The sequence below is a fragment of the Mobula birostris genome, chromosome 18 (assembly GCF_030028105.1).
Source record: "Mobula birostris isolate sMobBir1 chromosome 18, sMobBir1.hap1, whole genome shotgun sequence".
In the NCBI taxonomy this organism is placed as follows: domain Eukaryota; kingdom Metazoa; phylum Chordata; class Chondrichthyes; order Myliobatiformes; family Myliobatidae; genus Mobula; species Mobula birostris.
In genome coordinates, this window is record NC_092387.1 from 56,869,252 (window position 1) to 57,013,430 (window position 144,179).

Here is a 144,179-nt window from a genome sequence, read left to right on the forward strand (position 1 = left end):
GAGGTGGTGAGGTGAAGGGTCTGTACCTGTGCCTTTTGACTCGACCTTGATGACTTCTATAACTCCTGTTATGTCCCAAAACACTTTATATCCAATGAAGTACTGCTGATAAGAAATCACCTTGGCAATATAGCAAACAAGGCAACCAGTTTTTGCCCAGTCAGCATCCAGACACAGAAAGCGATGATAACTATAATACGGAAATACGTAGATATTGTTTATAAAAGGATCAATGAATATTAGACACAGACGTGGAGTACAAGCCTAGATTGTTCTGAAGTACCAGTGGTTGGACTTGAACCCACAACTATCTAACTCAGATAAGACTTCTAACCACTGTACATTCTATTCACTATTTTTGAGGCATTGACATGAAAAGGTAGTAAAATATCTATGGCTTAATTGCAAGCAAGACAGAGGCTTAATCTCTAGTGACGTTGATAATGTTTATTAACATCATAAGGTCATAAGATATAGGAGCAGAATTAGGCCATTTCATCACGGATGAGAGACTAGTGTAGAAATTGCAGGGGCTCTGGCAGAAATATTTAAAATGTCCTTAGCCACGGGTGCGGTGCCGGAGGATTGGAGGGTAGCTCATGTTGTTCTGTTGTTTAAAAAAGGCTCCAAAAGTAAACCAAGTAATCACAGGCTGGTGAGCCGGACATCAGTAGTAGATAAATTATTGGAAGGTGTTCTGAGAGATCAGATATACAAGTATTTGGACAGCCAAGGGCTGATTAAGGATAGTCAGCATGTCCTTGTGCGTGGTAGATCGTGTTTAACGAAACTTGTAGAGTTTTTCGAGGAGGTTATCAAGAAAGTAGATGAAGGAAAGGTTGTGGATGTTGTCTACATGGACTTTAGTAAGGCCTTTGACAAGATCCCACATGGGAGGGTAGTTCAGAAGGTTCAGACACGAGGTATCCATGGGGAGGTTGTAAACTGGATTCGAAATTGCTTTGTGTGGGAGCAGACAGAGAGTGGTTGTGGATGATTGCTTCTCGGACTGGAGGCCTGTAACTAGTGGTGTGCTTCAGGGTTCTGTGCTGGGACCATTGTTGTTTGTTGTCTATATGAATGATCTAGATGATAATGTGGTAAATTGGATCAGCAAGTTTGCTGATGACACTAAGATTGGAGGTGTTGTGGACAGTGAGGAAGGCTTTCAAAGCTTGCAGAGGGATCTGGACCAACTGGAAAAATGGGCCAGAAAATGGCAGATGGAATTTAATGCAGACAAGTGTGAGGTGTTGCATTTTGGAAGGACAAATCAAAGTAGGACATACACAGTAAATGGTAGGGCACTGAGGAATGCAGAGGAACAAAAGTATCTGGGAGTTCAGATACATAATTCACTGAAAGTGGCGTCACAGGTAGACAGGGTTGTTAAGAAGGCTTTTGGCACCCTGGCATTCATAAATCAAAGTATTGAGTATAGGAGTTGGCATGTTATGGTGAGGTTGTATAAGACATTGGTGAGGCCAAATTTGGAGTATTGTGTGCAGTTCTGGTCACCTAACTATAGGAGGAATGTCAGTAAGATTGAAAGAGTGCAGAGAAGATTTACTTGGATGTTGCCGGGTCTTCAGGAGTTGAGTTACAGGGAAAGATTGAACGGGTTAGGACTTTATTCCTTGTAGCGTAGAAGAATGAGGGGAGATTTGATAGAGGTTTACAAAATTATGAGGGGTATAGACAGAGTAAATATGAGTAGGCTCTTTCCACTTAGATTTGGCGACAATAAAGTATAAAGTATAGGAGAGATAAATACAAGAGGACATGGCTTTAAGGTGAAAGGGGAAAGGTTTAGGTGGAACATTAGGGGGAACTTCTTCACTCAGAGATTGGTGGGAGTGTGGAACAAGCTGCCATCTGACGTAAATGCAGGCTCACTCTTAAGTTTTAAGAATAAATTGGATAGATACATGGATGGGAGAGGTCTGGAGAGTTATGGACTGGGTGCAGGTCAATGGGACTAGCAGAATAAAGTTTTGGCACAGACTAGAAGGGCTGAATGGCCTGTTTTCTCTGCTGTAGTGTTCTATGGTTCTATGATACATTTTTTTCTTCCCAGCCCCAATCTCCTGACTTCTCCCCGTATCCCTTTATGCCCTAACCAGTGAGTCTGACTTCAGTGGTGAGCAGGATCCTGAGAGGCAGGATTTATGAGTATTTGGAGAGATGTAATCTCATTAGGGATAGTCAGCATGGCTTTGTCAAGGGCAGATCATGTCTTAAGAGCCTGATTGAATTCTTTGAGGATGTAACAAACCACATTGACGAAGGTAGAGCAGTGAATGTAGTATAAATGGATTTCAGTAAGGCATTTGATAAGGTTCCCCATGGCAGGCTCTTTCAGAAAGTAAAGAGGCATAGGATCCAAGGAGAACGTGCTTTGTGGATCCAGAATTGGGTTGTTCACTGAAGGGAAAGTAGATAGTTCATATTCTGCATGGAGGTCAGTGACCAGTGGTGTTCTGCAGGGATCTGTTCTGGGACCCTCCTCTTTGTGATTTTTATAAATGACCTGGATGAAGAAATAGAAGGGTGGTACAGTAAATTTGCTGATGACACAAAGGTTGGGGGTGTTGGGGATAATCTGGAGGGTTGTCAGAGGTTACAGCAGGACATAGATATGTTGCAGAACTGGGCTGAGAAGTGGCAGATGAGTTCAACCCAGATAAGGGTGAAGAAGACAGAATATAATATAAATAGTAAGACTCTTGGCAGTGTGGAGGATCAGAGAGATCTTGGGGTCCATGTCGATAGGACACACAAAGCTGCTGTGCAGGTTGACAGTGTTGTTAAGAAAGTGTATGGTGTGCTGGCACTCATCATCTGTGGGATTGAGCTCAAGTGCCGTGAGGTAATATTACAGCTATATAAGACCTTAGTCAGACCCCACTTGGAGTACTGTGTTCATTTCTGGTCACCTCACGACAGGAAAGATGTGGATACTATAGAGAGAGGGCAGAGGAGATGTACAAGAATGTTGCCTGGATTGGAAGGCGTACCTTATGAGAATAGGTTGACTGAACTCGGTCTTTTCTCCTCGGAGAGACAGATGATGAGAGGTTAGCTGATAGAGGTGTATAAGATGATGAGAGGCATTGATTGTGTGGATAGCCAGAGGCGTTCTCCCAGGGCTGAAATGGCTTACATGAGTTTTAAGGTGTTTGGAATTAGGTACTGAGGGGATATCAGGGGTAAGAAAGTGGTGGGTGCGTGGAATGCACTGCCGGCAGCAGTGGTGGAAGTGAATACAATAGGGTCTTTTAAGAGCCTCTTAGATAGGTACATGGAGCTTAGAAAAATAGAGGGTTATGCGTTACAGAAATTCTAGGCAGTCTCTAGAGTAGTTTACATCATCAGCACAACATTGTGGACCAAAGGGCCTGTAATGTGCTGTAGATCTCTATGTTCCATGTTCAGCCAGGGATCTATCAACCTCTGCCATAAAGACATGGACTCCACAGCTGCCTGTGGCAAAGAATTCCACAGATTCACCACTTTCTTGTGAAAGAAATTCCTCCTCACCTCCGTTATAAAAGGGCACCCCTCTATTCTGAGACTGTGTCCTCTGGTCTAAGACTCTCCCACCATAGGAAACATCCTCTCAAGATCCATTCTATCAATGCCTTTCACCATTCAATTGCCACAATAGGTCAATGGCAGACGCAATCTCAATGGCTCTCCACATGGCTTTAGACCACCTGGACAACATAAACACCTAGGTCAGGATGCTGTTCATTGACTATAGCTCAGCATTTAATACCATCATTCCCACAATCCTGATTAAGAAGTTGCAGAACCTGGGCCTCTGTACCTCCATCTGCAATTGGATCCTCGACTTCCTAACCGGAAGACCACAATCTGTGTAGATTGATGATAACATATCCTCCTCGGTGACGATCAACACTGGTGCACCTCAGGGGTGTGTGCTTAGCCCACTGCTCTACTCTCTATATACACATGACTGTGTGGCTAGGCATAGCTAAAATACCATCCATAAATTTGCTGACGATACAACCATTGTTGTTAGAATCTCAGGTGGTGACGAGAGGGCGTATCGGAGTGAGATATGCCAACTGGTGGAGTGGTGCTGCAGCAACAACCTTGCACTCAACATCAGTAAGACCAAAGAGCTGATTGTGGACTTCCAGAAGGGCAAGACAAAGGAACACATACCAATCCTCATAGAGGGATCAGAAGTGGAGAGAGTGAGCAGTTTCAAGTTCCTGAGTGTCAAGATCTCTGAGGATTTAACCTGGTCCCAATATATCGATGTAGTTACAAAGAAGGCAAGACAGTGGCTATACTTTACTAGGAATTTGAAGAGATTTGGCATGTCAACAAATACACTCAAAAACTTCTATAGTTGTACCATAGAGAGCATTCTGACAGGCTGCATCACTGTCTGGTATGGAGGGGCTACTGTACAGGACCAAAAGAAGCTGCAGAAGGTTGTAAATCTAGTCATCTCCATCTTGGGCACTAGCCTACAAAATACCCAGGACATCTTCAGGGAGTTGTGTCTCAGGAAGGCAGCGTCTATTATCAAGGACCTCCAGTGCCCAGGGCATGCCCTTTTCTCACTGTTATCAACAGGTAGGAGGTATAGAAGCCTGAAGCCACACACTCAGCGATTCAGGAACAGCTTCTTCCCCTCCGCCATCTGATTCCTAAATGGACATTGAATCCTTGGACACTACCTCACTTTTTTTAAATGTACAGTATTTCTGTTTTTGCACGTTTTTATTCAATATACGTATACTGTAATTGATTTACTTGTTTATTTATTATTATTATTATTTTTTCTCTGCTAGATTATGTACTACATTGAACTACTGCTGCTAAGTTAACAAATTTCACGTCACATGCTGGTGATAATAAATCTGATTCTGATTCAATAGTTTTCAATGAGTTCACCCCTTATTCTTCTGAATTCTAGTGAATACAGGCCCTGAGCCATATGATGATCTTCATATGACAAGCCATTCAATACTGGAATAAATTTTTTTGAACTTCCTTTAAACCCTCTCCAGTTTCAGCACATCCTTTCTAAGATAAGGGTCAAAACCTGCTCATCACACTTCAAGTGAGGCTTCGTCAGCATTTTATAAAGTTTCAACATTACACCCTTGCTTTTCTATTCTAGTCCTCTTGTAATGAATGCTAATATTGCATTTGCTTTCCTCACCACATACTGAACTGCAAATTAATCTTTATGGAATCCTGCACAAAGACGCCCAAGTCCCTTTGCATCTTTTTTTTTTGTATTTTCTCTCCATTTAGAAAACAGTCAACCCTTCCATTTCTTCTACCAAAGTGCATGGCCATACTCTTCCCGAAATTGTATTCCATTTGGCTTTCCTTTGTCAATTCCATTAATCTGTCTAAGTCCTTCTGTAGCCTCTTTACTTCTTCAAAACTACTTGCCCCTCCAGCTATCTTCATGTCATTTGCAAACTTTGCAACAAAGCCATCAATTCCGTCATCCAAATCATTGCCATATAATGTAAAAAGAATCAGTCCAACACAGATCCTAGTCTACTAGGAACACTACTAGTCACTGGCAGACAGTCAGAAAAGCCTCCCTTTATTCCTACTCTTTGCCTCCTGCCAATCAGCCATTGCCTTATCCATGCTAGAATCTTTCCTCTAGCACCATGGACGCATAGCTTGTAAAGCAGTCTCATGTGTGGCACCTTGTCAAAGGCCTTCTGAAAATCTAAGTACACATCAACTGATTCTCCTTTGTCTATCATGCTTGTTACTTCTTCAAAGAATTCCAACAGATCTGTCAGACAAGATTTTCCCTTCAGGAACCCATGCTGTCTACAGCCTCCAAGTACCCTGAGACCTCATCCTTAATAATCGACTCCAACATCTTCCCAACCACTGAGGTCAGACTAAGTGGCCTATAGTTTCCTTCCTTCCGCCTCTCTCCCTTCTTGAAAAGTAGAGTGACATTTGTAATTTTCCAGTCTTCTGGAACTAATCCAGAATCTAGTGATTCTTGAAAGATCATTACTATTGCCTCCATTACTATTGTCTTCAGCCACCTCTTTCAGAACTCTGGGGTGTACACTATCTGGTCCAGGTGACTTATCTACCTTCAGACCTTTCAGTTTCCAAAGAACCTTCTCTCTAGTTATGGTAACTTCGCACACTTCATGCCCCCTGACAACTTCCACAATACTGCTGGTGTCTTCCACAGTGAAGACTAATGCAAAATACTCATTCAGTTTGTCCACTATTTCATTGTTCTCTGTTACTACCTCTCCAACATTGTTTTCCAGCAGTCCAGTATCCACTCGCACCTCTCTTTCACACTTTATGTATCTGAAGAAACCTTTGTGTACTCTTTAACATTATTGGCTAGCCTACTTTCGTATTCCATCTTTACCTTTTTTAGTTGCCTCTTGTTGGTTTTTAAAAGATTTCCAATCCTCTAACTTCCCATTAATCTTTGCTCTATTGCATGCCCTCTCTTTGGCTTTTATGTTGCCTTTGAGTCCTCTTGTTAGCCATGGTTGTGTTATCTTTCCTTTAGGATACTTCTTCCTTTTTGGGATGTATATGTCCTGCGCCTTCTGAATTGCTTCCAGAAATTCCAGCCATTGCTTCTCTGTCATCATCCCTGCCAGTGTTCTTTTCCAATTAATTCTGACCAACTCCTCTCTCAAGCCCCAGTGATACATCTGACTTTACTCCACTGATACATCTGACTTTAGCTTCTCTTTCTCAAATTTCAGGGTGAATTCAATCAAGTTATGATCACTAGCCCCTAAGGGTTCTTTTATCTGACGCTCTCTAATCAATTCCGGTTGATTCCTTAACCAATTAATAATCTGTTTGCTGTTTCTGTAATCTTGGTTTTACTGTGTTCCTTATTGCAATGGCTATGATTCAATAAGTAGTGAATTGGATATTAAGATGTAGGATCCTGGAGAGATGTAGCTCAGAAACAGATTGTTCAGCCCACTAAGTCTACATCAAACATCAACTCCCCAATTTTATACTAATCTTACCCAAAACCACATTCCAACCCACTTTTGCCTGATCCTACCTCTCATGTGTGCACATGGGGCAATTTACAGTATATAATTCACATACCAGCCTGCTCACTTTTGAGATGTTGAAGGAAACTCTGACTGATTAATTGTGGACTTTAGGGAATGGAGATCAAGGGAACACACATCAGTCCTTGTCAAGGGATCAGAAGTGAAAAGGGAGAACAATTTCAAGTTCCTGGGGGTCAGCATCTTTGAAGATCCCTCCTGGACTCAATATATTTATGCAATTACAAAGAAGGCACAACAGTGGCTATATTTCATTAGGACATTGAGGAAACTTGGAATGTTACCAGGGATACTCGCAAATTTCTACAGACGTGCCATAGAGGGTATTCTAACTGGTTGCATCACCATCTAGTATGAAGGAGCCGTCTGCACAGGATCGGAAAAAGCTGCAGGAAGTTGTAACCCTAGCCAGCTCCATCATGATCATTGATGACACTTTCAATAGGTGATGCCTCAAAAAGGTGGCATCCGTCACCAAGAACCCCCAACACAAAGGACATGCCCTCTTTTCATTGCTACCATCAACGAGGAGGTACAGGAGCCCAAAGATACGCACACTCTGTTTCGGGAACAGCTTCTTCCCTGGGCGTTCTTGATCTCAGAGGATGCATCCTGGGCCCAACATATTGATGCATTTGCAAAGAAGGGTTGACAGCGGCTATATTTCATTAGCAGTTTGAGGAGATCTGGTATGCTACCAAAGAGTTCAGCAAATCTGGACAGATGTACCATGGAAAGCATTCTGCCTGGTTGCATCAACGTTTGGTATGAAAGTGCCAGTTTGGTATGGAATGCATAAGATCGGAAAAAGCTGCTGAGGGTTGTAACTGGGCACTAGCCTCCTCTGTAGCCAGGACATGGCCTCATCTCATTGCTACTGTCAGGGAGGAGCCTGATTTAGGACAGCTGCTACTCCTGCCACCATCAGATTTTTGAGCAGACCATGAACCCATGAACACTATCTCACTTTTTGCCACCTTTTTACACTATTTTATATGTATTTCTTATTGTGACTTACAGTATTTTTTAATATAGTGCACTGTACTGCTGCAGTAAAACAACAGATTTCAATATATATGTCAATGATAATAAATCTGACTCTGATTCTGGCATTCATTGCAAAGTGTCATTGTGGCAAAATCTACAAAAACATCAAAGGCCTCAAGATAGACCAAAGAAGATCCAGCTGTGGAATGAAGGCAACTCAAGTGCAATGCACGGACTCAGTATCTGGTGAGACGATGGAGAACTCTAGCAAGGAAGCAGCCCACAGAGCTGAAGATCTCTCCGCATCTGAGCCACCCTCATTGCCAAAGAAGGGACGAAGTTAGTGCCACCTCTGAGACCCTAATCCATTCATCAAGGGAAGAGAGGATCAGATGGCCTAGATCATCAGACAATGTATCTTGGAAGCAGTTCAATGACAACCTGGATTGCATCTTGGAAACTACATTGGCAGGGCCTGCCATCGTGTTCAACTTTGCCAAAGAGTGGTTCGGCCCAATGGAGAAGAGAGGGGATCTTAATCCATCATGGTAACCAAACAGGAGGGAAAGGGAGATTCGCCATCTGAGAAGCGAGATAAAGACCCTGAGGAAACAATTCAAAAACGGTTCACCTGATGAAAAAGAGGGTGTCAAAGCTCTAACCGGCAAACTGTGGGTATGGCTGTGCAAGCTCGGGAGGATGGAGCAGTTGCGAAAGTGAAGAGGGGAGAAAGGTAGAAGGAGAGTGCAGTTTGTTAAAAACCCATTCAGGTTCACCGGTGCTCTTTTCAGCCAGCAAAAATCTGGCACCCTAACCAGCTCAAAGCAGGAGGTGGAAGAATTTCTGCTGGTATCACACAGCGATTCCCATAGGTGTGGAGCAAATTCTCTATCTCACAAAGCTGGAAAGTCGCTGAAGGATGTTTTGTTCCCAAAGTAATAGATTCCTCCACAATCACCCAGTTTAGCACAATCTCCCTCCTTAACATGGAGTGCAAGATATTCTTCTCAGTGCTCGTGAGAAGGCTGACCTCTTCCTTAATGGAGAACCACTATATCAACACATCCATCCAGAAAGGTGGCGTCCCGAGTTTTTCTGGATGCCTTGAACACACCTCAATAATCAACCAATTGACCCGCAAGGCCAGACGAAAAAACAGTCATCAGGTTAAACCTGGCCAATGCCTACGAATCAGTTCCACACATCCTCATCCAGGTTGACCTGGACCACTGCCATATCCTGCCAGTAATGCGAGACGTGGTCACCAGCTACCTAGGAGGATTCAAACTACTCTTCACTTCAGCCCACTTTACAACCAGGTGGCAAGACCTCCAAAAAATGAGTCCAACCGGCAGTACCATCACCCCCATCTTGTTTGTCATGGGTATGAACCTCCTCATATCAGCAGCAGCAGACGTAATCCAAGGCCCAATGTTGGAGCCGGGCATTTGACAGCCTGCAATACAGGGGTTCATGGATGACATCACAGTAACCACTCTAATGCATGTCCAAGCAAGATGGGTACTGGAAACCCTTGACAATATAGCTACCTGGGCTAGGATGACCTTCAAGGCCAGGATGTCCAGATGCATGGTGATCAAAAAGGGCAAGGTTACTAGCAAGTTCAAGTACAGGGAGAAGTCATTCCATCCATAGAGGACAACCCAATAAAGTGTCTTGGAAAGTGGTTTAATGCAGCAATGACAGACAGTGCCAGCATCACCAACATTATAAAGAAGATTCAAGATTGACTGAAGAAGATCGACAAATCTAGACTCCCTGGTAAATTTAAGACGTAGTTGCACCAACATGGTCTTCTACCAAGGCTATTCTGGCTTTTCACGGTGTACGAGTTTCCCATGACCACTGTAGAAGGTATCGAGAGGAAAGTTAACAAGCACCTCTGGAGGTTGCTGGGGACCCCCCCAAGCTTTTCTTCAGTGTGGCTCGAAATAAGATCAGGCCAGCTACAGCTCCTGTTGTTACCAGTAGTGGAGGTGTTCAAGGTGGCAAAATGATGAGTTGTGTTAACTCTGAGGGGCTCCGAAGAAAAGCTAATAAAGCAAGAGGGAATCACAACAAGATTGGGATGAATGTGTGCCGCCAACATGGCCATAGGTCACGCAGTGAGTTTCCTGCAAATGAGGGACATCATCTGCAACCCATGCCTGGAACAGCAAGGCATCGGCTCTGCTCACTTCCAATGATGGGGGAGTGCAAATGCAAGGGAAACGCTTGATATGGTCCAGGCAGAGCAGGCAGAGGTATGGAACCGTGAGGATGAAAGACGGGTATCAAAGACAGTGGAGCTGAGGTCACAGGGTGCCTGGATGAAATGGGATCTTCCTAAGCACAAGATCACTTCAATAGGTTTCAATAGGTACATTTAATGTCAGAGAATTATATACAATATACATCCTGAAATTCTTTTTCTTCACAAACATCCACGAAAACAGAGGAGTGCCCAAAGAATGAATGACAGTTAAATGTTAGAACCCCAAAGGCCCCCCAACTCCCCCCTCCCATGTATAAGCAGCAGCAAAGCAATGATCCCCCCCACCAGCAAAAAAGCATTAGCACCCCCCACTGAACACTCAGCGTGCAGCAAAGCATCAATCAAGACACAGACTTGCAGTACTCCAAAGACTACTGGTTCACCTGGTATTCGACATACCACAGGCTCGCTCTCTCCCTAATAAGGGAAAAAGGGATGTCCCTGTTTCGCAGCGAGAGGGGAGACATTACAAAGAACTCGCTGATTTAAGGTGTTAAAAGTCTGTTGCATTTCTTTTTCCGAGCTCTGTGCCCAAAGATCTTGGGTCTCTGGACACACAGCAAGCAGCCAGCTCACTGCTTCTGATCTTCCATGTACTCCCATGACACATTAGGCAGCAGCACCGGCCTTGAATCAGCCTGTCTCCAGAGCCACAAAAATCCGGCACCCTGAAGGCGTGCTAGTCTTTTGGGCCACGTCCTTGGCATTTTGAAAAGCAGCTGTTTATGAGGCCCTGAGAGCGGCTCCCACTTCCGTAAAGAACCAAAGTCAGCATGTAACTCCACGTCAGGGTCTTCAAAAGAACCTTGAAAGGGAAAAAATGAGATATCAAAGACAGAAATAGAGCTGTTTCTGAAGTTGCAAACAAACGTGTTGCTGTTAGGTACCATCATCCTCCTATGCTTGGGCAGAGCTTTGGAGACTGGAGCCCTTCCATATTTCTTTCTTCCTGCAGTCCATGTATAAGACACCATCACAGCTGCACACATGAGGGCTGAGAGAGGACCTAACTGCACTAATATTGTCAGGATGCAAAACTGCTTTAACACAAGGATGGTATAGGTGGCGCCACAACAAGGTCCTGCTGTCCCTTGCTGACACACTGGAACAGGAGAGGTGTGAAAAGTGACCAGCTGACAGAGAGGCAAACTGGGCAGTCATTTTCATTGCGGACAGGGCCATGCCGGTCATATCAAAGAGACCTAAATCCAATCTGCTACAAATTGCCAAATCATGGGAGACGAAGGTCAATGTGGGGAGTAAGCTGCAGTTCCTGGAGGTTGTGCAAACCACACTTCGACCAGACATCGTACTGTGATCTATTGAAGACATGAAAATCATCCTGGTGGAGCTCACAGTACCATGGGAGGAAGGCTGTGAGGAAGCTCACAAGAGGAAGACTCTGAGTCCAGTCCTTAGTCCAAGAGTGCAGGGACAAAGGATGGTTGACGTGGCTATTCCCCATGGAGATCGGCAGTAGAGGGTTCCCAGCAAGGTCGGCATGTATGTTGCTTTCTGCGCTGGGCCTTAATGAAAAGAGCAAGAAACGAGCAGCTCGCAGGATGGGGGAGGAAGCAGAAAGAGCCTCATGCTGGATATGGAGCAGGTGAGAGGAGTTGAGCTGGAAGTCAGGAGCACATGGGCAGTGACTAGGCCACCACTGCTGACCAACTTAAGAGTGTAGTGGTTAAGGGTCAAAACACTGTGAAAGTTGGGAACCACCTGACGACATCTGTTTCTGGCCAAGGCTATGGCTACCTCATCAGGTAACTGAGGAGAGCACCCTGTGTATGATGCAAGTGGCATGCAGTAGGTGGGGATAGAACCCAGGCTGCTGAAGCTGTGAGGTATTGCTGTATTCAATGTACCACTGTGCTGCTTGGGATGGCTAATTATACAATGTGTTGTATGCAGGCAAGTCTATCTTTTTGTAATGCTGAAATATTTACAGAAACTAGACATAAAGTACTTTGTTAACAAGTGACATCTGGATGAATGCCCAGGTTTATCCAGTTTTATGTCCAAGGCTACAAGTGATAGAACAAGAGATAATGACTGATAATCTCTTCAAAGGCAATGACTGGACGAAGTGAGTGAAACAGAAAGAAATACTTGTTTGCTTGCACAATTATTGTTGCATGAGGCATTCTTTGAAATAATTTACTGTTGTACCCAAATAAAATGGACGAGTTGACGGCACTAGCCAGGCGTCAGAGAACATTTCGGGAGTGCAGTGTTATGTGTTTTACTCGGGCTGCATGAGGACATACCCGATCAAAACTTTTCCATGGACGGCTTCCAGACCGTTCGGGCTGACCGGAAGTACACTGAGAGCAGTAAGCATAAAGGAGTTGGGGCTTACTGTTCTGGTTAACAATGGATGGTGCAATCCTGGTCATATTACGATCAAGGAACGCGTTTGTAGACTGGATATTGAACTTTTTGCTGTTGGACTCTGGCCATATCCCATCGAGATACAACACTGGGTGTCACGGGAGGTTGTTCCTGCCTGTGGCCATCAAATTTTGCAGCCCCTCCCGTGGAGGGTCAGACACCCTGAGCCAATAGAGTGGCCCTGGACTTATTTCCATCTAGCAGAGTTTGCATATTGTTGTTTGATTGTTTGTGGTTTTTGTATTGCTATATTTATGCTCTATTCTTGGTTGGTGCGGCTGTAACGAAACCCAATTTCCCTCGGGATCAATAAAGTATATCTATCTATCTATCCTCCTTTCCTAAATCAGTGCTATAACAATTGGGTTATTTCGATATTGATCTCTTCAGCGTTTTTTGCATGCCGTCCGTCTGGTGCCTATGCAACTTTTTAAATGCCCCTCCAGAACAATCTCATTATTTCATTTTTGCACTATTTATTTATTTTATTGTTTATGATCATGTTTGTCTTTGCACTGTACTGCTCTCACATAGCAACAAATTTTATGACAGATAAGGCAGTGTAAATAAGCCTGATTTTGATTCTAGTCGGTAATTGGTTTATTATCATCACATGGACCCAGGTACAATGAAAAAAAATTGTTTCGCACGCCATTCATACAAATTATTCCATTACATCAGTACATCAAGGAAAAGCAACAGCAAAATACAGAATATAATGTTACAGTTACAGAAAGTACAGTGTTTGTAGACAATAAGGTGAAAGGTCATAACAAGGTAGATTGTGAGGTCAAGAGTGATCTTATCATACTAAGGGACTGTTCAAAAGTCTTATAACAGTAGGGTAAAAGCTTATGTTCAGCTGGATGGATTGTGCTTTCAGGCCTTTGTATCTTCTGCCCAATGGAGAGATGGGGGGGGGGTGCGGTGTAGATGACGAAGAGAGAATGTCTGTGGTGTAAGAGATAGTTGATTATGTTGCCTGCTTTACTAAGGCAGTGAAAATTGTAGAATTACTTCAAAATAGGTAATTCTCAGTATATCATAAATTCAAATGATTCCATGGGCTTCCCCTATATGCCCTGCTCACTTCCCATACTTATTTCATAATGGTGTATGTCCAGAGGAGTTTCGTGAGCGTGATCCCAGGAATGAAAGTGTTAACATATGAGGAGCATTTGATGGCTCTGGGCCTGTACTAACTGGAGTTTAGAAGAATAAGGGGAGATTGAATATTGAAAGTCCTGTATAGAATGGATGTGGAGAAGATGTTTCCGTTAGTGGGGAATCTAGGACCAGAGAGCAAAGCCTCAGAATAGAAGGATGTCCAATTAGAACAAAGATGAGACGGATTTTCTTTAACCCGAGGGTGGTGAATCTGGAATTCATTGCCATTGATGGCTGTGGAGGCCAAGTTTTTGGGTATATTTAAACCAGAGGTTAATAGGTTCTTGATTAGTAAGGGTGTCAAATGTTGTAAGACCATAAGACATAGAAGCAGAATTAGGTCACCAAGTCCGCTCCATCATTCCAGTATGGCTGATTTATTACCCCTCTTAACCCCAATTCTCCTGCCTTCTCCCTATAATCCTTGATACCCTGACTAATCAAGAAACTATCAATCTCCACTTTAAATATACTCAATGACTTGGTCTCCACAGCCGTCTGTGGCAATGAATTCCACAGATTCACTACCCTCTGGCTAAAGACATTCCTCCTCATCTCTGTTATAAATGGACATCCCTCGTGAATGAGACTGTGCCCTCTCGTCCTAGAATCACCCACTAAAATATACTGTCCACACCCTCTCTATACGGACCTTGCAATACTCAATATATTTCTATGAGATATGAAATTCAACCCCCCCAACCCCCTCCCTCCACCCCTGGCAATCATTCTTCTAAACTGCAGTAAGTACAGGCCCAGAGCTATTAAACACTCCTCCTACACTAACCATTTCAATCCTGGAATCATTCTTGTGAACTTCCTCTTTACCCTTGCTCCTTTGATTTTTTAAAATTTTCTCCCGGTTTAGAATACCTTTATTCCTTCTACCAAGGTGCATGACCATACACTTCCCTACACTTTATTCCATCTGCCACTTCTTTACCCATTCTCCTAATCTACCTAAGTCATTCTGCAGTCTCCCTGCTTCCCCAACATGACTTGCCACTCCATCTAACTTCATATAATCCGTAAATTTGGACGCAAAGCCATCAATTTCATCATCCAAATCATTCACATGTAACGCAAATGAAACTGTCCCAACACCGACCCCTGTGGAATGCCACTAATTGCCAGCAGCCAGCCAGAAAAGGCCCCCTTTATTCCTACCCTTTGCCTCCTGCCAATCAGCCAATGTTCTAGCCATGCTAGTACCTTTCCTGTAATACCATGGGCTGTTATCTTGTTAAGCAGCCTCATGTGTGGCATCTTGTCAGAGACTTTCTGAAAATCCAAATAAACAGCATCCACTGACAAGAGAAAACTTGCAGATGCTGGAAATCCAAAGCGATACACACAAAATGCTGGAGGAACTCAGCAGGACAAGCACCATCTATAGAAAAGAGTAAACAGTTGACATTTCGAGTTGAGACCCTTTATCAGCATCCACTGACTCTCCTTTGTCTATTCTGCCTGTTATTGCTTCAAAGAATTCTAACAGATTTGTCAGGTAAGATTTTCCTTAAAGGAAACCATGCTGACTTTGGGTTAATTTATCATGTGCCTCCAAGTACCCCAAAAACTTCATCCTTAATAATGGCTCCAACAACTTCTCAACCACTGAAGTCAGGCTAATTGGCCTATAATTTGCTTTCTCTGCCTTTCTTCCTTCTTAAAAGAGTGAAGAGACATTTGCAATTTTCCAGTCCTCTGGAACCATTCCAGAATCTAATGATTCTTGAAAGATCATTACTAATGGCTCCAGAATCCTTTCAGTTACCTCTTTCAGAATCCTGGAGTGTAGTCCGTCTGACCCAAATGATTTATCTACCTTCAGATCTTTCATCTTCCCAAGCACCATCTCCTTAGTTACTGCAATAGCACTTACTTCTGCCCATGACACTCGAATTTCTGGCATACTGCTCATCTCTTCCAATGTGAAGACTGATGCAAAATATTTATTCAATTACTACCTCTACAGCATCATTTTCCAGCAGTCCTATATCACTCTAGTCTCTCTTTATACATTTGATAAAACTTTTGATATCCCTTTTTATCTTATTGGCTAGCTTACATTCATATTTTATCTTTTCTTGTCTTATGCCTTGTGTAGTTGCCTTCTGTGATTCCCTTGTCCAGTCATCTCTCCCCACTGATCTCCCTTCTGGAACTTACCCTTGCAAGCATCCGAAGTGCTACGTCTGCCCATATACCTCCTCCCTCACCTCCCTTCAGGGCCTCAACAGTTCTTCCAGGTGAGGAAGCACTTCACCTCCAAATCTATCTGGTGTTCCTGACGTGGCCCCCTCTACATTGGTGAGATACATCATAAATTGGGATATTGCTTGATTGAGCATCTCTGCTCCATCCGCCGAAAGCAGAACTTCCTGGTGGCCAAACATTTTAATTCCAATTCCCATTCCTGCTCTAACATAGCAGTCTATGTCCTCTAGCGCTGTGATGAGATCACCCTCAAAGCGGAGGAGCAACACCTTATATTCCATCTGGGTAGCCTCCAACCTTATGACATGAATATTGATTTTTTTCTTTCTCTGCTCCATTCTCAGCCCTATTGCTCTAGTTCCTAACCCCCAGCCAAATTATTTTAAACCCTCCCCAACAGTTCAAGAAAACCTGCCCTTGGGTTCAGGTACTGTATAACCCATCTGTTTTGTGCAAGAGGAGATCCCAATGATCAAAATAATCCAGATCCCAATGATCCAGAAAGCTGATACCCTGTCCCTGCATCAGTTCCTCAGCCACACATTCATCCGTCAAATCATCCTATTCTTACCTTCACTGGCGTGTGACAGAAGCAGCAAACTGGAGATTACGGCCCTGGAGGTTGTGCTTATCAGCTTTCCATCTAACTTCCCATATTCCCTCTTCAGAACTTCCTCCCATTTCCTACCTCAATGCTATGGGGAGAAGGCATGAGAATGGGGTTCGGAGGATAATAAATCATCCATGATGGAATGGCAGAGCAGACTGGATGGACTGATTGGCCTAATTCTGCTCCAATATCTTATTGTCTTATTATCTATTGGGCTGTGGCAGAGATTGACCTGTTATCAGATCTGAATTTGCCAATCACTATTTGAATCTTCTACCTCTTACCATTCAATTAAGGTTTAACTTGTAATACTTTCTTTATGTTCTCGGAAGTAGTTTGGTTTCCAGCCAGACAGAACCTTGTTTACATAACTTGGCTCCTGCCTGACTGGGATTGCAAAGGTCCGGCCCGGGGAGAGCCATTGCATACATGCATCTCATCAGATGATTGGAAATTTAAATGTTCAAAGAAATGCAAAATATTTAACTTGAGGTTAGGTAAGCATTAAAAAGTATCTTGTTGTGTTCCTTCGTTCTGCCCATAACAAGCAGGATTGCAGTCCTGAAGAAGGGTCTCAGCCCAAAATGTTGACTGTTTATTCATTTCTATAGATACTGCCCGACCTATGTTCATCCAGCATTTTGTGTATGTTGCTCAGGATTTCCTGGTGATCCACCATTTTAATTACAATCCCCATTCTCATTTCCCCATGTTGGTTCATGGGCTCCTCTACAGTCACAATGTGGCCACTCTCAGGTTGGAAGAGCAACACCTCGTATTCTGTCTGGGTAGCCTCCAACCTGTCAGTAGGAATATCAATTTCTCTAACTTCCAATAATTTCTCCCACCTCCCCCCTCTCTCTTTTTCCTTTCCCCATTCCGGCTCCCCTCTTATCCCTTCTCATCTCCTCACTTGCCTGTCACCTCCCACTGGTGCCCCTCCTCCTTCCTTTTTTCCATGGTCCACTCTCCTATCAGATTCCTTCTGCTTCAGCTCTTTACCCTTTCCACCTATCACCTCCAATTCGGGTTTCTTCCCCTTTCCTTTAAAAGTCCTGATAGAGGGTCTTGGCCCAAAATATCGATTGTTTGTTCCTTTCCATCGATTCTGCCTGACCTGCTGATTTCCTCCAGCAGTTTGTGTGTGTTCCTTTGGACCCAACTGAAGTGTAACTGCAAATCAGATATGAACTGCTGTCTAACATCTCTCCCTCTCTGTGGCTATCCATCCTATAGGATGATGATGGTTCCTTTCACGCACATGCTGTTCCTTTCTGAGGAGTGGGGTTTAATGTGTGAAGATACCCCACTTCTCAGAAAGGAATGGCATGTGTGTGAATGGATTTTAGGTGAGTAGGGGGTTGCACAGGTCCAGAACCACCCTCTCAACATCCCCTCCTGGATCCAGCGGCACGGTGGGGTCCAAGACGGCTGGGGAAAGTTCTGTTGCAGTGAATGGTCAGACCAAGCTTCGATGCAAGGGATGCTCTTTCTGTGCTTCACGGCACTTGTTTGCTAGATGGCCGTTGACCCTACGAGAGGGTTCATCCGCCCTTTGACAGGTCTTGTTTTTCATCCTGCAGGGTGTCTAGCCACCCTCCTCACCAGGCAAGCCTGGTGGGGGAGCCGGTTTAGTCGCCGACCGCCCAACCATGCGACAGGTAGTATTGGGTTACGTGGTACCAGTAGCACTCAGACGAGTGACCTGACATAACATAACATAGCTCTCTAACACAGTGTCAAGCTGAAGAGATGAGCAACCATGAGGGAGTCTTAATTCTGATCCTTTTTCTAGAACATACCGTGAGTGAAGAAACAGGTTGCAAGTAAATAAAAACAAAGTCACGCAAAGGTGAATTTAGAACTTCAGTTTTGTCACTGAGAAGATCGTTATTCTACATTTTGGTTTTTCTTTCTTGAGAATGGAAGGCTGAGGGTTGACCAAACTAGTGGAGTCTTTATATTGGGAACTCCTGACAGAGTGAGATGATGAGACTATTTCCATTTGTAAAGACGAATGTGAAGTTCAAAGTAAATTAATTATCAAAGTATATATATGTCGCCATATACAACCCCTAAGATTTATTTTCTTGCGGGCATAGCCATACTTTATTGATCCCGGGGGAAATTGGTTAATACACAGTAAATACAAGAAAACCAAATAAATCAATGAAAGACTGCACACAACAGGACGGACAAACAACCAGAGTGCAAAAGACAACAAACTGTGCAAATACAAAAAAGAAAAAAGCAATAAATACGTAACGAGAATGTAGCTAGAGACTATTTGTATAAAATAGACATCATGACAACCACAGGGAATTTATTTAAAAGTTCTTTATGCAGATAGTGGTGAGTGGTGAGAAGAGCTGTTAGGTCAGCAGAAAAGGTCAATGGCTGCGTTCTACTATCACTGCAGTACTTGTATATGTTCAGGACAAGACACTACCTACTCTGTAAATGGTCTTTTCTAAAACCTTCCATCTGGAAGGCACTATAGTACTATTAAACCGAAACTTCATGCCATCTTTAAAGTTTCTTCCCCCAGACAGTTAATCTGATCAACTATTATAGTTAGCCACCTTCCCCACCTCTATCTCTTAACCAAGTCATTACACTACACTTTAAACACTTCAAACCATTTTTATAATGCTGTTTACATTGTAAATACATATTGGTATTTATGTACATATTATTCCATATCTGCACTTTAGCCTCTAACTTCATGTTTTATTTAATTCTTTATTCTTTATAATTGTTGAATGTTGTTTCCTGTTACTTATTGTGCCAACACATCACTGCAAATTCCTAATACATGGAAATGTATATGGCGAGTAAGTTTGATCCTTGACTCTTGAAAATGGAACTTGCTTCCACATGAGTGGCTGAAATGAATACTATAATCAATGAATACTATTATTGTAAATTACTATAAATTGCACATTACTCATTTAGTTGGAGACATAACGTAAAGATTTTTACTCCTCGTGTACATGAAGGATGTAAGTAAAAAAGTCAGTTCAATTATAGATGCATTTGAGGGAGGCTGGGCATATGTACAAAAGAGAAGGGAATAGAAGCTTGTGCAAATAAAATTTGATTGAGAAAGACTGGAGGAGGTTCAGGTGGGATATAAACACACGTACTGTTTGGGCTACAAACCATGTTTTATGCCATACATCATAGATACTTATATGATTTAAAACAAGATTTGTAAGAACAAGGAAGATAAAGGACTCCTCCTCAATCCACTTATTACCTCCTAGCACCTGCCTCACTGCTACATCCTCTCCTCTTTATACAAGGCCTCGAAAGGTTATGAATGTCAAACTTATACAGAGTCTATAGGTATGAATGAACTTTTCAGAGACTGGTGGAATGGATTTTCTGGCTGCTGGGGGCAGCAGGCATCTTCTGCCCCTTGGCTTGTGGCCTCATTTCTAACTTATGAACCATCTAGGTTACAGAAAGTTCACAGGAGCGGAACCTCACCATAACCTAGGGAAGGATCAGTATCCTCCCTCACCACTCCCAGTCCTGATACCTGAAAAGTCAAAAATTCTATTTTCCCCTCTGATGCTGTTTGATCTGCTGAGTTCCCTCAGCCATTTGTTTTTATTTTGCTTAGGATTCCAGTGTTAGCTGTCGCTTTTGTCTTCATTAGAACAAATATTTGAGCACATATTTTATTGAATCCAGTCTTCCCTTTAATAAAGCAGGTCATGAAATAGCAATTTCAAGAAATGATCATCCTGAAAAATTTGAGATGGGTTCACTTGACATAAACTGAGCTGGTTGCATATTAAATGTCCTTGATGCTATTTTTGAAATTTAAAGGAAAGTTAATGATTGTTGATTATCTGATGAATTGTGTGCAGACTTGGTTACACTGGACTGGCTTCAATGGGGCAGCAACCTGCCTACCTAGTAGTTTTGCTAAATAAATAAAGCAATTCCAGAATGACCTTTGTATGCCACTGACCTCTTCCCCCACTCCCGTGTGGTGGTGATAAGCTGTGTTCCATTGCAGACAGATTAAATTTACTTTCAAGTATGTTGTGATATTCAAATCCAGTGATTGAAAAAAATCTTGTCAAACTGGAATTCAAAATCATCGTTGCATGGTTTTCATGTAAAGGAAAAGGGTGTTAACTGAAGCACACCCTATTCAGTTGCAAGACTTCCTTAGTGTTTGTTATTTTATAACACGCGCTTAAATTTGGTGGAAAATTGCAGCAGTGACTAAGTCCTTTGTGCCATCAATAATGCATTAACCATTCATGAATGACTAGACAGACTTTTTTCTAATATGTATGTAAAATTAGATTTGGTAAATACACTCTGTTGCAGTATCACACCAACATCTGTTTTTTTATTGCACCTTTTTAAAGGTGTTAATGTTCTCACAAGGCATCAGAGCTAAAAATATAGCTGTTCGTTAAATAAACATCCAAGATTTTACAGAGCAACATGCACAAAAAGCTGGAGGAGCTCAGCAGGTTGGGCAGCAACTATGGAGGAGAACAAATAATCAGGTCATTAGGCCTGATGAAGGGTCTCGACCAAACACTAACTGTTTATTTCCCTCCATAGATGCTGCATGACCTGCAGAGCGCCTCCCATATTTTGTGCAGGTTGCTCTGGATTTCCAGCATCTGCACTATCTCCTGAGCTTAACACGTTACAGAGTTCCATCAGTGGGAGCTTCTGGGGACAGAGCAGAAACCCAGAAACTGTCCGTTTCAGCAAAATAAAGGCTTCAGCCAGTGATGGGTGAAATATTAAGAACTGGTATCTAAACAGAAGATATTGAAGAGGTATTCAGAGGTTGCACATCACAGTGGTTTACACCACTTTAAGCATTCCCCTATATCCGTCGGAATAAAGTAGAGGGTTATAGAAATGCTGAGAACTGGGTAGAAGTACGATCTGGCCAATGTTACCGAAATATGCAATCATGTGAATATTTTGAATTAAATATATTGTGGTTAGTGTGTATTTATTGCCCCCCACAATAAAGAGTAAATTCTGTTAGCTTTGCTTATTACTTGCTGTACCTGTTTTGTAAATTTACCCTTTGTAAATCATGTGCAGGGACGACAGTTCCCTCTGTATCTCAGAACTCTGCAATCTCACTCCATTTATTATATATTTTTTTTCTTGCCAACATGTATATTTTCTCTTTTTTTCACATTTACACTCCATCTGTTAAATCTTTGTCAACCTGTCTGTATCACCTTTGTAGGCTCCATTGGTCCTCTTCACAGCTTAATTTCTATCTTTGTCGTCAGTAAATTTAACAGCCATACCTCATTTATGCCTACTCTTGGTTTCCAAACTTCCATTCAGAATTGTATATTCAAATACAAATTCAAATTCAAAATCAAATTCAGGTTTAATTATCATTCAACCATACATGAACACAGCCGAACGAAACAATATTCCTCTGCGGTCAAGGTGCAAAACATACACAGAACATTCAAAATAGCGAGCACACATGCAGTAACGCAAAAACAAAAATATTATTGCCGGTTACATTACAAGTTTTTATTTTATGCAATAATCTTTTATTGCTGCTCCTTATCAAATGCCTTCTGGAAATCAAATTATGGTACATTTATTGTTTCCCTTTAATCACAACACGTTATCTCAAAGGACTTCAATAAATACATCAATCGTAATTCCCTTTTCACAAAAAAATCATTTGCTTTGTCTGATTACCTTGATTTTCTTCTCTCTCGATGCCCTGCTATAGTCTTTAACAGCTTGTAATGTTTCCATACCTCAGAGGTTAAAATTATTTGTCTGCATCTTCCCATTGTGGCTCATTTTTGCTTTGAATGTGAGTACATTTGCTATTTCCAGTCTAGTGAACCTTTCCTAAATTGATAAAATTTTGGAAATAAAAACCAGTGAATAAACTATACTCCGTGGCAACTTCATTTGGCACACCTACTTATTAATGCAAATATTTAATCAGGCAAGCAAGTGACAACAACTCAGTGCATGGCATGCAGATGGTTCAGTTGTATTCAGACCAAACATCAGAATGGGAAAGAAACGTCATCTAAGTGACTTTGTCTGTGAAATGATTATTAGTGGTCAGACGGGATGGTCTGAGTACCTTGGAAACTCATAGTCATAGTCATACTTTATTGATCCCGGGGGAAATTGGTTTTCGTTACAGTTGCACCATAAATAATTAAATAGTAATAAAACCATAAATAGTTAAATGGTAATATGTAAATTATGCCAGGAAATAAGTTCAGGACCAGCCTATTGGCTCGGGGTGTCTGACCCTCCAAGGGAGGAGTTGTAAAGTTTGATGGCCACAGGCAGGAATGACTTCCTATGACGCTCTGTGTTGCGTCTCAGTAGAATGAGTCTCTGGCTGAATGTACTCCTGTACCCAACCAGTACATTATGTAGTGGATGGGAGACATTGTCCAAGATGGCATGCAACTTAGACAGCATCCTCTTTTTAGACACCACCGTCAGAGAGTCCAGTTCCATCCCCACAACATCACTGGCCTTACGAATGAGTTTGTTGATTCCGTTGGTGTCTGCTACCCTCAGCCTGCTGCCCCAGCACACAACAGCAAACATGATAGCACTGTCCACCACAGACTTGTAGAACATCCTCAGCATCGTCCGGCAGATGTTAAAGGACCTCAGTCTCCTCAGGAAATAGAGACGGCTCTGACCCTTCTTGTAGACAGCCTCAGTGTTCTTTGACCAGTCCAGTTTATTGTCAATTCGTATCCCCAGGTATTTGTAATCCTCCACCATGTCCACACTGACCCCCTGGATGGAAACTGCTGATCTCTTGGAATTTCCTCTCAGTACAGTCTCTAGCGTTTACAGAGAATAGTGCGAAAAGCAAAAAATATCCACTGACCAGCTGTTCTGTGCACGGACACACCTTGTTAATGAGAGAGGTCAGTGGAGAACGGCAGACTGGCTCAAACTAACAGGAGGGTGACTAACTCAAATAATCATGTGGTACAAGAGAGGTGTGCAGCACAGCATCTCTGAATGCACAACACATCGAACCTTGAGTCAGATGGGCTTGAGTGGGATGGGCAACAGCAGCAGAAAACTACAAATGTACACTCAGTGGCCATTTGATAAGGTACAGACTGTTTCTAATAAAATGACCAATGAGTGTATATGATAATAAGAGGCATAGCTGGAGTAAACAGCCAGCACCTTTTTCTCAGGGCAGCCAAGTCCAATACTAGAGGAATCTGTTTAATGTGAATGGTGAAAAGTTTAGAGGAGATGTCAGAGGTAGAATTTTTTTAAAGAACAGAGTGGCAGGTGCCTGGAACACAGTGCCTGGGTGGTGGTGGAGGCTGGTACCAACAGGGACATTTAAGAGGCTCCTAGAGAGGCACAGGAATATAACAAAAATGGAGGGCTATGGGCAATGTAGGAACAACGGGTTAAATTGATCCATGGAGAATGTTTACATAGGTCGGCTCATTATATTCCTACGTTCTATGTTAATATAACAAATTACACAACTGCAGCCTTGAACATGCCTTATCATCAAGTAAACACTCCAATTGACTTCTTACCTTTAACATTTACAAAACAGTAGGAAAATGAAGTGCCGGTTTCATCTCAGTAACTGATTGGTTTGTATCTGATGAGCAAAAGAAAAGAAGGCAGAGGAAATGTGGGAATAAAGCAGTTTTGAAAAGATTGCCAGAAAAGATACCATCAACAACATTACTGTATAGGATAACCAATCTGGAATCAAGTGGATCTTGAAAACTCATAGTCAATAATGTTGTATCAGTATAAATCTGGGTGTTCTAACACATTTTCATAAGTGCCACAGCAGATCCAAATAGATAATAACAATTCCGTTTAGCACACCATTGCAATGAGCAGGGGACAATACAGTTTCCTTACGTATCTGGAGGAAGAATTATGTAATTGAAGTTTATATTTAAATCAAAGATTCAAAGTACATTTATTATCAAAGTTTGTATGCAGTATACAACCCTGAGATTTGTCTTCCCACAGACAGTCACAAAACAAAGAACCATGGAACCGACCCATTCAATGAAAAGCATCAAACATCAACTGCCCTCCACCCCATGCACAAAAAAACACAAACAAAAAGCAAAAAAAAGATTGAAAATACAGAATATAAAACACAAAAGGCATATTTCAGTATAGTTCAGCTCAGTGTTCACTATCTGCAGTACGCCCGATTCAAAAATCACCCAGTAGTAGCAACGAAAAAAGAGCAATCAGAACTAGAAAAAGAAACAGAACACATCATAAATCTGAATTAGAGTCTAAACCTACAATCTGCTACAAATCTTGTTCTGGCCTCATCCAATGTTTTCTGTGCTGCTCCAGGTTCCAGCACAGGTTTCATTGAGGGAGAGAGAGATCACTAGACTATACTGGTATACTGGTATTGTGCAATGAAAAAGGATTAATTAATGACCTTTGGGAATATTTTTAAATTGAGTGAGGGATACAAGGCTAGTATTTAAATTTTGAAGAAAAATTATTAAGGTAAGAATACCAAGACATCTGAAGATAGAACTAGCAAATATGATTAAGGAGTAGTCTAATCAAGGTACGCTGGAAGAAATTAAAGGGGATCTTTCTCCATACGGAGAATTGCAAGTTACCAACAAGAAAGGAGGACTCACCATCTATTGTTGACAGGAACAAAATAATAGTAATGAGATCTAATTACACAATTTGGATGATAGCACAGGTGATTGGACAGAAAATAAAAGGAACAGTAACAAATCACTAAAAAAATTATAAGGAAGGGAAAAAAGTACAAAGGTAAGCTGTCTAAAGATGTATATATGGACAGTAAGAGTTTTAAAAGATAATTTAAAAAGGGAATTAACATAGTGAGCATTGAGCCTAGTAATCGTAAATCTGAGAAATTAGCAACGGAAAAGAAATAGATGGCGGAGGAATAAACAGTGGTTTAATTCAGAGGAAAAACATAGGATGTTAGAAATAGAGTCATAGAACACTACAGCACAGGAAAAGGACCTCCAGCCCATCTAGTCCATTTAAAGGATGTGAAACTGGGAACCAGATGAGAGAAAGGAATTTGTGAATATTTCAATCACCAGCAAATTGTTGAAACTGTGGGATGAACAATCCTCAGCTTCTCCTGGACTTTTGGCCTTCAAAGAAGTGGCTAGTCTGTGCACTGGTTTTTGTTTCCAAATTTTTCTCAATTCTGGAAAGATTCACTAAACTGGAAAATAGCAACTGTAACTCATAACACAATGGGAAGATGCAGACCAAGTAGCTTAACATCTGTCACAGGGAAATATCAGAAGCTACTAATGACATAGCAGGGAACCTTGGAAAAATAAATCAAAGCAATCAGACAAAGCAAATGAGGTTTTGTAAAAAGGGAATTAAGTTTGACGAATTTATTGGAGTTCTTTATAGTAACCTGTTGTGGTTAAAGGGGAACAATGAAAGTAGCATGCTTTGATTTCCAAAAGGCAATCAATACAGCAATAAAATATTATTGCAGAAAATAAAAGCTTATGATGCAGCTGGCAACGCACGATTCTTATTCAGGCTCCTTCATCCTTCCTTTCCAGTCTTAGTCCGAAACGTCGGGTGTTTATTTCTCTCCATAGATGTTGCCTGACCCGCTGAGTTCCTCTAATGTTCTGTGTGCGTGTGTGTTACTCGAGATTTCCAGCATCTGTAGAATCTAATAAACAATGCAGAAGGCTTATTTGAATGCTTCATGTCTGCAACGATCATATTATGCTGAGTCAGTATAATACAACAATTAATGCAACGCTTGGTTCTGTTTTTGTTTGTGTGTGAAAAAAATGTCCAAAATTGCCAGTCAGAGATGTGCTGATCAGGACCAAGTAATCATGAGTCATATCTGGAATTTATGCCAGTATCTCTCTCTCCCTGTACAATGATGAGACTTCATATTATATTTCCAAATCTCATCACTCTGTTTACACTGTTCAAGGCATTCAAAATTATTATTTTGGGTGCCAAAACTGATGCCAAATTAAAGTTTAAAGCTGGAAATGCAATGCTGAAACAGCTGAAGATTGTTTAAGATAGGTAGGCTCCTACTGATAAGTTGGTCTCGCGCTGATAACAGCTGAACTAATCAGAAACATTACTCACTCTGGCGCCACTGGGAATGTGATATATATGATACATATATATAAAGATGGCGTGTCCTGGGTGGTGGGGTCCTTTTAGAGGCATCGCCTTTTGAAAATGTCCTCAGTGCTAGGTCTTTCACTATATAGGCAAAACTGAACTAAATATTCCTGCTGACCTGGCTGGACTGGGAATGATCTTTATTGTGTAAGTGAAAGTAATATTTGCCTGCTCCATTCTCAAGGTTGGCTCCATGGAATCCTTCCAGATGCCGTATCTTCAGTGAGACAAAAATTGATACGAGGATAAAGCACATGAGGGAAGGGTCTGAAGCTTTGTGAGGGAGATTTGTGTGTCTCGGTGCATCTTACATAGGACATAGGAGCAGAATTAGGCCATTCTTGATGGATGTCACAAGGCAGGAGGTTCAGGAAGGATGTTTTAGAGCTTCTGGTCAAGCCTACCCAATGCATAGAAAAAAGGATGTTTTGAAGGAACATTCAGGTTCAGCTGTACTTTTCACATTTGCGTTGAAATAGACACTGAAAGACGTAATTTGCATTAACAACCAATGCACACAAGGATGTTGCTTGGAGCGCAAATGTTGCCATACATTCTGGCACCAAAGTAGCATGCCATGATATTTAGCAGGACAACACAAACAGCAACAACAACAACAGAACAAAACAAGACAACAACTGCAAAACAAGCCCCTCTTCCACGCACACCCTCACACACATACACAAACAACCCCAGCACAGGCCTCCTCCAGACCTCCAACTTCCAGCTCTTGGCCCAGATTCACGGACTTGACCTTTGGTCCCTGACCTCTAACTTGCCAAATTCAGGCTTTGACCTTCTGGGTTCTCTACCTTCGACCTCAGGGTATCGATGGTCATGGGTTAACCTTCGGGCCTTGACCCCAGGACTTGCCAGTGATAGATCTGACCTTCAGCCTCAACCACTTGACCTCTGGAATTTATGAAGGCACCAAAGACTGTAGATGCTGGAACCTGGAACCTGGAGCAGCACAGAAAACATTGGAGGAACTCAACCAATCATGCATGCAGCATCTATGGACGGACATGGACAGTGGAGATTTTGGATTGTGACCATTTGTATATTCAATCCAGATGAAGGGACTTAACTGGAACCGTCATCTGTCCATTTTCCATCATAGATTATGCCCAACTCTCAGTGCCTACAACACTTTGGAATTGGAATTGGTTTATTGTTGTCACATGTATTAAAGTACAGGGAAAAATCTGTCTTACATACTGTTAATACAGATCAAATCATTCCACGGTTTATCGAAGATGGCTTAAGATATTTTAAGATGGCGCTGATGAAGCCCAGCGACTATTTATCCTTGGCAAACAAAACAAAGAGTGCAACTAAATACTAACTCCTTTTCTGGTAAGATTCTGCAAACAAAGGAGGGAAGCTGAGTTGAGAGTCGAAGTAAGCAGGTGCGAGGCAAAGTCGGGGCAAACTGAGGCGAGGCAGGATTGTGGCCCATCCACCGAACTTAGGTTTAATTGATCCAAGTAGCAGGCCAATTTGGAAGGGTCGGTACGAGCCGAAATGTGGCGTTGGGGTCCAGGCCCAGAATGTATCAAAGTGACAGGCCGGGGTCAGAGAGCGAGGAATGACCCAATGTTTAGATGATTTAAATGCCAGGCCAGATGCATCAAAAAAGTAGGGTGTTGGGACCAGAAGCAAGGGTCTGGTCGCTCCTCCGCTAAATTTACCCAGCTCGGCACTGAACTGAGGCTGAAGCTGTGGCCTGCTCCAGCTGCTCTGGGTTTTGTGTCTGTGGATTCATTTCCATTCTGAATGCTATTTCCTAACTTATATTGTTTGCACGATTTGTTGTTTTCTCTCTCTGCATATTGGGTGTTTCGTGGTCTTTTTTACGGGCTTTTGGGTTTCTTTGTATTGTGGCTGCCCGCAAGGAACTGAATGGCAAGTTTGTATAAAGTATACATACTTTGATAACAAATATACTTTGAATTTTGAACTTCAAAGTAGTGCAAAATAACAGAATGCAGAATAAAATAAAACAACTACACAGAAAGTGCAGCACAGGTGAGCAATAAGGAGGCACAATGTGAGATCAAGAGTACATCGTATCAAACAAGAGGACTGTTCAGAATTCTGATAACAGCAAGACTGAAGCTATTCTTGAGCCTAATGGTTCATGCTATAGTCATAGTCATAGTCATAGTCAAACCTTATTGATCCCGAGGGAAATTGATTTTCGTTACAGTTGCCCCAACCAAGAATAGAGTATATGCTTTCAGGCTTTTGTGTCCTCTCTGCACAAAGGCCTCAGAGTTGTAGACCTTTAAAAGACTCCACTGACAATAAAATACAATGACAAAGACAATAGATTCTGCAGATGCCTGAAATCTAGAGTAATACACACAAAGTGCTGGAGGAGCTCAGCTGTCTATGGAGAGGAATAAACAGCTGATATTTCAGGCCGAGATCCTTCATTAGGCGTAAATGCTGCCTGGCCTGCTGAGTTCGTCCAGCATTTTGTGTGTGTTGCACTGATACACATGCAATTTAAAAAAAAGGAATAAACTGGACCACGAGGAATTCTGCAGATGCTGGAAATTCAAGCAACACACATCAAAGTTGCTGGTGAACGCAGCAGGCCAGGCAACATCTCTAGGAAGAGGTACAGTCGGCGTTTCGGGCCGAGACTCTTCATCAGGACTAACTGGAGGAAGAGCTAGTCCTGATGAAGGGTCTCAGCCCGAAACATCGACTGTACCTCTTCCTAGAGATGCTGCCTGGCCTGCTGCGTTCACCAGCAACTTTGATGTGTGTTGCTTGAATAAACTGGACCAATACTTTTTCTAGAATGTATACCATAGCTATCCTGCAAACCAGCGGCAATTAATCCCAACATGAAAGCAACTTTCTTGGAAATGCAGGAAGAATTGCTAGGAATCCTGGGAATTTTAATTTAACTAACAATGCCTTAGGAAAGAGGAATGTTGAGGTTCTTTCCATTCAGGCTACAAAGCAGGTAATAGGAAATGAAAATTACTGTAAAGCAAACAATAAGTGTTTCGATGGAATTTGTATTTCAGCAACACACACAAAATGCTGGAGGAACTCAGCAGGCCAGGCAGCACCTATGGAAAAGAGTACAATCAATGTTTTAGGCCGAAACCCTTCTGCAGGACTGGAGAAAAAAAAATGAGGAGTAGATTTAAAAGGTGGACAGAGGGGAGAGAGAAGCACAAGGTGATATATGAAACCTGGAGGGAAGGGATGAAGTAAAGAGCTGGGAAATTAATTGATGAAAGAAACATAAGGCCATGGAAGAAAGAAAATGGGGGGAGAAGTACCAGAGGGAGGCGATTGGCAGGCAAAGAGATAAGGTGAGGGAGGGAAAACGGGATGGGAAACGGTGAAGGGGGGGTGGAATTACTGGAAGTTTGAGAAATCGATGTTCATGCCATCAGGCTGGAGGCTACCCAAGTGGAATATAAGGTGTTGTTCCTCCAACCTAAGTGTGGCCTTATCACAATAGTGGAGAAGGTCATGGATGGACTTACCAGAATGGAGATGGGAAGTGGAATTAAAATGGGTGGCCACTGGGAAATCCCACATGTTCTGGCAGACAGTGGATAGATGCTCGGTGAAGCGGTCTCCCAGTCTACATCAGGTCTCACCGTTATATAGGAGGCCACACCGGGAACACCAAACACAGTTAATGACCCCAGCTGACTCACAGGTGAAGCGTTGCCTCAGCTGGAAGGACTGTTTAGGGCCCTGAATGGTAGTGAATGCTAATGCCCCCCAACCCCACTCCTTCACCATTTCCCATCCCCTTTTCCTTCCTGCACCTTATCTCCTTGCCTGTCCATCACCTCCCTCTGGTGTTCCTCCTCCCTTTTTCTTTCTTCCATGGCCTTCTGTCTCTTTCACCAACCAACTTCCCAGCTCTTAACTTCATCCCTCCCCCTCCAGGTTTCACCTATCACCTGGTGTTTCTCTCTCTCCTTCCCCCACCTTTTAAATCTACTCCTCAGCATTTTTTCTCCAGTCCTGCCAAAGGGTTTTGGCCCAAAACATCAACTGTGCTTTTTCCCGTAGATGCTGCCTGGCCTGCTGAATTCCTCCAGCATTTTGTGTGTGTTGTTTGGGTTTCCAGCATCTGCAGATTTTCTCTTGTTTGTATTTCAGCAGGATGTTTAGTGCAAAAGACAATCATAATAGTGACAAAACCAAATAATTAGGAGCTAATGGACTTTCCAGCTGTAACGCCACATTTTCTGATTAAAATATATTGATAAAGTTGCACAGCAATTACAACAGTGAAGTAATCAATGTTCACTGGGTCCTACAGAAGATATGTCTCTGAGCTATTGTCTTTCCTCAGTAAGTTTTTAGTGCAGCTGGGCCATGTTACAATGGGTCCCTTACAGGAAGATAAAACGGAACTTTATTTGTCACCTACACATTGAATCATCCAAATATCCACTGAAATGCATTGTTTTGCATCAATGACCAATACAGTTCATGTATATGCTGGAGGTTGCCTTCAAGTGTCAGTATGCTTTCAGCACCAAAATAGAATGCCCATGATTTACAAATCCTAAATCATATTTCTTTGGAATGTGGGAGTGAAAAGGAGCACCTGGAGGAAACCCGTGCAATCACAGGCAGAACGTAGAAACTCCTTACAGACTGGCGGAAATAGAATCCCAGTCTTATAGCTGGTGCTGTGAAGTGTTGTGCTAACTGCAACACTACAATGCTGCCCTTAGCACACAATTCTACATCCTGGAAAATGTTGTTTGTGTGTATGGTTATTTCCCTACATTCAAGAGGAAGCATAACTCGAACTTTCTCAGTTTTAGAATCTCACTGGTGATGCACTACATGCAGTTTACAAAATGCACCCCAGTTACCTCCAAACTAAATTCTCTAGGAACTCTCAGGGACCCTGCAGTAATGAACAGTCCACTTGTCAAAGACCAAGCTAGGTGCTCACTCTCCCAATTACTCAGCCATATTGATAATGGAGCTGAAATAGTGAACCATATTTTTAAAATATTTTTTATTTGGAGATACAGTACAAGACAGGCCCTTCTGGTCCAATGAACCAGTCTGCCCAGCAACCCACCCATTTAACCCTAGCCTAATCACAGGACAATTTACAATGACTAATTAACCTATTAACTGGTATGTCTTGGCTGTGGTTGGAAACTAGAGTCCCTGGAGGAAACCCAAGCGTTCACAGGAAGTATGTACAAACTACTTACAGAGGATGGCAGAATTGAGCTCAGAATTTTGACAGCCTGATCTATAATAGTGTCACACTAACCGCTCTGCTTCCATGGCATTTGACCTTCTGATATATTTTTAACAGGATTTGGATCAGAGTATTTTTGCACAGCACATTGGATGAGATTTTTAAAGATTAGCTTTATCTGTCACATGTACTTTGAGACCTACTGTACAGTGTCATTTGCGTCGATGACCAGCACAGTCCAAGGATGTTCTGGGGCCAACCTGCTCAATGCCCACAACTAACTAACCATAAGTCGTACAGTGGGAGTAAACTGGAGCACCTAAAAAACCGATGAGGTCTCTGGGAGAATGTACAAACTCCTTACAGACAATGGTGGGAACTAAACCCTGATCTTGCGATTGTTGGTGCTGTAAAGCATTTCACTAGCCACTACGCTACCATGCTGCTCCACAAAGAGACAATTAACCACAACTTCTGCTTGCTTCCATTGTGGTGAAGCTACCTTCCACCAGGAATATCCAGACTGGAAAAGTTATGATCAGTTCCTCCAGATCAGGTAGGTGGGACCACATAGTGATTGCTGGCAACAACACAAAGGTGCAAATGATCCAGACAAAGAGGTTGGCCTTAGGCGGTGCCAGGTTTCATGTAGGGACAATGCATTAAATTTTGTCTTTTGCAGTATGTGCATTGGTGGATGTAACCTTTAAACCCATTCAGTTTCACATTTATCTATCACATGTACTTATATGGGAGAGTGAGGAGATAATTGATCAGAGTTACAGGGAAGTAGTCACCCTGAAGTTGCAGGAGGCGAGTAGCTGCGTGACTATCAGGAGTAATGAAATTATGAATAGGCAATTAGCACAGAGCACCCCTGTAGCCATTCCCCTCAAAAGTAAGTATACTTGGATACTTTTGTGGGGGATGACCTCCCAGGTGAATGCCACGGAGACCAGGTTACTGGCCCTGAGCATGGGTCCATGGTGCAGAAGATAAAGAGAGAGAAGAGGGGAGTGGTAGTGATAGGGGACTCAATAGTCAGAGGAACAGACAGGAGATTCTGTGGACATGAATGGATGGTATGTTGCCTCCCAGATGCCAGAGTCAGGGACATCTCGGATCGCGTCCACAGCATTTTACAGAGGGAGGGAGAGCAGCCAGATGTCTTGGTACATATTGGTACCAATAACATAGGAAGGAAAAGCAATGAGGTCCTATAGAGAGAATTTAGAGAGCTAGGCAGATAGCTAGAAGCAGGTCCTCCAGGATAGTAATTTCTGGATTGCTGCCTGTGCCACATGCCAGTGAGGGTAGAAACAGGATGATTTGGCAGATAAATGCGTGGCTGAGAAGCTGGTGCAGGGGGCAGGGCTTCAGGTTCTTGGATCATTGGGATCTCTTCTGGGGGAGGTACGACCTGTACAAAAGGGGCCTGAACCCGAGAGTGATCAATACTCTTACCCGCAGGTTTGTTAGATATGAGGGGGTTAGATATGGCCCTTGTGGCTAAAGGGATCAGGGGGTATGGAGGGAAGGCTGGTACAGGGTTCTGAGTTGGATGATCAGCCATGATCATACTGAATGGCGGTGCAGGCTCGAAGGGCCGAATGGCCTACTCTTGCACCTATTTTCTATGTTTCTATGTTAGAGCTGTTCCGAGATAGCTTCTTTAACCCACATGTTTTGGTCATGTCCCCTGTTGGAGAAATATTGGAAAGATATTTTTGATATTATTTCAACGGTTTTAAATATAGACTTACAACCGCATCCAATTATTGCTATTTTTGGACTACCAATGATAGATTTAAATAATTTAACCTCTTCATCACGAAGGATGATTGCATTTCTTACTTTAATGGCTAGGAGGTCTATTTTGTTGAATTGGAAAGAGATTAACCCTCCTAAGGTATTTCATTGGTTTTCACAAACTATGCTGTGTTTGAATTTGGAGAAAATTAGAAGTGCAGTTTATGACCCTTCCATTAAGTTTGAAAAAACTTGGAGGCCATTCATTCAGCATTTTCATTTGATGTAATATGTTTATTTCCAAACTTGTTTTATTTCTCTGTATTGCTGTTGGAGGGGAATGGAGTTGTCGGCACTAAGGTTTTCTTCTTTTTCATTTTTAAGTTTTTAGATTTGCCCAAGTCTTTTAGTTTAGTTGATTAATTTTGTTTTTCTTTTGGGATGGGATTTTTTTTTTGGTTTTGTTTTTTTTTCTTTTTCATGATTTTTTTTAGTTTTTTTTTTGATTTATATTATCCGTTGTTAGTTCTACATGACTGGGAGCTTTGTCAAATTTCAATATTGGACTTTACGATTACTGTTTGTAAGTGTAACAATTTATCTCCTATTATTTGTATTATTACTATGTTTTGTTTATATATTCTGAAATTAATAAAAAAGATTGAAAAAGAAAGAAAGAAAGAGCTGTTGGAGAGGGTTTAAACTAATTTGGCAGGGGGTGGGAACCAGAGGGAAGGGACTCAGGATAGGGCGGATGGTAAAAAGGCAAAGATAGCATGCAGTCAGACTGTCAGGAAGGGTAGGCAAAGGAAAGGACAAAATTATAGCCAACAGGGTGAGTACCAGTGCAGTAAGGATGCAAAATCAAAAAGGATAGCAAATACAGCACTCAAAGTGTTATATCTCAAGGCACAGAGTATAAAAAATCAGGTGGAGATCTTGTTGCACTATTGCAGATTGTCAGGTATGATGTTGTGGCAATGTTATGATAGTCATGGGAGATTTTAACATGCCGGTCGATTGGGAAAATCTCAAGGGAGCGAGTTTGTGGAATGCCTACAAGATGGCTTTTTAGAGCAGTTTGTCTTTGAACCCACTAGATCAGCTATACTGGATTGAGTGTTATGTAATGAACCAGAGGCAATTAGGGAGCTTAAGGTAAAAGAGTCTTTAGGAGTCAGTGATCACAATATGATTGAGTTCAACTTGAGAGGAGTTGGCTAAAGTAAATTGGAAGGAGATGCTAGCAGAGCAGCAATGACGTGAATTTCTGGGAAAAATGAGGAAGGTGTAAAATATTTCAAAAACAAAGAAATACTCAAATGGCAAAATAGTACAACTGTGGCTGGCAAGGTAAATCAAAGCTAATGTAAAAACAAAAGAGAAGGGATACAATAAAGCAAAAATTAGCGGGAAGATAGAGGATTGGGAATCTTTAATAACTCAGGTAGTGATTCACAAACTAACTATTGTTCAGTAAAGACAGGGTTAGGTGTCTCTGAGTTTGAAGGAAGTTTATAATTGGCATGAAATATTTTCAATTTCATATAGAAGACAAAAATCATTTGCAATATAATGGGGTTTTGCATTAATAGTAAGAACATTTGGACTGTCACACTACCATTTTTAATTTACTTATCAGTATGGATTTGGATAGGATTATACCCAGAACAACTATGAAAATGGAATCATTCTGTCGGGTGGTGGGGGATAGGGGGAGTGAGGTTGGAGTTCTGTGCCAGATTACTGATTCCATAAGGCTTTTGTAGTTTTAAATCAGCAATGTTAATGAAAAGTTGTATTAGTATCCAAATAATTAAATAGCAAATAACAATTCTTTGACAAGTCTTTGCTTTGAAGTCTGTCTTGATTTATTTTGCTTTGTATACCTGAGAGGACTCTGAGCCATTTCCCCATTACTGATGTTGGGGTAAATGATTCTGAGGTTAGGTTGGAGCTTCATGTGTATATATTGGCTTCTACATTGAGTTTTTGGAGAACTCCTTGTTGAATTTTGTATCAATTTTTAATAAGCAGACCTCATCTTTGGGGTTACTGTAAAACAACAAATCTCTCATCCTACGTTGGTGATAATAAACCTGATTTTGATTCATCAGCTTTTGCTCTAATTTCCATAAGTATACTTGTAAAGCATTTGAGAAGGTTCCACACGGTAGGCTTATTCAGAAAGTCAGAAGGCATGGGATCCAGGGAAGTTTGGCCAGGTGGATTCAGAATTGGCTTGCCTGCAGAAAGCAGAGGGTCATGGTGGAGGGAGTACATTTGGATTGGAGGGTTGTGACTAATGGTGTCCCACAAGGATCGGTTCTGGGACCTCCACTTTTCATGATTTTTTATTAACGACCTGGATGTGGGGGTAGAAGGGTGGGTTGGCAAGTTTGCAGACGATACAAAGATTGGTGGTGTTGTGGATAGTGTAGAAGATTGACGAAGATTGCAGAGAAACATTGATAGGATGCAGAAGTGGGCAGAGAAGTGGCAGATGGAGTTCAACCCAGAGAAGTGTGAGGTGGTACACTTTGGAAGGACAAACCCCAAGGCAGAGTACAAAGTAAATGGCAGGATACTTGGTAGTGTAGAGGAACAGAGGGATCTGGGGGTACATGTCCACAGATCCCTGAAAGCTGTCTCATGGGTAGATAGGGTAGTTGAGAAAGCTTATGGGGCGTTAGCTTTCATAAGTCAAGGGATAGAGTTTAAGAGTCGTGAGGTAATGATGCAGCTCTATAAAACTCTGGTCAGTACTCCGCACTTGGAGTACTGTGTCCAGTTCTGGTTGCCTCACTATAGGAAGGATGTGGAAGCATTGGAAAGGGTACAGAAGAGATTTACCAGGATGCTGCCTGGTTTAGAAAGTATGCATTATGATCAGAGATTAAGGGAGATAGGTCTTTACTCTTTGGAGAGAAGGAGGATGAGAGGAGACATCCCATTCCCATTCTGATATGTCTATCCACGGCCTCCTCTACTGTAAAGATGAAGCCACACTCAGGTTGGAGGAACAACACCTTATATTCCGTCTGGGTAGCCTCCAACCTGATGGCATGAACATTGACCTCTCTAACTTCCGCTAATGTCCCACCTCCCCCTCGTACCCCATCTGTTACTTATTTATATACACACATTCTTTCTCTCTCTCTCTCCTTTTTCTCCCTCTGTCCCTCTGACTATAATCCTTGCCCATCCTCTGGGTTTTTCCCCCCCTCCCCCTTTTCCTTCTCTCTGGGCCTCCTGTCCCATGATCCTCTCATATCCCTTTTGCCAATCACCTGTCCAGCTCTTGGCTCCGTCCCTCCCCCTCCTGTCTTCTCCTATCATTTTGGATCTCCCCCTCCCCCTCCCACTTTCAAATCCCTTACTCACTCTTCCTTCAGTTAGCCCTGATGAAGGGTCTCGGCCCGAAACATTGACTGTACCTCTTCCTAGAGATGCTGCCTGGCCTGCTGCGTTCACCAGCAACTTTCATGTGTGTTGCTTGAATTTCCAGCATCAGCAGAATTCCTCGTGTTTGAATATTTTGCATTAGTCTTCACTGTGGAAGACACTAGCAGTGTGCCAGATGTTGTAGTGCGTGAAGGAAGAGAATTGAGTGCAGTTACTATTACAAGGGAGAAGGTGCTCAAAAAGCTGAAAGATCTAAGGGTACATAAATCACCCGGACCACAGGAATTGCATACTAGGATTCTGAAAGAGGTAGCATTAGAGACTGTGGAGCCATTAGCAATGATCTTCAAAAATCATTGGACTCTGGCATGGTGCCAGAGGACTTGAAAATTGCAAATGTCACTCAACTCTTTAAGAAAGGAGGATGGCAGCAGGAAGGAAGTTATTGACCAGTTAGCCTGACCTCAGTGGCTGGGAAGATGTTGGAGTCAATTACTAAGGATGAGGTTATGGAGTACTTCGTGACACAGGACAAAATACGACAAAGTCAGCATGGTTTCCTTAAGGGAAAACCCTGCCTGAAGAACCTATGGAAATTCTTTGTGGAGATTACAAGTAGGATAGATAAAAGGGACGTAGTGGATGTTGTATATTTGGACTTTTAGAAGGTCTTTGATAAGGTGCCACACATGAGGCTGCTTACCAAGTTAAGAGCCCATGGTATTGCAGGAAAGTTACTAACATGGTTAGAGCATTGGCTGATTGGTTGGAGACAGTAGGTGAGAATAAAAGGATCCTTTTTCAGTTTGCTGACAGTGAGTAGTGGTGTTCCACAGGGGTCGCTGTTGGGACTGCTTTTTATGCTATATATCAATGATTTAGATGATGGAATAGATGGCTTTGTTGCCACGTTTGCAGATGATACAAAGATTGGTGGAGGGGCAGGTAGTGTTGGGGAAACAGGTAGGCTGCAGAAGGACTGGGACAGATTAGGAGAATGGGCAAGATAAAGGCAAATGAAATATAATGTTGGAAAATGCATGGTCATGCACTTTGGTAATAGAAATAAATGTGCAGATTATTTTCTAAATGGGAGAAAATCCAAAAATCTGAGATGCAAAGGGACTAGGGAGTCTTTGTGCAGAACACCCTAAAGGTTAACCTGCAGGTAGGGTCGGTGGTGAGGAAGGCAAGTACAATGTTAGCATTCATTTCAAGAGGTCTAAAATACAAGAGCAGGGATGTGATGCTGAGGCTTTATAATGACTGGCGAGGCCTCACCTTGAGTATTGTGAACAGTTTTGGGCTTCTCATCTTAGAAAAGGTGTGCTAGCATTGGAGAAGATCCAGAGGTAGTTCACATGGATGATTCCGGGAATGAACGGGTTATCATATGAGGAACCTTTGATGGCTCTGGGTCTGTACTCGCTGGAACTTAGAAGGATGAGAGGGGAATCTCTTTGAAACCTTTTGAATGTTGAAAGGCTTAGACAGAGTAGATGTGGAAAGGATGTTTCCCATGGTGGGGAAGTCTAGGAGAAGGGGGCACAGCCTCAGGATAGAGAGGGGTGTCCACTTGAAACAGAGATGTAGAGAAATTTCTTTAGCCAGAGTGTAGTGAGTTTATGGAATTTGTTATCCCAGGCAGCTGTGGAGACCAGGTCGTTGGGTGTATTTAAGGCAGTTTGATAGGTTCTTGATTGGTTATGGCATCAAAGGTTACAGGGAGAAGGCCAGGGAATGGGATTGAGGAGGGGAAAAAAGAATCAGCCATGATTGTATGGTGGAGTAGACTCGATGGACCAAATGGCCTAATTCTGCTCCTACGTCTTATGTACTAGGAAACATACAGTGAAGTGCATCATTTGTATTAACAACCAATGCAGCTAAGGATGTGCTGGGGGCAGCCTGCATCTGTCGCTACACATTGCAGTAGTAACATTGCATGCCCACAGTGTTCAGCAGAAGAACACAGAACACACACGACAGAATGCAACAAGCAATAACAGCAAAAACAAGCCCCTTTCCCATTTCACACCCACCCTATACAGGGAGTGTCCATCAACTCCAGGACAGGCCTTTGGATGTCTGATCAACCATTCAGTAAGACTGTTCAATAAGATCATAGTTGATCTGGCCATGGACTCATTTCCACCTACCTGTCTTTTCCCCATAATCCTTAATTCCCCTACCCTGCAAAAATCTATCCAACCTTGTCTTAGATATATTTACTGAGGTAGCCTCCACTGCTTCATTGGGCAGAGAATTCCACAGATTCACCACTCTCCAGGAAAAGCAGCTCCTCCTCATCTCTGTCCTAAATCTACTCTCCCGAACCTTGTCCTCTAATTCTAGTCTCACCTACCAGTGGAAGCAACTTTCCTGCCTCTATCTTATCTATTCCTTTCATAATTTTACTTGTTTCTATAAGATCTCCTGTCGTTTTTCTGAATTCCAGCAAGAACAGTCCCTGGCGACTCAATCTCTCCCTATAGTCCAACCCCCTCATCTCTGGAATCAACCTGGTGAACCTCCTCTGCACCACCTCCAAAGCCAGTATATCCTTCCTCAAGTAAGGAAACCAGAACCACACACAGTACTCCAGGTGCGTCCTCACCAGTACCCTGTACAGTTGCAGCATAACCACCTGCTCTTAAATTCAATCCCTCTAGCAATGAAGGCCAACATTCCATTTGCCTTCTTGATAGCACAAGCACTCCCAAGTTCCAATGCACAGCAGCATGCTGCAATTTTTTACCATTTAAATAAAAAACTGCTCTTCCATTTTCCCTTCCAAAGTGAATGACCTCGCATTTACCAACATTGTACTCCATTTGCCCGACCCTTGCCCACTCACTTAACCCTTCTATATTTCTCTACAGGCTCCATATCTTCTGCACAATTTCCTCTTTCATGCAATTTAGTATTATCAGCAAACTTATATACACTACACTCTGTCCCCCTTCCAAATCGTTAATGTATATTGTGAACAGTTGCGGGCCCAGCACCGACCCCTGTGGCACACCACTCACCAACGATTGCCAACCAGAGTAACACCCATGTATCCCAATGATCAGCCATTATCACAGTGAATGGCGGTGCTGGCTCAAAGGGCCGAATGGCCTACTCCTGCACCTATTGTCTATTGTCTATTAGTTAACCAATCCTCTATCCATGCTAATATATCATCCCCAACTCTATGCATCCTTATCTTATGGGTGAGTCTTTTATGCGGGCTTTAGGTTTTGATCTTCAGGTTCAACCCTAAACTCCATGCTTGAAATCTGGGCATGCCAATTGAGCATCCCTTGTGACTTCTCATGCCTCCTGCTCATGCAGACATCCAATCCTGGCACCCACTGACTTCCACAGCTGTCCTTCATCACTCATCCACATTACAGTATGTAGGTCATATGAGTTATGTAAAAGAGTTTATGCTGTTGAATGCAATTTGTTCTACTCAAGGTGCACATCCAATCCTCCCTAACAGATTGTTATTTGCTTTGTTTACTCATGTGACGTGAAAAAATTAGAGTTCAGATGATCCTCATTAAACACTAGACTTTGAATTTTGCACCATTATCTGCAGTTTATTATTTCTCAGGGCTTTCCCCATCTGGGATGTTTTAGATGGCTTGCAATTTTTGTGTGGTCTTACACTCTGATCATGAAGCTCTGGAGCCAATCCATTTAATTTCCATATGTCAATATTGTGTTAACAGATTGTTCAGTAAGACCAGAAGCTGCAAATGCAGGCAACGGCAACCTTTCCATATAGTAATTCAATGTTCCGTTGTTCTTAGTTCCCTTAGGCTGTGAATGAAAAAAGCTGGGGTTTATTTGTCATATGTACATGAAAACATACAGTGGAATGCGTTGTTTGTGTCAATGACCAACACAGCCTGAGTATGTGCCGGAGCAGCCCACAAGTGTCGCCATGCTTCCAACGACAACATATCCATGTTTCTGGTTGATTATTATTGCTATTGAAACATGACGAGATGATTAATACAAATATTTTCCAATATTGTTGCCTTTCTGAAGTTCCTTCACTGAGGTAGGTGAAGTTGTGTACGTGTTATGTACTAAAGTGGGTGGCTCAGTAGTGTAATGCTATCACAGTGCTACTGACCCGGGTTCAATTCCCACCACTGTTTGTAATGAGTTTCTATGTTCTCCCTGCGACCGTGGGTTTCCCCCAAGTAGTCCAGTTTCCTCCCATATTCTGAAGACATATGGGTTAATAGATTAATTGCTCGCTTGAATGTAATTGGGCTCACTGGGTCAGAAAGATCTACTCCTGTGCTGTAACTTTGAAGAAAACAAATTAGTTTAATCCTTTATGAGAAGAAGGCCAGTATTTCTTATCCTTTGGCAACTCCTTTGCTTGCATCTTCGGAAGCAGCTCTATTTACACCTTTAATATCTTTATTTTTCCCTTTCAGGGTTCTTTTGAAGACCCTGACCTGGAATTACACATAGGCTTCGGTTCTTGGCGGGAATGGGACCCGTTCTTGGGGTTTCACGACTGGCCGTTATTCAACATGCCAAAGGTTTGGCCTGAGAGTCTTGATCGTGTTCGGAAGCCTAAGATCTCAGGGCTCCGGAGACGGGCGGATCGAGGGTCGCTGCCATGGCAGGAGACTTGTGTGTCATCGGGGAGGCCTGAAAATCTTTCACTGTGGGCCCAAAGACCCTAGGTCTTTGCGATCTTTGGACACCGAGCTCAAAAAAAGTGACGAAACGGACTTCTAACATCGTAAACCAGCGGGTTGTTGTTATGTCTCCCACTTGCTGTGAAAATGGGGGACGCCTCCCTCTCCCTTGCCAGGGAGAGAGAGAACCTGTGGTTTGTTGAATGTCAGATGAAATGCGAAGCCTTCAGGGTAACTTTGGTCTGTGTCTTTGCTATTGCTTAGCACACGCTTGGGCTCGGTGATGGTACGATGCGCCTTTTTTTGCTGGTGGGGGGAGGGGGGATCATTGCTTGCTGCCGCTTACGCGTGGGAGGGGGGACTTTGGGGTTCTCACATTTAACTGTTGCTCATTCTTTGGGGTACTTCTCTGTTTTTGTGGGTGTTTGTGAAGAAAAAGCATTTCAGGATGTATATTGTATACATTTCTCTGACATTAAATTCGACCTTTGAACCTTGAGAACATGGTGGTGGTAAGCTGTTGCCTTGAACAGCTACAGTCCTTCACTTGAAGGTACTCCCACAGTGATGTTGGATGGGGAGTTCCAGGATTTAGACCTGGCAAAGATGAGGGAAAGACAAGTATATGAACTGAAGATAATGAGTGACCTGGAAGGCAATCTGCAGGTTGTAGTTTGTCATGTACCTGCTACTTTTCTCCTCAGTGGTAGGTGTGTGCTTCTGGAGTAGCTCAGGTGGGTAACTACACTTTATGGAAGCCAAGCTGACTTCTACCTATTTTATCATCTGCTTCCAAGCACCCCGAAGCCTCATCCTTAATAATGAACTCTAACATCTTACTGATCAAGAATTGATATCGTATTTGTGAAGTAGGATGCCGTGCACAATCCTGATTTGATGGAGACAGCCGTGAGAAGCACGGAGGAACATTTGGAGAAACTTCTGAAATGTCTACTTCGCTGCCGCTGCTACTGTGCGATCGAGAATCTCCGGAGGGGAAGGCCCCAAATCCTCGGCTTTGCCTATTGCCTGTTGCCGGGGCCGGGGTCGAAGCGCTCGGCAGAGATGGTGCTTGGTGCTCGGTGTTGGAGAGCTGGTCGGAGGCTCGAAGTTTTCAGACGGACTCGGAGTCGGACTGTGGTCGGGTGCTTCCAGGATGCAGCATCGGCAAGTTTGCAGCGCTGGAAGCTCATGGCAGGAAGAGTTTTCTTCCTTCAACCATCTGCGTGAGATGATGAGACTTTCAAGAGACTTTGAGACTATTTTTACCGTGCCCATGGTCTGTTCTTCTATCAAAATACGGTATTGCTTGCACTGTTGTAACTATATGTTATAATTATGTGGTTTTTGTCAGTGTTTTTTGTCTTGGTTTGTCTTGTGTTTCTGTGATATCATTCTGGAGGAACAAATTGTATCATTTCTTAATGCATGCATTACTAAATGACAATAAAAGAGGACTGTGTGTCCTCATAATCTAATCTAATCTAATCTAACCACAGAAGTTAGGCTAACCGGCTGAAATTTTTTTGTCTTTCACCTCCCACCCTTCTTAAAGAATGGAGTGACATTTGTAGTTTTCCACTCCTCTGGAACCATTCCTAATCCTAGAAGTTCTTAAACGTTCACTGCTAATGACTCCACAATCTCTTCAGCTACAACATACAGTGAAATGTGTCATTAATGTTACAGTTTATATTAGTGCCTCTTTCAGAACTCTGGGATGTAGTCTATCTAGTCCAGATGATTTATCTACCTTCAGACCTTTCAGCTTCCCAAGCACCTTCTCCTTATTAATATCAATTGCACTCACTTCTGCCCCCTAACTTTCGAATTCCTGTCATATTTCTGGTGTCTTCCACAGTGAAGACTCACGCAAAATACTTAATTGGTTTGTCCACCATTTCTTTGCTCACTGTTATTGTTGAGACCTAATTTGGGGTATTGTGTGCATTTTTGGTCACCTACCTGCAAGAAAGATGTAAATGTGGTTGAAAGAGTACAGCACATGCTTCAGTATGTTGGTTGTTGACACATTTCACTGTATGTTTTAACATGCATGTGATATATAAATGAATCTGAGGAAGACTTGGCAAGGCTGAATAGGCAGGGAGCAACTAAGCTGTGTCAAATTCTCTGCCTAGGTTAGGGTCAAGTGGTTTATCCAATTTTTTAATTTAATATATAACTACATAGCTTGAAGGGGTAATTTCTGGGTTAACCAATTTACTCTAAGCCTGGTATAGCTAGAAAGGAAAACAGGTTTCCTATCCGCAAGGACTCCAGTGAACCAAATAGAAAATGACCCTTTGCTTTTTTTTCAGTCTTGTTTTCCCTCAGTTACAACAAGCTATTGGAGTAGAACTGATCTATGGAACAAATAGGCTGCATATGTTACCTCCAGAACCAAGGTCACTTCAGTTTTCAAGTTACAATACAAAAAACTGCAACTTGAGCATATGCAAGCTTCTAAGGAACTGCTCAAAGTCACTTGCAAGTTACATGTAAGAAAACAGACTTTACAACTTGGTCTATAACACAAAGGTATTTTAACCAACCTACCTCCACTGTACAAAAACATCCCTGACAGCCAAGTTTGTTGACATATGTACAAGTGCCACGAAAAACTTGCAGCAGCACTAAATAGCATTAGAAGGACAACATTCACAAGAAAGCGTAAATTAAATACATACACACACAGACATATATATATTCTATTTTAAAATATAAATTATGAAATAAAATGATGGATACAGCCCAGTCCATCACAGGCAAAGGCCTCCCCAGCATTGAACACATCTACAAGGAGGTCGGCCACAAGAAAGTAGCATCCATCATCAAGGACCCCCACCACCCAGGCCATGCTGTCTTCTCACTGCTGCCATTGGAGAGGAGATACAGGAGCCTTAGGTCTCACACCACAGGATCAGGAACAGCTTTTACCCTGCAATCATAAGGCTCTTGAATCAGTGTGTACAACTTCGCTCACTTCCGTACTGAACCAATTCCACAACCTGTGGACAAATTTTCAAGGACCCTACAACATGCATTCTCAGTTGTATTTATTTATTGGTTTATCGATTGATTGTATTTGCTCAATTTGTCTTCTTTTGCACATTGGTTGTTTGTCAGTCCTTGTGTGTAGCTTTTCATTGACTCTATTGTATTTCTTTGTTCTGCTGTGAATGCCTGCAAGAAAATGAATTCGGGGTAGTATATAGAGACATAAATGTATTTTGATAATAAGTTCCCTTTGAACATTGAGAATGTAATTAGACTATGTAACGAAGTCCATAGTGGTGTGAATTTGTCACAGTGTTGCTGCTGAGGTAGTGATTAAGGTTGTGCAGATTGGTTCGAGAATTAATTTATTGAAGGAAGTAGCTGTTGTTGAACAGATGATGTGGGACTTGAGGCTTTTGTACCACCTAAATGAATAATAAAGAAATGTGGCAAGAAAAGACAAAACAAAACATGGACCAGACTTCATTTTCATATCAGATTTCCAGCATCTGCAGGATTTTACTTATCCGCCTAGAAAAAAAATCTGGTTTTTCAAATTTGCAAACTTGACAAATTGTTGTCTAATTAATTAATTGTGACTGCCAAATTGTAACTCAAGCTGTATTAGCTAACTGTTTCCATATCGTACAAGCTGCTCTGCCTGTTACTTAGTAGTTAGACTGCAACAGAGCTTAGGCATCGTTGTTTGTTAGCACTCATGTAGGAAATCATGAGGATAGGTGAGGCCCATTTGTTTATTAAACACAGACCTCATTGAAGCTTTATAGATTTCTTTTTTAAAGTACTGCCATTGTTTCCTGTCTTGTATTTCTATTGGCTTTGTGTCATTTCTCTTTATCTCATCTGCAATATAAGAAGGCCATTGTTGTGTTTCAAATGAAAATAAATTACTGTAAATATAGGGCTCAAATTTATAGATGGACTTGGCTTGGGTTTCTAAATCACTTACCAAACACATCATAGAGAGCAGTGTCATAGCAAAAAATATAATTTTCTGCCAGATTTTTGATTAGATATGAACTGGTTGATAATTTATTGTTTTTCAGTAAGCACCAATGAGAAAACACTACTCTTGTTCTTTTTGTAGTGCAAATGGCCTGGATCTAAGATACCATTCTTACAGAATCGAAATGAAAATTCAAATACGCTTGCTGTTCCTGTTCAATTATGCTATATTAATGTCTGATAGAGATGAGGCATTTTCTGACCAGCATTAAACTCCCTTTTATATATCTATTCTTATGGAAGTAACTCTGTGATCTTTAGCAAAAAATTAACCCTTAGCCGGCATCATCAAAAATTAGTTCCTTTGTCATTACACACAAAGTTCTGGAGGAATTAAGGCTGTATCTATAGTGGGCAATAAATAGTCGACATTTGAGGGTGTAACCCTTTATCACGTTTCCTATGGTGGACATATCCAGAACCAGAGGGCACAGCCCCAAAACTGAGGGGTGACCCTTTAGAACAGAGGCAAGGAGGAATTTTTTTAGCAAGAGGGTAGTAAATCTGTGGAATGCTCTGCCACAGACTGCGGTGGAGACTAAGTCCGTGCGTATATTTACAGCGGAAGTTGATTGTTTCCTGATCAGTCAGGGCATCAAAGGATATGGCAAGAAGGCGGGTGAATGAAGTTGAGTAAGATCCAGGATCAGCCATGATGGAATGCTGGAGCAGACTCGATGGGCTGAATGGCCTAATTCTGCTCCTATGTCTTATGGCCTTAAAACTGAAAAGGAAGGGGAAAGGAGCAAGAATAAGAAGGTGGAGGCAGAGGAAGAAGGATAGGCTGTCAGGGGATAGGTGAAGATCAGGTGAGAGCAAAGGTAGGTGGGTAGGGAGGAGGTTGAAGAATGAAAGTGGAAGGCGATAAGTTGAAGAAGAAGGAATAGGAGAGGACAATGGACCATGGAAGGAAGGGAAGGAGGAGGGGCACCAGAGGGCGGTGATGGGCAGGTGAGAAAAGAAGGGGTGAGAGGGGAGCCAGAATGGGGAACGGAAAAGGAGAGAAGGGGAAGAAGGGAGGAATTACCTGAAACACGAGAAATCGATGTTCAAACCATCAATTTCTTTGTCACCGTTTTTTGTTCTGGATAAAAATTGGCTGCGGTATTCCTCTACAATGCAACAGTAACTATTTTAGAACGTCAGTTAACTGTGAAGCACATTGGGAATGATTGTCGGAAGTGAACAAGGCCATACAATTGGGATTTCTTCCTATTAATTTTGTTGAGAGTTTACATGCAACGGGACACCCTCGTGATTCTTACTTACTAGTAAAGCAATTTACAATGGAATTCAGGGCAGGATTTGCAGCATTGTTTTATTTTGTCCTGTCTTTTGTGAATAACCTATTACTGATTTTGTTTCCAACTCTTCTCTGTGGAAAACACTACTATCCTTAGAGACTGAGGGTGTAGGGTATCAATATTGCTTACGTATTGGCAGACACTTGCTCACTGATTTGGTGCAGTTGAGGTTAGCTGAGATAAATTACCATTGGTGTTTGCTGTTGGAGGAGGGAGGAAACTTTTTGAAGTTGACAACTGGTCCACCATTACATCATGGCTGATTTATTATCCCTCTCAAAACCTTTCTCCTCCCTTCTCCCATGAGTTTATAAGACCATAAGACAGAGCAGAATTAGGCCATTCTGCCCAACTAATAAATGTTGCATGTTTATAATAGAACAGAATGATTTTGCACTTCCTTGCTAACATGAGCATAAGTCTTCATCAGTGTTCTTCTTTGAATTGATATTCCTGTGTCGACCTTTTGTAGTAAAGTTGGATTTTCTTTCTTTATTTAGCTATACAGTGTGGAGTAGACCCTTCCATTCCACGTACCCACCACTCTCTGTGCGAAAATCTTACCGCTGATATTCTTCCTGTACCTGCTTCCAAGCACCTTAAAACTATGCCCCCTCATGTTAGCCATTCCAACCCTGGGAAAAAGCCTCTGGCTATCCACACAATCAATGCCCCTCATCATCTTATACACCTCTATCAGGTCATCTCTCATCCTCCGTCGCTCCAAGAAGAAAAGGCCAAGTTCACTCAACCTACTCTCATAAGATATGCCCTCCAATCCAGGCAACGTCCTTTTAAATCTCCTCTGCACTCTCTCTGTCGTATCCACAACCTTCCTGTAGTGAGGTGACCAGAACTGAACCCAGTACTCCAAGTGGGGTCTGACATTAAGCTGTAGCTTATATAGCTGTAACATTACCTCATGGCTCTTGCACTGAATCCCACTGTTGATGAATGCTAACACACTATACGCCCTCTTAGCAACACTGTCAACCTGCGCAGCAGCTTTGAGTGTCCCATGGACATGGACGCCAAGATCTCTCTGATCTTCCACACTCCCAAGAGTCTTAACATTAATATTATATTATGTCTTCCAAAATGAACAACTTCACACTTATCTGGATTGAACTCCATCTGCCATCTCTCAGCCCAGTTCTGCATTCTATCAATATCCTGCTGTAACCTCTGACAATCCTCTAGACTATCAACAACACCTCAACTTTTGTGTCATCAGCAAACTTACTAAACCACTTCTTCTACTTCCTCATCCAGGTAATTTATAAAAATCACAAAGAGGAGGGTCCCAGAACAGATCCCTCTGGACCACCACAGGTCACCGATCTCCATGTAGAATACGAACCATCTACAACCACCCTTTGCCTTCTGTGGGCAAGTCAATTCCAGATCCACAAAGCAATGTCTCCTTGGATCCCATACCTCCTTACTTTCTGAATGAGCCTTACATGGGAAATCTTATCAAATGCCTTACTGAAGTCCATATACACTACATCCACTGCTCTATCTTCTACAATGTGTTTTGTTACATCCTCAAAGAATTCAGTCATGCTCGTAAGGCATGATCTGCCCTTGACAAAGCCAAGCTGACATTCCTAATCAGAATATTGTCTCTCCAAATGATTATAAATCCTGCTTCTCAGGATCTTCTCCAACAACTTGCCTACTACTGAAGTAAGACTCACTGGGCTATAACTTCGTTGGTTCTCTCTACTCCCTTTCCTGAACAAGGGAAAAACATTTGCAACCCTCCAATCCTCTGGTACTTCTCCCATCCTTATTGACGATGCTAAGATCATCGCCAGAGGCCTAGCAATCCCCTCTCTCACTTCCCACAATAGCCTGGGGTACATCTCTTCCAGACCTGGTGACTTACCTAACTCACTGCTTTTCAAAGAGCTCTAGCCCATCCTCTTTCTTAATATCTATATGCTCAGGCATTTCGGTCCACTGTAAGTCATCCCCACAATTGCCAAGGTTCTTTCGCCTGGTGAATACTGAAGCAAAGTATTCGTTATGTACCTCCGCTACCTCCTCCAACTCCATGCACACATTTCCACTATTGCACCTGATTGGCCCTATTTTCATATGGCTCATCCTCTTGCTCTTCAGATACTAGTAGAATGCCTTGGCGTTTTCCTTAATCCTGCTCGCCAAGACCTTCTCATGGCCCCTTCTAGCTCTCCTAATTTCATTCTTAAGTTCCTTCCTGGCAACCTTGTAATTTTCTAGAGAAACATAGAAACCTACAGGACAATACAGGCCTTTGGCCCACAATGCTGTGCTGAACATGTATTTACTTTAGAAATTACCTAGGGTAACCCATAGCCCTCTATTTTTCTAAGCTCCATGTACCTATCCAGGAGTCTCTTAAAAGACCCTATCGTATCTGCCTCCACCACCATCTCCAGCAGCCTATTCCACGCACTCACTACTCTACATAAAAAACCTATCCCTGACATCTCCTCAGTACCTACTTCCTAGCATCTTAAAACTGTGCCCTCTCGTGTTAACCATTTCAGCCCTAGAGAAAAGCCTCTGACTATCCACATGATCAATGCCTCTCATCATCTTATACACCTAACAGTAGAGCTCTAACAGTATCTAGTTCCTTGCACCTTTTGTAAACATTTTTTTCTGCTTAACTAGATTTTCTACGTCCTTTGTATGCCATTGCAATTACAAAGGAAAGAGTACTAGGCAAACTCAAAGGCCTTAAGGTGGATAAGTCACCAGGATCAGATAGACTACATCCCAGAGTCCTGAGAGAGGTTACTGAAGAGATAATGGATGCATTGGTCACGATCTATCAAGAATCACTTGATTCTGGCATGATCCCGGAGGACTGGAAGTGCCTCAAACTTGAGGGTGAACTTTTGGAACAGAGGTAAGGAGGAATTTTTTTAGCCTGAGAATAGTGAATTTGTGGAATGCTCTGCCAAGTCCGTGGGTATATTTAAGGCAGAAGTTGATGGTTTCCTGATTGGAAAGCGCATCAAAGGTTATGACAAGAAGGCGGGTGTATGGGGTTGAGTGGGATCTGGGATGAGCCATGATGGAAAGGCAGAGCAGACTCAGTGGGCTGAATGGCCTACTTCTGCTCCTATGTCTTATGTTCTTATGGTCCATGTTTTGTGTCAGGAGTAGCCAATTCTACTCTGAGCCTTTATCCACAATGTTGCTTCAGTTTTCTTAATTCACCAACATGTCTTGAGCTGCTGAGCATTTCCTACTGCTCTATTATATTCCTTTGTTTGTGTCCTTGTCCACTACAACTTCTTTTATTTCACTAAATTTTATATTCCTTTTATTCATTTACTTCAGCAAATATATTTAAGATAAGGTTGGATAGATTTTTGCATAGTAGGGGAATTAAGGGTTATGGGAAAAAGTGGAGATGAGTCCATGGCCGGATCAGCCATGATCTTAGTGAAAGACGAGCAGGCTCGACGGGCCAGATGGCCTACTCCTGCTCCTATCTCGTTTGTTCTTATGTTCTTACATGTCCCCTTTTTTTCTCCAACTGCTACATTTAATCCATCAGCCATATTATTTAATCAGCTGCTTATCCCCACAGCAACCCTCAATTTATTCCAGCACTGATGTTCTCTTTGCCCTCTCTAACTAAATGGCAAGATGGGACCAGTGAGCCACAACAATGTTCTGTGGACTACGTACAATCTATCTTTTCCTGCAAATTAAAATCAATTTCTCAGTTCTGGCAAAGGACTTTGACTTGAAAAGTTAACGCTTTCTCTTTCTACAGATGCTGCCTGATCTGCTGAGCAATTACCACTATTTTTGCTTACCTCAGATTTCATATGTCCGCAGTTTTGTTATAAACAGTGCCTTTCTGTGATTTATTCATGCCAATGGATAAGATATGGAAGATATTTAAGTACAAAAGATTGTTAGACCTGTTTGCACATCTTGATTAATTACTTTGAAGCTAGTGGGCATTTTTATATATTCCCCTGCTGCCTGTAAGAAGCAGTAATTATCTAAGTATATTTTTAGTTCCTTGTGTCTGTCTGGTACACTGCCAATAAATTACCACAACTACTAACTGCTTTAGAAACTCTTTCTTGGTACTGGCATAGTTCTGCTATTCATAATTTGCATTGTCATAGTTTCAACAACATGAACAATTTGTATTCATTTAGCAACTTTTTAATGCAGAGACAAATCAGATCAGAATAGATTAGCTTCAAAGATTCCAAGGATTCAAAGAACTTTTATTATCAAAGTCTGTATGCAGAATACAACCCTGAGATTTGTCTTCCCACAGACAACCACGAAACAAGGAAAACAATTTAACCTGTTTAAAGAAAACATCCAGACCCCCAACGTGCAAAAAAAACCAAATCACGTAAATGTCAAGAAAACAAGAAGAGTGAAAAACACAGAATGGAAAATACTAAATCAAAAATACATCGAAAGAGCCCAGGCATATTCAGTTCAGCTCGGTTCAGTTCAATCCAGCGCTGTGTTCCACGCTATCTGCAGGCCATAGCGCTAGTCCACCCAGATCACAATCGCACAAAACAGCAATGAGGAAAAGAACTGCCCAGAAACCAGAAATACATCATAAAGGGAACTACAGAGTCGAATCCACAAATTGCGTCAAATAAGCCTTGCCTAAGACCAATAGTCTCCGGCTGCATCAAGTGAGAGGGAGAGAGAGAGAGACCATTCATACATAGGCACCTTTCTCCAGAAGCAGCGAGCAAATGGGGGGGAAGGGACGGAGAGAGAGATTATATATATATCTCTCTCACACAGGTGGACAGTGCTACACACCTGCCGCCATCCACTCTCATCCTTGCTGATTTCAATCCTTTTCAACGCTTCAGTGGGTGGGCTCGGCAAGAAAGGGAGTCAATCATGGGTCTGCACCCTTTCTTCAGGCCATACGCTTCACTCGAAACCTCGCCGAACTCCTTCAGAGGCAACAGAGGGCCAGGTTGCTCAATTGTCCTGAAAACGACCACCAGAACGCTGATCACAGGCTCCAACAGTATCGCAACCATATCTGAAAGAAAAAGATGAAGTAAACGATATGAACGAAATAGTTTTGTGAACCGTCTGAAGGATGTCACCTTTGTTCGCATTGTTTGCTGGCGCCCGCCACCTGCTCCCCGCAGCTGTATTTGTCATATGTACATCAAAACATACAGTGACACAAAAAGATAAACTTTTTTTCCTAGATGCTGCCTGGCTTGCTGAGCTCCTCTAGCATTTTGTGTGTGTTACTTGGATTTCCAGCATCTACAGATTTTCTCGTGTTTGTGAAAACATATGGTGAGATGTGTTGTTTGTTCAATGGCTAACGCAGTCTAAGGGATGTACCAAGGGCACTTTATACTGGTCTGAATCACTTCAGACAGAATCAAGTTTAACATCACAGGCATATGCCTTGAGATTTGTTGACTTTGTGGCAGCAGTATAATGCAATACATAATAATAAAAACATGAATTATAGCACATATATATATATATATATATATATAGTCAAATTAAATAAGTCATGCAAAAATGGAAATAAAGAAGTAGTGAGGTAGTGTTTGTGGGTTTAGTATCCATTTGGAAATCAGATGGCGGGGGGGGGGGGAAGCTGTTCCCGAATCGCTGAGTGTGTGCATTCAGGTTCCTGCACCTCCTTCCTGATGGTAACAATGAGAACAAGGCATGACCTAGGTGATAGGGGTCCTTAATGATGGATGCTGCCTTTTTCAGTACTCAGATTAACCCGAAGAAGTTAAAAGGCGATTGGTAGATAAATTTTTAAGAACATTCTTAATCTTTGGAATTTATTCTTCAGCGTGGGAGTCGTCATTATTGGTGGAAGGGGTCGGGGGGTTGGTAAAGCAGATGAAGAATGTGAGGGAGAAGGCAGAGGAATTCAGTGTTCAGGAGCATTTATAGGGAAAGGAAGTATTGCAGTGATGGGGAAGGGCCATTAAATGACAGAAAATATGATGAATATTTTAAATAGGAAGTGGCTGGGGTGGAGGTAAGGGGGGTGTTGGGTGGGGTAGTTGGAAGGATACATAGGAAGGGCTTAATGGTAAAATAGGAGGGTGCAGGGCAGTGTACAAACTGAACACCCTTATATGTTAAAGTTAATGGAAGACCTGCTATACCATCATTGATAACAGGATAAAAAACAGAAAGGTGAACTGAAGTTGGGGGGAGGCATGTGGCTGCAGATTTTTGACCTGCAGGGTTTTGATATGAAATATTGACAATCCAGAGTCAAATCTTTTAATCACTAGAATATATGGCATCAAATTTGTTTTGCAGCAGTTGTACATTACTGTAAATTACAAAAATAAATAAAGGAATCTGAGATAGTGTCCATTTGCTCTTGGACTATTCTGAAATCTGATGGCAGAGGGGCAGAAGCAATTCCTGATTCATTGAATGTTTGTCTTCAGGCTCCTGCACCTCTTTCCTGATGTTGGTAACAAGAAGAGGTCATCTCCAAGATGGTGACATTCCTACCCTACCCAGATGCTGTTTGACCTACACTCCTTGTGTCTTCGTAAAAGTGTGAAGCTAGAACATATCCATATGAATGTGTAAGAATCTTGAAACTGAATAGCAGACAAATTGCACAAGGAACATTTCCATGCATGTCTAATCAATCCAATATACTGCAGAGTAATAAGGTTGATGGTTGGATACAAATGGTGTGCTATGTGTACTCCATTACAAAAATCTGTAACTTCATTCTCCCTTCCCACTGTTGCTCACCTTTCACATCTCAGCTTGTTATCAATGATGGTATGTTTGACCTTCCATTAACTTCACAATCTAAAGATCTGATGTTCTGCTCCATCTCACACCATCCTATTTACCACTTGGCCTTACTACACATCTTTCCCATCCCCAGCTCCCAATAAATACAAACACCAGGTACAGAAGCCTGAAGTCTTACACCATCAAATTCACCAACAGCTACTTCCCTTGAACCAGGCGGTTCTTGAACCAACTGGCAAAACCCTAATTACTACCTCAGTACAGCAAAACCATAACCAGTTTGCACTAAAATGGAATTGGCACAAGTGGCATTCTTTTTTATAAAATTTTATATAATTTGTGTTTAGTTTACGTTTGCTTGTGAATGTTGTGTATCTAATGCTATGTGCCTGCAATACTGCTGCAAGTAAGTTTTGCATTGCACCTGTGCATGCGACAATAAACTTGACTTTAACATCAGCCTATGTAATGTCTCATACATTATGGTCTTATATATTTCCCCTACTTATTTTTTCCAGTTCGGCTTTAATCTGAATTTAAAATTCCAGTTTCCTTGTCTTTAATCTTACTCAGTATCCTTCAGTACTCCTGACAGCGTTTAAGTTGTTGCTGGACACTGTGTCACATCTGAAGCTCTTTTTAAAAGCACTTGGAAATTCCTTCACTACCAGAATTTTTTCAGCCCACACTTTCTTCTTAATGGAAGATCACTCTTGGGGTACTCTATCCTCTTTCAGGTTACACGTTCAAGTCAAATTAGGGTTATGCAGGTCCACTCAGGAGCTTGATAGTTGTAGCAAAGTAGCTGTTACTGAACCTGGTGGTGTGGGACTTAAGGTTTCTGTACCATGTGCCCATTGGTAGCAGTGAGGTCAAGCAACGAGTGTGGAGAGAGGAAGCTGATCTTGCAGGTCTCGGGATACAATATCCAGTCCTTGTGAAACATCAACTCTCTCTCCGCGTTAGATACCTGACTTTTTCCTCACTCCTGACTATGACCTTGGACCTGCAACCTTAACTTTGGTTCTCTCTCCACAGCTTGTTGAGTGTTCCCTGCATTTTCTATTTCTATTCATAGCCCACCAAGTGTTTGTATTTTTATCTCAGATCTCCAAAATCCTTAGGTAGCTCTTTTCTCACTGCTGCCATCGGGAAGGAGGTACAGGAGCCTTAGGTCCCATACCCAGGTTTAGGAACAATTATTACCTTCAACCATCAGGCTCCTGAATCAGCGTAGATAACTTCATTCTGCACAACTCTGATTCCACAACCTATGGACTCACATTCAAGGGCTCAACAACTCATGTTCTCAATATTACTTATTACTTATTATTATCATTATTGTTTTGTATTTGCACAGTTTGTCTTTTTTTGCATATTGGTTGTTAGTCTGCCTTCGTTTGTGTGCAGTTTTGTCAATGACTCTATTGTACTAATTTTTATCTACTGCAAAGCCCTGCAAGAAAATGAATCTCAGGGTAGTATATCATGACATGCATGTACTTTGATAATAAACTTACTTTGAACGAGCTTTCTATATTCCTCTTTGCCAGGAGGGAGACCCTCATCATCAAGCCCTGGTAGTGAGTTGTGCGCAGTGTGCTAAGTCACAATCAGACAACCACAAACCCGTTTTCCTTCACACCCAGAGCCTGGTTATTGAAATGCAGGATGTGTCTTATCAGCGACAATACGGTCAGTGCCAAGTGTGTGTCAGGTATGCTGGGTCGAAAGATGATTGGAAGGTACCATCCACATTACAAATGCTGTTGGTCCTCTGAAGTCGAGAGGAACATGAGCTGATGCCGGACTGCAAGTACTTTTATTGGCGGAGCACACTTCTCCCAACTGAAAGATGCCAAATAACTGAGACTTATTAATGAGCATTATTATTATTTATGTGTGAAGCGCAACTTTTTCAGTCCACCGTCATTTGCGTAATTAAAACTGGATGGAAATAAATGCTCTGGCCTTGTTTGCAATCTGTTGCAGTTATTGCAGGTGCTAAAAGGACGTCATTGTTAATTGTATCCTCTGTCAATGTTTCCTTTAGTTTGCATGCATGAAAGACTCAAGAGCCTCAAAGATGTTGGCCACAGTCCCCATTCTTGTGAGAGGAGGAAAAGGAATGTAGGAAACTTCAATATAATATTAGTCAATTGTGTGCGGTATTTTGCGCAGTCAGTAACTGTTGACAAGATTGTGCTGTAACTTGAACCCAGCCTGTCACACTAATAATTGCACTCCGGGGCGGACCGATACATGTCATTAGATGCAGAAAGCTTCCTGTTTAAAATTAATTGCAAACATGTTTATATAGAGCAGCGATTCACTGCAGACATGGGAAAGCTGAAGCAAAGGCAAAAAATTGCTGGAAGTATTCAGCAGGACAGGCAACGTCTAGGAGGGAGAGTAAAGCACCATTAAAGAATGGGTACCTGCATCAAGTTGTGAGGATGAAATAAATTCTGGGTGCTAATTGCAGAAAATGCTGGAGGCAAGCTAAGTGACCTGGTTTCTCTTACACAAATGTTGCCTGACCAGATTGGTGTTTGCAATATATTCTGTTCTTATTTTGGATATCCAACATCTATAGTATTTTGTTTTTGTTAATTTGTCAATGGTTTAGTTGCTATTTATGGCAATTGTGGCATAGGGTACTGTGTGTAGTAATCCAGGAAATCCAGTTCTTCAAAGATATTAAATTCCCACTTTCTGTGACCTCCTTGTAGGATTATAATCATTGTATTGTTCAGAAACTATGGTGAAGCAATATGAACATGAATATTAAAAGTGCAATAAACAGGTTAACGTCATATTGATGCAAACTGCAGACTCAAGTTCAAGTTCAGCGCTTTTGGAACATACTAGGCCCAGTCGCCACATACGTGCACTTGCCATGCTCTCTTCTCTCTGCTGCCATTGGGAAGGAGGTACATGAGCCTTAGGTCCCATACCACCAGGTTCAGGAACAGTTATTACCCTTCAACCATCAGGCTCCTGAACCAGCATGGATGTCTTCACTCACCTCAACACTGAAATGATTCCACAACTCACTTTCAAGGATTCGACAAATTATGAGGGGTATAGATAGGGTAAATGCAAACAGACTTTTTCCACTGAAGTTGGGTGGGACTGCAACCAGAGGTCATGGGTTAAAGGTGAAAGGCAAAAGGTTTAGGGGAACATGGAGGGAAAGTTCTTCACTCAGAGGGTTGTGAGAACGTGGAACAAGCTGCCAGTACAAGGGGTGCATGCGGGCTCGATTTCAATGTTTAAGCGAAGTTTGGATAGGTATATGGATGGTATGGATACGGAGGGCTATGGTCTGGGTGAAATCTGATGGGAGTAGACAGATTAAATAGTTTCAGCATGGATTCTATGGGCTGAAGGGCATGTTTCTGTGTTTCTGTGTTGTACTTTTCTATGACTCTGTACCATGTTCTCAGTATTATTTATTGTTATATTTGCTTTTTTGTATTTGTACAGCTTGTCTTCTTTTGCATATTGGTTGTTCGTTGTCCTTGTGTGTAGTTTTTCATTAATTCTATTGTATTTCTTTGTTTTGTGTGAATGCCTGTAAGAAAACAAATTTGAGGGTAGCATATGGTGACAAATACATATTTTGACCTTTGGCTTTGACATTTCTCCTCTGCCTCACTCGAGGGAGGGCAAATAAATCTATCTTGGCTTGAGACAGTACAGACAGCACCTGGGCCAGATCTTGTCACCACTGATTTCAGCAGGGACCAACTGACAGGCAGATAATTTTTAAAAAAAACATGATGCTGTTTCTGATTTAAAAGGGTGCAGAGAAGATTTACAAGATTGCTGCCAAGGCTGGGGAGGACAATGGTTATGAGAAGAAATTTATTCAGTTGGAACAAAGGAAGATGTAATAAAGGTGTGTAAAACTGGGATGCCTGAACCAGGTGATCTAAACTCCATATTTTAGCTAGTGATGGTCTCAAGGGTCTCCTTCAGTGCTGGGTACATTCTACGATCATTTATACTTGGTCAGCATTGGTATATTGAGGATCAAATTTCTCAATCTGGCCAAGAAGAGCTGATTTTTATTGTGAATTTTAATTTGCTTTGCTGGTGTCACCAGCAATTATTTTCCATCCTTATGAGGCCTTGGGTAAGTAGGTGGTAACTGCTGATTCTAGTATCTTGATGCAGCTGGCATGCTAGTTGGTACCTTTCAGAACTCTGAAGTCAATCACGTTGCTGTGGGTATGAATCCATATCACAAGCAAATGATAAGAGCAATGTTGTAAAATATCTGTCTGGTTTACTAACAATTTTGCAGTTTGCGACTACCATTACAGAACCTGAAATTTTTCTGAAAGAGGGTATATTTCATTACAAAATTTAAAGGTCCTCTGCTATTGTAATATACAGTACACTCATGCTTGTGGTCTTCTGCTCCTGTAGCCCATCCACTTCAAGGTTCAACATATTTTACATTCAGAGATTTTTTTCTGCATCCACTGTTGTAACCCCTGATTATTTGACCCGTCACATTGATCCAGTTCAGCCATTCTCATCTGATGTCGCTCATTTTTGCCCACAGAACTGCCACTCACTGGATGATTTTTTCACCATTCTGAGTTGTGCATGAAAATCCCAGGAGATCAGCGGTTTCTGAGATACTTAAACCACCCTGTCTGGCACCAGCAATCATTCCACAGTCAAAGGCACTTGGGTCACATTTCTTCCCATTCTGATGTTTGGTCTGAACAGCAACTGGACCTCTTGACCACGATTGTATGCATTGAGTTGCTGCCACATGAACCACTAATTAGATATATGCATCAACAATCAGGTATACAAATGTACCTAATAAAGTGGCCATTGAATGTCTAAACTAGTGCCTCCAGAGTTTTAGCCTGTGCTTCTGAGTTAACAGTTAGTTAACCTAGTCAGTTTGTTAGCTATTCAAATGAATGGAAGCAAAGGGGATGTGATCATCTGTTCATGTTCTGCTTTCATGTTAAAGGCAAACTTCATGTATGGGAGGGCAGTCTTTAATCATCTCTCCCTGTCACGTAAATATGAGTGGCTGTTTAAAGATCGGAGCCTAAGCAAATTTGTAGTTTGGGTTCAGTGGGAAGTGCTCTCTGCTTTTGAATCTGAAAATTGAGGGTTCAAGTTGCGTTCCAATGAACTGAACACTTAATGCTATCTTTGGGATTTATATGCTAGAACACACAATTCCTCTAAATACTAATCTTAATTCTATCCTTGCTGATAAATTATTTTTTCTAATTTTTTTTAAACCAAAGTGGCTGGATTGTACTTTCCCACATTGTGCATGACCCTGCCCATTCCCTTAGCCTGTCTATATCCCCTTTGAAAGCCCTTTGTATCCCATCACATTCCTTACATTGTTTCCCATCTTTGTATGGTCAGCAAACTAGGATATCTTAATCTGATCCCTCTCCATCAAAATCATTATAGATTGTGAATATCTGGAGCCCCAGCGTTCATCCCTAACACACCAAACTCGTTACAGCACCCCAATTTAAAATCTTCATATTCTTCATATTTCATAATAATATAAAAGGAAACCATTTGGTACATCAAGTTTATGTGTGCTCTCAGAACAAGCCCATTAATTCCATTCTCCCTCTTACTTCCCTTGCATGCACCTGTCAATACTCATTCTCCCACCATCCACTTTCAAATTACAGTAGTTAATAAAAATATGTATTTTGGGGAATGTGGAAGAAAACTAATGAATCCGGGGGGTGGGGGGAACCCAGGCATTTACAGAGAGAATATATAACTCCATACAGATGGCAGTGGAAGTGAGAACCGAAAACAGGTCACTGGAGTTCTGAGACAGATGCACAAGCTTCAGTGTCGTTTATGGCACTCACTTGTTCACTACTACTCTTGAGGAATTCCACGTACTCTAATTTAACTCACTAATCCCTTGTGCAGCACATTATCAAAATTCATCTGAAAGCCCAAATACATCATGACACCTGAATTGTCCTTAACTGTTTTGCTAATTACAACCTCAAGCAGTTTCATCAAATGTGCTGTCCCTTTCATAAGTCCATCTTGACTTTTCCTCAATCTCTTATTATTCTTCAGCTGTCTTGTTACACTTCCTTAATAATAGATTTCAGCATCTTCCCTACTGGTGACATTATACAATGTTCCAATATGTTATGAAGTAATCTAGAATCTGAAATATTAGAATTTGGAATGTTTGACATCCTGATGAAGGATGTCAGCCCAAAACGTCAACTATTTATTTCCCCCCATCGATGCTGCCTGACCCGCTGGGTTGATCCACCATTTTTTGTGTGTTACTCTGAATTTCCAACATCTGCAGAATCTCTTGTGTTTATTGGAAGTTGACAACCAGTCTGTCCCTTATGCCTCAATTGCCACAACAATGAAAACTGTGGGAATTTGGTATCTGGATCTAGACAATTTGTCCTTTAGTTTCACTAATTACCCCAATACTCATTTTTCATTAATTACTTTGAGCTGCTCATTCATCTCAGATGCATCGTTCTCTATTATTTCTAAGAGATCCTGCATTATTCATGAAGACAGACACAAAATATTTATTTTGTTTTAATACTATTTTGTTATTCTTTAATATAATTTCTCATGTCTCAATCTGTCAGGATCTTTTGCTCAACTTTTCCTTTCTTCATGCTTAAGGAAGGTTTTGCCATCTGCTTTTATCTCCTATTGCCTGCATCATACTGTCCATTTACTTTACATCAATGCCTTGGTCATATACTTAATTCTGACAATTGCCAGTCCTCAGCTTATGCTATTCTTGATAATGTTACAAATCTTATCCTTTGATCTGATAGTATATTTAATTTGACAGCCACATCTGAGCCACTTTTTTGTGTTTTTTTTCCTTTATACAGATTTATATCAAAGTCAAAGCTGAGTTTATTATCATGTGCACAAGAACATGGATGCACAAGTGCAGTGGAAAACTTAATTGCAGCAGACTCTAATTGGAAATATACTCCTGTGTTTTTATGCCCTTTCTTTTACTGTGTCTGGTTGCATTATGAATTTTGTTACCTTAAATTATTGATCTGCCCTTTCTCTCTGGGTGCTCCAATTTCCTTCCACGTTCCAAAAACATACCAGTTAGTTAGGGTTAGTACTTTGCTATGCTATGTTGGTGCCAGAAACACAATGACACTTCTGGGCTGCCCCCAGCATATCCTTGGACTGTGTTGGTCGTTGATGCAAAACAAAACATTTCACTGTATGTTTTGATCTACATGTGACAAATAAAGCTAGTCTTTAAAGAGTTTCTCCTCAGCAAAACTCCCTCCTCGCATTCTGCTATCTTGACTACATCTTACTTGTTTGATTTACTAGAATCCCAGCCCAATTCAAGTGACGCCCTTGTAAGATTTTGTGAATAAACCATGAGAGAGTCATTTTATGCGCTTTCCTTCCATTACCAATAAAATCAAAAGCAGTCGCTTGACATTGACCTCATTACATCAGACACTATGTCTTAAATTGAACACAACAACTTTTGAATGAGGTGTTTGTGAATTAGGTTTCTATTATGAACAGTATGTATCATTTGTCACCCATTACACTACTCTACACAGGCTCCTCCAGAATTCACCAAAAGCAGCATTGTGAGACTGTCTAGAATTCATACGAGTCGCCTGACTGGGGTCCTATCTACCTGGGTTGGAGTAACAGCAGATGCCTCTGGCTTGTCCAGAGTGTGCTGACAAGCACATGGTCATGCCGTGTGTGACGCAGGGGGTATGGTTCTGGGCCATTGCATCCCAGAGGTGTAAAGTGAACTGGGGACTGCTATGAGAACAACAATCAGACGGGGTGCCCAACCGAGCAACCCTGGTGTTGATGAACTCCTGAACCGAGTCCGCAGCAGTCGGGGATGCTAGAGGTACACCCTCTGGCCACGTGGTGGTATGGTCTACCATGGTAAGAAGATGCGTGAAACCATGGAATGGAGGGGGAAGACACGGTCAAACCATCGCTCAGGGACCACAGAAGGTGCTGATGGTGTCTGAACATAATGGTTAACTTTCACCCACTGACACACAACACAGGCTGCCCTCCAGTCTCACATGTCCTTCCTAAGATCGTGCCACAGAAACTTTAAAGCAATCAGTTCCTGTGAAGCCTTCCTGCCCAGATGAGAGAGGCTGTGAATGTGGTTAAAAACCGTACACCTCGAGATTGTAGGCGCTATGGGGTGAGGGTGACGAGTTGAGATATCGCATCGGATAGAAACCCCTGCATCCCTGAACTTAACGTCAGCCAACCACAGGCCCGCGACTGCTGTCCTGTAAGCCTGGACCTCTGGTCAGTAGCTTGGTTGGCTGCCATGGCTTGTTTAGTCAATCCCGAGGTGTATGGCATCATCGTGGGTCATGAGAGGCAATCAACTACAGCATTATTTTTCCCTTCAACATACTGTATGTCAGTCATGAATTCCAAAATGTAGGCCGGATGACGTTGCTGCTGTGCAGACCAAGGGTTTGAGGCTTTGGCCAGCGCATGCACAAGGGGTTTGATGTCCATAAGTGCTGTGAAATGCCAACCCTCCAGTCGAAAATGAAACTAGTGGATGGCCAGAGGGAGTCCAAGAAACCGAGCAGCTTGCAGTCAAATGTACTGTACTTCCTCTCGGGGGTGGGCTGTGGGATACGGAGCTGCCGGCTGAAGAAGACGAGCAGTTGCCTCACGCCTCAAGCTAACTGTTCATGCACAGACCCCCAAGCATAGTTTGAAGCAACAGTAATGAGGGCTATAGGTGTGTTGGGGAGCAGGCGCACCAATAGGGTCGTATTCCAAAAAGCTCGTTTGGTGTCGTCAAATGCTCTGGCTGTGTTGGCTGACCACTCAAGCATGTGATTAGGGGCACTGTTTTTAAGGACACCATACAAGAGAAGCATAAGTTCAACAGCTTGCGGAATAAAGCAGTGATTCAAATTCACCATATCAAAAAACTATTGCAGTGCTTTCGTAGTGTGGCGACTTTTGACGGCAGGGATGTCGTATCTTCCGCAGAGATGTGGTGGCCGAGAAAGTCAATAGTAGACAATCCAACTTGGTGTTTAGTAGGGTTAATAATCAGACCACGTTGGCATAGGTTTTCGAAAAGTGTGAGGAGACGTGATAAGTGTCGGGTTTTGGATGCACTGGTGACAAGTATGTCAACCAGGTAAATAAAAAGAATACCTAAGTCTTATAATGCAGAGTCCGTTAGTCACTGGAAAGCATGTGTTGCATTTTTCAGCCCAAACGGCATATGCAGAAACTCAAGTAGGCCAAAGAGGGTTATAACAACAGGGCATACAGGCCCTGGTAAACCAAAAACAGTTGCCTTACACTGATGTCATTACATCAGACACCGTCTCTTAAAGTAAACACAACAACTGAATGTTTGTGAATTATGTCAAACAGTTTCTATAATGAACAATATTTGCCATCTGTTACCTATTATATTACCCCACACACTTCCCAAAGAAACAGCTGCTCTGTACTGGTGCCAATGTGATAAGTTTGCAAATCCAGTTTGCAGATTCTACTCTGCAAGGACACATCATGCCAGCAACACACATAAAAGTTACAGGGGACTGTATTGTCTCCCTTCCTGTTTACCCTGTATGCCTCCGATTTGAGATACAAACTGGTCATGTCATCTGCAGAAATTCTCTTAAAAGTTGCTGGTGAATGCAGCAGGCCAGGCAGCATCTATAGGAAGAGGTACAGTCAATGTTTCAGGCCAAGACCCTTCGTCGGCCTGAAACGTTGACTGTACCTCTTCCTCTAGATGCTGCGTTCACCAGCAACTTTTATGTGTGTTGCTGGCATGATGTGTCCTTGCAGAGTAGAATCTGCAAACTGGATGTGCAAACTTATCACATTGGCACCAGTACAGAGCAGCTGTTTCTTTGGGAAGTGTGTGGGGTAATATAATAGGTGACAGATGACAAATATTGGTCATTATGGAAACTGTTTGACATAATTCACAAACATTCAGTTGTTGTGTTTACTTTAAGAAATGGTGTCTGATGTAATGACATCAGTGTAAGGTGACTGTTATTGGTTTACCAGGGCCTGTATGCCCCGTTGTTGTAACCCTGTTTGGCCTACTTGAGTTTCTGCACATGCCGTTTGGGCTGAAAAATGCAACGCACGCTTTCCAGTGACTAGGGCAACGACTCATACAACGCTACCAGCTGGATCACTTGCAGTCACACGCTCTGGTCCTTCTTCACTGAGCACTCTACAGGACCCAGTCCAAGTTTGCACATTCCGCCTTGAATTACGTCATCGAGGCATACAGCATTGAAACCGTTTCGCTTTGAAGTCTGTGCAAACCATAAAGATCTCCATTTGTCAAAGAATCCAGAGAACACTGCAAAGTACATCAAATAGTGGTTTTTGACACACTACTTGTAAAGGAACTTGTGATCAGAATCACTTTATTACCAGTACGTCAAACACACAATAATTGATTGTGGTTCGGTGCCAAGCATAAAACACAGGACAATACCACAACAGACACACAATAGCACCAAAAAATTTACAAGGCAATAATGCAAACAGCCATGGGCAATCAACAATCAGCCAAATGGTCACAGGTGCAAATGACAATATCAATTTAAATAAATGTGAACATATGGCCAGACTCTATATTATCAACAGAACATGGAGAGCAGGAAAGACCATTTAATAGATGTCATGCAGGTACAGTTAGGGTATTACACCTGAGTGAGTTTTGTTCAGAAAATGGATAGCTACAGGAAAGAATCTTCGGAGATGACATGTTGTTCTGGTGGTGATAGACTCTAAGTGATTCCTTGATGGCAATTTGGTGAATAGGTGACTGCAATGGTAAGTGTAAGTTTGTCAGCTATTTCCTTCACTCTGGCGATGAGCGTGTCCTTTAATGTTGGTAGCTGACAGCCAATTATCTTCTCCACAGAGTGGACTACTCGCTGCAACCTAGACTTGGAGAGGGAGGAGATGGTGGGAAACCAGATGGTGATAGAGGTGGTCGCAACATTCTCAATGATGGCTGAAAAAAAATTCATCAGGATACATTCTGAGATGTCAAAACTTAGATACCGGTAGTTTGTTAAGGATATGTGAGTTATGTCATAAATACAAGAGATTCTGTAGATGCTGGAAGTCCAGAGCAACACACACAAAATCCTGGAGGAACTCAGCAGGTTAAGCAGCATCTGTGGAAAGGAATAGATAGTTAATGTTTTGGCCAAGACCCTTCATCAGGACTGGAAAGGAAGGGGGAAGAAACTAGAAAAGGATGGTGGGAGAGGGTAATGAGGTACAGACCGGCAGGTGATAGATGAGACCATGTGGGTGGGGGCAGGGGGATGAAGTGAGAAGCTAGGAGGTAAATGATGTCACCATTTTGTCAGACCCATGGGAAAGTTTGGTTTATCTACCTTTGGAATTATGTCACATCTTTCCACATTCTTGGAGTTTCAACTGCTTCATACTGACTTGCTGAAAAATGTTGAATTCTTTTCCACCTGTGCTTCATCAGTAGAAGGAACTAGAATCTTAGTCAAAGTTGAATTATGTTGCGTGGTTTAAGTTGACAGTTACACACAAAGAAAGGAATTGCTGGACCATGTGCAAGCTAATAATCTGCATTTTCTCTTTGTTCGGTTTTATATATAGAACATTAGGCTTGCCTGTTGCATCTTTGAAAACAATGCAAAAAAGTTGGACCATGTACACTGTCAAAATATCTCATATTACAGTCTCTTGTTTCTGAGTTATAGGTGGAGAGTTAGCTATTCATTGATGGAAAGTTAACCTGCTCCCCGCAAACCCAATTTTAAAGCGATCCTATTCTCTTCTTTAAACAATATTCCATTGTACTTGAAAAGTAGCAACATAAAGGTGTGGGTTGTTGGATATATTTGTTATTATTCAGATGACTATGCACTACTTGTGTGGTGTGTCATCAGAGACCTTTGACAGTGTAACATCCACTTACTGAGTTTCAAATCATGACTGTTTATTCTCAGCTCAGAAATAAAGGGAATTTGCATCTATATATTATTTGGAAAAATAAAGGGAAGTTGCACCTTTTTTCAAACTCATTGTCCCAAAGGCACTTTGCTGCCAACAAACTTTTCTGAAGTTTTTTTGAGTCATGGAATGAGACAACCCCCAAAAAAGGCCATTTGGTCCTTCATTTCTCTTTGATAGACGTATCCAATTAATTCCACAACTGTGTTCCTTTACACTCACCATCCTCCCCCTCCACCCCCAGCCTCAGCAATGGAATCCGTAGCCAACAGTCTGTTGTTACTTCTGTTGCTACGTTACCTTCAGAGGGAGATGATGAGAATATTTTAATATAGGATATGCTGTTCTTTAATGATTTGCAATACAGTGTCTGAAGTTGCAGGAAGCAGATTATTTGCTAGCTTTCAGATGGGAATTGGATACAAACATGAAAATCAAAAGAACGTAGTTGCTGAACAGCTGAACCAAAAATAAAATGGCGAAAACACTCAGCGAGTCAGGCCGCATCTGTAGGAAAAGGAACAAAGTTCAGAGTTAATTTTATTATCAAAGTACATATATGTCATCAAATACTACCCTGAGATTCATTTTCATGTAGGCATTCACAGTAGAAAAAAGTACAATAGAATCAATGAAAAACCACACACAAAGACTGACAAATCGTGTGTATAAAGAAGCAAGTAATAATAATAAATAAATAAACAAACAAACAAACAAACAAATAAATAAATATATTTTTAGAAAAACTGAGAAGATGAATTGTAGAGCCTTGAAAGTGGGTCAAGAGTTTGTGATTAACTATCAGTTCGGTGTTGAGGTGAGTGAAGTTACTCATGCTGGTTCAGTAGCCTAATGGTTGAAGGGTGTAGGCCCTAAGGCTTCCCGACCTCCTTCCTGATGGGAGCAGCGAAAAGGGAGTGTGGCCTGGACGGTGAGTGTCCTTGAGGATTGATACTGCTTTCATGCGGCAGCACTCTTTGTAGATGTGCTGAGTGGTGGGGAGGCCTTTTCCTGTGATAAACTGCATCCTCCAGGTGCTCACCGCACTTTTTGTAGGCTTTTCCACTCTTGAGCCACAATCAGGTTTTTGGTTCAAAGACCCTTTGTGAGAAATGAGAAGAGAATAAAAGAAACTTGTAACAAACACTTCAGGAAAGGTGAAGGATGTTTTTGACAGGTGACAAAGCTTCACCCTGTTAGACATCACTCTCCCAGATTCATAAGCTTCTTTTGTCTACTTTTCTGTTCTGACAAAGGAACTTTGAACCAAAACCTTGACGGTCTCTTTCCACTGATATAGTCTGACCTGCTGAATGCTTCCAGCATTTTTTGTTTTTGAATTGGTAAGTGGATTTAGGGAAAGACTGAAGGGAAGAAAGCAAAAGGAAGGCAAAGACAAATGATGATGGAGACAGCAGCCAGTGAACTGGAAATGAATACCAATGAATTGATCCACTTGACCCGAAACAGAAGTGTGTGGGCCATGGCAGTCAACCATGTGCCGTGCAACTGGGCATGGCACATGATGACGATGGTGATGAAATGGATTTAGGGGAAAGAGCTTTCAGGCCCCAGTGGAAAATCCAGATGCATGGAACTAAATGGACAATGTTTGAAAAGCCAAGTTGAGGAAGAATAGATTGAATGGTAGCTCCTAAACATTGTCATTCTGTGAAGGTAAAAGTTTAAGCATCAAATTTGGCTCCTTTTGAGTTTTTTCTTTGTTTTGCACATTTCTTTGAATCATGGATTATGCAGTATGGAGACATGGTCTTTGACCCAACTGGCCCATGCCAACCACAGCATCCTACACGTCAGTGCCAGTAGCCTGCATTCAACCCATAACCTTCCAAGCCCTCCCTTCAATGTATCTTTATGTTACAATTACATTAAAGAGGCACCGCAACCCTTGTCTTTTGACCCTGAATGTAATCAGACTTTTCACAGATCTTGGCTCTCACCTAGAAGGCTTGATATATTTCAGTACAGAGGTGAACGCAGAGGGCATGGGGGTGCATTTTAGGGACCTAGTGGGTCACGTTTTCATGGCAGTGGTGATGAACACCACAGTGGCTGGCATTCAACTGCATAATGTTCAATTGCCACCGAACAGGAAACCCAGTGATTGGCTCATGTCCATTGCAAGCCGTCAAATAAATTCACTAAGTGAAGCTGAAACTTTTTATTTAAAAAAAAAACCAGTGATGTGCTTGAAAATAATAGTTAAAAACAGGTGGAGCCATGATGTGGGTCAGTGAATGTGAAAAGCTAGCTCATTTAAGAGATCATGAATAATCTTCATTTATCTATCTCCTTGTTACATCATGAAGCATCACCAAACCTCTCAAAGCAACATTTTCAGAGAATGTTTAGCAGTGAGTTACAGCAATAAATGTCAAGAAATATGGCTTAAAAACCTCTGATGAACTTCTTGTTCAACCTACGACTCATTTCAAACTTTATTGCCCTTGGTTTAACATAGATCTAGCCCCATCCACCCAGCAATTCTTGTTTGCTGGCCTACAGTGGATCCTGTCAAATGTCTCCATAACTTTAAATCTTCCTTTTCCATAGCCCTACAACCTATCAAAATGCCTGTCCTCCAGTTCTTGATTTGGATACCCTCCCTCATCCCGTTTAATTGGCAGATATTTATTTTTATCTGTTGAAATACAGCATAGAACAGGCTCTTCCAGCCCTTTGAGCTGCACCACCCAGCAACCCTTGATTTAACCCTAGCCCAGTGATTCACAACGGGCGCAATACCGCCCCCCAAGGGGTTATGTGTCATAAGGGGTCATTAGGAGAAATAGAAGTTGTTGGGACGTATACAAAATATTTGGGTGGGGGGTGGTAAGTGCCACCCTAACTTGAGACTTGAGACCTGACTGACAGTTAGTAGAGCAGACCCTTCCAAAAAAAAAGGATGAGGCACGGGAGCACAGGAAGAACCACAGCTCTGCAGGCAGTGAACACTTGTCATCACAACGCATCTGAAACTCAGCAATCTCATCTTACCAACCAAACAGACGTTATTGGTGATGCATAAATTAGCAACCAGGGTGCCCAATAGTTCCCCTTGACTTCTGCCAAGGAGTGAGCTCATGCAGTTTAACAGTTGGTAAGTCATAGTACACCCTCTCAACTTTCTCAACTGGTCTACAGAAAACAGGTCACACAATACATCACTGGCCAGAAACAAATGGTGAAATAGAGCCAATCAGTGAACTTGCCAACACCAAGGATTTCTCTTGAGGTGTTCAAAGAGATTCTCTTTTGTAAAAAGATAAAAAAACAAATTTCAACAGAGAATCAATCTACGATGAGCTCAGAATGTATGTTGAGGATAAAAGTATTCCGATTAGGAACATGATTTCTTGTGCAACAGATGGGGCACCATACATGACAGGTCACCATGCTGGGTTAGTGGCATTTATGAAAAATTAAATTGCAAGTCTGTTTGCAATCCATTGTGTAATTCATTGCCAACATCTTCAGCCAAAAACCTCAGCCAGTGGCTTTTTAAAAGCATGACTTGTAATATCTGCTATCAACAAAATTAAAACTCATCCATTAATAAGAGAATATTTCACCAGTTATGCCAAGATAACAATGAAGAGTTTGAACACTTGCTTCTTCACACTGAAGTGCATTGGCTGTCAAAAGGCTGCTGCTTAAAATGTTTCTTTGATCTTTTTAACACTGTGGTTGAATTTTTGCTCAAAGTCAACAAGAGCTTGGGAAATAAGATTGAACTTCTACATGGAGATGTGGATTACCTAGCCAATCTTTGTGACAAAATGAATATCCTGAATATGAAACTGCAGGGTGAGAATTTTAATTTAATCCAGGCAATTCAAGGGTTTGAACAATCTGGAAATTCCAGACTGGGTAATTAACCCATTTCTTTGCAAGGAGGAAGAACAGGAAGAGAGCTTGCAAGAAGGAAGTATCGAAATTCAGAAAGATGAAGAAGCAAAAATGCTTTTCAAAAATGTTGGCTTTTGTGGTATGTGGCTACACTATCATACGAAGATTCCTGGTCTTTGGAGAAGAGACAAACCGCTTTTCATTGCACTTCCATCCTCCTACCTTGATGAAAGAGACTTCAGTGCAGTGAACCACATACTCACAGAAAACAGAAACCACTTGGGCAGTATTATACATGGGGACTTAAGGCTTTTGCTGTTAGAATTTGAACCAGATTTTCAACTCTTGCTAAAACCCATCAAGCTCAAGGATCTCACTGATATCAAAGCTGCTGTAGAGTGCACAAGTACTGTATAAGTTAGGTTTAAAGACAAATAAAAATTTAAAGCAGAATCATTTTTCTCATGTTAGCATATGGTAGACATACTTCTACACTATTTGGGCACCAGAAAATATAATGTGCCTAAGATGGACATTGGCAAGTATGAAGGCACCTTAGGGGGTGCTTGCAAGTATGCAAGTGCTTTAGGGGGGCATTGGGCTAAAAAGGGTTGGAAAACGCTGCCCTAGCCTAATCATAGGACAATTTACAATGACCACTTAACCTATAAACTGGTACATCTTTGGATTGTGGGAGGACAGTGGAGCACCTGGAGGAAATCCATGAGATCATGGAGAGCACATACAAGCTGTTCACAGAGAGCAGCAGGAATTGAACCTGGGTCACCGGTACTGTAAAGCGTTGTGCTTACCACTAAGCCACCCTATTTAGCTTTCCTTTATTCTACAGTAGGGTAGCAGTTAGTGTCATGCTATTTGAGGTAACTGAGGTGATCAGTAATCCGAGGTTCGGATCCGCCACTGTTTGTAAGGAGTTTGCAAGTTTTTCCCCATGTGCTTTGATTTCCTCCCACATTCTAAACACATTAGATTTTGTAAGTTGTGGGCATGCCAGAAGCATGGTAACAATTGCGAGCTATGCCCAGCACGTCCTTGGACTGTATTGATTGTTGACACAAACAATGCATTCTACTGTATGTTTTGATGTCCATGTGACAAATTAAACTAATCTTTAGGAAGGAAATGTCCTGGCCTAGGATAGTGAAGAGTGGCAATGGATGAAGATGCAAGGCTGACAGAGGAGGAAGGAAATGCATCAGCAGGTCAAGATGATGAAGGAAATGGATGGATGTGACAGAATAATTAGCAAGTGCTAAATAAATCCAGTGGGGTGAAGAATATTTAACATAACGTATTACACAAGAATGCAGTGCTGCTCAGGCCATTAATCCCAAAGTTGTTCCCTTCAGCAGTCCTTCAGGATCCAGGATTAAGCATGACTTATTAAAGGTATGACAGTAGGGCACTGAAGAATGTAGTAGAACAAAAGGATCTGAGAATACAGGTACATAATTTGTTAAAAGTGGTGTCACAGGTAGATAGGGCATAAAGAAACCTTTTGGTATATTGGACTGCATAAATCGATGTATTGAGTACAGAAGATAGGATGTTATGTTAGAATTGTATAAGATGCTGGTGAGCCCTAATTTGGAGCATTGTGTGCAGTTTTGGACACCTACTGTACCTACAGGAAAGATGTAAATGAGGTTGTAAGAATGCAGAGAAAATTTACAATGATGTTGCCTGCTCTGGAGGACCTGAGTAACAAGAGAAGATTGAATAGATTAGAATTTTATTCCCTAGGAGGTAGAAGACTGAGAGGAAATTTGTCAGAGGTATACAGAATTATGAGGGGTGTAGATGGGGTAAATGCAAGCAGGCTTTTTCCACTGAGGTTGGCTGAGACAAAAACCAGAGGTCATGTGTTAAAGGTGAAAGGTGAGAAGTTTAAGGGGAGCATGAGGGGAAACTTCTTCAGAGGGTCGTGAGAGCGTGGAGTAAGTTGCCAACACAAGCGGTGCATACAACCTCGATTTCAACATTTAAGAGAAGTTTGGATAGGTACTTGGATGGTAGGGATATGGAGCAGATCGATGGGGGTAGGCAGTTTAAATGACTTTGGCATGGACTAGATGGGCTGAAAGGCCTGTGTCTGTGCTGTACTTCTCTAATACTCTATGACTCAATGACTTGTTTCCATCTTCAGTTTCGAGGAACCGAAGGCACTAAAGCGATTAGTAAGCGCAGTGTGGGAAGTGCAGATTTACAGAAAGAAGTGGCAGGAAGTGCCTGGCGTAGAAATTGAATCAAAATCAGGTATATTATCACTGTCATATGTCATGAGATTTATTGTTTATGGTAGCTATACAATGCAAGGCATAGAAATATTACTACAGGATGCATTAAAAATAAATAATGCAGAAGAGGAATGGTGAGGTAGTGTTCATGATTTCACGAGACATCAGAAATCTGATGGCAGAGGGAAAAAAAGCTATTCCTAAATCACTGAGTGTTCATTTTTAGGCTTCTGTATCTCCTTTCTGATGGTAGTAATGAGAAGAGGGCCCATACAAGCAATATTATGTGTCTTATGCCATTACATTGGGCTTCTTTATATATTTGATCTCCTATTAGGGAATGAGACAGGGCAGGTGACAGACATTTGTGTAGAGGAACACCTCACATCTAGTAATCACAATGTCGTTAGTTTGGTCTGGTGCTTCGGTTGAGATTCTGCGTTGGGGAAAGACCAATTTTGATGGTATCAGAAATGATCTAGCAAGTGTGGATTGCACAGGCCGCTTTCTGGCAAAGGTGTACTTGGTAAACGTGAGGCCTTCAAAAGTGAAATTTCAAGAGTACAGAAGCTTGTAGGTGCCTGTCAGAATAAAAGGCAAGAATAACAGGCTTAGGGAACAATACATACAAAATGCTGGAGGAACTCAGCAGACCAGGCAGCATCTATCGGGCCGAAACCCTTCAACAACTTTAGTGAACCTTAGTTTCTGGGAGAAATTGAGGCGCTAGTTAAGAAAAAAAAATGAGATGCATAGCAGGTATAAGCAGGTAAGAACAAATGAGGAACTTGAGGAGTATAAGAAATGCGAGAGAACATTTAAGAAGGAAATCAGGTGGGCTAGAAGAAGGCATAAGGTTACTCTAGATCCTTAGCAACAAGTGAGGTACCTGAGGACTGATATTGTTCCGCTGTCTAAAATAAGCTTTAAGAAATAACCAGGAAATTAAAAGCTGATGAGCCAGGCATCAGTAATGGAAAAGTTATTTGAAGGTATTTGAGAAGACCAGATATATGAGTATTGGGATTGATAAGGGATAGTCACCATGGTTTTGTGTGTGATAGGCCGGGTCTAACCAATGTCTGCACAGAACAAAGCCAAGTCAAGTCAAGTTTATTGTCATGTGCACAGCTAAAGTGAGGGTGGTGATAGAGTGGAACAAGCTGCCAACACAAGTGGTAGATGCGATTTCGATTTCAGGATTCGAGAGAAGTTTAGGGTATGGAGGGCAATTATCTGGGTGCAGGTCAATGGGATAGGTGGTTTGAGTGGTTCAGCATGGACTGGATGGGCCAAAGGGCCTGTTTCTGTGCTGTAGTTTTCTATGACTCTATGAATCTACAACTCGTTCACAGTATTACTTATTTACTTATTGATTTATTATTATTTTTTGTTTTTTTGTACTAGCACAGTTTGTCTTTTATACGATGTGTACATTGATAGTGAATCTTTGTGTGTAGTTTTTCATTGACTCTATTGGATTTCTTTGTTCTACTGTGAATGCAAGAAAATGAATCTCAGGGTAGTATGTGGTGACATATATGTGCTTCGGTAATAAATTTACTTTGAACACTTGGTCTGGTGTCAACTGTCTTGACTAAAATCTGCTTACTCAGGACAGAATACTGCACAATGGTAGAACATAGAACATAGAACATAGAATAGTACAGCACAGTACAGGCCCTTCAGCCCACAATGTTGTGCCGACCCTCAAACCCTGCCTCCCATATAAGCCCCCAACTTAAATTCCTCCATATACCTGTCTAGTAGTCTCTTAATCTTCACTAGTGTATCTGCCTCCACCACTGACTCAGGCAGTACATTCTACACACCAACCACTCTCTGAGTAAAAAACCTTCCTCTAATATCCCCCTTGAACTTCTCACCCCTTAGCTTAAAGCCATGTCCCCTCGTATTGAGCAGTGGTGCCCTGGGGAAGAGGCACTTGCAATCCACTCTATCTATTCCTCTTATTATCTTGTACACTCTATCATGTCTCCTCTCATCCTCCTTCTCTCCAAAGAGTAAAGCCCTAGCTCCCTTAATCTCTGATCATAATGCATACTTTCTAAACCAGGCAGCATCCTGGTAAATCTCCTCTGTACCCTTTCCAATGCTTCCACATCCTTCCTATAGTGAGGTGACCAGAACTGGACACAGTACTCCAAGTGTGGCCTAACCAGAGTTTTATAGAGCTGCATCATTACATCGCGACTCTTAAACTCTATCCCTCGACTTATGAAAGCTAACACCCCATAAGCTTTCTCAACTACCCTATCTACCTGTGAGGCAGCTTTCAGGGATCTGTGGACATGTACCCCCAGATCCCTCTGCTCCTCCACACTACCAAGTATCCTGCCATTTACTTTGTACTCTGCCTTGGAGTTTGTCCTTCCAAAGTGTACCACCTCACACTTCTCCTGGTTGAACTCCATCTGCCACTTCTCAGCCCACTTCTGCATCCTATCAGTGTCTCTCTGCAATCTTTGACAATCCTCTACACTATCTACAACACCACCAACCTTTGTGTCATCTGCAAACTTGCCAACCCACCCTTCTACCCCCACATCCAGGTCGTTAATAAAAATCACAAAAAGTAGAGGTCCTAGAACAGATCCTTGTGGGACACCACTAGTCACAATCCTCCAATCTGAATGTACTCCCTCCACCACCACCCTCTGCCTTCTGCAGGCAAGCCAATTCTGAATCCACCTGGCCAAACTTCCCTGGATCCCATGCCTTCTAACTTTCTGAATAAGCCTACCGTGTGGACCCTTGTCAAATGGTGATACAACAGAACACAGATGAGATTGACTTCAAGGTGAATGTTTTATACATCAAATACATCAAGCAGGAGAAACTTCACCCTCACCTGTGAGTACATCTTAAGACCAGGTGTAAAAATTGTCACTTTGCTGGAAGGCTATCCAAGTCTCGCGATGAGTCCATTTAGGATGTGTCTTCTTGCTATTTGTCTGCACAGAACATAGCCAACTCAAGTCAAGTTTATTGTCAAGTGCACAAGTAAAATGAGGTACAGTTGCAACAAAAAACTTGCTTGTAGCAGTATCACAGATACATAGGTATAGACTATATGAGGAATATAAATTAAACTATGCAGTGGAAAATAAAAACACCAAGTAAACAAACAAAACCTTTGGTGCAAGAAGAAAAACAAGGATACAGTCGAAGAAAAGTGCCTGGCAAGAGGTGGATCTGTAATGTAAAAAGCACAATGGTCATGGGCATTTAGTATGCATAGAACATAGAACAGCCACAGCACAGTACAGACCATTCATCCTACAATGTTGTGCCAATCCTATAACCTGCTCCAGGATTGATCTAACTCTTCCCTCCCATAATAGCCCTCCAGTTTTCTTTCATCAATGTGCATAGCCAAGAGTCTTTTAAATGTCTCTAATATATTTGCTTCTACCACCACCCCTAGCAGTGTGTTCCACACACTTACCAATCACTGTATAAAATCAGACAGATTGGGAAAATCAGATTGGTACTGGATTCCAAGAAAAAGAAATTCTAGAATGCTTACAGGATGGTTTTTTCAGAGCAGCTTGTGGTGGAGCCCACTAGGGAAAAGGCAATTCTCATTTTATGTTGTGCAGTGAATCACATTTGATTAGGGAGCTTAAGGTAAAGGAATCCTTAGGAGGCCATGATCCTGCCCTGACATTTGAGAGGGAGAAGCTAAAATTGGATGTACTGATCTCACGGTTGAGTAAAGATAACTACAGAGGCAAAGGATTGGTTCATCACAAAGTTGAAGAAGTATTCAAAAGAGAGAATGCAGCAACCGTGGCTGACAAGGGAAGTTAAAGACAGCATAAAAGCAAAAGAGAGTGCATACAATATAGCAAAAAATAGTGGGAAGCTAGAGGATCGGGAATGTTTTTGGCCTGTTTATGTGATGTATTCACAAAAGAGTTATGATGGTTGATTCAAGAACATGATGGTTGTAGGAATGTGACCGTGTCTGCTGATGTGGGATTTCAGGTTTCTGTACCTCCTGCCTAATGGTAGCAGCAAGAAGAGGGTATGACCCGGAGGGTGGGGATACTTGCTGTCTGCAGATGCTGTCAATGGTGGAGTATTCCTGTGCTGAACCAGACTGTGTCCTCTACTCATTCAGACATTGAACAGCTCAACATCTAACAGTTTTCTTTCATTGTCAACCATCCCAGAGACATGCAAGTATTTTAAAAATTAAAATGCTTGTTAATTTTACAGCTGGATGTTCTGTTAAAGCAGGGGTTCCCAATCTGGGGTCCATGGACTCCTTGCTTAATGGTATTTGTCCACAGCATAACTGCGTCAAGGCACCAGCCATTAATGTCTACAGCACATTCATGTCCCTTTCAAGATTTCCCATCGAGCAAATTATCTTTGAAATGGCTGGAATGAACAGATCTTAAAGGATATATTAAATATTATTAATAAGAGCATTCTATCTGGGTGCATTAGCATCTGGTATGGAGGTCCCAATCCACAGGATCAGAAGAAGCTACTGAGAGTTATAGACACAGATCTATCATGGGCACTAACCTCCCCACCATTTGAGGACATCTTCAGGGGCAATGCTTCAAGAAGGTGGCATCCATCATCACCATGCAGGATATCCCCTCTTCTCATAACCATAAGACCATAAGATATAGGAGCAGGATTAGGCCATTTGACCCATTGAGTCTGCTCCACCAGTTCATGATAGCTGATCCATTTTCCCTCTCAGCTCCAATCTCCTGCCTTCTCCCCATATCCCTTCATGCCCTGACATCACATGATAACCATTATCAGGGAGGAGGTATAGGAGCTTGACAACCCACACTCAACATTTTAGGAACAACTTTTTCCCCTCCACCAACAGATTTCTAAATAGCCCATGAATACTGCTTCACTATTCTGCTCTCTTTTTGCACTTTTTTATGCATTATTATAACATAGTAATTGTTTATGCATCATACCATACTGCTACCACAAAATAACAAATTTCATGACATATCTGTGATAATAATTCTGATTCTGATTCACTGCGATTAATAGGAGACAGACTCCAACATTCACACAGCAAGTTCCCCCAGACAACAATGAAGTAAGAATATCTTTTCTTAGTTTAAGGGTGAAAGATGACCTGGTAGAGGTGTATATGATGATGAGGCGCCTTGATTGTGTGGATAGTCAGAGGCTTTTACCCAGGGCTAAAATGGCTAACACGAGAGGGCACAGTTTTAAGGTACTTGGCAATAGTTACAGAGGAGATGTCAGGGGTAAGTTTTTTACACAGAGAGTGGTGAGTGCGTGGAGTGGGCTGCCGGCGACGGTGGTGGAGGCAGATATGATAGGGTCTTTTAAGAGCCTCCCGGATAGGTACATGGAGCTTAGAAAAATAGAGGGCTATGGGTAACCCTAGGTAATTTCTAAGGTAAGGACATGTTCGGCACAGCTTTGTGGGCCGAAGGGTCTATATTGTGCTGTATGTTTTCTATGTTTCTAAAGGCCAGGGCATGAAGGATTACTTGCCTCCTACTCTCTTCTAGTAATAAAGTATCTCTGGTCCTCATTAATAAAGCAGATAAGGTCTTAATTGAAAAAAGGCCTCTCTCACAATGCAGCACTCCTCAACATTACTCTGGTGCACCTGACTAGATTATAGTGCTCGTCTTTGAAGCGGGACTTAAAAACCGATTCAGCCAGTGGTGATACATTTTTAACTGTTATGCTAACCTACACAGATCTTTGGCCGAGTTTACTTGTCCTGTGGGCTGTCAGCTTGTTGGGATTTACACCCAAGAAGCCTACAGCCTACAGCCTACAGGACAAGTAAACTCAACATAAAGCCCACAAGGAGTAGTTTAGGTGGAATGGTCCAAAGTTTCGACAGACCTAAAGAAACAAATAAAGACAAGAACATGCGAAAAATACTCAGCTGGTCAAGTCAGTGGCAGTAGAGATAAACTGAATTAAAAACGGTTTGGGTGTGTTACTTTCCACTATAAATAAAACAAGGAACCTGCTTTACAAGCAGTATTATTTTAAGACACTTAAGAGATACTTGGACTTTCAAAGTGAACAATAGCTTTCGAGAGGAGGCGGATGAAATAGAACAACAATTTATAGCACAGAAAAAGGCCATTCAACGCATCTGTTCATGCCAGCCAAAGAAAAGATGATTGAAGCTAAACACGAGATTCTGCAGATGCTGGAAATCCATAGCAACACAGACAAAATGCTGGAGGAACTCAGGAGATCAGGCAGTATCTATAGAAAGGAATAAATAGTTGACAGTTCAGACCGAGCTCCTTCATCCTGATGAATGAAGGGTCTTGACTGAAACATCGACTTATTTAAGCTAATAGCAGTTCTCTGCTCTTAATCCATAAACTGCCCAAGCTGTCTCTTTGATAGAGCTACCAATAGGATCATAGTCATCTACTGCAATCCAAGGAAGTCCCCAGTTTGTGACGATGAATCATACCACTTGACCTGGACTTCCAAGATCAAGAGAGTGAAAATGCCTGAGTGCATTGGCTCTTCCAGTTTAATAAGCTTTCCCATACAGTCTTCCTACTATTGTTGAATATAATGGACAACTAACCATAAGACCATATACATAGGAGCAGAATTCCACCATTCTTGACCTCAACAGATGTCTTTGGCAATGAATTTCACAGGTTCAACATCCTCTAGCTCAAGAAATTCGTCATCAAATCTATTCTCAATGCACGTCCTTCTACGAGGGGTGATTGATAAGTTTGTGGCCTAAGGTAGAAGGAGTCCACTTTAGAAAACCTAGCACATTTATTTTTCAACATAGTCCCCTCCTACATTTACACACTTAGTCCAGCGGTCGTGGAGCATACGGATCTTGGACCTCCAGAAAGTGTCCACAGCAGGGGTGATTGATAAGTTCGTGGCCTAGGGTAGAAGGAGATGAGTTAACACAAGGAAATCTGCAGATGCTGGAATTTCAAGCAACACACATCAAAGTTGCTGGTGAACGCAGCAGGCCAGGCAGCATCTCTAGGAAGAGGTACAGTCGACGTTTCGGGCCGAGACCCTTCGTCAGGACTAACTGAAAGAAGAGTGAGTAAGAGATTTGAAAGTAGGAGGGGGAAGGGGAGTTCCGAAATGATGGGAGAAGACAGGAGGGGGAGGGATGGAGCCAAGAGCTGGACAGGTGATTGGCAAAAGGGATATGAGAGGATCATGTGACGGGAGGCCTAGGGAGAAAGAAAGGGGGAGGGGTGAAGCCCAGAGGACAGAGGGAGAAAAAGGAGAGAGAGAGAAAAAGAATATATATATATATATATATATATATAAAATAAATAAATAATGGGTGGGGTACGAAATGCCCCTCCTCCCCCTTGTACCCCATCCATTATTTATTTATTGTGTGTGTGTATATATATATTCTTTTTTTCTCTCTCTCCTTTTTCCTTGCCCATTCTCTGGGCTTCACCCCTCCCCCTTTCTTTCTCCCTAGGCCTCCTGTCCCATGATCCTCTCATATCCCTTTTGCCAATCAACTGTCCAACTCTTGGCTCCATCACTCCCCCTCCTGTCTTCTCCTATCATTTTGGATCTACCCCTCCCCTCCCACTTTCAAATCTCTTACTAGCTCTTCTTTCAGTTAGTCCTGGACGAAGGGTCTCAGCCCGAAACGTCGACTGTACCTCTTCCTGGAGATGCTGCCCGGCCTGCTGCGTTCACCAGCAACTTTTATGAAGGAAATGAGTTATACGGCTCTCGTTACATGCACATGCAGTTCAACTCTTTGAGTGATTATGCAGAAAGTTTGAAGTGAATAACTCATCTCCTTCTACCTTAGGCCACGAACCTATCAATCACCCCGCTGCGGACACTTTCTGGAAGTCCAAGATCCGTATGCTCCATGACCACTGGACTAAGTGTGTAAATGTAGGAGGGGACTATTGAAAAATAAATGTGCTAGGTTTTCTAAAATGGACTCCTTCTACCTCAGGCCACGAACGTATCAATCACCCCTCATATTCTGACAACGTTCCCTCTGGCCTAGACTCTCCCATGACTGGAAACATCCTCTCCTCATCCCTTCTGCCTAAGCCTTTCTCTATTTGGTAGGGTTCAATGAGATGCCCCTCATTCGTCTAAACTCCAGTGAATGCAATCCCAGAGCCATTAAGCACTCTTCATATTTTGCCTGATCATGAGTTTTCACCTGAGATATTGACTGTTCATTTCTCTCCATAGGTGCTGCCTGACCAGCTGCATTCTTCCAGCACTTTGTGTTTAATACACTAATCCTTTCTTTCTCGGGGTCATTCTCATAAACCTCCTCTGGACTCCCTCCATTGCTGGCTCATCCTTTCTTAGATTTGGGGCCCCAAAATGCTCACAATACTCCAAATGCGTGCTGACCAATGTCTTATAAATTCTCACCATTACATCCTTGTAACATTTGGTAGAAAGCACCCTGTCCTGCCTTGGGTCCCATCCTAGACTCCCTGCTGGCTGTCTGGAGGTGACTACCCCAGCCTTGGCCTGGTTTACCCAGTCTAAACTGCTCTGTGCCTGGTTCCCCCAGTTGTCACAGGTCGTGCTGAATTTCTTGTCCATGTTGCAATCATTCAGTTGAGTATGATGTTCTCCAAAGGTGTTGTCTGTTGGTGAGACCCCAGGTGGCTGCAGAGGCCAGTCTAGGTTCCACATATTCTAGTGCAGCATGAGCAAGAGTAAGTGATGTCTGAGCTATTGGTTGGATATTTTGGTTGTTCAGCCTCTCCTTTTGCTGCTGCCATTTGTTCTCTGCACAGCGGAGGTTGTTCTCATATAGTGCAGCTCCCTCTTGAACAGATTTCCTGCATGTTTAGATTAGATTAGATTATGAGGACACGCAGTCCTCTTTTATTGTCATTTAGTAATGCATGCATTAAGAAATGATACAATGTTCCTCCAGAATGACATCACAGAAACACAAGACAAACCAAGACTGAAAATCTGACAAAAACCACATAATTATAACATATAGTTACAACAGTGCAAAGCAATATCGTAATTTGATAAAGAACAGACCACGGGCACGGTAAAAAAAAAAGGCTCAAAGTCTCTCAAAAGTCCCATCATCTCACGCAGACGGTAGAAGGAAGAACAACTGTCCCTGCCATAAGCTTCCAGCGCCGCAAACTTGCCGATGCAGCACCTTGGAAGCACCCGACCACAGCCGACTCTGAGTCCCTCCGAAAACTTTGAGACTCCAACCAGCCCTCCAACACCGAGCACTGAGCACCATCTCTGCCAAGCGCTTCGACGCCGGCCCCAGCAACAGGCAATAGGCAAAGCCGAGAATTTGGGGCCTTCCCCTCTGGAGATTCTTGATCACACAGTAGCAGTGGCAGCGAAGCGGGCATTTCAGAAGTCTCTCCAGATATTCCTCCGTGCTTCTCACAGCTGTCTCCATCAAATCAGGATTGTGCACGGTACCTACTTCACAAATACGATATCATTTCAGAGTGGCCACGCGCGCTGCGTCGCGCCGCCATCTTCTCCTCCTCTCCAGCAGGTTTATTAATTGAATGCAATGTCTCCCCAGTCACTAGATGCAATGTTGAATTCTTCAGACTGATTTTGACCTTTGAAACTTTTCCTTTGCCCACCAGGAGCTCACTCCTGGGGATTTTGAGGTTTTAGTTCTTTGAGACTTCAGCAAGGAGAGGCTTGAGTGAGAGAAATCAAAAAGCTGTAGGTTCCACAACTCAGATCTGCCCTGAACTATGGGACTCTCTTTGTGGACCTCACTTCAGAAAGCTTGTTACTTGTGGTTATTGTTCATATAATGTGTTTTTATTCTCTACACATTGGGTGTTTAATGGTATTCTTTAATATGGGTTCTTTTGGGTATTTTTGCTTCGTGGCTGCCTGTTAGGAGACAAATCTCAAGGTGTATAATATATACATTGATAATAAATGTACTTTCAACTTTAAACTTTGCAGTAGATTTTCTTTCCCAGTTTATTTATTGTTTTGCCTTCTTTATATTTCCTCATTTAGAGCAGTAGGGATGCCAGGCAGGATAGTTGAATGCTCCTCCTGCAAGATATGGGAAAACAGGGAGACCTCCAGTGTCCCTGGCAACTACAACTGCGAGAAGAGCATCCAGCTGCACTTTTTAACAATCCGCATTAAGGAGTTGGAGCTGGAACTGGATAAACTCCAGATCATTCAGGAGGCTGAGGAGGTGATAGATAGGACACATAGAGAAGTAGTTACAACCAAGGTGTAGGACACAGGAAACTGGGTGACAGTCAGGAAGGGGAAGGGGTGCAGAGTACCCCTGTGGCCATCCCCCTCAACAACAGGTGTACCACTTTGGATACTGTTGGAGTGGATGGCGCAGCGGAGGAAAGTCACAGCGGTCAAGTCTCTGTGACTCAGAAGGGCGGGGGAGACGAGGCAAGCTGTGGTGATAGGGGATTTGTTAGTTGGGGGAACAGAAAGGAGGTTCAATGGACAAGAACAAGATTCCCGGATGGTATGTGGCCTCCCAGGTTCCAGGGTCAAGGACATTTCGGATCAAATCCTTGCTATTCCTAAGTGGGAGGGTAAGCATCCAGAGGTCCTGGTCCATGTAGGTATCAATGACATAGGTAGAAAGAGTGATGAGGTTCTTCCAAGTGAGTTCAGGGAGTTAGCTGTTAAGTAAAAGGGCAGGACCTTCATGGTTATGATCTTAGTGTCACAGTGGGGGCACTGGTAACGGACCCAAATGCAAGACACAGACACTGAAGTACAAGGAACAGGACGTGACAGGATTCAGACCAGGAGCCGGGATAAGAACGCAGACTTGGGCTAGGACGTGGAACTATGCACTAGGAGCCTGGGCTTGGGCTCCGAGCCAGAGACTGGACAAGGACCCAGAACCTGGGTCTTGCCTCAGGCTCAGACTCCAGAACCAGGCAAGGACATAACGTGACTACAGGACAGGATGTGGCTGGGGTCTTGGTCTTGAGGCTTGAGGCTGGGGTCTTGGTCTTGAGGCTTGAGCTTGAAGACAGACTGGGGTCTTGAAGGCCAGATGAGGACATGACGGGGCAAGGTTACTTCGAGGCGACTCCCAGGCAGGACGCAGGGCTCTAACCCAACAAAGGCAAGGGACAGGAAGGGACAGGACCAACTGCAGGGTAACAGCAAACGGCCTGGCTTACCCGACGGAGGCAAGGGACAGGAAGGGAGCTGGGTCTGGGGTGGCTCCAAGTCTCGAGGTGGCCGGTAACCTCAGCAGGCTACGGAACAGCCAAATCCATATCTCAAAGCCTGTTCTGGCCTCCCACCGGTGGGTTGCTCCAAGGAGAGACTGACAAGGTGCAAGCGAGGGTCACAGGCGAGGCGACAGAAGGAAGGGAAGGAGTTCAGACAGGAACAATCCAGCAACCAAGCCTTGGTCTCTGGAGGTATTTATGAGTCTGCCCAAATTAGAATCATGTGGCTCAATTAGAGTGCTCAACAGAAACGGGGTAAACAGGAAAACCTGGAACAAGGGTCAATGGACTGGACTGTGAACCGGAATGCGGATGTCACAGACCAGACCATGACACTTAGGATTGCTACCTGTGTCATGTGCTTGTGAGGCCAGAAAAAGGAAGATTATGCAGTATAATACTTGGCTAAGGAGTTGGTGTAGGAGGGAGGACATCAGATTTTTGAATCATTGGGCTCTCTTCCAGGGAAGGTGGGACCTGTACAGAAGAGACAATTTGCATCTGAACTGGAGGGTGACTAACATCCTAGTGGGAAAGTTTGTTAGTGCTGTGTGGGGTGAGGTTTAAACTAGAGTTGCAGGGGGGGTGGGAACCAGAGTGCCAGAATGGATAGTGGAGAGGTTGTGGAGACAGATGTTATTAAGACCTCAGATGAATTCAGAATCAAAAGGTTGATCATGGTGTAATTAATGTCCTGAGCTGCATACATTTCAAGGCAAGAAGTATTGTAGGAAGGGCAGATAAGCTCAGGGAATTATGATATTAAAGCCATTGGTGAGATTTGATTGCAGGAGAGGCAGGACTGGCAGCTCAATATTCCAGGGTTCCATTGTTTTAGACGCGACAGAGCGTTGACTTCATGGATCCTATTCAAATTACTAAGGAGGAGGTGTTTGCTCTCTTGAGGCAAATGAGGGTGGATATATCCCCTGTGGGAGGCAAGTGCAGAAACTGCAGGGCCCGTAGCAGAGATATTTCGATCATTCTTAGCGATAGATGAAGTATTGGAGGATTGAAGGATAGCTAATGTTGTCCTGCTGTTTAAGAAAGGCTCTAAAAATAAACCAGGAAATAATGGGCTAGTGAGCCTGACATCACTAGTGGGAAAGTTATTGGAAGGTATTTTAAGAGACTGGATATATGAGTATTTGGATAGACATGAACTGATTAAGGATAGTCAGTGTGAATTCATGCGTGCTATGTCATGTCTAACCAATCTTGTGGAGGTTTTAAGAGGAATTTACCAGGAAAGCTGATGAAGACAAGGCAGTGAATGTTGTTTACATGAACTTTCCTAAGGCATTTAACAAGGTCCCGCATGGGAGGTTGGTCAAGAAGGTTGCTGGGCATTCAAGATGAAGTAGTAAACTGGATTAGATATTGTATTTGTGGGAGAGGCCAAAGAGTGGTAGTAGATCTATCACGAACAAGAGAAAATTGGCAGATGCTGGAAATCCAAGCCACACAGACAAAATATTGGAGGAACTCAGTAGGCCAGGCGGCATCTATGGAAGAGAGTAATCAGTCAACATTTCCGGTTGAAACCCTTCATCAGGACTGGGGGAAAAAGATGAGAGGTCAGAGTAAGAAGGTAGGGGGAGTGGAGGAAAAAATACATGGTAGTAGGTGATAGTTGAAATTGGGAGGGGGAAAGGGTGAAGTAAAGAGCTGGGAAGTTGATTGGTGAAAGAGATGGAGAAGGGGGAATTTGATGGGAGAGGACAGAAGGCCATAGAAGAAAGGGAAGAGGGAGAAGCACCAGAGGGAGGTGATGGGCAGGTGAGGAGATGAGGTGAAAGAGGAAAGTGGGAATGGGGAATGGTGAGGGGAGGGGCCATTACTGAAATTCGAGAAATCAATGTTCATGCCATCAGGTTGGAGGCTACCCAGGCGGAATTTAAGGTGTTGCTCCTCCTACCTGACTGTGGCCTCATCGCAGCTGTAGAGGAGGCCATAGACTGACATGTTGGAATGGGAATGGGTAGTGGAATTAAAATGGGCAGCCACTGGGAGATCCGCTTTGGCGAATAGGTGCTTGGCGAAGCGGTCTCCTAATCTACACCAGGTAGTTTGTTGCCTATTTAGATTGTTACAATCTAGTAGATGGTTGCCTCTCTGACTGGAGGCCTGTGACTAGTGGAGTGTCACAGAGATCAGTGCTGACTTCATTGCTGGTTGTCATCTATATCAATGATCTGGATGATAATATGGTTAACTGGATCAGCAAGTTTACGGATGACACCAAGATTGAGGGTGTAGTGGACAACGAGGAAGGCTATCCTCACCATGGCATCACAGCTGTATAGGATCATAAAGAAAGCCTTTGGCATATTGGCCTTCATAAATGAAAGTATTGAGTAAAGGAGATGATATGTTATGTTGAAGTTGTAAAATATGTTGGTGATGCCTAATTTGGAGTACTGTCTGCAGTTTAGGTCACCTCACCTATAGGAAAGATGTAAATAAGGTTGAAAGAGTACAGAGAAAATTAACAAAGATATTGCTGGGACTGGAGGATCCAAGTTATAAAGAAATATTGAATAGGTTAGGGACTTTATTTCTTGGAATGTAGAAGACTGAGGGGAGATTTGATAGAGGTATACAGAATTATGAGGGATGTAGATCGGGTAAATGCAGGCTGGCTTTTTGTGCTGACGTTGTGTGGGATTACAACCAGAGGTCATAGGTTAAGGGTGAAAAGTAAAAAGTTTAAGAGGAAAATGAGGGGCAACGTCTTCACTCAGAGGGTTGGGAGAGTGTGGAACAAGCTGCCAGCACAAGTGGTGTATGCAAGCTTGATTTCAATGTTTAAGAGAAGTTTGGATAGGTACATGGATGGTAGGGGTATGGAGAGCTATGGTCCCAGTGCAGGTTGATGGGAGTAGGCAGTTTAAATGGTTCTGAATGGACTAGATGGGCCAAAGGACCTTTTTTGTGCCATATGACTCTATGAGCCTCCTTCAACTGAGAGTAGGGGATCTGTTAGGCGTCCGAATATCAATCTATCCATCGGAGTTGGTGATGCTGTTCACGTTGGCCTCCTCCAGTAGGGTGCTATCAGTGCATCTGTCCTTCCAGCTGATCCTCAAAATCAGCTGGTCCATGTGTTGAAGCTTTGTCTGTACTCTGTGCTGTGACTGGTGCTCGAATTGGCCACTGCGCATGGCCTTTGGCAGATACACCAGTCCTTGCACAGTAACGAACTCATGCTCATTCCAAACACCACAGATGGTGCCAATTTTTTTTGAGTTACTATTACTTCGAGCTGAAAACTTCAATCAACATATGGAGGCAGGATTTTCCTTGAATCTACTATCAGTGTTTGTATTTATGGAGCAGTATGTGGTGTTTAAAGTTATCATTTAATTAAATCTGACACCCCACTGCAGAGGGTGTGGTGTACCAGTGGAAATGCTGTCTTTCAAATGAGACATTAAACCGAAGCTCAGTCTGTGATCTTGGGTAGATGTGAAAGATCCCGTGGCAGTTTTCCAAAGATAGGACTGTTTCTTTCGCTGCTCTGGACAATATTCATCTTTCCATTCACTTAATTGAAACAGATTATCCAGTCATTATCACTTTGCCCCTTCTGGCAGCTTACCCTACGGAAAATGGTTACAGATAATACAAAAAGCGTAGCGTTTTGCCCGTAAGACATTGGTCAGAACTAGGCCATTTGGCCCATCAAGCCTGATCTGCAATTCCATAAACAGAAGATTTTCAAGGTGTCCGAATCCAGAGTAACACACACAAAATGTTGGGGGGACTCAGCAGGCCAGGTATCATCGATGGAAAGGAAGAAACAGTTGATCGTTCGGGTTGATCCTGATGAAGGGCCTTGGCCTGAAATATTTCCATAGATGCAGCCTGACCTGCTGAACTCCTCCAGCATGTTGTACGTGCTACTCCACCATTCCTTCATGGCTGATTTATTATCTCTCTCATCTTCGTTCTCCTGCCTTCTCCACGTAACCTTTGACGCCCTGTCTAATCAAGAACCTATCAGATTCTGCTTTAAATATACCCAATGACTTGGTCTCCACAACAACATCCTGACATTGGGAAACGTGCCATATTAAAGCACACTTTTAGGACAATTCTATTATGTGCATAAGGGAGAAGAAGAGGCTGGATTGACAGTAATGTGTCTGCTCCTGCCAATGACTTTGATAGTGTAAACATGAGGAATTCTGCAGATGCTGAAAATTCAGGCAACACACATCAAAGTTGCTGGTGAATGCAGCAGGCCAGGCAGTATCTCTAGGAAGAGGTACAGTCGACGTTTCGGGCCGAGAACCTTTGTCAGGACTAACTGAAGGAAGAGCTAGTAAGAGATTTGAAAGTGGGAGGGGGAGAGGGAGATCCAAAATGATAGGAGAAGACAGGAGGGGGAGGAATGGAGCCAAGAGCTGGACAGGTGATTGGCAAAAGGGATGTGAGAGGATCATGGGACAGGAGGCCCAGGGAGAAGGAAAAAGGGGAGAGGGGGAAAAACCCAGAGGATGGGCAAGGGGTATAGTGAGAGGGACAGAGGGAGAAAAGGGAGAGAGGGAGAAAGAATGTGTGTATATAAATAAATAACGGATAGGGTACAAGGGGGAGGTGGGGCATTAGCGGAAGTTAGAGAAGTCAATGTTCATGCCGTCAGTTTGGAGGCTACCCAGACGGAATATAAGGTGCTGTTCCTCCAACCTGAGAGTGGCTTCATCTTTACAGTAGAGGAGGCCGTGGATAGACATAGCAGAATGGGAATGGTCTCCCAGTGGCCACACATTTTAATTCCACATATCATTCCCATTCTGATATGTCTATCCACGGCCTCCTCTTCTGTAAAGGTGAAGCCACACTCAGGTTGGAGGAACAACACCTTATATTCCATCTGGGTAGCCTCCAACCTGATGGCATGAACACTGACTTCTCTAACTTCCGTTAATGCCCCACCTCCCCCTCGTACCCCATCCATTATTTATTTATATACACATTCTTTCTCTCTCTCCTTTTTCTCCCTCTGTCCCTCTCACTATACCCCTTGTCCATCCTCTGGGTTTTCCCCCCTCCCCTTTTTCCTTCTCCCTAGGCCTCCTGTCCCATGATCCTCTCATATCCCCTTTGCCAATCACCTGTCCAGCTCTTGGCTCCATCCCTCCCCCTCCTGTCTTCTCCTATCATTTTGGATCTCCCCCTCCCCCTTTGAAATCTCTTACTAGCTCTTCCTTCAATTAGCTCTGACAAAGGGTCTCAGCCTTAAAGGTGGACTGTACCTCTTCCTAGAGATGCTGCCTGGCCTGCTGCGTTCACCAGCAACTTTGATGTGAATGACTTCGATAGTGTCATTATGCAGAGTAAGAGCCCACTTGCGAAGTTCTGCACAGTTTTCTACAACCCCTGGAGCTACTAATGGAGAAATGACTTTTTAAGATGGCCCCATTGTGCAGAACACGAAGGAAATACTCAAGCTCTGTTTTTGCACTCTCCCCTTATGGTAGGTCATAACTCACTTCTGACTTGGCATTTCCTGAGCTATGAAATCATCCACCTGACAACAGAAACTCGTCCCTCGTTTTCTGCTGTAAACCTCCTAGTGGACAAACTGGTGGTACTTTTTAACTCTTTGATGGTCGAAGGGAACGGAATTACTTTGGATTTCATACAAAAACATGTTTTACTGAATGCAGGTGCTTTATAACTGCAGAATCCAAAAAAACACTTCACTGACTCCCATCTCTCTTTGCAATATCCTAAACACGTTTTAAGTAATTTCTGCACGACGGCACGACAGTTCTGGACTCTGTAACTTTTTCCCCCTTGAAAAAAATGCAACTGAGGCACCTGATTGGTTGATGGTCGCGTGCGAAGCGACTCGAGCTCAGGGTTTACCTATAGGCGATATCCCAAATGAACCTTGGAGCCTTTGCACGCAACTTTTAAACAATTTGCCAACTTTGAAGAGATGAGACAAGGGATTTTTTTTTAAAGAAACTCGATACTTCGTTTTCAAACCTGTTGTCCGCTTACTTTCCTCTTCCCTCTGTAGGTGGTCTAACAATTGCATTTTTAAAAATGAGGCTGGCTTTTAAATTCACTGCAATCTTTATTTAAAGCTGGGTAATTTATTAACTAGGTCAAGAACAGAATTAGTAATAAAACGGGGTTGGAAATCATCTGAACTTTTTAAAAAGTAATTAGAAATTTTAAAGCAAACACAGTCAATAAATTCCTCATTTATAAATAAATGATATTTTTTCAAAATTAAGTTGAATGGCCTTCATATAATGAATTAGATCGAAATTGGCTCCGCTTTTATCGTGAAGGCGTGAAAACTAGGCATTGATGTGAGTTAAATTCCGTTGAATTAAAATTACAGATAAAAATCTTTTAAACATGAAGCTCATTATCATTCAAATGATTATTATTAGCCCAGCCAGATTTCAGCTGTTGTTCACCTTCTGGTATCGGGGGTGGGGGTGTTGGTGGAAGAGGTCTGCTACAAAATATGTTCTTATAGATAAAAAAAAATCGAAGTTTACTTAAGTGGAAGATAAAATGAATGGAAAAAAACCGCACACTGCCCGCGTGAAGTTGGCTTGATAAGAAAGAATTGACGATGCATATGTTCCGAATACTAATCTGTACTTCTTTCGCCGGGACATATTGGGCACTGGGGGTAGTGTGAAATACGTTTTCTAGAAATTACGTGTTACAAAGAAAGAGATATATGCAAAGAGAAATCAGCATATTTTTAGGATGTCCCTTTCCCCACTGAAAATGTTGAGGATTTCGCTGATTTCTGGACGTTCAAACGGCGCGTGTATATTAGCACGATTCATTGCTTTTGGGTTTAGTAGTCACCTATTCATTGCGTGTGTGTACTCAGTAAAGACGGATGACTGCTGAGGGACGAAGGCGTGGCGAGGAATATTTTGCTAATTATTTGAGAGACAGCGCTGCTGTTGCGTGCGACTGCGGAGAGAGGGAGAGCGCGGCTATTCTTGCTTATCACAACACACCCAGTCCCAGAGACTGTCAGAAGCATATAACGAATGCCCTTACTCTCACGCCAAGAGCAGCACACCTGACTTCGAAGTGAGTCCTGAGAAAATGCTCGCAGCTGTGTGCTCTTTGGGGAATTTAGGGTGAAGATCATCTTGCTACCCCCACCCCCTCCCTATTCACTTCCTTCAATCACTATTGTATTGTTGATACATAAGGGGAAATCGCCCGTGGATTGTGGATAGCTTCACCAGCTCCCCTCCCCGCGTCCTTTTCTTTATTTCACGGTCCACCTGTCAGGTTCCATCTTATTTATTGGGATACAGTGCGGAACAGGCCCTTTGAACTGCAGCACCCAGCAGTCCCCCGATTTAATCCTAGCCTAATCATGGGAAAATTTACAATGACCGATTAATTTACCAACTGCTATGTCTTTGTACTGTGGGTGGAAACCCACGTGGTCATGGGGAGAACGTACAGACAGCGGCAAGAATTGAACCCTGGTTGCTAGTTTTGTAAAGCTGTGTGCTAACTATTACTCTACCATACTCTTGAGCCCTTTGTTACCCGCAGCTGCTTAGGTCGTTTCCACTCTCTTTCCTGTTCACCTGCCTCTGCTCTCCTCACTTGAGACCCTTCACCAGTCCTGATGAAGGGTCTGGGCTTGAAACGTCGACTCTTTTGTTTCCCTCCACTGATCCTGTCTGACGTGCTGAGTTCCTCCAATATTTTGTGTGTGTGTTTCTCAAGATTTCCAGCATCTGCAAAATTTCTTCTGTCTGCATTTGATGTTCTCAGCCAAATTGTAGATATAAATTGAAGTTCATTTAGATGAAAATCTAAGTTTCCAGCATCTGCAGAATTTCCCATGTCTGCATTTGATGTACTCAGCCAAACTGTAGATATAAATTAAAGTTATGACTGTCTACTTTCCCATTATTCAGAAATTTGGCATCTGTTTCCAGAGTTCCCTTTCCACTTTCCGGGGCCTTGCTTCCCCAGCTATGTTTAAACTTATTGTGGCCCAAATTTCTGTACTCCCTTTAAAGTCACTGGGCCGGCTTCCTGCATTCCCTTTAAACTTACCATGATCTATTATAACATCATGTAATGATGTTAAAAAAAGAGTAAATTAAAACTGTCACAAACATGAGAAAATCTGCAGATGCCAGAAATCCAGGGCAACACAAGCAAAATGCGGGAGAAACTCAGCAGGTCAGGCAACACCTATGGAAAAGAGTAAACAATTGATGTTTCAGGCTGAGACTCTTCTTCGGAACTGTAGAATTAAAAGTGTGTAGAATTAATAGATTTTCTATTTATCGGGAAAGTCCGCTACTCCAGTGTTGCCAAGGTCCTGAGCGTGCCTGTGTATTGGAGCTTTACTGTACGTTGTGGGGCCCAAGCACACAACTCTGTAATACCCACTCATCATAGCCTATCTATCCCTTCCTCTGTATTTTCTATAGGTCAACCAGCTTTTGGTCCACATTAGTCTCCTATCTCTTAACCTTATGCACATCAATCATGTTTATTACCTAATTGTATGGACCTTATCACAAGCTTCAAAATCCAAATACACACACCTGTTGGGTTTCCCTCATTTACTCTAGCAGATAAATCTTCAAATAACTGCCATAAAAGAGTCAACTAAGGTTTTCCTTTTATTTTTGTACATTGACTCTGCTCAGTTGTGTTATTGGTTTCTGTATGTTTGGATATCATAACACTTTGTTATAGATTCTATTACTAATGTCAGACTGGTACTTCCTGGGTTTTTGTTTTCCTTCCTTTCCTTCATAATGGGATTGCATTTGCACCCCTCCAATCTACATGAAGCATCTAGAGTTTATAGAAGAGATGATAACCCTATATTTGTAAGCACCTCTTTCAAAATTCCTGAAAATAGATCGTCAAGTCTTGGAAGTTTTCAGTTCTCAGGCTCGTTAACTACTGCATTAATATTCATATACAAATATTAATATTCATCTCCTCATATGCATTGGATCATCAGTTCTGCAATATTTCTAGAAGTCTTTTTGTGTCTTCTTCCATGATGATGGGCACAAAACATTTGTTTAATTCTTTTGCTATTTCCTTGTTCCTGTCTCTGTAAAGATCCTAGGTTAGCCCTCACTAATTTTTTTTAACCTACCTTTTAGAATCTTCTGGAAGTTTGTTTTATTTGTTCTTTTTGCTTCGAAGTTCATCTTCAAAAGTACTTTATTGGCTGAAGAGCAGTAGAAGAAGACCTGTGAAGTGTGCTGTATAAACATCCTTCTTCCAACTGTGACACAGGCGGTCACCAAAGAAATTTCATTGAGTTCTGTCACTCATACATTTAGCTAAAGGTGTATGTTTAATGTTCATTTTTTTCTTATGTCCACTAATAATCATTGAGGAAAATTCAAGGCAATTTAAGAGAAGGCAGATTTTCTTTAGTGTCTGTTTTTGTGACCTTGTAAACATGGCTGGAAGACTTGCTTTGATCGCTTTCTAGAAACATTTAAACACATTTTCACAGGAAATTGTTTGCTATGTTAAGGAGCGATCTTTAGATAAATACGGCTGAGGGGTGGGGGCCATTCAACTCATCCATCCAAAACGTCCTACTCTGTATCTGCATTACACTTTAACTGTTTAAGAAATTCACTACCTCCCCAGAAACCCATTTCCAAGTCTGGATGACTCATTAGACAAAAAGTACAAGGTAAATTTATTATCAAAGTATATATATGTCACCTTATACTGCCCTGAGATTTATCTTCTTACAGGTATTCATGGTAGGACAAAGAAATACAATAGAATCAATGAAAAATTACACACTATCACTAAAGACTAACAACCAATGTGCAAAAGAAGATGAACTGCACAAATACAAACAAAAGCAAATAATAATAATAATAAAATATGTAAATAATACTGAAAACGTAAATTGTAGGAGCTAAAGTGAGTCTATAGGTTGTGTTCAGTGATCAGTTCAGTGTTGAGATGTGAAGAACAATACCAAATTTTTAGTACAGAAGAACTTTTTGTATCCTGTAGGCTGGAATATGATTATGGTTTGAATTTCACAACTTGAAAACTTAGAGGTAGCAAATTCATATACGTAGAGATGTAGAAAAGAAAAAGAGACCTTCAACCTAATGAGAGGGCCCTGACCATCAAAAACCCATTTACACTCAGCAGCCACTTTATTAGATACCTCCTGGTACCTAATAAGTGGCCACTGAATGTTGTCCACGGTCTTCTACTATTGTAGCTCATCCACTTCAAGGTTCATTGTGTTGTGCATTCAGAGATGCTCTTCAGCACACCACTATTGTGATGTGTGGTTACTTGAGTTACTGTCGCCTTCCTGTCAGCTTGAACAAGTATAGCCGTTCTCCTCTGACCTCTCTCATTAGCAAAGCATTTTGCCCACGGAGCTGCCACTCACTGGAATTTTCTTTTTGTTTTTCACAGTGTTCTCTGTAAACTTCAGACATGGTTGTGCACGAAAAACCCAGGAGATCGGCAGTTTCTGGAATACTCAAATCACCCCGTCTGGCACCAACTTAGTCACTTAGATAACAAGTCTTCCCCATTCTGATGTTGAGTCTGAACAACAACTGAACTTCTTGAACATGTCTGCATGCTTTTATGCATGGAGTTCTTGCCACATGATTGGCCGATTAAATAGTTACATTAAGAATCAAGTGTACTAATAAAGTGATCAATGAGTGCACACTACTCACATTTCATTCTCCTTCACACCCCGCATTATACACCACACAACTATAATAGGGACAATTTACAGTGACCAATTAACTTACCAACACACGTCTTTGGGATGCTGGAAGAAATGAGAACTCCTGGAGGAACAGTTACAGGGTTAGCATGCAACCTCCTCATAGTTAGCAATGGCAGTCAGAATTGAACCCACATCACTAGTGCTGAGAGGCAGTAACTCTATGAGTTGTATTACTGTGCTGCTCTCTGTAACTTCCCAAAGGAGATGGAAAAGTACTTTTTTCAGAAGAAGTCATAGAGGCATAATCATAGAGCACCTCACCACAGAAACAGGCCCTTCAACCCATCTAGTCTGTGCCTATCTTGTACTGTATGTGTCCAGGACCAAGGAGCAGGCAGGTAAAATCTTTGCGGACACTATCCACCCTGTAAACTGCCTTTTCGTAAAGCTCCCTTCTGGAAAGCACTATAGTGCTTTTAAAATAAAAACACAACGCTATCTTAAAAATTTCTTCCCCAAGCAGCTAATCTGATCAACTATTCTAGTTAGCTCCATCACCCAATCTTCCCTAGCCATTACCCCAATCACTGCATTGAACCGTAGACACTTTAAACCACTTTTTAAAATGCTGGTATTCAGTATTTCTGCACATTCTCTCTATTTATCTTTTTTAACTATATGTTTATTTATACATAATTCTTTATTTTATATAATTCTTCATTCTTTATAATTGTTGAATGTTGTTTTTTTGTTGCACGTTGTGCCCTAACCAACCCAACACAGCAAATTCCTAAATGTATATAGTGAATAAAGTCGATCTTGATCCTATTCTATCTAGTTTCATTGGCCCAGACCATAGCCCTCTATGCACCTTCCATAAACTTCTGTTAAATGTTGCATTCGAGCAAAGAGTGACGAATTGGATTGCTCTTTAAAAGATCTGACACAGGCACAATGGGCTGAATGGCCTCCACCTGTATTGTAACTTAATTTTCTGTTGCCCTTCACCCACCTCAAGTCTATTTCCTTTAGTCCACAATGGTGTTTTAATATGTGGCTCTGTTCCAAGGCAGAGATTCCCAACCAGGGGTCCACAGACCCCTTGGTTAATGGTAGGGGTCCATGGCATAAAGAAAGTTGGGAACTCATGTTCTAAGGTGCTTATCCTGTAGCAGTAAAGTTATCCTGTTGCTTCCTTCTGATGTTCCTTTTTCCAGATTCCAAGTTCTTCTATTCTTTCCTTGGATGTTCACCTCATTATCCTGGATGTAAGTCTCCTGGGTACTGTTTGCAGTCTTGTATGTTGTGGCCCCAGAAATGGATATAGTACCCGTGTGGTCTGACCAAATCTCTCTGTTGCTGAAGTATGAGTTCCTGTTGCTTGTTCTCAACTGTTCTGCTATTACAGTTTACCATTTTCTTTGCTTTGCTCATTTGGGTTTCATAACAATTGAACATACAATCATAGTCACTAATCGCAGAAGGAAGCCATTCAGCTCAATTGGCTTTCTTTTCAATGCATACAAAGTACTGGGAGAAGTCAGCAAGTCAGGCAGCATCTATGAAGGAGTATAAACAGTCGACATTTCAGCTGTTAATCTCCTCCATAGATGCAGTGTTTCTCGCGCGTTTTGAATGTGTTGCTCAGGATTTCAGTGTCTGCAATATCTCTTCTGTTTAAACTTTCTTTTCTCTCTGTACTCTCCCCTTCTTTTATACTTTGTCCTCTCATTCCAGGAACAATCCCACCACTCCCTTTTTGTTCTATCTCTTTCTTCAGCTATCTGTTGATTTACCTGATCTAAAGTGGCAATTGATTCTGTTTCCACCACCAATAAAAGTTTAAAAACAGAGTTTTTATGTTGAACATTTAAAAACTGACTGGTTAGCCCACCCCCTGTCGAGGACCAGAGGACACAGCCACAGAATAGAAGGACACCCTTTTAGACCTGAGATGAGGACACTTCTTCAGCCAGAGGCTGGTGAATCTGTGGAATTCATTGACACAGACGGTTGTGGATGTCAAATCACTGAGTATATTTAAAGGTTGCCAGGTTCTTGAATATCAAGGGTGTCAAAGGTTATTGGGAGAAGGCAGGAGAGTGAGATTGAGCGGGAAAATAAATCAGTCATGATGGAGTCTGAATGGACAAATTCTGCTCCTATGTCTTATGGTCTTATGAGGAAGTGGCTCAGAGAGTCAATAAACCAGTCTCACAGTGACATAAACTATGAAATAAGAGGTTACACACGACCACCATAACTGCAATTCAATGTCAGTAGGATGAAAGAGCTGATTGTGGACTTCAGGAAGGGTAAGATGAAGGAACTCAAAGAGGGATCAGAAGTGGAGAGTGAGCAGCTTCAAGTTCCTGAGTGTCAAGATCTCTGAGGATCTAACCTGGTCCCAACATATCGATGTAGTTATAAAGAAGGCAAGACAGCGACTACATGAGGAGTTTGAAGAGATTTGGTATATCAACAAATACACTCAAAAACTTCTATAAATATATCGTGGAGAGCATTCTGATAGGCTGCATCACTGTCTGGTATGGCGGGGCTACTGCACAGGACTGAAAGAAGCTGCAGAATGTTGTAAATCTAGTCAGCTCCATCTTGGGTTCTAGCCTACAAAGTACCCAAGACATCTTTAGGGAGTGGTATCTCAGAAAGGCAGCATCCATTATTAAGGACCTCCAGCACCCAGGGCATGCCCTTTTCTCACTGTTACCATCGGGTAGGAGGTACAGAAGCCTAAAGGCATACACTCAGCGATCAAGGAACAGCTTCTTCCCCTCTGACATCCGATTCCTAAATGGATATTGAACCCTTGAAAACTACCTCACTTTTTTTAATATATATTAATTCTGTTTTTTTGCACAATTTTTAATCTATTTAATATACATCTACTGTAATTTATTTATTTATTTTCTTCTATATTACGTATTGCATTAAACTGCTGCTGCTAAGTTAACAAATTTCACAACACATGCCGGTGATAATGAACCTTCTGATTCTGAATAAAACTTGAGATCATTGAGAAGAATGTTATCATGATGGCAAATTCAAAAAAGTCACTCAAGTTCACTTTGCAGCTTGGTGATCTTTTTATTCCCTCTCAAGATGCTGAATGACATGGCCAACGTTACAAGAACTTTCTGATTATGGGCGTGCAAAGGAATTTAAATTTGGCCTCTATTGAAGGCGCATTTCGAACAGATGTAGGTTGCATGCGTCTTTAATGTGGTTACTGATTATTAGGAGAGAGTGGGCAACCATCTACAGGCACACAGCCATTTCTGATAATGTTTCAAAACCTCTCAATGGCTCCCTGATGATTTTGCTACATTAACTGATTCAATAATGATTGGTGCACCTGTACAAAAATAGGACCTTTTGCCCAGATTTCATCAAGTGTAACAGTTGAAAAAATCTTTTGTAGGCACATACTGTACATGGATTGGGAATTAAGCTGAGCTAACTACTTGCTAGCCTTGCAAAAGTAACAACAAAATGCACAGAGAGGAAGTTGTAAGTAAACATATAGAACATAGAACATTACAGCACATGCCCTTCAGCTGACAATTTAACTTCCTCTAAGATTCAATTCAATTCAAGTTTAATTGTCTATTAGCCATGCATGAATACAGCCAAATGGGACAGCAACACACACACAAAATGCTGGTGGAACACAGCAGGCCAAGCAGCATCTATAGGAAGAAGCACAGTCGACATTTCAGGCCAGGACCCTTCGTCAGGACTAGACAGCGTTACTCTGGGGCCAACGTACAAAACCCAGTACCAACAGTCACATACAGTACAAAGCACACGTATCACATACAAAATATGTAAAATATCAGTAAAATGCGGCCAGGCAAAAAAAAGAAGTTATGAATGCCACAGAAATCTGCAGTTGACCATGATACAGCTTGTCTTCTGCTGAGCGAACACTGGGGGGCAGCACCGACTCCAGCCTGGATGCCACGCCTCGCCACACCATCAGCCAGTGGAGCTCACTGGCTCTGACGTCTCTCTCCTGGTGGCTGTAAACAGACGACGCCGTGGCTTGAGGCCCTGTGTCCACGAATGCCACAGACATCTGCAGTCAACCATAATACAGCTTGTCTTCTGTTGAGCGAATATGGTGGTGGGGTTGGGCAGGGCCAACTTCAACCTGGATGCTGCACCACCCCACCTGCAGTGGGGTGCACTGGTTTCGATGGCTGGTCAGTCAGTCTGACCATTCCCTCCGAGATAGCCCTCCATTTTTCTATCATCCATTTGCCTACCTAATAGTTTCTTTAATATTCCTAATGCATCTGCCTCTTCCACCAGCCCTGGCAGAGCATGCCCCTCACCCACTGCTCTATGTGTTAAAAAAAACCTACCTCAGACATTCCCCCCCCCCCGCCACTGCCTTAAAAATTATCCCACTCGTATTAACCATAAATCTGCAATTTAGGAGAATGGTTAGTGCCGCTTTACCTATTCTGACTCCAGAGCTTCTTTTTTAGAAGATTATGTCCATGTGCTATGAACTACAGTTTTGTTTCTTTTTGGCTCAGTCACAAATGTAAAAATCGTCTACAGTATACATTTAAACCAAAAAGAATGTCAGCACACCTGCCAAACAGGTCTCTACCTGCAGAACACCTGCCTTGCACAAACTGGCACTCAGATTCTGGTGACATGCAATTTTCAACAGTTCTAGGTCAAACCAAGGATGAAGGGCACTGGCCTCTGTCAGCCCAACCGTGGCTCAGTGATATAATCCCCCTTTATAAATCAGAAAGCTTGGAACATATCCCACTCCTAAGAGCCAAAATGGGAAAAAAGTCTATGCCAATTCACAACAATGTTGGAATTGATGTGGATGTGCTATTACAGAATGGTTCTTTATGCCATCCCGATAGATACAGATTGCTCTTTGGCATTACTCAAAGAGCAGCCTGGGCAAGCTGCATGATATCACAGCCAATATTTATCCCTTGTCAACATTATTAAGACATTATCCATCATTATCATTGTTGTTTCTAGCGCTTACTGTATGCAGGTTGGCTGTGGAACTTCTGATTCTGATGCTTTTGCGATCCAAAGATTCTCAGGAAGTTAATTAGGTATAAAACTTGTTGATTATGATCATTTTATTAAGTGTTTAAGAACAAAGAAAATGAAGGAGAAGCATGCTGAGAGACAAACAGGGAAAGAGAGAGAGACTAAAGAAAAAAATGTGAACTAAGGTTTTCCTGTCTTATACTAGATCACTGAATCCATTAAAATTCCAACATTACCCGTTAACCAAATAAATAGCTAATTCAAGTAATGTGACCCGCCACTGAAATCAAGAAGTTTCCAGAAAAATACAGAGGCAACTGTAGCCATTGAAATACTCACTAAACAATTACATGTATATTGGTAATTATAAAATATACAAGCAAACATAATGAAGTTAAACTACAAGAAAAGTAACAATTCTACAGCCCAATCCAACATGGTATTACAATCACCGTATCCAATTGGTTTTGTGCAGTGGTTGAGGTTTCAGGATGAGACCCTGCATCAGGACTGAGAGTGTAAAGGGGAGATAGCCAATAAATTGAGGCGAGATAGGCAGAACCTGGCCAGTCAGAGGTGAATCCAAGGAGGAGGGGGATGATGGACGGATAGAAGCAGACAGGGGAGGGAGACGTGTAGATAGTGAAGGGAGGTGATCTGTGCACACAACAGACTGATATGGGCTTGATGGGCTGATTGGCCTAATTCTGCTCCTATATCTGGGCAGAGGCCGACACAAGGAAAGGCTCCTCTCCTTCAGCAGTGACCTCCATGAACATAGGACTCTCAAATTCCAAATAACCCATATCCCCACTCATTCTTTCTCCTTCTAATTCATCCAGATCCCCTCACACACTCCCTTCTTTTCATAAAAGCAACAAAAAGTAAACATGTGTTTTGAATCTACAATGAAAATGAAATAAGCAGACATGGATTGCAATCACATCTGCTTCAGTCAGAACTTGGCCTGAAATTGATGATAAATGTTTACTTCAATTACCATACAGAACTCTGATACAAAAAATAAATTATGATTTTTGAAAGCTGGCTGGAGTAGCTCATAGAGTGGGTCTCGTCCACCAGTGCTGCTGGCCAATTAAAGTATATCAATATTAAATTCCATATTAATATTACAGGAGGCACCTAATGAAGAGGCCACTGTGTGTATTTCTCAAACACGAGGAATTCTGCAGATGCTGGAAATTCAAGCAACACACATCAAAGTTGCTGGTGAACGCAGCAGGCCAGGCAGCATCTCTAAGAAGAGGTACAGTCGACGTTTCGGACGTCACGACAAGACAAAGGGTCTCATCCCGAAACGTTGACTGTACCCCTTCCCAGAGATGCTGCCTGGCCTGCTGCATTCACCAGCAACTTTGATGTGTGTTGTGTGTATTTCTGTATGTTTGTCTTCTCCTGCTGTAGCCCACCTGCTTCAAGAATCAACGTGTTGTGCTTTCAGAGATGCTCTTCTGCACACCACCATTGTAATGCATAGTTATTTGAGTTATAGTCGCCTTCCTGTTAGCTTGAACCAGTCTGACCATTATCCTCCGACCTCTCTCATTAACAAGGAATTTCCACCCACATAACTGCTGCTCACTAGGTGTTTTTTACCTTCTCTCCCCATTTTCTGTAAACTTTAAAGACTGTTGCGTGTGAAAATCCTAGAAGATCGGCAGTTTCTGAGATACTCAAACCACCATGTGTGGCACCAACAATCACACAATGGTCAAAGTCACCTGGATCACACGTTCGCCCCATTCTGATGTTTGGTCTGTACGTCTGAACGTACTGAACGCCTTCTTCATGCTTGAATGCATTGAGTTGCTGCCACATGATTGGCTGAATAGATGTTTGCATTAACTAGCAGGTGTACAGGTGTACCTAATAAAGTGACCACAAAGTGTATATATCACCATATACTACCCTGAGATTCATTTTCTTGTGGGCATTCACAATAAATACAAAGATACATAACAAAATCAATGAAAAACTACACAGAAACAATGACGGGCAACCAACGTACAAAAGACACCAAAATGTGCAAATACAAATGGAAGATATAATAATAAAAATAATAAGTAATAAATAACATTGACAACATGAGTGCTAGAGTCTATTGGTTGTGGAATCAGTTCATTGTTGAGGTGAGTGAAGTAATCTACGCCAGTTCAGGAGCATGATTGTGGAGGGGTAATAACCGTTCCTGAACCTGGTGGTGTGGGACTTGAGGCTTCTGTACCTCCTTCCTGATGGCAGCAGTGAGAAGTGAGCATGGTCTAGATGGTGGAGGTTCTTGATAATGAATTCCTGCAACAAAGATTATTGGTCAAAAGATCTAGTTCACAACATAATAAGCTTGAACCTTTCTTGTTCTATTCTATTCTGATTTGCTAATATATCATTTATATAAACACATTAAAAACTCTTAACTCTAACATACACCCATGCAATCAATAGTTTGTCCGTTTATGTAGGTGGGAAAGTACAATTACAAGAAGAGTAGAGAGGTGTCTCCCACTAATTGTTCTTTCGGTCCACAATCAAGAATTACATCAAAATTAACAAGCAGTTTCTTTTGGCAGCATGTTTGGCAACCAGAAGACACAGATTTAGGGGATGAGGGAAGAAGGCACAAGGAAAAGTTTAGATATAAACTAAGTGCAGAAGGATCGCAGACATGAGGCACTAACTGGTTCTGCCTGACCTGATGAGTTTTCTTTCACACTTTTTTCATTCATTGTAGCTTTCTAGCATCTTCAATTTCTTGCTTTTGAAATTATCTACTTAGAATCACAGAATTGAAAATGCAACAATGGCAACCATTGTGCCCAAACTATTCCTCACTTTCACCCCACTGTTCAGCAGATTATTTTCCTCCAAGTGCTGATCCATTCCCACTTTAATAGCATTTAGTTATTTTGTTTCTACTAGCACTAATGTTCCAGTTTATCACCACTTTCTATCTAAGAGAATGTTTACCTCGCATCATTGCTATACCTTTGGCCTATCAATTTTGACCAGAGTCCAATAGTGCTCAAACTTATATCCTAATGGAACTTAAGAAGACTCTAAAGCTCTTGTAAACCCAGTCGTGATCTTTCACAGCTCTGCTATACTCTCCACAGATGCTGCCTGATCTGCTGAGTATTGGCAGCATCTTCATTTAAATTTATTTCAGCTTTGCAGAATCTTCAGTGGATGGACATCAAAACACAATAGAGTTCTGATGAATATCCCAGACTTGAGGCACTAACTGTTTCTACTTAACTTGCTGACTATTTTTTCTACCCTTTCCTGATTTATTTAAACTTTCCAGCATCTGCAGTTTGTCACTTTTGACTGATATTCTATTCCTCCATCAAATCTCCTCCTTACTTTCTTGTGCTCAAGGAGAACAGCCTCAGCTTCTTCAGGATACTGTAAACCACATCCCTTGAATCGTCATAGTACGTCTTTTCTGCAACTATATTGGATCTTTACATTATTTGCAAAATGTACTGAATACAATTGGAAGTCAGACTCTGTATATAAGACCACAAGCCACAGGAGCAGAATTAGGCCATTCGGCCCAGTGAATCTGCTACACCATTCCATCATGGCTGATTTATTATCTGTCTCAACTCTATTCTCCTGTCTTCTCCCCATAACCTTTGAGGCCCTCACTAATCAAGAGTGTTACTGAAATTATTCAGAAATTATTTCTAGCTGAATTATTTTTATATAGAAGATTTAATTTAGCAAATCCCTTTTGTGGGCCATAAAAATAAATCAATGTGAAGTATGAATTCCAAATTTTGCAAAAGACTGGGATTCAGTGCAAATTTCAGTGAAAGGTTATATATTCAATGGTAAATTAGCTAAAGTTTTCATAAACACATAAATCTGATAATTACGCTGAAGTGAACTATTCAATTATTTATAGCTTTTTTGTCATGTTGGTTCTGGAGTTTGGCATCAGTCTGAACTGCCATTTATCTTTCAATTCATCCTTCTATTGGAGCATATTTTGTATGGTATTCTTGAAAGTATTGGCTCTTCATGCTATGTTTTTGAGAGGTTGGCACACTTTAGTATAGAACTGAGTGAATTAATTAGTAACATTTCTTTTAGCCATAAACTTCACGAAGGGGCTTGTTTTATTGTTGTTGCTGCTTGTGTTGTTCTTTGGAATCAATGAGAGGGTTTGAAACATTGTGGGCATGCTATATTGGCACCAGATAGTGTGGCAATAATTGCAGGCTGAACCCAGCACATCCTTGGTTAACACAAACGCCACATTTTACCGTATGTCTCAATGTGCGTCTGATAATTAAGTATGAATCTGAATCTATATGAGAAATTTCAGTTCTCTTGCCCAAAGAACTCTTGTGATTCGTAATCTTTGGGCGTGGGAATGGAGTACTGTGTAGTTTCTGATCTAACGTGGCAATTGAGGAGAAAGCCGGGTAGTAGGTCTGTGATTTATTTGTAGTTTCAAGATCAACCCCTACATATAGAGCACAGAACAGTGCAGCACAGCAGCAGGTTCTTCAGCCCAGAATATTATGCCAAATGAATCAAACACCGAACTAAACTAATCCCATCTGCCTACACAAGGCCCATATCCCACCATTCTCTGCATAATCAGGCAATCTGCCAAAGAGCCTCTGTCATTTTTGCCTTCTCTACCATCCTTAGCCATGCCTTCTAGGATCAAGGATCAACCTTATTCTCCATACTGCACATTTAAGTCCACAAGACCATAAGATATAGGAGCAGAAGTAGGCCATTCAGGCCATCGAGTTTGCTCTGCCATTCAATCATGGGCTGATCCAATTCTTCCAGTCATCCCCAATCCCCTGCCTTTACATTACAGTGCCTATAAAAAGTTATTCACCCCCCCCCCCCCCGGAAGTGTTCATATTTTATTGTTTTACAACATTGAATCACAGTGGATTTAATTGGACATTTTGACACTGATCAACAGAAGAAGACTCCTTTGTGTTAAAGTGAAAGCAGATCTCTACAAAGTAATCAAAATTAATTACAAATATAAAACACAAATTAATTGATGGCATAAATATTCACACCCACCCTTCAATATGACACATGAAATGACACTGGTGCAGCCAATTGGTTTTAGAAGTCACACAATTAGTTAAATGGAGATCTGTTTTTGGAGACCTGTGTGTAGTCAAGGTATTTCAATTGATTGTAGTAAAAAATAGACCTGTATCTGGAAGGTCCAACTGCTGGTGAGTCAGTATCCTGGAAAAAACTACACCACGAGGACAAAAGAACACTCTAAGCAACTCCATGAAAAGTCATTGAAAAGCACAAGTCAGGAGATGGATACAAGAAAACTTCCAAGTCACTGAATATCCCTTGGAGTACAGTTAAGTCAATCATCAAGAAATGGAAAGAATATGACACAACTGTAAATCTATACAACTGTTGCCTGGGTGCTTCACCAGTCAGAGCTTTATGGGAGTGTAGCAAAGAGAAAGCCACGATTGAAAAAAAACTCAAATGAAATCTTAGCTAGAGTTTGCCAGAAGGCACGTGGAAGGGTCTGAAGTCAGCTGGAAGAGATTCTATGGCTTGATGAAACCAAAATTGAGCTTTTTGGCCATCAGACTAAGTGCTAAGTTTGGTGTAAGCCTAACACGACACACCATCCCTACTGTGAAGCATGGTGGTAGCTGCATCATGCTGTGGGGATGCTTCACTGCAGCAGACCCTGGAAGGCTTGTGAAGGTAGAGGCTAAAATGAATGCAGCAAAATACAGGGAAATCCTGGAGGAAAACCTGATACAGTCTGCAAAAGAACTGAAACTTGGGAGAAGATTTGTTTTCCAGCAAGACAATGACCCCAAGCATAAAGCCAAAACTACCCACGAATGGCTTGAAAATAACAAAGTTAATGTCCTGGAGTGGGCAAGTCAGAGTCCAGAACTGAATCCAGTTGAGAATTTGTGGCTGGACATGAAAAGGGCTGTTCATTCACGATCCCCGTGCAATCTGACAGAGCTTGAGCAGTTTTGTAAAGAAGAATGGGGAAAAATTGCAGTCTCCAGATGTGCAAAGCTGATGGAGACCTATCCACACAGACTCAAAGCTATAATTGCTGCCAAAGGTGGGTGCATCTACTAAATACTGACTTGAAGAGGGTGAATACTTATGCAATCAATTATCTTGTGTTATATATTTGCAATTAATTTGGTTCACTTTGTAGTGATCTGTTTTCACTTTGACAAGGAAGTCTTTTTCTGTTGATCAGTGTCAAAAAAAGCCAAATTAAATTCACTGTGATTCAATGTTGTAAAACAATAAAACGTGAAAACTTCCAAGGGGCTGAATACTTTTTGTAGACACTGTATTTGGAATTTATTGTGGTGTGTTAATGGGACAAGCAAAAAAAAAAACAAGAGCATTCAACATTATAAAGAATAAAGAACTATATAAAAATAAATTAGATGTTAAAGTACAGATATGGAATAAAAAGTGCATATATACAAAAGTACCAGCATATACAGCATTTACAACATTAACAGCATTATACAAAAATGGTTTAAAGTGTTTACAGTTTATAGTGCAGATTGATCAGACTTTCTGCCTGGGGAAAGAAACTTTTAATATGTTGTTTTAATAGCCCTTTAGTGTTTTCCAGAAGTCAGCTTTTGGAAAAGGCACTTTGCTGGGCGGGTAGTGTCTGCAACGATTCGTTGCATCCACCACTGTCTGTGCTGAAAAAAACCTTGCCCTACTCATCTCCTTTGAACTTGCATTTAGATGGTGCCTTTATTGTAGCAGAGAAAACTCCACATGAAACCTCCAGTTTATATCCCCTTACCACTGGGGGTTTGAACCTGTGGTCCATGGACTCCTCAGTTAATGGTAGGGGTCCATGGCATAGAAAAGGTTGGGAACCTTTGCCTTACCATAACCTGGAAGAAAACCATTGGTAGTATAATTGGTATAGTTGCCAAAGTCTGAGGAGCTTGATTACGTAGTCTGCAGTGTACAGTTGGACCAACACTTGGAATATTGTGTTCAATTCTGGTTGCCTCATTATAGGAACAATGTGGAAGCTTCAGAGAGGATGCAAAGGAGCTGCTACCCAGATTGGAGACCGTTTCTTATGAGGATAAGTTGAATGAGCTACAGCTTTTGCCTTTGGAGTGAAGGAGGATGAGAAGTGAATTGATAGAGGTATACAAGATGATAAGAGGCATAGCTCGAATGGATAGCTAGAGACTTTTTCCCAGGGCTGAAATGGCTAATACGAGGGGGCATATATTTAAGATGATTGGAGGAAAATATAGCGGGGGGATGTCAGAGGTAAGTTTTTTACACAGAGAGTGGTGGGTGTGTGGAATGCCCTGCCAGGTGTGGTGATCATTAGGAACATTTGAGACACTCTTAGATTGGCACATGAATGATAGAAAAGTGAAGAGCTGCATTGGAGGGAAGGGTTAGATTGACCTTAGAAAAGGTTATAAGGTCGGTGCAAGATGGTGGGTTGAAGGGCTCGTACTGTTCTATCGTGTTCTATGTTCTAAACTGCAATATTCACAGAGATGCAAATATTAAATTTTGATCATTAGGCAATTAAGAGCTCTGCCCCAAGTGGAGTGATCCTACTTATGCATATTTTCACCATGCTGAGGATGCCTACGTATCAGAAGCCTGGTGGTGGTACCCTTCATGCCTAGACTGCAGCTATAGTTGTCTATAAGAAAATATGACTCACGTCCCCATGACTTGGTGAGAGGCAAGCAGTTGCTTCTTTTTTAATTCAGGAAACCACCAGTGATTTTGATCTGGTAAAGAGAATGCAGGCAATGTATCCACACATCAGATCTTGCACTATGCAGTTTGCTGATGGTTCAGTTCTGCAGTATGAGTTTCCTGCTGACAGAACTATTTAGAGGGGTGGTTTGTGGATTATGGCTCCAGGGTTACACGAGAGGCAATGGAATTTTGGATTAAACAGTAGCGTCCATTTATAAAGCCGCAATTTTGACTGATCATCCAACTTGCTTCTAAGTGTAATTTGGAAGGAGAGGCCTTCCCTGGGGCTGAGATATTTCTACCATTTTCTCCTGTGCTGGCCAGTCACAACTGTGAACAGTACCTTGCTTTCATGTATTGCAGCACACAGAAATGCTGGAGGAACTCAGCAGGCCAGGCAGCATTTATGGAGAGGAATAAACAGCCAATGTTTCAAGCCAAGGCCCTTCATCAGGATGGGTCTCTCCATACATTGAGTAAGGTTTATATTTTGTGGCTCACAATGAGGGATCCCAAGTCATGGATCTATCAAAATATATTTGGACCTTTTTTTCAGATGAAAGAATGTATACGTTGGATGTGCAAGACAGACAATGCACTACATATTGGATAAATGGAATCCCTTTACTTTTGTCTGCTCAGTTTGGATACCACGGAAAAATGAATTTCACCAGGTGGTGTGGGGAAAAAAATAATAGTACCTTTAAGCAACAATCTGCTGGAGGATCTCAGTAGATCAAGAAGCATGTGTGTGTGTGTGTAAGGGGGTGGGGTGGGGCGGGGTGGGAAGGAACTGCCAAGATTTGGGTCAAAATTCTGGATCAAAGCTTCCCATTACATTTCCTTTCCCCCAACAGATGCTTGACGACCTGCTGAATTCCTCCAGCAGATTGTTTCTTTCTCCAAATACCTGAATCTGTAGACCCCTGGTTCTATAAGATACTTTAATATTCATGCAGTAAAATACACAAAAGCTGTCAATTAAGTCTGACTTTTACAATCGCCATATTTTCATTCAAAAATTCCAGAATCCTGCAGACCCAACAGAGCTAGTTGGCTCATTGTACCATTGCTATAACTTTGAAAGACGTATCCAGCCTGTTTCAATTCTTTGCTCTTTCCCTATAGCCCTGAAAGTGTTTCCCATTCAAATATATATTTAATTAGGTAGCACAGTAGCACAGTGTTAGTTTAGCGTGATTGCTGGAATTCAGTTCCCCACTGCTGTCTGTAAGGAGTTTGTACATTCCCCGCGTGACTGCATGGGTTTCCTCTGGGTGCTTTGGTTTCCTCCCACAGTCCAAAAATGTAGAGATTATTTGATTAATCGGTCACATAGTTATAGTTGGACAGCATGGGTTCATTCAGCTGGAAGGTTTCTTACTCTGCTGTATCTCCAAATTAAATAAAATAAATAGTTCCCTTTTAATTTTTCCTCTACATTTTTGCATGATGTATTTCCTCTGTGCTCACATTTCTTTGCTCTATATCCTTGTATACTGATCTTCTTTTCAGCTGGAACAGGTTCTCCCAGTCTACTCTCTTAGAACTCCATAATGGTGAGTAAGTCTCCCTTGAACTTGGCTCCTTTATTGTTTTAATAAATATATTTTGATCCAATAATATGTACTAATGAGTAGCAATTAATTATATAATTAGCAGCGATTGATCTTAGCGCCATTGAGCACATCTATAATGAGTGCCGTCACAAGAAAGCAGCACCCATCACGGACTCTCACATCCAGACATGGATGCTCTGTTGACGTTGCTGGCATCAGGAAGGAGGTACAGGAGCCTTAGGTCCCACACCACCAGCTTCAGGAACAGTTATTACCCTTCATCCATCAGACTCCTGAACCAGTGTGGATAATTTCACTCACCTCAACACTGAACTGTTTCCACAACACTTTCAAGGACTCTACAACTCATCTTCTCAGTTATATTAATTTACTTATCTATTATTTTTCTTTGATTTTTTTTGCATTTGCAGTTTGTCTTCTCCTGCACGTTGGTTATTTGTTATTCTTTGACTGTGTGTAGTTTTTCACTGTTCTACCATGAACGCCTGCATGAAAATGAATCTCAGGTAGTATACTTTGAGCATACTTTGATAATAAGTTTATTTTGAACTTTGATGGTCAGATTTCATTCCAAAAATACTTCTAATTTAGTCAGAGATGATTAATTAATCTGTATTGGGGCTGATGTGCTAATTGTGTCTGAATAAATCAGAGCATTTGTTGATTTCAGGAAGGGTAAGATGAAGGAACTCATACCAATCCTCACAGAGGGATCAGAAGTGGAGAGAGTGAGCAGCTTCAAGTTCCTGGGTGTCAAGATCTCTGAGGATCTAACCTGGTCCCAACTCATTGATGTAGTCATAAAGAAGGCAAGACAGTGGCTATACTTTATTAGGAGTTTGAAGCGATTTGGCATGTCAACAAATGCACTCAAAAACTTCTATAGTTGTACCGTGGAGAGCATTCTGACAGGCTGCATCACTGTCTGGTATGGAGGGGTTACTGCACAGGACTGAAAGAAGCTGCAGAAGGTTGTAAATCTAGTCAGCTCCATCTTGGGCACTAGATGACAAAGTACCCAGGACGTCTTCAGGGAGCAGTGTCCATTATTAAGGACCCCCAGCACCCAGAGCATGCCCTTTTCTCACTGTTACCATCAGGAAGGAGGTACAGAAGCCTGAAGGCACACACTCAGCGATTCAGGAACAGCTTCTTAGAATAGAAGAATATTCTACAGTACAGCACAGTACAGGCCCTTTGGCCCATATTGTTGTGCCGACCCCTATGCCATCCGATTCCTCAATGGACATTGAAGCTTTGGACACTACCTCACGTTTTTTTTAAATATACAATATTTCTGTTTTTGCACTTAAAAAAAATCTATTCAATATATATTATTGATTTGCTTGTTTATTTATTATTATGTTTTATTTTATATATTATTATTTTTTTCTCTCTGCTAGATTATGTATTGCATTGAACTGCTGCTGCTAATTTAACGAACTTCACGTCACATGTCGGTGATAATAAACCTGTTTCTGTTTCTGATTCAAATAACCTTTGGAGTTGCTTTGAGATTGCATTATATAACTTGCAGTGTCAATTGTTGCTCTGTGGGTAATATTGTTGTCTCTATATCGAGAGATTAGGGCTCAACCTGCACTGGACTCAAAGAGAACAAAACTAGGTTGGCACTAAACAAAGGCCGCACTGTTTCTCAGACTGATTGTTAACTCACCAGGTGGATATAAAAAACCTCAGCTCACTAGGCCGAATACAAACAAGTGAGATAATTCCAATAGCCCGGTGAGTACATCTTAATCAGAGACAGAGGTACAGTACAGCAATGAAAACATGCTCTTGGCCTATTGATTCTACTCTGATCGTCAATCAGAATCAGGCTTATCATCACCACAAATGTTGTGAAACTTGTCAACTTAGTAGCAGTAAAGTTCAGAATCAAAATCACCTTTATTATCACTGACATGTGATGTGAAATTTGTTAACTTAGTAGCAGCAGTTCAATACAATACATTATCTAGAAGAAAAAATAAAGAACAAGTAAATCAATTACAGTACATGTATATTGAATAGATTAAAAATCATGCAAAAACAGAAATAATCTATATTAAAAAAGTGAGGTAGTGTTCATGGGTTCAATGTCCATTTAGAAATCAGATGGCAGAGGGGAAGAAGCTGTTCCTGAATCGCTGAGTGTGTGCCGTCAGGCTTCTGTACCTCCTACCTGATGCTAACAATAAGAAAAGGGCATGCCCTGGGTGCTGGGGGTCCTTATCCTTAATAATGGATGCTGCCTTTCTGAGACACTGCTCCTTGAAGATGGCCTAGGTACAATATGGAGCTGATTAAACTTAAAACTCTCTGCAGCTTCTTTCGGTCCTGTGCAGTAGCCCCTCCATACCAGACAGTGGTGAAGCCTGTCAGAATACTCTTCACGGTACATCTGTAGAAGTTTTTGAGTGTTTTGAAGAAGTGTTGAAGACATCTTGTTTTCACTAATACTTGATTAATTACATCCGCCTGCTCCTTTTCATTAGCTTCCCCAAGGTTCTGGCAACAGCATCAATTTAATCTACCAATTCACACGTCTTTGAGACATGGGAGGAAACTGCGGCATCCAGGAAAACCCCTGTGTTACACGCAGAACAGCCAAACTCCACACGGGCAGCGCTGATTGAACCCAGGAGTCGTGTGGAAGCAGATCTACCAGCTGTGTCATTCATATCTTATTGTTATAACCCTCACATTGCTGTCTCTGCAATATACACACACACACACAAAACAATGCTGGAGGAACTCAGCAGGCCAGGTAGCATCTATGGAAAAGAGTACAGTCAATGTTTCAGGCTGAAACCCTTCAGCAGGATTGGAGAAAAGAAGATGAGGAGTAAATTTAAAAAGGAGTGGGGGGGGGCGCGGAGAGAAACAATGGGTGATGGGTGTCACCTGGAGGAGGAAGGGTGAAGAGCTGGGAAGTTGATTAGTGAATGAGTTCAGGGCTGAGGATGGGGGAATCTAATAGGAGAGGACAGAAGGCCATGGAAGAAAGAAAAGGGGGAGGAGCATCTGAGGGAGTGATGGGCAGGCAAGGAGATAAGGTAAGAGAGGGAAAATGGGATGGGGAATGGTGAAGGGGGGGGCATGACTGGAAGTTTGAGAAATCAATAACTTGATATATATAAATGCCCTGTTGTCTGTTTCTTCCTTTGCAGCATAGATGAATCATAAGAATCTCATTACCCCTAAAGAGAGTTTTATGTGGGGGTAAGGTTGGGAGGGGGAGGGAATTCCTGAAAAGGATGCGAAAGGTGCTGCAGAAATTCAGATTTCTCCTTTTTCTTCGTCGCTGACTTGTGTGTCACAGAAAGAGACTACTTTAGTTCCGGTCGGGACTATGGCCAAATCTGCTGTAATTCTGAATAATGTGCAGGGGACATTGACACGCACATTTTCTTATCCAAGATTTACTTTGGACCAAGGCCACACTTAGTTGATTTTTGCACACATGATTATTGACTTTCTGTTCTTCATGCATTACCCAAAACGCACCAGTGGCTTAAGTGAAAAATTTATTTTGGCATTGCTCGAAGTGTGTATAAAATCTGTGCATAAACTAACAAAACTTTGAGTTGAACTAAATAGTTTGTCGCTAACTAAACTCACGGAGCTTTAGGGGATCGTGCATGTGTTCTATATTCCAGACTAATTTACAACTGTGTGTTAAGTCTTGGGAACGGATTTGAGTTCACAGAAGATATTTCAGTGCCCTTTGCAATCTTAGCCTGGAGCACTTCTTAGACAGCTTTGCGTGCGGACAGGTTATCTTTCTTAATCTCTTCTCCAGGATAAATCAGGTATCTGAAAGTGGAACTTCTGCTGATTTATGGTCTATTTACCACAGATTCAATATGTGCACAGCAGCACAACTACTGTCTCATTAACTACAAAAGGACACCGCAAGAGCATCGGAATCTCTTAAGCAATTTACCGCAGAGGGAGAGAGCTCTTTTTGTCTGTAGTTTAATAGGTTCTAATGTGTACTGGCAGAACAGAAATCGGCTGAGTAACATTTCAATAGCTCGAATTTCATGATTGTGGAACAGCTTTTAATCAGGACTAAGTAGACCCGAGTATTTGTAGGAAGCACACTACAAATACTCGGGTCTACTTAGTCCTGATTAAAAGCTGTTCCACAATCATGAATTCCCAAATCAATGCAGCAGGCCAGGCAGCATCTACAGGAAGAGGTACAGTCGACGTTTCAGACCGAGACCCTTCATCAGGACTAACTGAAAGAAGAGCTAGTAAGAGATTTGGAAGTGGGAGAGGGAGGAGGGAGATCCGAAGTGATAGGAGAAGACAGGAGGGAGAGGGATGGAGCCAAGAGCTGGACAGTTGATTGGCAAAAGGGATATGAGAGGATCATGGGACAGGAGGCCTAGGGAGAAAGAAAAGGGGGAGGGGGGGGAACCCAGAGGATGGGCAAGGGGTATAGTCAGAGGGACATAGGGAGAAAAATCCAAAATGATAGAAGACAGGAGGAGGAGGGATGGAGCCAAGAGCTGGACAGTTCATTGGCAAAAGGGATAGGACCATTGGCAAAAGGGAGAGGACCAATCAACTGTCCAGCTCTTGGCTCCATCCCTCCCCCTCCTGTCTTCTCCTATCATTTCAGATCTCCCCCTTCCACATCTCTTACTATCTCTTCTTTCAGTTAGTCCTGACGAAGGGTCTCGGCCCAAAACGTCAACTGTACCTCTTCCTAGAGATGCTGTCTGGCCTGCTGCGTTCACCAGCAACCTTTTGTGTTGCTTGAAATTCCAGCATCTGCAGATTTCCTCATGTTTGCGTATTTGCAGGGAAGATCGAGATGAATTAATTTATGTAGCAGTTATTAAGTATATTTAATATCACAACCATGTGTCACAATGGGGTGCTGGGAACAGACCCAAATGTGAGACACAGACACTGAAGTACAAGGAACAGGACTTGACTAGAGTAGGGACGTGACAGGATTCAGACCAGGAGCAGGGACAAGAACGCAGACTTGGGCTAGGGAAAGCGGGACCAGGACTAGAAACCACAGACTAGGAGGCAAGGCAATGACTCCGAGCCCGGGACTGGACAAGGACCCAGAACCTGGGCCTTGCCTCAGGCTCAGACCCCAGAACCAGGCAAGGACATGACATGGCTGCAGGACAGGGCTTGGCTAGGGTCTAGAGGCCTGAGCTTGGAGACAGGCTGGGGTCTTTGCTCTTGAGGCATGAGGCCAGAGTCTTGGGTTCTTGGAGTCTGGCTGAGGGATCCTCAAGACTCGGGTTCTTGGAGCCTGGCTGAGGGATCCTCAAGACTCGGGTTCTCGGAGCTCAGAGACAGACTGGGAACCGATCATCAACAGAGCCGGGACTTATCCTTCAACAAGCCAGGACTCATCTTTAACATGACACTAACATGAGACAGTACAGAACATAGACATAGAGCCAGGACTTATCCCAAGACAAGCCAGGACTCAACCTAATCTCCACACCAAGGTGGAACAGGTCCACCTGTTGGGTAACAGCAGAACAGCCAGACTTACCCAACAGAGGCAAAGGCAAGACATGTCCCCCCGCAGGACAAGGCAAAACAGCCTGACTTACCACACAGAGGCAAGGATAAGAAGAGACAAACACCAAACAACAACAGAAAATTCCATCTGTTTTAGGGTAGCTCTAAGTCTCAGTTCAGCCAGCAACCTCAGCTGGCTACAGAAACAGCCAGATCCCTACCTAGCTCAGAGTGGCTGGCAGCCACTCAGCTGGCCTAAAACAGCTGAATCTGTACAGCAAAGACAGCTCCAACCTCTGACAGCAAGGCTCCATGAGGGGATGGTTCCCCAACACAGCCTAAAGATGGCAAGTCCTCTCTAGCCTTCCATCAGCAGGTTGCTTCCAAGGATCTTGACAAAAACAAACCAGCAGCTCACACTCAACCCCAAGGCTACTTATATTCCAAGCCTCAAGATGGGAATCAGATGCCTATGATTAACTCAATCAAGGGACAGCTGGAAGACCCAGAGTTCTGAGTCCATGGACCGGACCATGACACCATGTCTTTAGCTGGGGAATTTATAGGTAGATAGATACTTTATTGATCCCAAAGGAAATTACAGTGTCACAGTGGCATCACAAGTGCACAGGTATGCAAATATACAAATATTAGAAGGGAAGTAAGAAAGAATAATAAAATAAGTTACCGCTAACAGTCTAACACGAGGGAGCCATTACTTCGCTGACTATAGGTTGGTTCTTTGGAGCAGCACAGTTGCCTTAGTCTATTACTAAGAGTGCTCCTCTGTTCAGCCAAGGTGGCATGCAGAGGGTTAGAAACATTGTCCAGAATTGCCAGGATTTTCCTTAGGGTCCTTTGTTCTACCACAGGCTCCAGTGTGTCCAGTTTGACTCTTACAACAGAACCAGCCTTTCTAATCAGTACTGCCAAAGGCTTTCAGCCCAAAACGTTGACTGTACTTTTTTTCCATAGATGCTGCCTGGCTTGCTGGGTTCCTCCAGCATCTTGTGTGTGCTGCTCAGCCTTTCTAATCAGTTCATTGAGCCTGTTGGCATCACCTCTGTTGATGCCATTGCCCCAGCACACCACCGCATAGAAGAGTCAATTTATAGTCAGTGAAGTGATGACAACAGACTGGTAGAACATGTGAAGGAGAGGCCTGCATACTCCAAAGGACCTCAGTCTCCTCAGGAAGTAGAGGCGACTTTGGCCTTCCCTGTACACAGCCTCTGTATTGGTGATCCACTCGTCTGTCTTCCAGGTATACCCCAAGGTGCTTGTTAGTCTTCACCACATCCACATCTTCACCATCAATAGTAACAGGGAGCAGTGCAGATTTAGTCTTCCTAAAGTCCATCACCATCTCCTTTGTCCTACTGGTGTTGAGCTGCAGAAGATTCAGCTTGCACCATTTTACAAAGTCCTCCACCAGGGCCCTATATTCATCCTCCCATCCTCCCTTCATAGGCTCAACTATTAGATTAGATTAGATTATGAGGACACTCAGTCTTCGTTTATTGTCATTTAGAAATGCATGCATTAAAAATGATACAATGTTCCTCCAGAATGATATCACAAAAAAAACAGGACAAACCAAGACCAAAACTGACAAAACCACATAATTATAACACATAGTTACAACAATGCAAAGCAATACCGTAATTTGATAAAGAGCAGACCATGGGAACGATTAAAAAAATGACTCAAGTCCCAATAGCCCTATCATCTCACGCAGATGGAAGAAGGGAGAAACTCTCCCTTCCATGAACCTCCAAGCGCCGCAAACTTACTGATGCATTGGAAGCACCTGACCACAGCCGACTCTGAGTCCATCTGAAAACTTCGAGCCTCCGACCAGCCCCTCTGATACAGCCTCTCTGAGCACCATCCGAGTCATCAGACAATTGCCGAGTCATCAGAGAATTTCTGCATGCAAACACGAGGAAATCTGCAGATGCTGGAATTTCAAGTAACACACATAAAAGTTGCTGGTGAATGCAGCAGGCTAGGCAGCATCTATAGGAAGAGGTACAGTCAACGTTTCGGGCCGAGACCCTTTGTCAGGAATGAAACGTCGACTGTACCTCTTCCTATAGATGCTGCCTAGCCTGCTGTGTTCACCAGCAACTTTTAAGAGAATTTCTGCAGATGACATGACCAGTTTGTATCTCAAATCGGAGGTATACAGGGTAAACAGGAAGGGAGACAATACAGTCCCCTGTGGGGTCCCAGTGCAGTTTATAGCCATGTCTGACTTACAGCTCTGAAGCCGCACAAACTGTGGTCTGCCAGTCAGTTAGTCCATTATCCAGGATACAGTGGAAGAGCCAACCAGCGTTGAACGGAGCTCACCCCCACCCTCCAGCAACGAGGGTTGTATGGCATTGAAGGCATATATTGGGTCTGTTCACCATCCTTGAAATAACCTGAGATGGGAAGCCCTGCTTTCAATTCCTTTAGGAGAGCGAGCACCACCAGTTTTTTTAAAATTACCCGTCTCTAGTTATCCATTTTGGGCTACGTCATGAGGCAATTAACAACGTGTGGGCCAACAAAACCATGATGCTGGAGGAACACGGCGGACCAAGGAGCATCCGTGGAGCGAAATGGACGGTTGACGTTTCGGGACGAGGCACTTCATCTGGATCCGAAAAGTCGACGGTGGGTTTCGCGTCAGAGATGCTCCCTTATCCGCTGAGTTCCTGCAGCATCTCGATTGTTGCTCCGGGTTCAGTCTCTTGGATCTGCTCTTTGGTGCTTGGGCATAGACTTCGCGTGTAGGCTAAACCAGGGTTTCAGACTTCCTTCCCCGACGAACGTTAGGAAACCATGTAGCTTTCTACAACCATCCGGTAGTTTCGCGGTCACCATCATTAATTCTGAGCTTTATTTATTTATTTAATAACAGAATTGTAATCTCTCATCCGCAAAACTGAGATTTGAACTCGCATCCGGATCATTCATCCAGATTCGGAAGTTACTCTTTCCTATTTCTGGATTACTCGGATCACTAACAAACCCGCTGTGGAGTATCCGGCCCCAGTCTCTCTGCACCGCGCGGCACCGAGTTGATCCCTAATGTGCCGACATTCCGTGCATTCCTCCGCAGAGGTCTTTCGCCCCTCTGACGGGAAGGAACGACCTGTCTCTTTAAAAATAATTCGCCCTCCCCCACTCCCAGTCAATCGTATTTTGGTAGCCTGCCGATTACCAGAGGCAAAAAAAAATCGCCGAATCCTATGCCAGCCAGCGAGGCAAATTACAGAGCAGCGCTGGTGGAGGGGGTGATTGGACAGAAAGACTGTTTATAATGAAGGGCCTTGAGACTCATTCATTAATCAGAGCTGGAGCTTTCCTTTAATCGCTGAAGGGAACATATCGTGCGAGCCTCTGTTGCAATCACTTTTCCACTTCCGCCAGTTCAGACTGTGAAGCTGGTGGTTGCCGGGGCCAAAAAAAAATCACAAGTATTTGGGCGGAGGAGCTTTAGGAAATCCTAGTTTAACCACTCCTTCCAGTGATATACATTATGATTACGTTGTGTGTCTTTGGCCCCTTTCCAGATGTTTTCCAGCTGCTTTGCTCGGGCCATGTGGGGAGTGCCGAAAACAGCCATATCCAGCCAGGATCCACTCATTTCGGAAGCAGGGTCTGTTGAGGGAAAAGCTTGGGAGCTTTCATTCACAGCCGCAGCAGATCGCTGTTCTCCATCCCCAACGAAATGCACACTGACTCTGCCCAACTGAACTGTTCGTCCCTGCGCCCCAGCTGGGCGGCTGTTGGGATCTCCTTAATGGCCAGCAGACCCGGCTTCGGTGCTGCGATTAGAGAATTTATGATTTTTGACCTACATTGCATGTCGTGAAATTTGTTGTTATGCGGTAGCAGTGCACTGCAATATGTTAATAACTATGAATTACAGTAACAAATGTATTTAAAAATAAATTAGATAAGTAGTCCAAAAAGAGAGCAAAAATAGTGAGGTAGTGTTCATGGGTTGGCTCATCATCTATTCAGAAAGCTCAAGGCAGAGGTCCTAAAATGCTGAGTGTGTCTTCAGGCCCCTGTATCCCCTCTGTCATGGTAGCAATGAGAAGAGGACACAACCTAGGTGGTGGTTGTCTTAATGATGGATGCTGCCTTGTCCAGGCATCCCCTTTTGAAGATGCCCTGGGAAGGCACATGCCGATCTGACTGTATTTGCAACCCTCTGCAGCCTTTTCTGACTCTGTGCAGTGACCTCTCCGTACTAGACGATGATGCACCGGACAGAATGCTCCCCACCGTACATCTGTAGAAATTTGCTAGAGTCCTTGGTCACATACCAAATCCCCTCAAGCTCCTAAAGAAATATAGCTGCTGTGTTGCCTTCTTCATAATTGCATCAATATGTTGGGCCCAGAGATGTTGACACCTAGGAACTTAAAGCTGCTCACCTTTTCCGCTGCTGACCCCTTGATGAAGACTGGCGTGATTGCAAAGCTAAGCTTTGACTTAAGCCAAGAAGGAGAATTTATGGGCAGGTAGACAGGGGGCTCCATTCATGAGTTTCACGTGTACCACCACCCTGGCTGACTTTATTGTTGCATCCATACAGTGACATAAATAACCCTGATGTGGGCATCTTGTGCAGCTTAGAGTAGTGGGCACAACCCTCCCCATCTCTGAAATTATCTACAAGATGTGATGCCCGAAGAAGGCAACATCTATGATCAAGAATCACCTGGACATGCCCTCTTCTTGGCTTTACCATCAGGCAAGAGGGACAGAAGTCAGAAGTCCCACACCACCATGTTCAGGAGAACAACTACTTTTGTACGATCATCAGGTTCTTGAACCAACCCGAACAACCCTTGCCCTACCTCAGCAACAGCACACTACGGACCACTTGGACTACCATGCACTTGGCAATGATTGTCCTGGCTTTTTATGCCAAAGGCCTGCCTTTTCTTTTTCTCTCTCTCTATCATCACAGTCATACATGATTAATGTACAACTTACAATCAGTGGCCACTTTATCAGCTACCTGCCACCCTTAGGTTCTGTTTGTTTTCGAAATTTATCTATGTTAGTAAACTTGTTTCCATCATTGCTGGTGTTACAAAACGTGATTGGAGGAGCTCCTGGAGACCTGATTATGCGATGCTGGATGACAATGTATCTGCTGCTTGCTAAACTTTGTCACATTAAATTGCATAGTCATCATGAGAAATCTGATCACAAGGTACCCGCCTGCAACATGCTGGTTCACCAAATGCTGAGCCCTGGCATTGCTGACAGCTATATTCGAATTTCAAAGGCTAACATCCCTTGGAGCTTGCTTGTTTCTCTCCAGAAGCTCTTGAGAGAGAACCCGAAGATCCAAAAAAAGGAAAGAGCTGGGGACTGGATTGTCCCAATTGCCTTTGCAAATAGCTAGCTGAATAACCATCCTTTGGTGTTGGTTAATTACTGAACATGTACCGAGATACAGTCAAAACCTTTGGTTCCAACACACACAAAAAGCTGGAGGAAGTCTGCAGGTCAGGCAGCATCTGTGCATAGGAATAAACAGATGACATTTCAGGCCAAGACTCTTTGTGAGGACAAACCTTTTGTTTGCATGCCCTCCAGTCATACTCAGGTACATTGAGGCAGTGAAAAGAAAACCGAATGCAGAATATAATGTTACAGATACAAAAGAAAGTACAGTGCAGGCAGAAAAATAATGTGTAAGGATCATGATGAGGTAAACTGGGATATCAAGAGCTCATCATCAGTGTATGAGATGTCCATTTCAAGATTGGATTGCCAATCCTGCTTTTAGTTTTGATGACTACTTTTTAATTCTACAATCACAGGTTTTATGTATGTGTTAGATTTGATAATTTTATTTTTCATTTTTGACTCGCGCATTTTGGTTATGATTTATTATTACATTTTAAAAATGAAACTAAAAGAATTAGGAAGAAGAATACAAAGTAGTCTTCAATGAGATCATCTACCTTGTGGTGGGAGGGTGGGAAAGGGGTTTGTTTTGCTGCAGTTGTTTTGTGGGAATGCTTTTGTTACTTGTGTTCTTCTGCTGAACATTGCGGGCATGCCCCAGCACGTTCCTAGGCTGTGCTCGTTGACGCAAATGATGCATTTCACTATATGTTCCAAAGTACGTGTAATAAATGAATGAATCTGAGTCTGAAGACATCCTTCCTATAACTCGGTGACTAGTACTACACAGAATCACCAGAGTCTTGTGCAGTTGTAACACGTGGCACACAACTTTTCTTGTATCATTCTTTCCGTGAGATAGCAGGAGCATACGGTGCATGGAAATTTCAAAATTAAGTAAGTCTTTCATGGAATTAGTTTTAGAAGGAGGAAATAATTGTTTTAAATTATCGACGCAAACAGTGAAGGGGCGAGCGATGGCGAGGTGGGTTTGAGGGGTGAGCTGAGATGATGTGTTGCGGAATCATTGCAGATGGCCCAGGAGCAAGGCTGGATCGCTCTGGGAGCTGAATCGATTTGAAGAGCCTGAGAGCAGTTTCAGGCATGGATGACAGAATCTGGGCCCGTAGTGTTGCTGAGCAGCGTGGCCTAGGCCCGGAGCCTTTCACTGCAGCGTTGCCTGGGTCCTAGTGCGAGCTATAATGCGCTGTTTAGACAATTTAAGCACTGGCCCAGATCAGAGATGAGAGCCAATTTTACTCCCTGTGATGTTCACTCCTCTCTCCAGGGTGTCGAAGCTTTTCGCTGTTCCATTGTTGGGTCAATTTAACCACCTGTCCAGATAGACTGAAAGACAGGCTGTTGGTCGGAACAAGAGCTGAGTTAGCTCATTCTCTGCGGTTGTTATCTTCATGGAGCTGAGGCTATGAAGGCTCCCCGGCTGCTGTGCTCTGTGCCTGCTACTATGATGAACTGATAAGCAAGGCTTTGGGCCTACTCCAGGCTGCTCCAGAGTTCAGATCTGAGGACTCAGTTTTGGTTTGGAATGCACCGCCTAACTCAATTTTTGTTTGCTTCAGTTGTTTGCATGGTTTTTCTTTCATATGTGAACTTGGTCAGCGATTTTTACTCTTTACTATTCTCCCTTAAAGCTTCATCCTTACTAATGGCACTGAGGCCAAATTTAGTGGTGATCTCTACGGCAGTATGGGATACGTATACCCCAACTTGCTGATGGCTCTGTCAAGCACAGGGTCACTAATTTCACCTGATCATTTATTACACCAACCCTTGAGGGCTCATGCCACTGAGGGCTGGGAAGAGAACTGAATTTATCACCTCATATTCCATCCGGGTAGCTCCCAAACTGATGGTATGAACATCGATTTCTCTAACTTCCAATAGTTTCCTCTCTTTCCCCCTTCTCTTTTTTTATCTTTCCCCTTTCACTTCCTTCTTACCCCTTCTCTCCTCATCTGCCTATCACCACGCTCTGGTGCCCTTCCCTTTTTTCCCATTGTCTACCGTCCTCTCTTATCAGAATTTTTTCTTTGGTCGTTTGCCTCTTCCATCTGCCACTTCCCAGCTTCTCACTTCATCCCCCACCCACCTTAACCCATCACTGGATCTCACCCATCACCTCTCAGTGTGTACTGCTCCCCCATCCCCATTTTCTTATTTTGGCTTCTTCCCCCTTTCTTTCCAATCCCGATGAAGAGTCTCGGCCTGAAACATCGTCTGTTTATTCCTTGCCAGAGATGTGCCTGACATGCTGAGTTCCTTCAGCATTTTATGTGTGTAAACTGATCTTTATAATTGGAGCAAGCTGTCCCTACTCTTGTACTCAAACACTCTCGCAAAAGAGGACCAACATGCCATTAGCCTTTCTGATTTTTTGTTATGTTTGTACGGTTACTTTCAGTGGCTCATGTACTGTATAAGGTTAAGCAATCTGCTGGATGAACTCACTGGGTCATGTGGCATCTGTGCAAGGAAAGAAACTGTTGATATTTCAGATTGAAAACCTGTAAGAGGACACCTACTAGGATGCCCAGCGCCTCTCAAATTCTCATTTCATAGAGATGCCACTTTTCTATTTTTTTTCTACTGGGTGATTGCACAGTTTTCCACATTTTATTTCATCTGCCATGACTTTGCACATTCACCCAAACTGTTTGTTTCTCCTGAAACATCTCTGTAGCCTCCAAGTTACAACCTAGCCTTGCATCTTTGGCAAACTTGCAGAAGAAGATCAAGTACCAGCAGTGCACAATCACATCACAGTGCCAGCATCATTTGGGGTTTGGTTCCTCCCTGTGAAGAGATTTTACATTCTCCCCATGACCATCTGGGTTTCCTCCGGATGTTCTAGTTTTCTCCTACATTCCAAAGGCCTTTAGTTAGGATTATTGAGTTGTGGGCTTGCAATGTTTGCACTGGAAGCACGGAGGTACTAGTGGGCTGCTGGCAGCATATCCTCAGACTGTGTTGGTTATTGATGCAAAATGATGCATTTTACTGAATGTTTCGATATTTCGATGTACATGTGACAAACAAAGCTGATTTCTCCCTTTAACCTCTCTAAGTGTGGCATTTCCAAATCATCGATATGGATTGAAACCATGCATTGAACCCTATGTTTCTCCACTAGTCCCAACCTCCCAAATCGAAAACAAGACATTTATTGTTCCTGCTATCTGACCCTGAACCAATTTATAATCAACACCCCAGTATATTGCTCCCAAATTATGAGACACCTTATCAAAGGTCCACTGAATGCCCAACTATTCCTGTTGACTGGTTCATCCTAATCTGTTCTGTTACAACCTCAGAACATTAAAGATTCAAAGTACGTTTATTATGTGTATGTGTATTATAAGTGTATGTGTGCAGTATACAACCCTGAGATTTGTCTTCCCACACACAGCCGTAAAGCAAAGAAACAGCATGGAACCCATTCAAAGAAAACATCAAACACCCAACATGTGAAAAAAGACCAAATTGCACAAACGGCAAAAAAAAAACAAGTGGAAAACACAGAATATAAAACATCAAGCTACAAAGTCATTGAAACAGTGCAGGAATGTTCAGTTCTGTTCAGTTCAGATCGATTTAACACCGTATCATTCATTAACTGCAGGCCACTGAGCCAATCTGCCCCAATCAAAATTGCACAAAATAACAATAAAAAGAAAGAGTAACCAGAAACCAGAAACACATCATAACATGAACTGCAGTGTCCAATCTACAAGTCATGTCGGTTAAACCTTGCCCCTGACTCAAGACCCCGGCACCATCGTCCAGCGGCATTGAGCGAGAAGGAGAGAGAGAGAGAGACTGGCCAGACGTAGGCAGATGGCACACAACACTTGCTCGCTTGTTGAGTGCCTGCTCTTGACCTTGTTGATTTCAGTCTTGCTGGATGCTTCAGTCAGCAGGATCGGTGAGAAATGGAGTTGATCATGAGCTCACCCGCCATCTCCGGGCTTCTTGGCCTCCGATCCACACACTCCGTCCCAAACCTCACCACTCTCCCTTGAAGACAGCAACTTGCCAGATCGCTCAATCGGCCTGAAAACACACGATCAAAATATAAATCACAGGCTCCAATAGTAGCAGGATCATATTTGGAAGAAGAAGAAGTAAAAGAACATTAACAGATTTGTCAAAACTTAACTTTTCATGTACCGATGTTGATTCTGTCTAATTCTCTTTGTCCCTCTTACTATATACCACTTACTTAATAGTGGATTAGAGTATTTTCCCTCCTGCCAACGTCTATCAAATTGGTCTATCACTTTCTGTTTGTTTATTTATTTTTATTTAGGGAACAACATGGTAACAGGCCCTTCTGGCCCAAAGATCCCACGCTGCCCAATTACACCCTTGTGACCAATTAACCAACTAACCCATATGTTTTTGGAATATGGGAGCAAACCAGAGCACCCAAAGGAAACTCACATGGTCACGGGAAGAACGTACAAACTCCTTATAGACAGTGGTGGGAAATCCCTCCCTCTCATAAATAGTGGGATTGGGATTATATTTGCAATCATGGGAACTATTCTAGACTGTATGGAATTTTGGTGGATTGATGCATCCACTGGTTGGAAAGAAAGGAATTTCCTATGTTAAGGCTTAAGGGCATTGAGAGAGAGTTCTGTGGCCATGAAAAAACTTTAGTGACTGCATTATATCCGAGCAATCCCCATTAATCACCCATTGAAAATTGTCCTCACAAAGAAGCAATAATGTGGCAGTTCTTGTGATGAGTTCTCTCATTTATGTACAAAATAACAGATGTATCAGTTTTACAGTGGAATAAAGGAAATCACAGAACCATGAGTAAGGAGTCGGCCAGACTTGATTGAAAAAGAACACTGGCAGAGAATTTCTGGAAGCAATTTGGAAGGCATGGGATATATACATCCCAAAGAGGAAGAAGTATTCAAAAAAGGAAAGATGGCACAACTGTGGCTAACAGGAGAAGTCAAAGCCAATGTAAAAGCCAAAGAGAGGGCATATAATAGAGCAAAAATTAGTGGGAAGTTATAGGATTGGGAAGCTTTTAAAAATCAACAGAAAGCAACTAAAAAAGTCATTAATAAGGTAAATCAAATCAGGTTTAATTGTCATTCAAACCATACATGGATACAGCTGAATGAGACAGTGTTTCTCTAGGGCCAAGTGCAAAAACATACAGGTGCATTCAAAATAACGAGAAAGAAAAGAACATAGTCATGTAAGAAAACACATTTTCAGTCCAAGACCCTGAGCGACAAGTCCCGCAAATTGATGGTTCCCAGTAGTCCAGCCTGTAATTCCACTGACCCAACACTAGAGGGCAGCTCAGCTAGGAGAGACCACCCCAAATGAGTACGAACACTACAATGGAAACCCAAGGATTGAAACCTAGTCCGCCCTACAACCGAGGCAACACTGCTGCCTTACTGTCTGCCTCACCACCAATCAAGGGAAGCATGCCTGCGACAATCAATGTCCAACAGGGTCTCGTGATTGTAAAAGAAACAGCCAAGACAGTCACTCATGGTTTCACTACACACCACCTTCATGCTCACTTGAAAGAGCAATTCTGGTGCCTCCAGTAGCAGGCAGCAGCATGATCTCCACACAGGTCAGCTCTTCTGAACCCAATCCGTCCGCTCCTGCAGCCCAACGACCTGAGATGAATCTCCTGGCATGATGGCCAGACTTGAATCCCCAGGCCTGATGGCCCAGCTCGAATCTCCAGGCCCACAGCCTGGCTCGAATTCCCCAGCTTGACAGCTGAACTTGAATTCCCTGGCTCAACAACCTGACTCAAATCCCTCGGCCAGACGACCCACCTCGACCTCCCCAACCTGATAGGCTGACATGACTCTCTCAGCCCAGTGAGGTGACTCACCTTCTCTGAGCTGCTGGCTGGCTCCTTAGGCATCCCAGCTGACTACCCGAACAATGAACAGCTCACCGATGTGGTGGATGTGCAGTAGTTATTGGAGTCATGAATAGTCTAACTAAGTATAGAAACACATTTAACAACTTTTGGTTGGCTCTCAAGAGGCCGCTGCATGTATATGTGCTGCTACCTTACCAGAAATAAAGATGGAATACGAAAGTAAGCTGGCCAATAATATTAAAGAGGATACCAAAAGCTTTTTCAGATACGCCATGTAAAACAGAAGCAGGAGTAGATAGTGGAGAGTGGAAGATGATGCTGGAGTGGTAGTAATGGGGGACAATGAAATAGCAAATGAACTGAATAAGTATTTTACATCAGTCTTCGTTGTGGAAGACATTAGCAGTATGGTGGAAGGTCCAGGCATCAAGGGTCATGAAGTGTGTGAAGTTACCATAACTAGAGAGAAGGTTCTAGAGAAACTGAAAGTCTGAAGGTAGATAAGTCACCTGGACTAGATGGTGTACGCCTTAGAGTTGTGAAAGAGGTGGTTGAAGAGATCGTGGAGGCATTAGTAATGATCTTTCAAGAATCGCTAGATTCTGGAATGGTTCTGGAAGACTGGAAAATTGAAAATGTCATTCCACTCTTCAAGAAGAGAGAGAGAGCCTAAAGGAAACTATAGGCCAGTTGGCCTGACCTCAGTGGTTGAGAAGATGTTGGAGTTGATTATTAAGGATGAGGTCTTAGGGTACTTGGAGGCACATGATAAAATAGGCCATAGTCAACATGGTCTCCTCAAGGGAAAATCTTGCCTGACAAATCTGTTGGAATTCTTTGAAGTAACAAGCAGGATAGACAAAGGAGAATCGATTGATGTTGTGTACTTGGATTTTCAGAAGGCCTTTGACAAGCTGTCATGCAAGAGGCTGCTTAACAAGCTATGAGCCCATGGTATTACAGGAAAGATTCTAGCATGGAGAAAGCAGTGTCTGATTGGCAGGAGGCAAAGATTGGGAATAAAGGGAGCCTTTTCTGACTGGCTGCCAGTGACTAATGATGTTTCACAGGGATCTGTTTGGGGACCGATTCTTTTTACATTATATGTCAATGATTTGGATGATGGAATAGATGACTTTGTTGCAAAGTTTGTAGACAATATGGAGATAGGTGGAGGGGCAGGTAGTTTTGAGGAAGTAAAGAGGCTGCAGAAGGACTTAGACAGATTAAGAGAATGGCCAAAGAAATGGCAGATGGAATACAGCGTTGGGAATTGTATGGTCATGCACTTTGGTAGAAGAAATGGAAGGGTTAACTATTTTGTAAATGGAAAGAAAATATGAAAAAGTGAAGTGCAGAGGGACTTCAGAGTGCTTGTGCAGAATTCCCTAAAGGTTCATTTGTAGGTTGAGTCTGTGGTGAGGAAGGCAAATGCAATGTTAGCATTCATTTCAACATTTAAGAGAAATTTGGATAAGCCACAAGGATGGGGGAAGAATGGAGGGACATGGTCCATGTACAGATCAATGTGACGTGCAGCATAACAGTTTGGCATTGACTGGATGAGCTGAAGGGCCTGTTTCTGTGCTCTAGTGCTCTGTGCCAAAGTTTCCAACAGGATAGGGGTTCTATTTTGCTCTCATCTCTACATATCACTTGTCTTCATTGCCAGGGTCGATTTGGATTAATCATTCTAGGGACAAGGAGCACAGGACAAGTGGGAGGGTACAATAGCACAACTAATGGAGCTGCTGTTCCACTGCTCCAGTGATGAGGGCTCAGTCATGACTGCCGCAGTAGCTTGTGTGGAGCTTGCCCATTTTCCCTCTGACTGTGTGGGCTTCCTCCAGGTGCTCTGGTTTCCCCCTACATCCTAAAGATGATTGTTTTGGTATTTTAATTTAGGCCACGCTCTCCTCCCACTACTACCAGACATGGGGTATAGGATCCTTAAGTGCTGCACCACCGATTCAGGAGCAATTATTACACTTCAACCATCAGGCTCCCGAACCAGCGTGGATAACTTCACTCACCTCAGATCTGAACTGATTCCACAACCTATGGACTCACTTTCAAGGACTCTACACCTCATGTTGTCAGTATTATTTGCATGATTTGTCTTTTTTGCACATTGTTTTTTGTCAGTCTTTGTTTATGTATATTTTTAAAATAAATTCTATTGTATTTCTTTAACTTCCTCTCAAATGCCTGTAATAAAATTGACCTCAAGGAAGTAAATGGTGATGTATGCGTAGCAAATTTACTTCGAGTTTGATTTAATCGGCCACTGACAATTGCCCTTTGTGTGCAGATGTGGAAGAGTTTGGGAGAAGCTGATGGGAATATGGAAAGAATAAAAAGGATTAGCATAAGTGGAAGTTTGATGGTTGGTGCAGACAGTATATTAAATCTTTCCATGTTAAGTGAATCTATATAACTCTTCCAATGGGGCTTAGCAGACTGGCTGGCAATAGTCTATACTGTGAATTGGTGAAGACAGCAAACATAATCAGCAGCAAATTGAATATATGTGTTCTACTCAACCTCGTTAATCCTTTTGTGCCAACACAACACACACCTGATTCAGTAACTAAAATGGGGCATGGAATATGCTCCATTTGTATGGTGAATGTTTATGATTTTACAAAAGGACCTGGGCTTGCTTCTAAGTTTCCCTCAAGAAGGGGCCTCCAACTGTGAAGATAAAGAGATACCCCTGTAACAGCAGGCCTGTGGAACTGGTTATTCATTCTTTATAGTACTGCGTTGAATCAAAGTTTTAAGATTTCTGTCATTTGGAGAACTTCAATGTGGAATACCAGAAGTAATTCAGGTGCAGCTGGGAGCAGAATTAATCTGTGGGAGACCCTAAATTTTACACAGCAGTACAGGTAAACATAGCTTATCTTTATTGGTGTTAAATAAGCATCACTGTGCAAAAAGTACTAATGGATTAGTGACTCTCTGTCCTTGATACATTCAGTTCTATTCCCAACTCTCAGTGGCATGAGCCCTCGGGTGTTGCTGTAATAAATGATCTTGTGAAATCAGTGAACCTGCGCTTGACAGAGCCTTCAGCAAGTTGGTTTTATACGCATCTCATGCTGCTGTAGTGAGCAACAGATCGCTACTAAATTTGGCCTCAGTGCCATTACTGAGGATGAGGGTTCAAGGGAGAATAGTAAAGAGCAAATATTGCTGATCAAGCTCACGTGTGAAGAAATGCTAACTTGGTTAAATGACTGAGTTCTTGGTGTCTGACTAAGGGAAACCAGCCAGTGAGGGTACAAAGGCTTGGCTATCAGTGTAACACACGTACAAAATGCTGGAGGACCTCAGCAGATCAGGCAGCGTCTATAGAAAGGAATAAACAGTCAACGCTTTGGGCTGAGACCCTTATGAAGAGTGTCAGCCTGAAATGTCGACTCTTTATTCCTTTCTCTGTTGCTGCTTAAGTGGCGGGGTGGGGACACGTCCCTACCAAAGGAGGTGTAAGGCACTCCTTCCCTCCGCTAGTCTGCAGGTCATTCTTGGGCAAGGTGTTGTACCTGCGTAGACCACAATCAGGGTCTCATGAAGCTATGGAATCAGGTGGTGGATGTTCATATGAGCAGCTGGTACACATCACAAGTCCATGTGAACATGACATGGCACATAATGATGATGATAGATGCTGACTTCCTCCAGCATTTTGTGTGAGTTACGGCATCTGCAGAATCTTGTGTTTATGGATGTCAGTGTGCCCAGTAAGTTCATTATCATATTTCAATCAGAAAAATATGCTTCCATTGAATAAACATTGCAAATTCATGAAGAGGCGGACAAACCATTGGTGTTAATTGCTCTCTCGGCACCACCCACACTATTTCAAGCCTATTTGTGCGTTAATGCCAGGTGATGCATCTCAAGACAGTGTAGAATTATAAACAGTGAATAAAGTTACCCTGACAAGAAGAGTTGCTCCTGTCGCGAGAACTCTGCCTGCAGGATCAAGTTATACACTGAATTAATGTAGGAAAGAGCTGTTCTGCTGCAGTTCAAGAATTTCTGTAGCTCCATGAGCCAAATCAGAAGTGGTGTCAGGCCTGTGGAGAATGCACGTTGGGACTGGATGGAAGTGTGGTAGTGCCCCCAGAAGAAGTGAGGATGTTGAGTGAGCATTGAAGCACAAGTTAAGGTTCAACTAGGACAATGAGTGCAGGATGTGAAGGTCTTTCCAAGCCCAGCTGCCCATGAGACCAATCTATTACAGATATAGTGGAATTCCAGGGGTTACACAATCTCACTGATACCCCTGGCTGCAGCCCAACACACAGATTCCAGCCATACTGTTGGCAGAGGAAACCAGTAATAAATCCTTATATTGAATATCTTCTTGGGAACCTAGTCCCAGAGGGTCTATTTGTATAGAATTCTATTTTCCTGTTGATGCAAAACATATAATTAACTCGTGATGTGGTAGCAATTTTCCATGTATATTGTTATAATATATATTTTCTACTGAATCATGCAGTATACTTCAGAATCCTTTATGTGCTGTCTTTTCTGGCACCATACAATCTTACGTATACTAAAAAAAAATCTGGTATACAGCAAGCAGGCTATTCTGCACCAAAACTGAAGCTAAGTGAACCTAATCAACTGGTATAAAAACATGCCTCTATTCCAATCATTTCTGTTCTGCTTCCTGCAGGAATCGCTCTCTACCTGACTCTCTTGTCCACTTGTTCCTCCCCACGGATCTCCCTCCTACCACTTCTCCCTGCAAGCAGCCCAAGTGCTACACCAGCTCCAACATCTCCTCCCTCACCCCCACCTAGAGCCCCAAACAATCCCTACAGGTGAGGCAACACCACTTGCGAGTCTGTTGGGATCACCTCCTATATAGGTGTAGCTGCCTCTACACTAGGAGACCCAACCTAGCTCGGGGGACCATTTCCTCGAGTATCATTGCCCCGTCCACCACAGAAGGTAGCATTTCCCGGTGGCCACCCATACTTCCCATTCCCATTCCAACATGTCCTCTACGGACAAGATGAGGCCACACTCAGGTTGGAAGAGCAACACCTCATACTTTGTCTGGTTAGCCTCCAACTTAATGGCATAATCATCAATTTCTCAGGTGATTTCTACCCCCTCCTCATCTCACTTTAACCACTCCCCATTCTGGTTCCCCTCTTCACTTCTCTTCACCTGCCTACACCTACCTCTGGTGTCCCTTCTCATTCCCTCTCTCCCATGGTCCACTGTCCTCTCCTATCAGATTCCTTCTTCTTCAGCTCTTTGCCTCTTTCACCTATCACCTCCAAGATTCTTACTTCGTTCCCCCTCCCTCACCCACCCACCCACCTTCCCCCTCACCTGGTTTCACTTATCACCTTCCAGCTTGTGACCTCCCTTCATTTTTTAAAAATTCTGGCTTCTTCCCCCTTCTTTTCAGCCCTAATGAAAGGTCTAAGTCTGAAACATCAGCTGTTTATACCTCTCCATAGACATTGCCTGACCTGCAGAGTTCCTCAGCAACGTGTGTGAGAGTTAGTCCTAATTCATTAACCAGTCACGTTTACCAGTGGTCTTGTGAATACTGGTCAACATTGACTCCTCGTTCAGCAACTTCTTTAAAATTCTTTTATGTGTTTCCTGTCCCCTCAATCAGCTCGGCCCTTCCTACCCCTGGAATATCACAAAGCACTAAAGGTACACTCAGTGGCCACTTTATTAGGTACACCCATACACCTATTCGTTAATGCAAATATCTAATCAGCCAATTATGTGGCAGCAACTCAATGCATAAAAGCATGCAGACATGGTCAAGTGGTTCAGTTGTTGTTCAGACTAAACATCAGAATGGAGAAGAAATGTGATCTAAGTGACTTTGCCTGTGGAAAGATTGTTTGTGCCATATGGGATGGTTTGCGTATCTTAGAAACTGCTGATCTCCTGGGATTTTCATGCACAACATTTCTGAAATTTACAGAGAATGGTGCAAAAAAACCACCCAGTGAGTGGTGGTTCTGTGTGCGAAGATCCCTCGTTAATCAAAGGTCAGAGGAGAATGGCCAGAATGGTTCAAGTGACAGGATGGTAATAGTAACTGATGTTACAACAGAGGTGTGCAGAAGAGCATCTCTGAGGCTTAACATGTTGAACCTTGAAGTGGATGGACTACAGCAGCAGAAGACAACAAACATACTCTCAGATGGCCTCCGAGTATATCTCCGTTTCTGGCCTTTTCATTTTCCTGGATGTTTTTTTTTTTTTTTGGAGATACAGTGCAGAATAGGCCCTTCCATCCCTTTGAACCACACCACCCAGCAAGCCTTGACAACCCATTTAACACTAAGCTAATTGTGGAACAATTTACAACGATCAGTTAACCTACCAAGTACCCTTTGGACTGTGGGAAGAAACCAGAGGACCCAGAAAAACCCATGCACTCCACAGGGAATATGTAAAGAGACTCCTTACAAAGGGTACTGGGGTAGAACTTCGAACTCTGATGCTCTGAACTGTAATAGTGTCATGCTGAACACTATGCTACTGAGGTGCCCAGAGTTATGTTCAAAGTTCAAAGTAAATTTATTATCGAAGTACATATATGTCACTATATCCAACCCTAAGATTCACTTTCTTGCGGGCAATCACAGTAAATACTAGAAACACAATAGATCAATGAAAAACCACACCCAACAAGACAGACAACAATCAATGAAATGAAAGCACAACCCAGAAAAATGAAGAAATTCTCACTATGTAAGGAAAACTAAGCAATAGAAGAGCATGACCCTCCATGGAAGACATCCCCATGATCAGAGCAGACTAGATGTTGACAATGGAATGTCAATGCTTGGCACAGAGTCGGAGACCTCTTTCCAGAAAGAGAGAGGCTCCTTGTGGCAATACCCCAGCACCGGGTGGTTAAGACAAAAAAATGATCAAAAATACATCATAAAAGGCCAACAAATGCAAGATGATAAACGCAGAAAGTGCCAAGAGAAGCCAGGAACAATCCAACACATAGCATTTTAACTCAATCTGATTACTTACACAGGCACAATCAAGTTGTAAACATCATTCACCAAAGTCTTGCTTTAAAATACAAATTCATAAGAGAAACCATTCCTCAATATGAGTACAAGGCTGATCCAATTTTAGAGTCAAAGCCCACAAATTATATTATGACTGATCCATTATTACAGATAGGACACCCCATAATGACTGTCCAGATATAATAATACAATATAAACAAGCAGGAACGACTCACTTAATAGATATAGCCATTCCAAATACACACAACATACAGAAATCAATAAATGAAAAACAGCAGAAATATAATTAATTAAAAGAGGAAATTGAAAGACTATGTAACATAAACAGGGTACACAATAGTAATATCTACAACATAGTCATAGTCATACTTTATTGATCCCGAGGGAAATTGGTTTTTGTTATAGTTGCACCATAAATAATTAAATAGTAATAAAACCATAAATAGTTAAATACTAATATGTAAATTATGCCAGGAAATAAGTCCAGGACCAGCCTATTGGCTCAGGGTGTCTGACCCTCCAAGGGAGGAGTTGTAAAGTTTGATGGCCACAGGCAGGAATGACTTCCTATGACGCTCTGTGTTGCATCTCAGTGGAATGAGTCTCTGGCTGAATGTACTCCTGTGCCCACCCAGTACATTATGTAGTGGATGGGAGACATTGTCCAAGATGGCATGCAACTTAGACAGCATCCTCTTTTCAGACACCACCGTGAGAGAGTCCAGTTCCATCCCCACAGCATCACTGGCCTTACAAATGAGGCCAATGCAACTGATATAATCCAAAGTCACTACACAATAGCATTAAACAATTAGGCCCACACAGCAATATTTATGTAAATCACCAGAAGACCACAATACTAAACACCACTAGAATAGTCCAAAAGTTCCTAGTTATTGAGAGATGAGTATATTTGTCTATGCCTATACCTCAGGTTCTACTACCTAGAGCTGAGAGAAAGGACCTTAAAAATAAGGGTAATAATCTGAGCAGACTAGATGTCGACAACGAAATGTTGACTCTTGGCTCAGAGTTGGAGACCTCTTTCCAAAAACACAGGGGTTCCTTGTTGCAATACAGGACCAGGTAGTTAACACAAAAAATATCAAAAATACATCATGAAAGACCAACAAATTCAAGATCATAGATGCAGAAAATGCCAGGACAAACCAGAAACAATCCAGAACATTACAGAATCCTGTTGCAATTTAATTTAATCTGATTAGTTACACAGGCACAATCAAGCGGAAAACATCATTCACCAAGATCTGGCTTTAAAAATACAAAACTCATGAAAGAAACCATACCTTGCTGTAAATACAAGTCTGATCCAGTTTTAGAGTCAGAGTGCCTCAAATTAAATTAGGACCGACCCATTATTACAGATTGAAAAATCCATAATAACCATCTGGATATCATAATACAGAATAATCAAGAAAGAACAACTTGCTCAACAGATATAACCATTCCAAACACATGTAAGATCATAAGACATAGAAGCAGAATTAGGCCATTTGGCCCATCGCATCTACGATGCCATTTCATCATGGCTGATCCAATTTTTCTCTCAGCCCCCATTTCCTGCCTTCTCCCCATATCCCTTCAGGCCCTGACCAATCAAGAATCAATCGACTTCTGCCTTAAATATAGCTAAAGACATGGACTCCACAGTTGCTTGTGGCAAAGACTTCCACAGACTCACCACTCTCTGGCTAAAGACATTCCTCCTCATCTCTGTACAAAAAAGACACCCCTCTATTCTGAGGCTGTGTCGTCTGGTCTGAGACTCTCCCGCCATAGGAAGCATCCTCTCCACGTGCACTCTATCAAGACCTTTCACCATTCAATAGGTTTCTATGAGGTTACTTCTCATTCATCTGAATTCCAGTGAATACATACAAGCCCAGAGCCATCAAACGCTCTTCAAAGCTCCTTTGAACACTCTCCAGTTTCAGCACATCCTTTCTAAGATATGGGGCTCAAACCTACTCAAAATACTACAAATGAGGCCTCACCAGTGCTTATAAAGTTTCAGCATTACATCCTTGCTTTTATGTTCTAGTCTTCTTGAAACAAGTGCTGAAATTGCATTTGCCTTTCTCACCTCAGTCTCAACCTGTAAATTAACCTTTACGGAATCCTGCACAAGTACTCCCAAGTCCCTTTGCACCTAATTTTTTTGTATTTTGTCTCCATTTAGGAAATAGTCAACCCTTCCATTTCTTCTACCAAAGTGTATAACCTTACATTTAGAACCATAGAACCATAGAACCATAGAAACTACAGCACAGAAACAGGCCTTTTCCCAACACTGTATTCCATCTGCCATTTCTTTGACCATTCTCCTAATCTGTCTAAGTCCTTTTGTAAGCTTCTCTACTTCCTCAAAACTACCTGCCCCTCCACCTATCTTCATATCGTCTGTAAACTTTGCATCAAAGCCATCAAAGTCCATCTTCCAAATCATTGACATCTAATGTAAAAAGAATTGGTTCCAACACAGATCCTTGTGGAACACTACTAGTCACCAGCAGCCAGCCAGAAAAGGCTGCCTTTATTCCCACTCTTTGACTCCTGCCAATCAGCCACTGCTTTATCCATGGTAGAATCTTCCTGTAATACCATGGGCTTATAGCTTATTATGCAGCCTCATGTGTGGCACCTAGTCAAAGGCCTTCAGAAAATTCAAGTACACAACGTCAGCCAATTCTCCTTTGTCTATCCTGCTTTTTACTTCTTCAAAGAATTCCAACAGATGTGTCAGCAAGATTTTCCCTTGAGGAAACCATGCTGGCTACGGCCTATTTTGTTATGTGCCTGCAAGTACCCTGAGACCTCATCCTTAGCAATCGACTCCAACATCTCCCAACCACTGAGGTCAGACTAACTGGCCTATAGTTTCCTTTCTTCTGCCTCTCTCCCTTCCTGAAGATTGGAGCAACATTTGCAATTTTCCAGTCTTCACACACTTCAGCCCAACACCTGGAATGTCCACTATACCCCTAGTGTCTTCCACAGTGGACTGATGCAAAATTTTCAGTTCGTCCACTATGTCATAGTCTCCCATGACTACCTCTCCAGCATCATTTTCCAGTCGTCTGATATCCACTCTCGTCTTTCTTTTACACTGTATGTACATAGTAAACAGTAAGTGAAAAGCAGTAGAAATATAATGAATTAAAAGAAGAAATTGAAATACTATGGAACATGAACAGGGTATACATTGTCCCAATAGTAATACCTATAACTGGCATAATCCCAAAATCACTACGCAAGAGCATTAAACAATTAGGCCTTCTCAGCAATATCTATATAAATCTCCAGAAATCTAGCCATCTGATCAGCCCGGCTGGGTCACCTGGAGGAGGTTGTATGATGTTGAAAGACCCGAAACACCCGATGATTCCAGGAACATCACTGAAGATGTGTCGAGAAGCATTAAAAGATGTACGTACACAGCATGAAAATCTCCAGAAAGCCACAATACTAAACACCACTGGAATAGCTTGAGCTGAGAAAAATAAAAATACAGCAATAATAATAATGAATAAATACACAATAAACATTGAGAACATGAGATGAAGAGTCATTGAAAGTGAGTTCATAGGTTATGGGAACATATCAGTAATGGGGTGAGTGTAGTTCCCCACTCTGGTTCAAGAGCCTGATGGTTGTGGGGTAATGACTGTTCCTGAACATGCTGGTGTGTGTCCTGAGGCCCCTGTACCTTCTTCCTGATGGCAACAGTAAGAAGAGAGCATGGGCTGGGTGGTGGGAGTCCTTGAATATGGACACTGCTTTCCTGTGACAGAACTCCGTGTAGATGTGCCCAGTGTGGGGAGGGCTTTTCCTGCGCTGGACTGGGTCATGTGCTTTTCCGTACAAGAACATTAGTGTTTCTTTACCAGACCATGATGCAACCAGTCAATATACTCTCCACCACACATGCTGAATCTTTGCAAAGATCTAAGAAAGTAGAGGCACAGTCATGCTTTCTTTGTAATGGCTCTTATGTGCTGGACCCAGGACAGATCCTCTGAAATGGTAACACTGAAGAATTTAAAGTTTTTGACCCTCTCTACCTCTGATCCTCAATGAGGCCTGGCTCGTAGACCTCTGGTTTCCTCCCCCTGAAGTCAATAATCACCTCCTTGGTCATATTGGCATTGAGTGAGAGATTGTTGTTGTGGCCCCAATAAACCAGATTTTTAATCTCCCTCCTATATGCTGATTCGTCACCAACTTTGATTCAGCCAAAGACAATGGTGCCATCAGCAAACTTAAATATGGCATTGGAGCTGTGCTTGGCCTCACGGTCGTAGGTGCAAAGCGAGTAGAGCAGGGGGCTAAGCACACAGTCTTCTGGTGCATCTGTGCTGATGGAAATTGTGGAGGAGATGTGTTGCCAACCTGAAATGACTGGGGTCTCAAGTGAGGAAATTGAGGATCCAGTTACATGAGGGGGTATTGAGGCCTAGGACTTGAAGCTCATGGATGAGATTTGAGAGGATGAATGCTGAGCTGTAGTCAATGAAGAATATCCTGATGTATGCATCTTCGCCATCTAGTTGTTCCAGGATTGAGTGAAGAGCTGAACTGGCATCTGTATTTGACCTGTTGAAGTGCTTCCCAATGGCACCTTCGTCTGCCAAGGGCTAAAGCTCTGGACTGTGAAGTGCGCAAAGCATTTTGGTGATTTAATATGTGCTACATAAATAGAAACCGTTGTTTTAACATTTATTTTTCAACTCTCATTTCAGTTTGTTTCTTGCTCTGTTAGTGTATCTGGTTTTAATATGAAATCAGTAATTGGGTGCCCCTCACCCATTCTGAGGCATGATTAATGCAGCACTTTGGTTGCAGTCGCATGTGGAACGAGCAGGAGGGACACACATTGGAAAAGAGAGATTCAGTGGTTTGCCAAGTGCAATTTCCAAGTTTGTGTAAATCATTTGGGCCTGTCTCTTAACAGACTGTTCTTGGTAGACTTGCCAGTTTTTTATACTGAGAGAGTAAAGCTGTGCCAATGGATCATTTTACATTTCCTAAACTCCGTGCCTTTTATGTGGGTGCCAATTTATCAGCAGGCTAGTGCTGTTGAACTCCAGTCACAACCAGTCGGACCCCAGTCTAAATTAGAACAAGTCTTGCCTTTCACATCCATCACATCCAAACGTATGTTCAGGCCAATAAAGTATACGCTAGCAATGAATGAACCATGCATCCAGAGGGTGCCACAAACCATGACCATACAGTAAGTTCTAATGGTACATGGAACATAGAACAAACAGTACAGCACGGTAAAGGCCTTTTGACCCACAATGCGGTGCTGACCTTTCAACCTGCTCCAAGATCAATCTAACACTTCCCTCCCACGTATGCCTCTGTTTTTCCTTCATCCTGTGGAGCCTAAGTTATTGGGTGTATTTAAAGTGTAAATTGATATTAGTAAGGGCGTCAAAGATTATGGAGTGAAAGCAGGAGAATGGGATTGAGGGGATAATAAATCAGCCATGACAGAATAATGGAGCAGACTCGATGGGCCAAATGGTCTGATTCTGCTCCTATGCTTTATGGTCCTATGGCCTCATCCATGTGCCCATCTAAGAGTCTCTTAAATGAACCTAATATATTTGCATCTACCAGCACTCCTGTTCCATGCACCTACCACTGTGTAAAAAAAAAACTATCTCAAACATCCCCTTTATATTTCACTCATCCTTAAATTATGCGCTCTCACATTAGTCATAACTGCTTTGGAAAAAGGTGTTGGTTATCCACATGATAAGCTGCCTCTTATCATCTTACATATCTCCAACCATGTCTCCTCTCAACCTCCTTCATTCCAAAGAGAAACACCCTAGCTTGCTCAATCTTCCCTCATGATTTTGGTTCAAGGATAAATATTGGCATGGAATTGAGCATAACTTTCCAACTGTATTTTGAAGCAGCATCACTGGATGTTGTTCATGTTCATCTCAAAGAACAGCTGGGGCCTTAGTTTAACGTCTTATCTAAACGACGGCCCTCTGTCAATGCAGCACTCCCTCAGTAAGGAGCTTTTTTCTTTGCGTGATTCTCAGGGACTTTAATTTGTAACCTACCGAAACAAAGGTCAAGAGAGCATCCCACTGAACCATGGCTTATACTTTTTAAAATGAAGAGGAGCTCCACTCTCATGGCTCAGTTCCTGTACACTGTAGGGAAGAGAGATTATGTGTCATAACCCACGCTAATACCCGATTCTTTCAAATACTTCATCTTGTCAATACAAAGTGGCATCAGATGTGTCTTTGGAAGCATTGACAGCTAATGAGTATACTGTAATTAACAGTTCCTGAACCTGCTATGTCTAGAGTGGGTTTATTAAGCAGATTAATTGTCATTCAACCATACATGAATACCTATGAATGCACCCAAACAAGATAGTGTTACTCTGGCGCCAAGAAGCAAAACACAGTACCAACAGTCACACACAGCACAAAGCACACATAAGGCACATACAAGTTAGCAAGCACATCAAGATATTGGTAAGATACAGCCATGTAAAAGACGTAGTCCAGACCCAAGCCATGAATGCCACAGAAATCTGCAGTCGACTACAATACAACTTGTCGTCTGCACCAAAGAGCAGCACCGATTCTAGCCCGGATACCGCACCGTGCCGCCCTCTGTGCAGTGCCCCGGTGCCAACGCCTCTCTCCTGGCAGCTGTAAACAGGCAACACCGTGGCTTGAGGCCCTGTTCTCACTAGGACCAAGGCTGCACAGCTCCCCGGCCAACCGTCCCTGCTCACCACCAATAAATCGGTGAATCGAAGTTGCAGCATTCCACATTAACAATGTCCAAAAGGGCCTTGCGATCACAAGAAAAGTGCCAAGACGGTCACTTGCCATTAAACTGTACGTCTCCTTCGAAGTAGTCAGCAGCAAGGTGCACAGCTCCTGTGTTTGTTCACCAAGAACAACTCACTGATGGAGTAGACCTGCAGTAATAAGTTCTTAATATCTAACAGGATCTTGCAATCATAAAAAATACATTTGAAAAGGACAACAGTACCTTTTAAAATGCAAACAACAGGAATTCTGCAGATGCTGGAAATTCAAGCAACACACATCAAAGTTGCTGGTGAACGCAGCAGGCCAGGCAGCATCTCTGACTCAAGTCCTGACGAAGGGTCTCGGCCTGAAACGTCGACTTCACCTCTTCCTAGATATGCTGCCTGGCCTGCTGCGTTCACCAGCAACCTTGATGTGTGTAACAGTATCTTTTGTTGACTCCGTAGAAGCCGCTGCGATAAGAGCCCAAGAACATAAGAAATAGGAGCAGGAGTCGGCCATCTGGCCTCCTAAGCCGGCTTCACCATTCAATAAGATCATGGCTGATCTGACCATGGACTCATTACACCCATCTGCCTTTTCCCCATAACCCTTAATTATCCTACTATGCAAAAATCTATCCAACCTTGTCTTAAATATATTTACTGAGGTAGCCTCCACTGCTTCACTGGGCAGAGAATTCCACAGATTCGCCACCCTCTGGGAAAAGCAGTTCCTCCTCATCCCCATCCTAAATCTACTCCCCTGAATCCTGAGGCTATATCCCCTAGTTCTAGTCTCACCTACCAGTGGAAACAACTTTTCTGCCTCTATTTAATCTATCCCTTTCATGACTGTATATCTTTCTATAAGATCTCATCTCATCCTTCTGAATTCCAGTGAGTACAGTCCCAGGCAACTCAATCTCTCCTCATAGTCTAACCCCTTCATCTCTGGAATCAATCTGCTGAACCTCTTCTGAACCATCTCCAAAACCTGTACATCCTTCCTCAAATAAAGAGACCAGAACTGCACGCAGTACTCCAGATGCAGCCTCGCCAGTATCCTGTACAGTTGCAGCATAACCTCCCTGCTCTTAAATTCAATACTTTTAGCAATGAAGGCCAACACTCCATTTGCCTTCTTGATAGCCTGCTGCACCTACAAACTAACCTTTTGTGATTCATGCACAAGCACTCCCAAGTCACTCTGCACAGCAACATGCTGCAATCTTTTACCATTTAAATAATAATCTGATCTTCCATTTTTCCTTCCAAAGTGGATGAACTTGCATTTACCAACATTGTATTCCATCTGCCAGAGCCTTGCCCACTCACTTAACCTATCTACATCTTTCTGCAGACTCCCTGTATCCTCTGCACAATTTGTTAATCCACTCAATTTAGTGTCACCTGCAAACTTAGATACACTACACTCTGTCCCCTCTTCCAGATCGTTAATGTATATCGTGAACAGTTGTGGGCCCAGCACTGATCCCTGCAGCACTCCACTCATGACTGATTGCCAACCAGAGAAATACCCATGTATCCCAGCCCTCTGCTTTCTATTGGTTAACCAATCCTCTCTGCATGCTAATAATCACCCCCAACACTATGCATCCTTATCTTATGGATAAGGGTTTTATGTGGCAACTTATCAAAAGCCTTCTGGAAATCTAAGTAAATAACATCCATCTGTTCCCTTCTATCCACTACGCTTGTTATATCCTCAAAGAACTCCAGTAAGTTTGTCAAACAGGACCCGACTTTGTTGAATCCATGCTGTGACTGCCTGATGGATCCATTTCTTTCCAGATGCCTGGCTATTTCTTCTTTAATGCTAGCTTCAAGCATTTTCCCATTACAGATGTTAAACTAACTGGCCTATAGTTACGTGCCTTTTGCCTGCATCCTTTTTTGAACAATGGCATGACATCTACCATCTTTCACTCTGCTGGGAACTGTCCAGAGTCCAGAGAATTTTGGCAAATTATCACCAAAGCCTCTGCTATAACCTCTGCCATTTCTTTCATTACCCTGGGACGCATTCCATCAGGACCAGGAGACTTGTCTATCTTTAGACCCACAAGTTTTCTCAGCACTACTTCTTCAGTGATAGCTATTGTATCGAGGTCCTCACCTCCCATCGTATCCATATCATCTTGCTTTGGCATGTTAGATGCGTCCTTCACATGATGACCAACACAAAATAGTCATTCAAAGCCTCGGCCATTCCTCATTACCCAATATCAATTCCCCCTTCTCGTCCTCCAAGGGACCTATGTTCACTTTAGCCACCCTTTTCCATTTTATGATTATGAAGACACGTAGTCCTCTTTTATTGTCATTTAGTAATGCATGCATTAAGAAATGGTACAATATTCCTCCGGTGTGATATCACAAAACACAGGACAGACGAAGACTGAAAAAACTGACAAAACCACATAATTATAACATATAGTTACAACAGTGCAACAATACCATAACTTGATGAAGAAGTCCGTGAACACAGTAAAGTTCAAAGTTTCTCAAATGTCCCACATCTCACGCAGACAGGAGAAGGAAGAAAAACTCTCCCTGCCATGCCGACCACAGTCCGACTCTGAGTCATCCGAAAACTTCGAGTTCTGATCAGCTCTCCGACACCGAGTACTGAGCGCCATCTCTGTCCGAACGATGCAACCTCCTTCTCGGTCACCAAAAGCAGGCAAGGCCGGGGATTTTGAGGCCTACTCTCCGAAAGATTCCTGACCACACAGTAACGACAGCAGCGGACGGGCGTTTCAGAAATTTCTCCAGATGTTCCTCTGTGCTTTCACGTCCATTCTCCATCAAATCAGAATTGTCCACGGCCCCTATTTAATGGATACAATATAATTTTTCACTGGAGGGCTGTGCACACGCAGGCACGCCGCCATCTTCTCCTCCCGCCAAAAAAAAATTTACAATTATAAAAACTTTTACTATCTATTTAAACATTTAGTGTTAGTTTATTTTCATAACCTATCTTCTCTTTCAAATGCGCCACCATTTTACCAGAACCGCTCTTACACTAATCTTAACCAAGCAGAACAGAAGAGAAAAATAATTTGGGAGTAACACATACAAAATGCTGGAGGTACTCAACAGGTCAGGCAGCATCCATGAAAATGAACAAACAGTCTTCATCAGGACTTTGGCCTGAAATGTTGGCTGTTTGTTCATGCTCATGGATGCTGCCTGTCCTGCTGAGCTCCTCCAACATTTTGTAACCTGCAACCTGGTCATCTCTGAGGCTGAGGTATGCAGATGTTACCAAGTGGACAGTCGCAAGGCTGCAGGACCGGACAGCATCCCAGAGTAAGTACTTAGGATGTGCACAGCACAACTGGCAGGTGTGTTTGCAGACATTTTTAATCTCTCCCTCTCCCAGTGTAGGGTGCCCTCCTGTTTCAAATTATCCATCCTTGTCCCTGTACCAAAAAAGACCGAGGTAACATGCCTGAACGACTGGAGTCCTGTTGCACTCACCTCAATAATAAGCAAATGCTTTGAGAGGCTGGTCAAGGACAATTGTAGGGGGTTCAACCTGTTACCACCCAAACTGGACCCCCTACAATTCACCTACCGACCCAATCATTCAACAGACAATGCAATAGCCACAGCTCTACGTACAGTCCTTACACATCTTGCGTGAGAATGCTGTTCTTGGACTACAGTTCAGCATTCAACACCATAGCTCCATTCAGGCTCGACAAGAAGCTCAGAGACCTTGGCCTTAACCCTGCCTTGTGCAGCTGGATCCTGGACTTCCTGTCAGATTGCCAGCAGGTTGTAAGAGTGGGGTCCCTTAAGTCTGCCCCTCTGACACTCAATACAGGAGCCCCTGACAGCTCTGTACTGAGTCCCCTCCTTTACTCCCTGTATACCCATGACTGTATCACCACCCACAGCTCCAATCTGCTAATTAAATTCACCAACGACCCTACATTGATTGGCCTTATCTCAAACAATAACGAGGTGGCCTACAGGGAAGAAGTCATCTCTCTGACACAGTGGTGTCAAGAAAACAACTTCTCCCTCAGTGTTGCAAAAACAAAGGAGCTGGTTGTGGATTACAGGAGGAATGGAGACAGACTGACCCCTATTGATATCAATGGATCTGGGGTTGAGAGGGTAAACAGCTTCAAGTTCCTCAGCATCCACATCACCAAGGACCTCACATGGTCTGTACACACCAGCTGTGTGGTGAAAAAGGCACAACAGAACCTCTTTTACCTTAGACAGTTGAGGAAGTTTGGTATGGGCCCCCAAATCCTAAGAACTTTCTACAAGGGCACAGTTGAGATCATCCTGACTGGGTGCATCACTGCCTGGTATGGGCACTGTACCTCCCTTAATCACAGGACTCTGCAGACAGCCCAGCACAGGTTGTGAGTCTGGACATTTACAAGGACAGGTGTGTAAAAGGGGCCCGTCGGATCATTGGGGACCCAAGTCATCCCAACCACAATCTATTCCAGCTGCTGCCATCTGGGAAGTGGTATTGCTGCATAAAAGCCAGGAACAACAGACTCCGGGACAGCTTCTTCCACCAGGCCATCAGACTGATGAACTCGCGCTGATTTGAGTGTACTCTATATTACATTGACTGTTGTATTTATTATAAATTATTATAAATTACTATGATTGCACATTGCACATTTAGATAGAGACGTAACGTAAAGATTTTTACTCCTCGTGTACGTGAATGTTGTAAGAAATAAAGTCAATTCAATTCAATGTGTTACTCTGGATTTCCAGCATCTGCAGAATCTCTTGTGTTTAAGAATAACTTGGGACAAACAAGAC